This window comes from Manis javanica, chromosome 15, assembly GCF_040802235.1.
Source record: "Manis javanica isolate MJ-LG chromosome 15, MJ_LKY, whole genome shotgun sequence".
Classification (NCBI taxonomy): domain Eukaryota; kingdom Metazoa; phylum Chordata; class Mammalia; order Pholidota; family Manidae; genus Manis; species Manis javanica.
The window spans coordinates 53,082,653-53,226,831 of record NC_133170.1 but is presented as its reverse complement, the minus strand read 5'-3'; the positions used below and the strand labels follow the sequence as shown (position 1 = coordinate 53,226,831).

The following is a 144,179-nucleotide window of genomic DNA, read 5'->3' as shown; positions in this document are numbered from 1 at the left end:
AGAGAAAGCATTGATAAAATTCAATATATGTTTATGATGAAAACACTTTTTAGCAATATTAAGTAGAAGAAAACTTTCTTAATCTAAAGAAAGGATCAAAAATATATATAACAAAGAGTATACTTAATGGTAAAATAGTGGAAGTATTACTATTAAAATTAAGATTGAGTCAAGGAAGCTCCTATGCCCCTTCTGTGGTAGGTAACATCCAACATGACACCCTGGGATCCCTATATCCTAGTACTCCTATTCTGGGGTAATCTTCTTCTCTTGAGTGAAGGGTGGATGCTTCTAACAAGTTAAATATGGCAGAAGTGATGAGATATTTTTTCTGAGGTTAGGTTATAAAAAGACTGCCACTTCCAACTTGGCTTTCACTTTCTCTCATTCTCTTAAACCACTCTCCATGGGAGGAGCTAGCTGCTGTACTTTGACATAGACTCATAAAGATACCCAAAGAGCAAAGGAGCTTGGCCAGCCAACAACTGTGTAAATGAGTTTGGTAATGAATCCCCTCCTCCAAACTTTTCCACTGGAGTGTTCAGTTAAACCATAGTCTTGAACGACTGGTTTGACCATAATCTCATAAAACACCTTAAGGCAGAGGCGCTCAGATAAACTTCAACCCACAGACTTGGCCTATAAATAATAATGTTTGCTCTTTTAAGCTTCTAAATGTAGAGGTAATTTTCTATTCAGTAATAGGTAACTAATATAACTCAATTCAGCATTGTTTTGTTAGTCCTAGAAGACTCATAATTTGAGAAAAAGATATTATTGAGTTTATAGAAAACGTGTATTTATTAAAGTGGTAGATTACAAGGTCAATATACAAAGAATGATTGCATTATATTTATGTAGATATAGGTATACATATATATAGCAATGAATAAGTTAAAAATAAAATTTTAAATAAGATCAAAAGAGCACTGACAATAAGGGAAGAGCTTGATAAATTGAACCTTACAAAAATTAAGAATTTCTGTTTATCAAAAGACATCACTAAAAGAAAGAAAGACAGGCCATAGATCAGAAAAATTCATTTTAGAATATACATGTAATAAAATAAATTTATTCAGAATATAAAGAGCACATAATAATCAAAAACTAAAAAAGAAATCCACTCATTTAAAATGGACAAAAATCTTAAATAAGCACTTCACAAAAAAAGGATGCCCCAAAAGCCTATAAACATATAAAATTGCTTTACATCATTCGTCGTTGGAGAAATGCAAATCAAAACTCCAGTGAGATACCATTTTATACCTAAGAGAATGGCCAAAAAAAAAAAAAGCAATACCAAATGATGGTGACAGTGCAGAAAAATGGGATTCTCACATATAGCTAGTGAAAGTTTGAGTTGATAGAACCACTTTAGGAAACTGTTGGTAGTATCTATCAAAGCTTTATTCCCTGAGCAATTCCACTTGTAACCATGTAACCAAAAAGAGGCTTATGTATGTGCATCGAAAGACATGTAAAGGAATTTTTATAGCCACGTTATGAATAATCGCTACAAATTGGAAGCAATGAGTACTAGAATGGATAAATAATTTGCTGTCTGTTCACAAAATGGAATACTACACAGTAAAGGAAATGAGCAAGTACTGCTTCAAGAAATACTACAAATGGATTTCAAAACCATCATATTGATTTAAAGAAACTGTGCATAAAAGAGTACACATTGTTCCACTTCTAATCATGTAAAATCAGCCCAAATGAACCTATCATGTTAGAAGTTAGAATAGTTGTGTTCAAGGGCTGATGGTAGGAAGGGTATGGAGGGGGTCTTTGGATTGCTGCTCTGGGTAGTACTTTTTTTCCTGTTCTGGGTAGTAACACAAAAGAGTTTGTTTAGTGAAAATTCAATGAGCTGTACCGACTCATGCACTTTTGTTAATGTATGTTGTACTTCACTAAAATGAGGACTAAACAACTCTACAAATATCATACTTTTTCTTGTTGGGGTAAATACATTGGTTGAGCCAAAAAGCAGGGTTATAAGATCAAAATGCCCAGTGCCAAACAGATAAAATGAGGGAAGCAAGCCTAGAGAGGACACTCTAGGCAGAGTCCAGCCATCTCAGCCCACAGCGGCCTTTCGGGAATGCAGGGCAGCCTTGACACACCTCTAGTTCTTCAAGGAAAGTCAGAAATCTCATTTGGATGTGAAATTGCCTCACTTTGAATGTTGACATCAAAATAAAAATTCCAAACACTGCAGACTAAACAATAGCCATCTGTGAACTAGATTTAGTCAGTTTGCAAACTGATCTGTAGTATCAGTGTGGAAACCTGGAATGGTAGAATTGGAAACCCAATGTCACCATCTCTGCTGTCAAGTGACAGAGAAACTGCTCCCTCTCAGCCCTGATCTGCCTCACTGTTTTTGGAAATTTTACCCATGTTCCCACTGGTTAACTTTTCTAGCAGTTTCCACTTTAGAAACATCCTTCCCCAACTCTGTCCCAGTTATCCATAAAAACTGTGCCCAAACGTCACCCCTCTGCTACATCCCCTCTCTCATGGAGAATGAATCGCCCCATAGTCTATACTTTCACATCCATCTTTCTATTATTAGACTTTGTATACCATGTTATAGCTGTTTTTCCATTTTTCCTTGTTAGGTTTGTGAACTAAGAGTAGTTAAAAGAAAAAAATAAAATTAGGGTTTTAAAAAAATTTGCATGATGCAAATTAAGTCACTTGATACAAAACAGAGACACAATAGGTATTTGATAACCATGGTGTCCTGTGAAGCACAGGATTTTACAACAAGAGTTCACCTCTATCAGCAAAACTCTCAGCAGCAAGGGAAGGTCTAGCTACCTGTTTCATCCTTACCACAGAGACGTCATAATGAGAGTCCTTAGAAATCCTTATAAAACAAAGTTTCTGATTAGCAAGGGCCATTGATTGCATTCTTTTGCTTGGCATCAATGTGGGGGGTGTAGCAGCAATGTAGTGATCCGAAGGGGTAGACTGCCTGCTTGTTGAGTTAGACAGAAATGGCTCTGCAGAAAATCTAGAGGATTTTGCTGAATCTAGAGGAAAGAAATAGGTATGTCCTTTTCTTTCAAAAAATGTACATCAGGAAACACTTTTATATTTCCATTATTCACACCAGACCATTGGCAATCTTCCTGCCAAAGATAGGAAAATTCAAGCATGAAATCCTGTTATTAAAGACCTCAGTGTTCCTCTTCAAACAGCACAGAGGACCTGGAATTACAGTTTGATAATTTAAAGGGGCCATGTTGTAAGAAATGATTAACTAGCACGTTGCTTATTTAGGAAAGGAAATCATGTCGGTGCATTTAAATCTGTTGAGTAGTGAGCAGTAACTTCTTTTTGATTAATGGTTTCACCCTAAGCACATTTCATGTTGCTCTTTGAAACAATAAAGATAAGGTACAATTAGAAAACCCTTCACCTTTCAACTTGAACAACTCTCTTGGCCTGCTTGTATCTTCACTATTTAATTAGAAGATTACATCAAACAAAGGCATGACATTGAAAAAAAAATAAGGTATTGCAATTCTGCCAGGGATACTTGAACAAAAACAGAAATGGTGCATTTTCCTTTTGCCACCATGCAAGGATTGATCATGAAACAGATGTTCCTGGCAATGCCTGACGCGCCTTTACAATATAATGAACCAGCCTTAGGAAGATCCGATAGTGCCCTGAGTACACCAAACCGTAAGAACCCATGCTGGCTCTGGGAGAGAGATTTTAAGCTGCAGGGACTGGGGCCGCTCAGTGGGCTGTCCAGAGAGTGTGTGGGGCCGAGTCTGAGACTCACTATGAAAAACCTTTAAAAAAAAAAGCGTTGATTTTTATAGAAGCTTTCTTCCTGTCAGACTACTGAATGAGGACAGTGTGATTCTAACTAGTATTAAAGACATGGTTGCTTCAACCCCCTGATGACGCACCAATATCCTTCCAGCTGGGGATCCTGGACGTTCCTTGGGAGATGAAGCTCCTCTGATGGTCTTGGGTATTCCTGCTACAATAAGACCTTAGTCACACTTTGAACGCATCTGATCTGAAGCGGTAATTTGTTAAGAATGCAGAACATGTTTTTGAATAGCTAGTTTTCTTCAGGAAGGTGGGAATTTCTATTGGAAGGAGAGTCAGGAAGACCAGGCAGCAGAAAGAGTCCATCACAGGTGAGTCTGATCCACCTAAGAGAATCCTTCCTGGCCCTTCATTTTCTGGATCTATGTGAACTGAGTCTCTCATACCTACAGTCAGCAATGAATTGAAGTTCAAGTCTTTCTACCGTTTTCAAAGATACCCCAGTTACAAACCAGTGGGGCATCTGAAGAAGACTTTAGAGGTTTTTTGCTCCCCCTCTTCCCTTATCCCTCCCAGAGGCAATGAAAATTCCTTTTCTTGTCCCTTATGCCCTTGCCAGCTCATCATGAACCAAAGGTACCACCAGAAACAGGGTGAGGGTGGGTGGGCTTAGAAAAGAATTTCTTCTGAACTAATACAGTTGTGGGGAAAATGGAAGTTTCTATGGCCAGGATCCTCACTTGACTCTAAATTACTTGATATAGTTGGCCTACTGCTAGGCTACTGCTTCCACACCCATAGGCAATAAGCTGTTATTTTCTGAGTCACTATATGAAGAGCTCTGCCCAGTGCTCTGGGCAGCGGCAGGGACAGAGGTGGGTTATGGACCTGCAGACTGCTGGATGCAGATGTGATTCTAGTGCTCAACATGCTGCTGGGAGAATAAAGCCAGGTAGAAACCTTTTTACCCCAAGATTGTTCTGTTGTCATTTCTTGGTCTCACTGAATCCACAGTGAACTTGCCCGGGGATGAATCCCTCAGGCAAGATAATAGTGCTCTTTCTTTATAAGATTATTTCTGATAAATAGAATTTTGACTGGTCCAGGCACAAATATGTATTCCCTCTGAATCACCTGAAACTTCGGATAGTGGAAAAATTATGCTCTTTAGAATTACACATATCTAGGTTCAAATTTTCAGTTACTGACTTATAAAAATCAGCTACCCCTAGAACTTGGTTTAACCAACAGTAAATGGTCAGCCAACAAGATAAGATATAAAGCTCCCAGAAAGGGGTTGGCTCTTTCCTCTTCCCCTTCTTTCTATCATGTGCAGAACTTAGCCGGGGACACAGTTATGTGGTCAACGAATTGAAACCAGTTAAACACGAACACAGGAAGAATGACTTCTTTATCCTGGAAGGACTTTAGAGGCCAGAAAGAACAGCCTCTTAATGAAAAGAAAGTTAATTTGTGTTTTAAGTGGATGTTATTGTGATTTTTTTTAGAGGTAAGAGTATGTTGTACTGTGTACAGTTATGATTATATAATAATCTGTGTTGCTTCTGAACATATAGCTGTAGCCTTAGTGTCAGCAGGCTGCAGAGGATGAAGTATTTTGAAGAGCCATCTGAGAAGGGTTAGGGCCAGAGGGAGAGTCCAGCTTGGGAAGGAGGCTGGTGCTGGTGGTGGGAGACAGAATGGAGCAATGGTGAGAAAATCATGTTAAGGTTATTATTCACGGGGTCTGAAGAAAATAAACTGTCTAACTTCAGCTTTCTGTTGCATATAGGTCTTCTCTCTACAAAAGCATAGTCTCCTGGAAGTCCAATCCCACACTTCTGCAGTCAGTTCCTTCCCGCATTATGGTACAAAAGCCAGGAGAGCCCCCTATTGTAAAATCCAATGAAAGCAAAGGGCTTGTTTTCCATCTAGGCTGTTTTCCTAACTAAATTTCTCCCAATGAGTTTAATGAGCACTGATTCAGTTTATAGATGGCGTTATTTCTTCTATTGCCCCTAAGCCTGTAAAATCATGAGAGGCAGATACTCGTATTCCAGGTGGTAAAATATACATGCGTCTCTCTATCCCACCTGTTTTCATTTAATCTTGGATTGTTTGCCTCATTTTGTTCTTCCCAAGTGAAATGGAAATGCCTAATGCTGCTGAGAAAAGCCAACCAAACTGCGACATTTCAACTTCTAAATCTCTCCAGAGTCACTTAGAAAATAAATTCAAACAGTTTTGTTCCTGTGTGGAATTGGATCCTTTCTCCCCACCTCCGTCCTGGTATATGTCAAACGTATTTTGTATCTTGAATTTTGAAGTTTCTGACCTCTCATTTGGCTAGAAAAGGGCAATGTAGGATATTATTTATATGATAATTTTTCTTTTCCTAAGCTTTCAAACTCTGGTTTAAAGGTTGCTATTTTTTTTCCCCCCTAGTGCCAAGAATTTCAAAGCTCAGAAGGAAACAGTGAAATAAAGGAAAATGGTAATGAGAATTTAGAAGCAGAAATCACAGAATATCCTGAAGACTGGGTTTTTCTGACCCTGTCAACCCAGTCCTTTCTTTATCTGGTCAGAAACACGATGAGACTTCCACATCTAGAAGACTCTTCTGGTATCTATCCAGGATTTATGGGATGTGGATCAAATAGGAGGAGGGAGGGGAAAAGAACAATTAGCAAAAGCAAAATGAGACGGTAAAATAGAAAGCAGGAGGCCAGGTTCAACACATTTGTCTCCCCAAGGCTTTTACAGCAGGCACATTGCGACGTCCTTTTTACACCATCTCATGTGAGAGGGTTTTAATCATTCCCATTTAACACTATTTCTGTTACATGATGAAGTGGAAGTTCAGGAAAGTTAAGCAACTTGCCTTAAATCACATGCTCATTAAGAGGCAGTGGATTTCAACCTGAGTCTGCTGTTTCCATGACAATCTCCTGTTTTTTGGGTAAGGTTAAGAAAGACTGAAAAGAGAAAAGAGAAAAAAAGACAGAAAAGACTCAAAAAAATTCTGTCAGGTCATCACTATATTTGAGACATTTAATACTTTAAAAATGTATATGTATGAACAGGATTAAAAAATGTGGAAAATCCAGTAAGGTATACAAGAAGAAATCAACTTTTTGGTACATTTCCTTCCAGGGTTTAAAAATTCCTTTTGGTTTCAGCTATGTGTTTCTACACACATATACTTACAAAGTTAAGGTCATCTGTTTGTAATTTGCTTTTTTCGCTTAATATATCATGAACATTTCCTTTTGCCTACACATACTCTGCTATATTGTGATTTTAAATAATTGAGTAATTCATTCAATCAAAAAAGCATATTGAATACAGCCTATGTTCCAGGTGTCATGCTAGGAAGTAGGGAGTCACAATGAAGAAAGAAAAAAGAAAAAGCAAATGATGTCTTAGTCGTCAGGAAGTTTACCTTCTGTGAGAGGAGTGATAAACAAGGACCATGTAGACAAAATAAATACAGAATTTGACCTACCAAGCATTATAAAGAAAATACACATATAGTTATACTAGAAAATAACTCTAATTTAGTTAGGAAGGTCAGAGAGAGCATTTCTGAGGATGTGACACTGGAGCTGAGAATTAAAGAATCAGAAGGAAGTTGAGAAAGCCACACTAAGAAATTGCCTTCCAAGCAAAGGAACAGCAATCCAGACAAAGAGCTCAGGAAGTGAAAAGACTTGAGCCAGGAGGCATCTTGCTCCACTCCAGAAGAACGGTCTGTGCTGCTGGAATATTGTGGACAGGAGGGAGAATCGAGAGAGAGGAGGTGGAAACAGGCGGGAGATCCTACCGGGTCTCGTGGCCATGGGTTTGGATTTCACTCGAAGTACAACTGGGAAGCGATCAGGCGCTGCCATGCAAGGATAGGCCTGATTTGATTGAGGTATAATAGGCATGAATTTCTCAGTCACGGTCTCAGGCACGGAAAAATTGAATTTATTTCTTAACCCAATTCAATTTCTGACTTTTAGCCTCGAGTTTGCCCAGCAGCAGACTATCAGATCTATCCAACTGCAAGTTTCTCTCAGGTCAGTCCCACAATTTTTCAGTAAATCCAGAAGTATGATTTAATCATATTCTGCCCTTCACTTATTTTTCCAGGAAGAAGGGGCTTACGGCCATCATGCTGAGACGTGTGTGTGTGCATATACATGGATGTGCACCATGGTGTATGGGACTGTACGGCCCTGGCTGATTATTGCTTCTCTGCCGGCCTTCACTGGTATAAACTGGCTTGTCCTCAGGCATGTTCCCCATCTGTGTGGATTTCTGTGAATTGTCCAATTCTCGTGCTGGATGCTGGCCCATCAATTGCGACCCCATGGACATGACTCAAGGCCCACCAGACCTCCCATCTCCAGGTCTGTGAAGGTTGCTCCTCTCAGAAGGCAGGCATAGTGCACTGGGCTAGGCCCCCGTCAGACTTCCATGGCCTTCTGTCAGGTATGGGAAAGGATCAAGGATTCTCCTATGTTTTTGCGAGGCCTGAGGGATGCAGACTGCTATCAGACCCTCATGGGGCAGCCACCATTTCCATCCTTTTCCAAACTTCCAGTGACCTGTAGTTCTAATAGCAGAGGGACAAATCATTCTATTCTTAGATTCCCAAATTTAAAGACAAATTTGCATTGGATGCAGGCCACAGGACAGAGGTGATCTGAGGTTAGAAACATTCTCCCAACCACCCATTCCAAAAGCATTTGTCTTTCCTTCTAGAGCCCTCTGTCTGCTCTTGAATGTGGGCATGTGGCAGAGTGATGGCAGGCACTGAATTTAGAAGCCATCTTTTGCCTTCACTGAGTACACATTCCATGCAGCTACCAAGGGACAAGGGTCAGCAGATGCGTGACATGTATGAGTTTTTCAAGGCTGCCCCATAGCCTGCCCTTACACCCAGCCCTTACTCCAAGCTGAGGGCAGTTACTGGGGTTTTTAGGTGTGTCTTCCAGTGATTCCCTAGGTGGTTTCTGCCTTGCTTGCCAGGAAATGAAAATCTTCTTGCCCCTCTTGCAATTTATTCTCACATATACTCACAATTTGGGGCATGAGGTTATACATTTTCCTTGTTTTGCAGCACTGATGTTTTTCTGTTATTTTTTAACTATTATTTTGTTTTTATATCTTTTTGAAAATTCCAGCTGGAATTTATGAGAGCAGGGTTTAAATATCTATTCTTTAATATTTAAAATGTGTCCCTATTTAATACATCTGGAATCCATTTTTGTATTTTGTATGATGCAGGCATCAAATTTTAATTTTTTTCCCATTAAATGCTTAACTAATGCAATGGCCCAATTAACATTTATTGGTGTAAAATGACACCTTTGAAAGTCTTCTTTTATATAAAAAGTTTTCATTTCTGGATTTAAATTACTTTCCCTTTGTATGCTTATTTCCAATGTAGTACCACAACTTAGATTATTGCCTCTTTTTGTGCATTTTCATATTTGGTTGGGAAGTCCTTTTTAATACTACTTGTTTATTCAAAAATATTCTTGGCAAGTATCATCCCTATGTTTTACAAAATGAACTTTTATCCTCAATTTGCCAGATTTTATTAAAAAAGCAAACGCCTTGAGATTCTTTTTATGAATATCATATTAATTTTATATTTACTTGGCAAGAATTTAAAAAATTATCTTGCACATTTCTTTCTGTTGAGCATATTCCTGGATATTAAATACTTGATTTTCCTTTTTTCCACTGCAGCTATTGGTTTTTACATATTTACTTTGTGTCTGGGCATTGTATGAGTTATGTAATTTTCCTGCTGATTGTCTGCATTTCTCTAGTCAAATGAGAGCAACTTCAAACAATTGCATCTTCTCCTTTGCAATTATTGAACATCTTACACTTCTTGTTTTGTGTTACTGATTGAATCTTTCAAAGCAACGTTCAAAAAAGGATAGAAGCAATAGTTTAAATCTTTGTCTCTTTCCTTATTCTAGTGAGAATGTTTCTTCTATTCTTATATGGTAAACTAGCCTTAGAGAAATTTTTACCATGTTAAATGTTTCTTCTATTTCCAATTCAAGATTTTGTGTATAATGTATTGATATTCACTGAATGACTTTTTAAGTTATTACATGACTATTCATTTGATGTGATAAATCATGTTACCAGACATTTTTACTAAGAAACCATAATGCGAGGATATGATTTTTAGATGACGTCCTGCTTGCTCTTGATGTATCAGTGAATTCAACTATTGTTTGATCTTAGAATTTATATCAAGTATAATCAATCTCACTTACAATAAGTGAGATCGATGTTTTTATGTCTTTTTACTGAAGTATAAGACTTTTAAAGAAAATTTCACACATCACAAGTGTGAAACAATAATGTAATTTTATTTTACACGTTACTTCCTTTTAATTTTTGTGTTTTGGTCCCTGTCTCATTTCAGTCTCAGTATTAGGCTCATTATATAAAATGAACTGTGAAGCTTTCCATCATTTTCAGTAATGGAAAAAGTCTGTGAAATATGAAAATTTATGTCCCTTAATACTTTGAAGTAGCTAATCTATAAAACCATACCTGAGCTAGGTCTTTTTGATAAACCTTATTCTTTGGGAACATTTTCCATTGCTTTCATAGATATTTATTTCATATTTTAGCTGCAACACTTTGTACTATTTTGTGTACAAATGTTGTTATATATTATCTTCTTATACTTTGAAAGCAATATCCATTTCTTTGGTCATACTATATTTTTAAACTTAATTTTGTGAATTTATGCTCTCCAATATCTTCTTGAGATTACATTTGCCAGAAAAATTCATTGTTTCCCCTCAAGAACTTGTTCTTTGATTTACGCAGTCTATTTCTGTTAGTATAATTATTTATTTTCTGCTTTTAAATTTATTAATTCCCTCCTTTTCATTAGGTTTGTTTTATTGTTTTTCATATAAGTCCTTGAATTTTCTGTTCATTTGTGTTGCTTTTCTTGTTTAATAATGAAAGCATTTAAGCAATGAAATAACTCTGAGAACATGCCACATGTTCATATATATCAGTTTTTAAAATTTTCATCTTTTCTAAAAATCTTGTAATTTTCTGTGAATCAAGAGTTCAGAAAGCCTTAAAGTATCTAATGAGTTGTAGCTGTCTTTAAACTTAAAAAAAAATTTAAAAAGCATAGACATTTATTTCCATTGCACAGAGCAGAAGTTCTAAGATGGTCCATAGCCAGGAAGGTTGTTCTTTAAATGCTTGGTCCAAGGTCCCAAGATTTTTATAAGGATTTGCACACCAACGTTCCTTGGACATTTTGTTTGTCCACATAAGCATTACAAAAGTGGTTTGTGTCTTTCTTAGGGTATCGTGTCTGGAGGTACATGATGTCCATCTGACATTAATTGTGATCACCTGATCAAGGCTTTTTCCATTGCATATTTAGAATATTTTTCTTCTTGCAAATAATAATGAATGGGAACACACTTTAAGGCTATGCAAATATCTTGTTCTCCATCAGCAATTTCCCTTTAAATTTAGTAGCCATTGATGATTCTTGCCTGAGACCAATTTTTAATATAATTGTCATAGATTGATGGATTTTTAACCTGTACATTAAAGACAGCATAATGGACCAGTTGTCTAATGTTTCTCCCCTGCTGCTTCTGAAAGAATCTTAACTCTGGACTCCATCTCTTTGCCCCAACCCAACATAACACAAATTCTTTTTTCTTTGTAGTCTTTCCTTATAATGATTAGTTTAAAATATTATTAGGATCATATTTCAAACTGTCTCCAAATTGAGAGGATAGTAAAGTGAGCCCCCATTCACCTGTGACCTCATTTCAACCATTACTGAAATTTTGCCCTGTTTGTTTCTTTTATTCTCCCTATTGATTGATTGATTGATTTTACATGACTGAAGTATTTTAATGCAAATTCTACCCTCTGTTCCTTCTCCTACAAATATGATTTAAAAATATGGACATTTTCTTAAATGAGAGAAACAAAATATTACTCTGATGGTAAGAACCAGCAAAGTCCCTTGGTTTCCTAATGAAACCCTGCTTTCCATCTCTTACAGAGTTTCTTTACCAGCCTTATCTAACTGTTTAATGTTTTACACATATATAAGTGTGTGTTTGTGTGTGTGTATATATTCTGTTTAGCATAGAGATAGAGAAACACTTTCAGACACATAGCTCAAAAGTGAATTGAAATTGCTATAACTGTTTATGGTAAATCACTCTTCCCAGTGAATTTGTTGTAATTCATTCTTGTGTACCTATGTGTAGACACTTAATAACAGATAATCCAAAAATTATATGAACTAGCATTAAAACACTAATTCTTATAAATCTATCAAGGGAGTCCATTTCCCAAACTATTTAGCTACTTAAAAACATTGTGCACTTCAGTTACAAACCAGGAGCTTGAGTGCTGAAGGGTATGACATCTGAAGCCTGTCAAAAACTCTGCCCAGGAAACCAGAGCTCTTCAATAGGCATTCTTGAAGTGGTGTTTTTCTGAGGTCAGTCCTTGGAATGGCATAGGATCAGCGTGGAGTTTTCACCAGCCTAGGGACATCGACATGGAGGACAATGACGACCATATTGATCAGTTTTTATAAACCAATATATAGTCACCTGGAAGTGGGGATTCAAATGTTCTTCCTTTAAAAAATAGTGGCACTGATAAGTGATATTTGTTTGTAGTTTGGTTTTTCTTAATATCATCATTCTTAAATTTAGAAGATTTCAAATCTTATGCCACATCACCCATTTTTTAATTGTTAATCGTATATCTTCTAGATTCCTAAAGTCTGGTAGCCTCAGTGTAAGGGATATGATAGTTTTCAATATCTAGATCCCGTCAGCATTAGCTCTCTGTCTTCAATCCACAAATGCATCCTGCATGTCACTCTACTAATTTTTTCATCTCTGAGGACATCTATTCAAAGAAATAATAATTGGCCCCTAGTGTCAAGACTCACTTGTACAGGCTCCTCCATCCCCCTGGCTTGTTCTGGACTGGAGGCACACAAGTCACTGCACTGTTCCCCTTCCGTGTCTAGGGTCTAGCACCTACAAAACCAACATTGGATTGGCAGTTGCATCAATAAGAGAGAGAGAAGGGAAGAAAGTATACAAATAGGGGAAAATATAAGACAATTGAAATATTACACAAAAATGTGAGAAAATATTTTTCTTTGGATGTAAAAGGGCATGTCTTTTCATTAGAAAATAAGATTACTATGGCAGCTTGGGGCTTACATGCAGTGACCACAGTTAGCAGAGGGTTTCTGCTCTCTATGTCGTAGTTCTGGTGATATTTTCCTTATCCTAAGGCTTTATTTGATTTCTAATTCTTACAGTAATAAGCCACATTAATCCTTTTAAATTATTGGGTTTAAAGTATTTTATAACCAATATCCTGGTTTCTGCACAGTATTGAATAGGATTGAATATATTACTCTCATCTTATTTTCCTTCTTAAATTTCTTCATATTTGCTCTCTTCCTAAAGGGAAGAAAACACTTTATACCATAAGGAGCAATTCAATTGTATTTTATGTTGTCCTGTAAAAACATATGATATAAATTGTGAGCTATCACACTTACTAATCTCAGATTATTTCAAATGAAGGAGTAGTGAGTATCAAACTGGCCCCTAGGGCCATGTGAGAGAGAGAGAGGGAGAGAATTTATAGAGAATTTTTTAGTTTTTCCCTGGTTTTATTTTGGGTTAAGAAAAAATTAGGCAAAATCATTTGTTTTAGATTTAGCAGAGACATCAAAGTCTCTGTTTTAGTTTGCATGGATAGCACCAACCAGGTGATACTTATACATGGGGTATGATGCTCTGTGCTATGGGAAGGAGAGTGACAGAGAAGGACTTGGGTGCGCCTGCTTTCACCACCCCCATGTGGTACAGACTGCATCAGGACTGTGGGCAGGGAGCATACGTGCCTATAAAGGGAATTCCTCGGTAAACATCCTGAGATCCTAGGGAAGGCAGGGTGGTAAGTCTGTTTAGAGTAAATGACCACTCTTGCTTCCTGTGGTCCAGAAGTAGAAAAAAATAATCTATAACAGGAGTCCTTATCCCCTCTGGGAAACAATGTTTCTGGCCTGACCAAGAGATGAACAGATTTGAGGACAGAAGCCTGGGATGATGGGTGGTTCCCTTCTTATGATGGAATTTCTGGCAGAGACCGCTAATTACCGCCCAAAGCCATTCTTTTCTTCGTGGCAGATTGTATCATTGCTCTAAATATTTTCTGTCCTCCTATCTTAGTTTGGGTTCCCAGAAGGAGGCTCTGATGCAAGGATTCAAGTGCAAGCGGTTTACTTGGAAATTGATCACAGGAAATATGAATACAGGAATGAAAGTCAAGACAGAAATTGGACAGAAGCCAATAAAGGGCATGCCACAAAGCGAATACCTTGAGGGCAACTGGTGCTCAAACCTATCCCAGTGTGGACCATGAACTTCAGAGTTACCCTATGTGAGGGATGAAGGAGTTACAGTGGGTACTGGTTGAGGGTTGCCCGTAGGAACAGTGTAGGGAAGCATTAATTTCCTGGATTATGGGCATGTTCTAAGTATGGACAGGGACGGCTCCATACTGGCAGCTGGACATGAGGCTGATTTGTACTGTAACAGCAAACGCCAAGCCAATAGTCATGGTAGGCTCAGAGCATCTGCTTTGTTCTCCATGTGAAAGGGTTATGCATCCTGCCCCACTGACTTTAAACTTAGGTGTGTAACGCCTTGCTTTCTTCTGTATAGTAGGATTGCATTTCTCCACTCCATTGGTATGAGGATTTGGCCAATAAAAAGTGAGTAGAAATAATGTGTTCAACTTCTAGCAAAAGCTTTAATAGCCATCACATTTTCTTTCTTTTCTTCTACCTCGCACCTGTCTGGATAGGAGTTGTTCATTTAGTCTGGGTCCTGAGATGAAGAAAGTATGTAGCTGAATCTCAGCATGGTTAGAATGAGAAAGAAATGAAATGTGTGATTATGAGCCTCAAGATCTTTAAGGTTTTTTCTTTGTACAGCAGCATGGCTGACCCATCCTGACAAATACCTGTATCCAAAAGTAAGTCGTCGAGGGGAAACAATAAATAAACAATATATGTGGTACTGACTTTGTGTTTGGGCAGAGAATGGCAAGGAAACGGTTCCTGAAGCCACAAAGATGGCATCCAATTTCTGCAGCAGTGGAACATTTGATGAAATGGTAAGCAATAGTTTGAAAGGCAGAGTCCAAAATGTTGGTGTAGGAAGATTCTGAATTTACCTCCTCCCATGGACACACCAAAGCTTCAGCTACTTACAGAACAATTTCCTCTGAAAAAGACCTGAAAATGAGCTGAACAGCTCACCTACAACAAAAACCAGGTAAGAAAGGAGGGGAGCCAGTGTCACCCCAAATCTCACCCTGGCATGGTGACCCACAATCAGGAGGGACCTCACAAAGCAGGTGCTTCTTCCTCAGGAGTGAGGAGTTTGTGCCCCACAGCGGCACCCCGACCCTTGGGACTTGCATCAGAAAGACAAGCCCTCAAAGCATCTAGCTTTGAAAAGGAGTGGGTGATGTCCAGGAGACCCAAAATGCTATAAGGAAGTGACTTTGCTCTTAAAGGGCTCCCCCACGACCCTTAGCAAAAATAGTAGTTTGACAAGTGTCTAGACTATTTATGAAGGAGATCCATTTCCTAATCTTCGAGCATCTGCCAGAGGGCCAGGAGTCTGTTGGGGGACTCTCCCAGGGAGAGAGGCACCTACGGGAGCCATTCTGCACTCTCCCTCTACCCTGCTAACTCAGGTGGGCATGCACGGCTCGTTCCCTCTCCCACTGACCTGCTATAGCCATGGGGCCTGCACTGCTCCTGCACCCTCCAGCTGCCTTGATAAGCCACTGGGCACACACAGACCACACAGGGACTGTTGCTGATTGCCCAGCTCCGGTGATCAGGGACGCTTATGTTTCTGAGTCCTGTGATACTATAATAATTGGACAGACATTTCTCGGCAGGCTACCACCCAATGCCCTATTCAGACAGCAGATTGAAACATACTCCCTGTCTTCTTATGAAAAAGGTCTATTACTTGTCCTGGAGCTTCAGGACAGACTGAGGGGCAGACTTCTGGTGTTACCACTCTCAGGGAACACAAGGTGTAGAATGCCATCTTTGTGCTCTCCCTGGGTCTAGCTACAGCTCACTGGTACCTTCCAGAAAGGAGCTTAAATACTCATTTGGTGCCCTGATTTTTGCAACTGCTGCTCAGGATACCTCCAGATTACCTGGTCTGCAGCCCATCAGGATTTACGATTATGGTACCATAGCACTGTATATGTTGGCATACTAGAAAAGCTGTGGCCTGAGGGTTTGGTTTCCCATCAGCCTAAAATTAGGTGCTTATTAAGAACTCCCCTTTGAAACACTTACAAGTCTTGCACACCCTCTGTAACTGGGGCCTATCAATAATATATCAGGCTGCTTAGATAATCACAAAGGTTTCAGAGGCAACAAAGAGTTAGGGCAAGGTTGAATGACAAGTTTTATTTCCTACACAAACCTACTTCATCAGGACTGGAAGAGGTAACTGTTTCAACTAATTCATAGGAAAGAAGAGAGTCAAACAAAATGAGGAAACAGAAGAAGACGTTCGAAATGAGAGAGCAAGATAAAATCTTAGAAAAAAGTCTTAATGAAACAGAGATAACTAATTAACCTGATAAAGAGTTCAAAGTTATGGTCATAAAGATGCTTACTGTACCTGGGAGAGGCATGGATGAACATAGTGAGAACTTCAATGATGAAATAGAAAATATAAGAAAATACTGAACAGAAGTCACAGAGTTGAACTGAAAAACACACTAGAGGGGTTCAGTAGCAGACTAGAGAAGCAGAAGACAGGATCAGTGAACTCAGAGACAGGGCTGTGGAGCTAAGTTAAACACAGCAGCAAAGTGAAAAAAAAAATTTTTTAAGTGAAGATAGTTTAAGGGCCCCACGAGACAACATCAAGCAGAATAAAATTTACATTATCTCAGAATGATGAGAGAAAGAAAAGGGCAGAAAATATATTGAAAAAATAATGGCTGAAAACTTCCCTAACCTGGGGAAGGAAATAGACACCCAGGTCCTGGAAACTCAGAGACCTCCAATTAAGACGAACCCAGAGAATATCCACACCAAGGTCCTGGAAGCTCCTTGAGTAGAGAGCAAGAAAGGAAGTAAGGAACAGAGTGGAACTAAAAAATGACCAAAAAACATTTAATAAAACATCAATAAGTACACATATATCATTAATGACTTTAAATGTAAATGGACTAAATTCTCCAATCAAAAGACAGAGTGGCTGAATGAATAAGGGAAAAAAAAAGTTCCATCAATATGCTGCTGACAAGAGACTCACTTCATATGTAAGGACACACACAGATTGAAAGCAAAAGGATGGAAGAAGGTGTTCCATGCAAAGGAAACCAAATAATTTGGAAAGCATATAGGCTAAATGAGCTTGTGGCTTTAAGTGAAGAAGATGGCAAATAAAATATTAATAGCCTGACTTGGTACTATTGGCTGAATTCATTATAAAGAGGTGAACTCAGAAAAATCATCAGCAAGTAGGACTGGAAGGGGGGGAAAAAAAGGCCAGAAATCTCAGGACTTGCAGTGCTGAAAAACCTTGCTTTATAATGACAGAAAGAGAGGACCCTTGTCTTCAAATGGTACTCTGAAGCTATCATAGCTTTCCTGACTATTTAATTCAGAGTTATTTTACATGGAAAAGGAGAGCAAATTTTATCTTTTTAAAGTTACTGGAATTTCTGGTCTATTACTAATATCTGGGAATGCAGTATTAAAGCAGATATGTAACAGTCAGAAGACTCAAAGGACTGTTTGTTCCAGGGCACTTTGACAACTCTGGTGAGCATGGTCTGGATTTGATCAATGTTCCTTCACTAGGGAGGGTCTAGAGTCAGGGCGGCATTGGGCTGAGAGAAGGAACATGCACCTCCATGACAGTGCATGCCGCACAACAGCTTAAGTATGGGCTGCTGGAAGGGACAGGAACAAGAAACTGACAGCTGGGCTACCAATGGCCAGAAACACCTGCCATTCGTCATTTTTATGCTTGCCTAATAATGTCACATGTGGGGCTCTGGTGGAGGAAGTTTCATTGTCTGCCAATCAGTCTAAGAGACCCTTCAGCACTAAGGGTTATTATTCTTGTTATTTGCATAGCAATGCTCCCTGTGATTATTTGTAGCAAAATATGAGATAAGAGCTCACTTTTGTTATTATCCATCTCTTCCTTCTGTTCTTCCCCAACTTGAATGCATTTTAACAGAAATCGGATGAAACTCATGGAACCCCGTAACAGAACTTGGTGGCAATCAGCTTCATGTTCTGGACAAAGGAATGCTTGTGCAGCACACCCATAGGCCTGATTTAGGGCAAGTATGGATTCCTTCACTGATACTGAAGTTCAGCTTTCCCTGAATGAACACCTCCTGTAGCAGCAAGACTGACAGGGCTGTAAAAGCATTAACATGCTTGTCCAAATGTACAATAAACTTTCTTTTTCCAGGGTACATTAATCATTTGCAAAGAATGACCATGTTTACTTCATAAAGAAAACCTCAATAAATCCCCAGTGGCAGAAATTCTAAAACCAATCCTGTCTGGCTATTTAGTATTCAGACTTCAAAATGTTTGAATTAAATTTTTACAACAAGTAAATGTCAGGGGGAAAGAGTGAAGGGGCTACTTCTGTAGACTAAAAAGACTTAATAACCAAAAATAAAGAACTAATCTTGTTTACATTCTGATTTAAACAATCAGATTGTTACAAGATATTTTTGAGACAGTTGTGCCAAATTAATTATGGATGAAGAATTAGATAGCACCAAGGAATTCTCATGGATTTTGCTGGGTGATAATGGCACTGATTCTTCCTTCCATAACTGAAATGCTCCTAAAATGAGACTCATAAAAGAAAGCTTATTGAGTGGCGGGCAGAAGATTTGGCTACTGTGGATGATCAGTCACAGCCTGGCCCTTATCATGTCGCCAGCCCCATCTGGAACCATCATAATGGTGTACGAACTAGTCAGGGAGCTGCCCTTGAAATCCCTCAGACACTGCCCTCTTTCAGAATTCCATACCTTTGCAAAAGCTGTTCCCAGGACTTTGTGTGCAACCTTGCAGCCCTTCACCTGGCAAAAATATTCTGTAAGATTCAGCTGGAAAATTGCCTTTCTGTATTCTTCTCTCAGCAAATGTGGCACACATGTCCTGTGTTAACATATTTTTATAACACACTGTATTGATTTCTTGGAACATCTGTCTTTCCCCACAGTGCCCTGTATATCCCTCCAGATGTCACCTTTGTCTGTCCATTTCCTTCAAAAGAGAGTGGTCTCTGTTTAGTGTCTTCATTTTCCTACCTTCCTTTTCTCCACAATTTATTTTAATCTTGCTTCCCCTCCCAACATTTGGGTGAATAAATTAACAGTAATCTCCACATTTCCTAATCTTGCATGACCTCTATGTGGTCTTTGAAAGTGTTCACCAATATTTTCTTGCTTATTTGTGGCTTTTTAAAATTGCTTCACTATAGGGGTATGTGGGAGGGACTTGGTGAAGGGGGGAGCCTAGTAAACATAATGTTCTTCATGTACTTGTAGATTAATGATACCAAAATAAAAAAATAAAAAATAAAAAATAAACTAAAGGAAAAAAAATTGCTTCACTATAACATGTTATAACATAGCTTCCTCCTAAAAGCAGATGATGAAATAAAGGCTTGTGGGCCAGGAGTTCATGTTAGGGAGTGATGCCAAGAAACATGTGGGTGATTTGGAAGAAGGAAAACAAAGGAGAAAAAGCTGACCCAAGCACCTTGACTAAAGAAACCATGGGACTCCATCTTGGCCAAAAGAATCTAAGGAGCTGTGAAAATGCATTTGAGAATATTTCTCCTAGGGTTTTGGAGAGGAGAACATTTATAAAGCATTTCCCATCCCCCACTGGTCAAGGGCAGTCCACGAGTGGTCGGCAACCTTGTGCTTCCGCATTTGCATGAGTGGGAGAATAGCTGAGTGGACTCCTGCAGGTGCCCTTGTTGATGGCAGCAAATCCCTACAGCGAACATCTCCAGTTACTTGGTGCGGTTGTGACCAGATACTTTCAGATTATATTGGAACTCAACTGGTTGTTTCAAAATGACAAGATTAAGAAACTGCAGGATGTGAAGCAGGACACACAAGATGTTCAATACTCTGTTTTCATTCCTGGGTCCTTTTCTTCTAACAGTCACTTAAATATTGGTGCTCCCAAGGCTAGTCCTCATCCAAATTCTTCATATTCATTCATTCATTTAGGAAATATTTATTGAGTCCTTCTTATTTTCTAGGCACTTGGGATTCATCAAACAACGGATGAAGATCTACACCTTTGGGCTCAACTTTAAAGTGTTACATATTAAATAAGTAAGTTAACTAGTGTATTAGAAGTGTTATAGAAAAAAATTAAAAGAAGATAAGAGAAATCAGGAGCTCTGGGGGCAGGGGTGGGTTTTCCAGGGTAGACTGCATTGAGGAGGGGATATTTGAGCAAAGGCTTAAAGGAGGCTACTGAATGATCAATCAAGAAATCTGGAGGAAGAACTTCCCTGAAAGAGGGATGAGCTAGTTCAGCAGCATGACTGGCATATCTGAAGATTAGTAAGGAAGCCAGTGTGTGTGGAGCAGAATGAGTAATGGAGAAAGTGATGGGAGACAAGACCAGAGACATAACAGGGGCTGGGTTAGGCAGAGCGTGGAAAGCCATTGCAGGACTTTGGCTTTGACTCAGGGTGAAGTGCGAGCTATTGCAGCGTTTTTAGGAGAGGGGTGACATAACCTGATGTACAAAAAACCACTCCAGCTTCTGTGTTGACAACAGGCTGCCAGAGACCAAATATGGTAGCAGGTTAACCAGAGAAGAGGCTGTGGCAGGCAACCTTCTAAGAAAGCCCTCAATTATTCCCACTTCCTAGAATTCACAGTTTTGGTGGCATCCCCTCCCTGATGAATGGACTATGGCAAAATAATGGACATCACTTCCCAGATTAGGTTATAAATAATGGTGATTTTTGCGTCGCTCACACATTTTTCTTTGGTTCTTCTCACATGCTCTGGTGAAGCAAGCTGGCTTATTGTGAGCCAACCAATAGAGGGGTTCATGTGACAAGGAACTGAGGAGGCTTTTTCTCCATAGAACTTGAGAAACTGAATCTTGCTGGCAATCTTATGAATAAGCTCAGAAGTGGATCCTTCCACCATTGTGTTGTGATGGTGGTCCCAATTGACACAAGCCTGTGAGAGACTGTAAGTCTGGGAAGAGGAAATCCCAGGGCAAAATACATCTAAAAACCGAAATCAGTCAAAGGGAGAAATAAAGTTTAAAATCTGTTTATTGTTCACAAAGTGCAGTCCCGGGCCGTCTCTCCTTCCTGCTCCAGTAGAAGCAAAACTGGCCCTCCCCTCACCTCTCGGGTACTGGTAAGCCCTCTTTGCCCAGGTAATTATCCATTGATGTGGAGATGAACTTCTCTGCACCCATGAGGAATGATGCAACTGCACTAAAGTCATACTTCTTTCTACCTCTGAATGCCTTTTGATATGCAGATGTACTAAAGCCAGGCGAGATAGTCTGGGAATGTTACAATTTTACCTACAGACTCGAAGTCGCGATATCAGCTATGTTACATCTGTATTCCTGATCTACAAAAACTATGAGATAATAAATTTTACTATTTCAAGCCATTAGAGTTTGGGGGAATTTGTTACATAGCAATAGGTAACTAATACAAATGTTACACTATATTTCAACAAATAAGAGGTGATCATGGCTTAGATTAGGATGGTAGAGTGAGGGTGATGAGAAGTGGTCAGTATGGCTTTGGAGGAAGAGTCAGGAGGGTATGGGGTATGATGAGTAAAAGAGGCAAGATATGCAAAGAGTCAAGTGGCATCAGTGACAAGACCATTAAGGCATGCAGGGTCCCTGTTCCTGGGTGGTCTGTGGACGGATGTGCTGGGGTGGGGAAGCAGCTGGATTGGCTCTAAGAGAAGCACCTTTCTCTCCTCTCTCCTCTCACCCTCCCTTTTACACAGCAAGAGTGAGAACAGTCTTGTCAGTGAGGATAAATGGATCCCTTAGGCATCAAACAGTCTGATTCTAGGTCACGGATGTTTACAAAAACTTGCTTGAAGGCCAACTGCTAACACCTGACAAGGTTAAGGGAAGCTGAGTTTGGGTGTGATCCATTTTGCTCCATGAGAGTAGATCAAAAAAGGTTGGAAGATGGAAGAAATAACAGGTTTTCCAATTACAGGATCCAGTAGAGGGGAAAAATCTGATAAGAAAAAGGAGAATTGCTGGAACAAAGTCCATAAATAGGGAATGGGGATGGGATATGGTACTGGACTTGTTTTTAGAGAGGCATGCACACTATTTCAACTTTCTCATTTGACATGCTCTCTCTTGGTAATGCAGCAGCAAGGAAATCAAACTAAATGCATCTGTGAGACTGTGGTTTGCAGGAGAAAACCCACGTTGCTTGTAAGAGTCACTTTTTAGACAGTCTAAGCTCCAGCCAATTGTTGACAGCTCAGGAATGTGAGAGAAGCACTTCAAGGTCTTCTAAATTTCAAAAGCCTATAACCCTGATTTTATGTGAAAGCTTCCAATTTTTAAATGCTCACAAGTAATGCAGAATTAAATTTAAAAAACAGGACTCTGCTGGCCAGAGCACATTAGCAGGTCAAATTGAATTGTGGTGTTTGCCCTAGGTAATCACACCCTGGTTCACTCTTTTAATTAACATCTCATTCTCCACAACAGTAGCTGCGGTGAGTTTTTAAAGTACAAATCCGATTGTATCACTACCCTGTGAAAACCCTTAAGTGGCTTTCTCTTGCACACTGGATAAAGTAGAAACTATAGAACGGCTTTTACCATGAACATGGCTGAGCTAAGCATCCCCTGCTCTGCTCTTTCCAGGCCGTCCTGCACTTGACACTCCAGCCAGTGGAACCTCCCTCTACCCCTCAAGAGTGCCTTGCTGCCTGGTTATTGTTCGTACAGCTTCTGCTGCTTGGAAAGTTCTTCTCTTCTCTTTTCTACTAACTCTTCAGTTTCTACATACTCTTAGGTCTTATCTTCATTTCTTTGTTTTCTAGGCTGCTTGTCTACTCCCCCACTCCCTGGGCCACCTCAAGACCATGTCTTTGTCTTGAGCTTCCTCTATGCTCTCCTTACACCTGCACTTTCTCCAAGAGCCCTGAGTATTCTGTATACATTTGTCTTCTTTGTAAATCCCACGGATTCTAAAAACTTCAAACAAGGAACATTTTCTATCTTGTCCACTCAGTCTAGCTTAGTGACTCTTATGCTGAAGGCTTTATTTTAAATCAATAGGTGACAGAATTTGATGTTATGCATATCTTGACATTGGCTGTCTCTCCTAAGCTCTTTATAGAGACTCTCCAAATAATTATCTCTGGTTATTTGGATGTCTACCAGCCTCTCAACTTCAGCATACCCCTCTTCTTATTCTCATCAGCTGATGACACCCAAATCCCCTTAGTTATGTGAGCCAAAGGATTGAAGTCACTTTCAGCTCTCACTTCAGGCACTACCATTACATTCTAGTGAATGTTTCTGGACCATCTCTTAAGTTAAGCTGTTTCCTGTCTCACTACTGCCTTAGGTAAAATCCTCTTTATTTCTCATCTGTACTATTCTTATATACTCAAAAACACCTCCCTGTATCTGTCATCCACTCATCTTTGCCTTCTCATCGCTCAGTCCTGCTGCCCATCCCAGACATATATCCTCTCCTTCAAATGTTTCATCACTCCTAATGGGCACTGAGGTCTAGTTCAAAGGCTGGGAGACAGTCCGGCTATTAAATGGCTGGTCCTTCATGATCTACCCTAGCTTATAATTTTTGTGGCCTCTCCCTTACACATTATGTCCCATCTTACACATTATGCTCTAAAAATACTAGGTCTCTGATAATATCCTAAGCATAGTTTCCACACCATGTTCTAAGTGTATTCACAGATATTGTTATGTCTGCCAAAATTCTATTTCATTTCTCTAGAGGGACTGTTATTCATCTTCTCATTTCAGCTCAAGTATCTCCTTTTCCAAGAACTGCTTCTTCAGTACTTCCCTCTAAGAGTTACTCACTTCCTATGACCTACTGTTGATCCTTGTTTTATATTTCCATTGTACTTACTTATACACCTGCTTCTTTTAGACTGAGTTCTTTAAGAACAGAAACTGGGCTTCACTCAGCTCCATTGACCCCCAATGATGAGCACCACACCTGATGAACTGTAGTTGGGTGTATACATTGTTTGAATGAATAAATACTGGTCATTCTTTATCACATGCAGCTCAGATACACCATTGATTCTGAGCACGCTAAGTAACCCGGTTTGTAGTTAAACCGTTTTCCAAAGTATTTGGTTTTTAACTCACAAGGAAATAAGTAAGCAGAAAGGAACCTGTTGCTCTGATCTCAAAGTCAAGAAGCATTTGTTGCTCACATCTGCTGCAGAGTAGCCAGACCAGTCCAAGTGAAAAATGTGAGGAAATTGAAGTCACTGTTGATGTCTTCCCAGCTTCCTTTCAGAGGTAATTCTTTCCTTCTGAAAAGTTTTGTCTTCTAACCTTCTCCCTTCCGTCCGTCATGCTCACTCCATTTCCTACTCCTAAGGCACTTTATTTTCTGGGTCCTATCAGAATCACAAAAGCTCTGGTTAGTAATAATCTTTAGAGCACATCGAGATTCTTTTGTGAACACCTGGTCTAAAAAGAATGACATTACTGAGGAGAGCAAAGGAATAGGATGTTTAAAATGGAGTCACTTCCAGCAGATGGAGGATTTTTTTGCTGTGTAACCAGAGATGACTTCACTTCACAATTCTTTTTATGGATGAGAAAGGCACAGCCCTCAGACACCACCCACCACCACACGGCCACTCACAAATTCTCCTCAGGTGTCAGCACAGAAGAGCAGAGTTTTTCGTCTACGTTCCCAGAGGACACTCTTGACGTGAGAATACCACATAGGACTTAGAAAAATAAGTCTGTAATTCTGTATACAAGCTGAGGGAACACTGCATGTTGTTTAATCACAGGTGTATTGTTATTATTGAATCACAGATGCTGTACGGTATGTAGAAAAATACAAAATCACACTGACTTTCCATACTTTCCCTGTTCGGAATCTCAGAAGGACTGAAAGAGTGAGCACACAAAAGGTGTTCTTGTTTTCAAGTGGATTAATTTGTGAAGACACATTAAAGGAAATCCCTGTGGTCACTAGAATAGATCTGGGAGGTTTTTCTCTTCCCTTTAGATGAACAGATATTGAGGGTATCCTTTGAAGAAGACAAGAATGGAATGTTCTCCTACAGCTGATGCCTGAGATGCTACAGATGAGAGAAAAAAGCTGACAACAATTTGAAGTTGTGGCTAATCAACAGGTCTGGTCTTGATAACTGTAGTGAGTGTCAAGCTGTAGATTTTGCTGATAGTATCCCTTATCTGGGAACCACACACTCTGTCTCATATTTAGCAGTAACAGTATTAATAATCCTAACAAACACCTTCCTCCAGCTTTGTTTTCTTTTTAACTTCAGTAGGTATTTTTCCCAGGTTTTCTCTCTGGAGTTGGAGTTAGATAACATAAATGATCAACACTGAATACCAGTTAGATGCTAGGCACTGTGAAATACATATTATTTCACTTCATTATTAAATAAGCTACCCTAAAGCCCACACCCCATCTACAGATAGAGAGGCTGAGGCAAATAGAGTTCACCTAATTTGCCAGAGGTCATAACAACTAGTAAGCATGGTCCAATGGACCACAGTGCACATCTTTAGCAAGTTATTTTTTTTGTGGGGAAAGAGGTATATAGTGGGTAGAAGCTCCATTTCACCGATGGAGATATGCAAGAAACATAAGCCATTTTCCATAGGGAACACAACTTCCATTATAAACCTCCATCTGGCCCACTGGTGGAAACCTGAGCTCAGGCAGTTCTGTGTTCCCCCCCCCTTGCCCTTGCCTTTTAGTGGTGGGAATTTATTTTGGTCAGTTCCTCTTCCCTTGCTCCTTCCTTGGGGTGCTGTTTAAGTTCTGGTGGGCTTCTCTAATGATGTCAAGGCCCCAGGAGAAGCAAGCAGGCTGGGCCATCAGTGCTCCATGCTGACACCCACTGGGGTGTCCTCATTCCTGCCTGTCTTTAGTGCTGACCCAGGCAGGTGCATCCTGGGCTGGTCCCAGTAACCAGGCTTCACCCCAAAAGCTAGGTTCCTTTGAGTCAAGCTCATTGGAATTATTCTCCAAATCTGGGTCACACTATGACTAGGAAACTTGGTTTGATCTCCTCTGACCCCCCTTTATCCTTTCCATGTTCCTTTCAATGTGGGCACACTTCTATGGCTTTTGTGTCACATCGGGTCAGTGGGTAACTGTGAGGCTGTCTGAAAGTTGTGTACCTGAACATAGCACACTGTCATTTCTATTCTGATATCGTTCCATTTCCCTGGGGCCTGCCTATGAGAGGGAGCATAGATTTCCCCTGTACTGGAATCTCCAAAATTATCTAAAGTTCCTGTTATGTCTTTGTACTCCCAACTAAAGCCAGAGGGGCAGGTTCCAGTACAATTCATATCTCAATAGTCTACACTGCCACTCCATCCCTTGATAATTCTTTCAGTCCTCTCTTCCACAACATCAAGGTGGTTTTGGTTTGGGAAGGGTAATGTATCCTGAGTCTTCATCTCCTAAAACCTGCATTTTCTCCCAATACTTCTGTATACTTGATGTATATCAATTTTCCTCTTGAAAATCTAGATCTTTGAAAGAAAGAAAAGATTTCTTTATTTAATCTTTTTTAGCATTCCCATCCCTTCCTTGATGGAGGGGGTCCATAGACCTTTCTAACATCTGTCTAAACATCTCCAAGAGATGGAAAAGCGCCTTTGTTAATCTTTCAAAAATATTATTTTATCATGTCCCAACATAAAGGAATTAGCCGTAAGGAGCTAAGACTGGACTGTGGTGGGAATGGAAGGGAACTACAGGCATATGACACAAATAAAATTAAAATAGAATCTAGAGAACAGTATATGTAAACCTAGAGACGTAGGGGTGGGGACATGGTCCACAAAGACAATGAAGCCCAAGTATATGTGGGCCTGCTACCACATAAGCACCTATTTTAGGTCATGCTCAATGCTATGTACTTTTTAAAAAATTACCTTTTATCCCCTTCACAAATATACTGGGCAGGTTTCATTATCTCCATTTTGCAGTTGAGGGAGATTGAAGTCTAGAGAGATAAAATTAGTTGTTCAAACTCACCCTGCATAATATCATCAGAGCTAGAAGAGTTAGAGGAGCAGATACTTGTCACATACAAATTCTTCCAAAAACAAGAATAAAAGGAAAATTACCTCTTTCAAGAAGCTAGAATTCCAAGACGGGCTAAGTGTAAAAGACATAAAATGATCAGTTCACTTCACTTACAATAACATATGTAAACATTTTTTAAGAAAATACTGAGTCTAATGGAGTATTAAAAATGCATCATAATCAATGAGGGCTTATTCAAGGAGAGGAAAGAAAGTTGAACATTAGAACATGTGTCCATGTTAATCACCTTCAGGTTGGGACTGCAGCATCTAGAGGCACGTGCACTCAAAGCTGAGCGCCTCCTTACATTTTGTGTCCTATGCACTTCACTTGCCTAGGGAATGAAGGAAACATTCACGTGAATACCTCATCTGCTATATAAACAATGTTAAACTTTGACGTCTATTTATATGAGAAACTCTCAGAAAATGATGATTAAAAGGGATATACTTTTCATTCATAAAAGGATACATCCAGAACTTAGACAAATATCAAACACAACAGAGAAATGTTAGAAGTATTTTCTTTTAGAATCCAGAAGAAGAGACAAAGACCCCCTTTAACACTACTAATGTTCAACATGGTTTTGGAGACTCAGTCCAATTAAACTACTAAATGTTATGAGCACGGGAAAGGGAAAGACAAAAATATACTAATTTTAGATGACTTAATCATCTACATAGAACCCTGCAAAACCAAGAACTTATTAGAATTAATGAGGGAGTTAGCAAGGTTGCAGTGGATATGTCAGAAACTAACAGTGTTCTTTTTATAGTAATAATCAACAGGAAGTTATAAAATGAAAATAATATACCATTCTCAATACTAACAAAAGCATTATAGTATTTAGGAATTAACTTAAAGACAATAAAAGAAGTATAGGGAGGAAATTCATAAACTTTTCAGTAAGACATTGATGAGTAACTTGAATGAATGGAGAGCTATACATTGTTTATATTTGCAATGACTTAACACTATCAAGATGTCAAGTCTCCAAAATTGGTCTATAAATTCAGTAAAATCCCAACAAAATATTTTTCAAAGAAAATGATAGGCTTATTTTGAAATTCATATGGAAGAATTGAGCCTAGCAATTTGAAAAATAAGAACAAAGAATAGGGGCTCATCTGACCAAAGTCTTGGTGATAGCATGGTACGAAAGGATTTCATAAGGAAACACTGCCTTCCCTGTAACAAATTATAGGGAAAAAATTAATTAACTTGATTTCATCAAAACTAAAAGTTTATGTTCAATATGGGACACAACAAATACAGTTGACAGGAAGACAGTTGACATACTGAGAGATGATATTTGCAAAAAATGACAGTAAGTAGTCAGAATATATCAAGAATGTTTCTAATCGACAGGAGGAAGGCAAAAAAAGGCTAGTGGAGATGTGAGCAAAGGATTAGATGGGCAATTGGCCAAAGGTTGAATAAGGACACAATATTGGAAGATAGCATTGCCTGGGGAGAAAAAGCCAAGGAGGGTAGGATCTGAAGGCATAAATTTAATTTGTCTTGAAACTCTGACATGTAGCTGGCATATAAAGGTTTTAATGATTAATGTTTGCAGCTGTTTCCCCATGGCATGTGCTACTGGGACAGCAATTGAAAGCAACCCTTACCTTGACAGGGGGGTCTAATTTAGAATGCATAGACTGGGCAACACTGAGCTTACCCTCCCATCACAAGGGGTCCGTTTATATTTACTTACATTTGTGTCTCCCATGTGGATGAGGGATTTCACTAAGAGTGGGGACTACCATTTACACTTATAATTCTATCAAGAATCTAGCATTTTGCACAATGTATTTGTGCATGTAGTTTGAAAAACCATAAAATTCAGTACTGATTAAAGATGAAGAAAGGAGCCCTTCAGAATGGCCTTTGATTTTGTACTTATTATACATAACTTACTAACAAAATAAATAATTAAAAAAATTTCCCTTAAGTAGCAACATGTTCTATTACATTTTTTTTACATTGAAATAGAGTTGATATACAACACTGTATTGGTTTTGAGTGTACAACGTCATAATTTGACACTTATACACATCACTAAATGCTCACCGCCGCAAGTGTAGTTACCGTCTGTCACTATACAAAGAAATAACAATATTCTTGGTTATATTCCCTATGCTGTACTTCCATGCTTGTGACTAATTTATTTTATAACTTGAAGTCTGTACCTCTTTAACTCCTTCACCTGCTTCACCCACCTCCCACCCCTTCCCCTCTGGCAACTACCAGTCCTTTTTGAATGGACATATACCAGGCTAAACAGTTATATGAAGTAGGAATGTAACACATTCTCTGAAATAATCTAACAGTTCCACCTGCCCTGTATTTATTTACTTTTCAAAGCTGTGTAAGAGTGTGTTAATATTATCATGGACTATTTTAAGTTAAAATATTAAGCAAGATTTACATGCATTTAAAATAGTTTTGTACTCTTTATTTCATGAAGTTTATTTGTAGATTATAAATCCCCTGAAGAAAGTATATCACATAAGTATGTATATGTACATATACCTAAACACATAATACGTAGTATTAAATTATAGTACTTGTATATACAATGTTACTAAATACTCAAATGTATACAAATATGTCTATATACCTACACCGATTTTTTTCTTTTTTCCTTCAGCTCCCAATATAGTAATGAACCAGGAATCATTGGATATATTGATTGATTTCCTCTAGGGTGAAACACTAACCAGGTTAACAGCTCCTTTTAGGATCTAAGTCTTCTATTTTTATTTTTTAGATTAAGTGTCTGATATGCCCTGCACATGAAACCATAGACGGTCTCGAGCAAAGGGTGAAGCTGTGCTCACAATAAATATTTTTATGCTCAAGTCCATGCCAGTTCATGTGGCAAACAATGTGAGGGGAACATAATTAACATTCTTGGTTTCATATCAACTCCTGGGTCATTGTCCTGGGAGGGAAGATGGTCTATGTGGCAAAGTCGTTATGAAAGCACTTTTGAAAAGTTGAAAAGACTAAGAAGCAAAACCAAAAGTAGGGCAAAAGCAGTATTTCAGTGGCTAGTGGAGTCTGAAAACAAATTTGCATTCAGCACTGTCACAAGGAGCCTGTTGAGTATTGAACATACAGAGAAGAGTATTAACATATATCCCATTTCCCCACCCATGTTAACCACATAGTCTAACAAATGCAGAGTTAGAACTGAAATAGCTGAAGCCTTAACAATGAATGAAACAAGCTATCATGCCATTGTAAAAACCCTTGTGATTTTAAGAGATGACCAAGTCTCTTAGCTCTGTCTGAGCTCTGCTATCTGAAAGGGCTGGAACACCCTGGGTGTGGCTTACTCCCTTCCAAAATAAAGAAAACAAAAACTTAAAAAACAATGTACATGAATAGGCCATATTTTCTTCAAGATAAACATGTGGTTCATCAATCCTATTTCATTATATTTACAAATAGTTTCACTTTTCTTCAAAGACAGGATGCACTGAATGTCAGTGTGGGACAGGAAGAACAAAGCAAGAAGTATTTTTCAGCAATTCTATACTTTTTGTTCTCCAATAAATGTTTTAATATTTCTCATTTGTCAAAGAGGGAATATTTTCAGATATGATGGATTTTGAAGATTTCTATCTGGAAAGGTACACTAAGGACAAGTATTTAGGAAGTTTGGTACAATCTAAACCAAAACAGTGGGGTCCTGACTCTCCACAAATCCACTCCACCAGGCAACATTTGTCACTTGTTACCCAGGTAGAATTCTAGATCATGTCGCTTGTCCCTCTGTGGTCACTGAATTGCCTAAGATAAAGGTGACTGGCTTATTTTCCATGTCTTTTTTAAAAATTGAAATAAAGTTTATATACAGTATTATATTGGTTTTGTATGAACTTAGTGATTCATTAATTATATACATTACTAAATGTTCACCATGATAAGTATAGTTATCATACAAAGATATTACAATATTATGAGCTACATCCCCTATGCTATACTTTCATCCCTGTGACTAAATCATTTCCTAATTTGAAGTTTCTACCTCTTTATCCCCTTCACTTATTTCACCTATTCTCCTCAACTCCGTGGTAACCAACCACCCATTCTCTGTGTTTATGAATCTATTTCTCTTTTCTTTGTTTGTTCATTTATTTTGTTTGTTAGCATCCACATGTAAGTGAAGCCATAAGGTATTCCTCTTTCTCCGACTGACTTATTCCACTTAGCATAATACCCTCTAGTTCTACCCATGTTGTTGATGTTGGCAAGATTTCTTTCTTTTTTATGGCTGAATAATATTCAAGTATATGTATGTACTGCATCTTCTTTACCCATTCATCTATTGATAGACTCCTTGGTTGCTTCCATATAGTGGCTATTGTGAATAATGCTACAATAAACAGAGAGGTGCATATATCCATTAGAATTAAAGATTTCAATTTCTTTGGGTAGATTCCCAGAAGTGGAATTGCTGGGTTTTATGGTATTTCTATTTTTAGTTTTTGAGAAACCTCTGAATTGTTTTCCATAGTGGCTAAATAAATTTGCAGCCCCACCAGCAGTGCACAGGGTTCCCTTTTCTGCACATCCTTACCAACATTTGTTATTTCTTGTCTTATTGACAGTAGCCATTTTGACTCGTGTGAGGTGATAGTTCATTGTGGTTTTAATTTCCATTTCTCTCATGATTAGTGATATTGAACATCTTTTCATATGCCTGTTGGCCATCTGTATGTCCTCTGGAAAAATGCCTATTTAGGTCCTCTGCCTATTTTATAGTCTGATTATTTGTTTTTTTGGTGTTGAGTTGTATGAGTTCTTTATATATTTCGGATATAAGTATAGTTTTATAAGTTATATATATATATATATATATATATATATATATATATATATATATAAAATTTGCAAATATATTCTCCCATACAGTATGCTGCCTTTTTGTTTTATTGATGGTTTCGTTTGCTGTGAAGAATCTTTTTAGTTTGATGTGGTCCCACTTGTTTGTTTTTGCTTTTTTTTTGCTTTGCCTGGAGAGACATATCCAGAAAAAAATTCTAATGTTGATGTTCAAGAGTTTACTGCATATGTTTTTCTCCTACTAGTGTTACGGTTTCGGGTCTTATATTTAGGTCTTTAATCCATTTTGAGTTTATTTTTGTGTATGATGTAAGACAATGACCCAGTTTCATTCTTCGGCACATGATTGTTCTGCTGTGTCTTTATAATGAATATTTCTGCCAGAATAATCATGAGACATCCAATATTGGGTAATATTTTTCTACTTGTAGTATGGGTTTCAAAACAACTAAGCCCCCAAAAATTCTTTAGCAACTAATGCAAATATTTCTCCCACCTTTTCACTCATTTTAAGTATAAAAGCAATCTGATATGTAGCCCAAATACCAGTACTAGAAAAGGAACCTTTTCCAATTAGGGAAAATAATAGTAATTTGGACAATCAGACTTGAATTTTACCCTGAGTGGTCCTCTTTTTAGCTGTGTGACCTTGACCAACACACTTTTCAGATTTCTGATTTTTTCTGTTTTTCACTCTAAACACTGCAAAGCTTATAACTAGCTGTAATTGAGTATTGGCTTAGACCCGTTCTTACTACTCCCTTTTGTCCAGTAGATGTTTCCCCATTTAAAAAAAAATCAATTAATTGATCACTATAGTGACATCCTGTTAAAGAAAATTTTCTTAGACAAAGAGATCTCGAACCCAAATCAAAATTCAGGTCTCATTAACAGGGAACTGGTGAATATTCAAAAGAAGGAGAGGAAACAGATGTGTACCTAGATGATAGAATGTTTATACACATCACTGGACAGTTAAACATAGATACTAGTTTATTTCACAGAGCTGTAAAACCACCATTTCTTTTATAATTGACATGGATTCATATTTGGGACATGTGTGATCTGGAGCCATACATAGATGTAAATGAACCATTTATAAGCAAATAAAAGTAACCTATCTGAGATGTAATGAAAAGTAAATTGGTCTGTGGCTGGTAATTTGGAATATCAAGCAACAGAGATGTATCCCTGGCACAGTGAGTGAGCATATGCACTCCAAATAATGTGAAATGAAGCTCAGTTGATAAAAGCACAGGGTCCTGGTATTTCTTAATCAACTATCAGAATTATCTCCGGCAGCCAATTAAAGTTGTCAAGCACAGTTTGGTTATGCTCAGTTCAGATTTGAATGTATTTTTTCAACATCTATCACCCCAGAAATCTATCTGTATTTCTGTGTTTCTCATATTTGTATTAAAACATGAAGTTATACTGAAAAGTGGGCAAAGAAGTACATGACTCATTGAATTCTACAAATGGAGCACACCCATGTAAGAAATGGGTTACTTGTACTCCAGAAGTCTTGGTACCTTTGTGTTCCTTCCAGACACACCACACTCCCACAAAGTTAATGGTTATCATGACTTTAAATACCTTTGATTGCGTCTGCTTGTTCTTTGAGCTTTGTATACATGGAATCATAAAACAAATCTTTTTATGTCTAGCTTCCCTCACATAGCATTTCAGATTCAATCCTAGTTTCAAGTGTAGCTGTAAATCTTCTGTTCCCATTCACATTTCATCACGTAAAAACACCACAATTTATTTATGCATTCTACTGTCAGTGGACTCTTGGGTCGTTTCCAGTAGAGGGCTATTATAAACAGTGTCTCCATAAATATTCTTGTACATTATTTTAGGTGTACAAATGAGTGCATATCTGCTGAGGGTCCTGTATTCCTAGAGTCTTAAGAGGTTTTCCGTGGGCTAAGTTATGCAGACCCCCACGATCCACTCCCAGGGGCTGCCCTCATAATCCTGTTTGAGGCAGACATTGCCTCAGCCTTCAAGTGTCCTTGAATTGTGCTCCTAAGGGTGTCCCTGCTCTTCTGATGTTCTGCCTGCCCGGACCCTCTTCACGGTCTTGATCCCAGCCATCCGACCACTCTCTCTCACCTGCCTGCTTGCCGGCTCTGCTGCACTCATGACATTAGCGATTAGTTGCTAAGCCCTGCCTTTCTCCTGTCCTCATTTGTCATCTTTGGCTATAGGACTCCTGTGCCGTCAATGGTACCAAGTCAGTTCTTTAGACTTTGGCATGTTAGAAGTTAAAATGACTACTGTGTCATGCTCTAGTCATGTGGGAGACTGGAGAACACAGAAGCTAAAAGCACAGGCTTGGAAGCCAGACTTCCTGGGTGCAGGTGCTGGTTGCCATTTACCAGCTGCAAAATCGTGGCAAATTTTCTCTGTGATTCAATTTTCATATGGGAACAGGACGGGAACTTCTACCCAGTCATGGCTGTAATAAACTTCTCTTTTCTGTAACCTACTTTTATTTTCTTGGCTCTATCTTACCTTTCTGGTTGTTGTATATTAATAACTCTTCTTCTATTTTGCTTACCTAATGTTGTGTTCACCTCATTTCTTTTTACAGGCATATCTCAATTAATATTATCCTGCATAACCATCCCTTCAGACTTGTTAACCAAAAAAGCATCTGTTTTGTAAACAATAACACACCATACCATGTGCTGCCCAATTTAGGGCATATTGTCTATATTTGTTTCCTGTTTCTTCCATAACAAATTGCTGCACACATAAAGGCTTAAAACCACAGAATGTATTATCTCACAGTTCTGCACGTTGGATGTGCCAAAGAAGTCTCAGGGCCATAACATCAAGGTGTCAGCAGAGGTGCGTTCCTTCTGGAATCCCTTGGAAGAATCTGTTTCCTTGACTCTTCCAGCTTCTAGAGGCATCCAGAATGCCCTAGCTTGTGGCCTCTCCCTTCATCTTCAAAGTTCATCACCCAACCTGTGTTTATGTCATTACATCTCTCTCTGACCTTGATTTTCCTGATTGCTTCTTCTAAGGACCCCTGTGATTGCATTAGGTTCACCCGGATAATCCAGGATAATCTTCCTATATCAAGAGCCTTAATTTAGTCACCTCAGCAAGGTCCTTTTTGCCACCAAAGATGATATATTTATAGGTTTTGGGGACTAGGACATAGATGTCTTTGGGCCAGGTGTGGGGTCATTATTCAGTCTGCCAACTGGCCAAACCATTTGTTTTATTTACCTAAGGTAGTGTTCATGTTACATCCTTCCCCTCAGGACAGTCTTAGATTCACAGAAAATTATTTGCTTTTCAAAGAATAAAAAACTAGTAATATGGCATTATTTCAATGACTAAAGTGTTTGCTAGATATTAAAATTTAATTATTGCTACAATCTGGCAGGTGAGCATCAGGAGAATGTAGGTTATGCTCTAGCCCTGGCTATGCCCACTACTTGAATAATACTAACCAATGGGCAGATTATAAAGACATCAGCGAGCAAGCACCTGATTCCCTATGTCATGAATTCAGCATGTGGGAACCCATAAGGTTTACATCATGATGCCTCTACCAGCCTTATTCAGTTAACTCCACACAAAGCCCCACACCTGAATGAGAGGGACCTGTGTCTTTTTGCTCTGTTTACTGTATACAGTCATAACTTTTAGGAACATCTTTTAGGAAATTTGATTGCCCCAGAAGGCCCAGGATGAGATAATCTCCACGCATTTTCCCATTTGTGGAATCTATTCCTTTTTTTATTTTAGAGCATGTTTTTGGCCAAGGCACCAAAAAGAAAAATGCAACTAATTCGTCCCTAACTCCACCTCTGCTTCATCTGAGACTATGCTTCTTGATTCCTACTATTCAGTAAAGAACTCCAGAAGATCCCTCAGACCACTGATCTGACCCAGGTTTTTGATGTACATCTGGTGGCTTCCAGGAAATAAGCATTGGAGAAAGTGTCTAACAAATGAACTAAGTTATTGAAATATGGACTGCAGACAGAATAACTTCTTGCTCACTTTTTTCCTGGGGACCTAGAAAACTTTTCTCTGGATTTGCAGAGACACAAGTTTTTCCATATCCTTACACAGAGAAGCCAGTTGCATAAAGTATGGTGTTCACTTTTGTATAATACCTGGTTCAGAGGATGGGGTTTGAGACGTGATATTGGGAAATGAGAACAGAAAAATAGCTATTTCTGCCACAAGCCAACCCTTTAGATTATCTACATGGAAAGAGTGGAATAGAAAGACTTCAGTAATTAATAAGAAAATTCAATTACAAAACTTGATAATCACATGTGATTTAAAAAAAAAAAAACCTAACTCACAGATATAGAGAACAGAGAGGTGGCTGCCAGAGCTGCAGGATGGGGTGGGCAAAACTGGTGAAGGGGGTCAAAAATACAAACCTCCAGTTATATACAAATAAATATATATAAAATAAGTAAAATAAATAAAACTGAGTGCCTATATGAAAGCTGCTAAGGAGTACATCCTAAAAGTTCTCATCACAAGAGAAAAAAATGTGTAACTGTGTGGTGATGGATGTTAACTAGACTTAACTATGATCATTTCACAGTATATATTGTAGAGAAAATGGAAGTTGCCATGGCCAGGATCCTCACCTGAACTTAATCTACTTGATGATGATGATATAATTGGCCTACTGCTAGGCTAATGCTTACACAGCCACAGGCAATAAGCCAAAATTGCCTGAACTGCTATATAAAGAGCCCCTCCCAGTGCTTGGGGCAGAACAGAGGTTGGAGGTAAAGACAGGCCCTCCCGACCCTTGGAGCAGAGAGCAGAGAGCAGAGAGCAGAGAGCAGAGAGCAGAGAGCAGAGAGCAGAGAGCAGAGAGCAGAGAGCAGAGAGCAGAGAGCAGAGAGCAGAGAGCAGAGAGCAGAGAGCAGAGAGCAGAGAGCAGAGAGCAGAGCCTGGAGGAGAGAGCACGGGAGAGCCAGGAGTGGAGGCAAGGGCTGCAAAGCTCCAAGAGGTCTGGAGGCAGAGACCAGCTTGCTGCATGCAGACTGCTCTGGAGGTGGATGGGATTCTAGCTCTTGACCTGCCATCATGAGAATAAAGGTTAGTATGAACCCTTTTACCCCCACCATTCCTTGTCATTTTCCAGTCTCATTGAATCCAGAGTGAACTTGCCCAGGGCTGAAACCCTCAGGAGAGACAATATCAGTGTTGAATCATTAAGTTATACACCTGAAATTTATATGATGTTATATGTCAGGGATATCTCAATTTTTAGAAAATGTGATTTTTAGATTCCCCCCCCCCCAACATTTTCTATTTCAGAAAATTGTACTCAAGTGTGAGGTGTCAGCAGCACTATAATAAGAATGATATACGGTACTTGTGAAAAAGGCAGCTTCCTGGTTCAAGACACCTGTACTTCTGGAAGCAGGTGTGGGGAATTTTAGGCTATCCTGACTCAAGTTAAAGTTTGACATGCCCTGGTTTAAGGGAAGTTGTGTGGTTGTGAAGGTAGACAACTGAGCTTGAATTTTTTATTAAATGATTATTTCCTCACCTGCTTCAATGAAATATTTGTGAAATTTGTACAACAAAAACAGTTGTTAAATAATGGTAATGTTTCCACTTCAGATGAAATCCTTAATGGCCACAATTTGTGTCAGCACCAAAGTTGATTTTCCCAGTTTGAAATAACCTCAGTAATTCTCTATGAACATATCAAATCAATCTGTTAGGGTCTACTGAATGTGAACCCAATAGAAAATAGCATAAAAATATGGAAAACATAAAAAACAAGGTAATTTAAAAAGCACTTTATAATTCATTAGTGTTTACATAATACTACCAATACTGATAATAATGGCATTCATTAGTAATGATATTTATTTGCCTATAGATTATTAATTATCTTCTAGCTTTACCTTATGTAGTTCTTACAAACTCAGGAGGTAAAAAGTATCAATACCAACATTTTATAAAGAAATTAAATCTAAAGGATTGTAACTAAATTCTCAGTGTCCCGTAACTGCTAATTCATGGAGCTTATATTCAAATCCAGATGTATGTGACTCCAGATTCTATAGTCTTACCCAGTGCATTGGACAGTTTCAGATAAACTTCCATTTTTGAAAGCTGCATGACATATATTAAGGCTCTACCTTTGGTGGGGACAGACTGAGGAACAGGAGTCCCTGTTGTTGAAAAATGAGTACCCTAAGGCCAGGTGGTTTGGAATTCCAGGACAAGTTAGACAGAGATTAAGTCGAATCTAGAATTATGATGACATTATAATACATCAAGTTGAAAGCTTAAGGTTAAGGACCCAGATAGGAACAAAAAATGAGATCAGAAGTCAGGAGGATAAAAATACTAATTAGAATGGGAGAAAGATGTGAAGAACGAGTTGGAGCTCAGGGCTCAGATGAAAGGCTGTATTCTCTGAGAACTACAAAAGAGTTAAATAATAGCCCTGGGCTAGACTATGTAGACCCGAATGATGGGGAAAAGTCTTGGGCTTCAAAGTTATTACAGAATGAGGTTGTTTTTACCTGGGTGTTTGCTGATTCTCTATTTGCTCAGGTGAGGAGAAGAAGAGAGGTCTATTTTGAAAACTGATTATTATTGTTAGAGTCACACTGTATCTTTCCTTCTCACCTCAGACTTTCCTTCTTTTTAATGATCTCCAGAGCACTGATGTCCTGCAGTTTGGAGGGCTGTCTCTGTGTAACTGGAATTAGAAACAAGCCGGTGTGGAGCAGCTTATTAAGTATGGCGAGAAGTTAGAGAATCCACTGTTCTGTATGGAAGTGATTGAACTGTGCAGGTTTACAGCCCAACATAAGGTCATGTCTGAAAAATCAAACACTGCTGTTCACATTCCAAATGAGAGTGTTATTCAGTAGATTATCCAAAGATGAAAATTAAAACAGCTTTGTGGCTTTTTTGCTGTAAATGCACATGAAGCTGTTAGAAGTGGTGGGTAACCAAGGCTGTTTGGGTAGGGGTCTCCCCCAGTTGTTTTGCTTAAAGAACACATCTTCAGTCATTGGGGTATGACAGGTGGACCTTAAAAAAATCACTGGAAATGAAGAGGAATAAACTAATTTTTCCTGGTTGTATAAATAGGTACAAAACAAGTAAAAAGGCATAATAACAAGTAAATAGCACATATCCACATGCAGAGAAGTTGAGCTTTATAGAGTGACTACTCAACAGCTCATTCCAAATGACTTGTGATTTTTTACAAAGATTTAAGAATTTGTTTTAACTACCTTAAATTCATACACAAGCAGGTAGAGGATCCGATAACGAATTAAATACAAAAAAAAAAACAAACCTGAGTCTGAGAGAGGATTTCGTACACTCTGCTGCCCTGGCTGGGAAACCCCCTCCCTGTTTTACCCCCACTGCTTCTCTTCCAAATCTCACTCTCCATTTAGATGTTTCTGATTCCAGGAAGGCTTCTGGACTCTCTGGGCATTGGTAGGTTTTTCCCCCACTTGTATTGTACAATTACATATTTACAGATATAGATAAATATGTATACACAAATAATGCATAATGTAGTATATATAATACATATTATAAATAACATATGTATTATTACATATGTAATATATGCAATATACATAGCATCTTGGCTTATCTCCCGCTAGACCTTGGGGAGCAGGTGGCCCCAGGGCTTCCATCCCCAAGTCCTGTTCACAATGACACCCTTTAACACTCGGTACAGACTTGACTATAGGAGCTGCTCCAGAAATATCCAATAAATATGGGAAGAAAACCAGATCATTTCCCTCTTTTATTGGTTAAAGAAAATGAGATGAGATAAGTCACACACTGTATCTGAAGACACTAGGAGAGATTGTCAGAACAAATAAAGGAACAGAGGTACACGTTTTTAGAAAAGGGTAAAAGGAAAAAAAATCTAGCAGAAGAGCTGTGGCTGCTATTAGCTCTTATAAAATTCCATTTCCCATTATGTAACACTGGTCAGTGTGCTCAATGAAGTCGTTACCTCCAAGTGAGAGGCCCCACATGTTAACGAGTGGAGGCAATGACCTTGAGAGAAGCTCTATGGGCACCAAGCTAGCCCTTCCTCAGCATGAAGGGATGGCAACAGAGATCGTTCCACAGCTGCCTGGGCTTGCTGAAGTCTGGACCACACCGCCCGTGCACAGAGTCCTGCTGCCTTCCTTGTCATCCAGTAGTGCTGTTTTCCTCTTCCGGAGCTTGGGGCTTAAAAATGTGCTTGAGATTTCAGGCAGGTCAGTTTGTAAATGATGTTTCAACATAACCACATCAATGTCTAAAAATAACATTCATGTAAAGCTGGACAATATTGGAATGAGTGAAAAAAGGTTGAAACATGAGAATCAAGAGCAAATAATGATTTGGGAACCTCAAATTACAGAGCTGATCCCCAGGCCCTGGGTTTCCTGTTGGCTGGGTGGATTCATCAAGGAATCGACATTTACGTGGTTTTGAAATCCTGACAGCTATCTCCTCTCTCTCAATTTTGATATTTACTTTCTATGAACTGAATAACTAGGAGACTTGGTCTTTGAATTAGGGGAAAAAACTAAGTTAGCATCTTTGTGATAGTTTTTAAAACTGTCCACAGATTGTTTTTGACTCTCTTCTCATCAAGAATAAGGACCCATGCCCCGTCTCCTTAACTCTGGCAGGCTATGGCTGCCTCAACCAACGGAGCACGGTTTCTCAAGCTGGGCGCTATTGACATATTGGGCCACAGATTCTTCGCTGTGGAGGGCAATTCTGTGCGTTGTGCAGTATATCGTAGCATCCGTGGGCCTGTAGCCCCCCCAGCCCCCAGCTGTGCAAAGCAAAATTGTGTTCAGACACTGCCAAACAAATTGCAGCAACCAAAATTGCCCCTAGTTGAGAACCACTGCAAAAGGCTGGAGATGAGGCTACAGGACTCCTGGAACCGGGTTGTTAAAGGCCACTCAGCATTCTTTTGCTTCTCTCCAGACACTCATCCTGGAAGAAATCAATTGCTATGAAAACTATCCTCAAACTGCCATGCTGGAGAGGCCATATTCTGGGTGACAATTCTAGTGGAGCCCAGGTGATGGCCCCAGCTGAATCGTATGCAAATTCTTGACCCAAAAAAGCTGTGAAATAATAAAATTGTTCTTTCACCCCATGACTTTTGGGGGAGAGGGCATATTAACACAGAACGGTAATTGAAACAGCATCACTGGAAAATGGGGAAGAATAAAGTTTACTGAAGACACAGGTTTTATTTAAGTTGTATATATATTTAAGTTTGTCCAATGAGCAGCAGATACACAAGCATCCACGACCCTGAATGCTTGACACTCTGTTATTTGAGTGTGTTCTCGTGGTATGCTGAGAAAATAAGAATGGCATCCTAAATTTGTTCAAACCCCCCCCCCTTTTTTTTTTCCTCAAGAGAAAATAAAGATGTAAGAGTTAAAGAAAACATCTGGTTTATGGGAAAATTATAAGAACATGCTTTTCCCTCCTCCACGTCCTACTGCTCCCTCTCTGGAGCATTAGCCGCTTCTCAGACCTTCGCAACAAGATCAATAACAACAGGCTAACACAATTTCTCTTCAGGGAGGGCAGCTTGTGTCGGCTTTTACTTTATTAACAAAGAACAACGTATGTGAAAGGACAGCATCCTGCAAGGAGGGAAGAATTGGGGGAATGCAGGAAAGAGGGCAAGGCAGTTTCGTAAACACACTGAATTGAAGGAATTAGGATCACACCCCGAAATGGCAAGAAAATGAATGTTTGCTTTTTCTGGCTTATTACTTACTTAGTGATACTTCAGCACTTTCTGAAAGATAAATGCCTTGGCTATGGTTCTATCAGTCTCTCTGCTTTATATAATTTTACAAAGAGGAATGCCCAGATGTTAAAATATTTGTTCTCTTTTCATGTACAACTTATTTCATTTTCGACTCAAAATGGAATGACCCTCCAAGGGAAGCTTTGAAGCCCAGAGATTCCTTGGTGTTTGTCCCGGCACTGGCTCTGTGATAAGTTCTTGGAGTATTTTCATTATTTTACGAAACGCCCCCCTTGGTGTTTTGAAATGAAATAATTTGTCCCCTTTGACCTTGTTCAAGAGGGTCAAGATGAAATATTTGCAACTTCAAACCTTCCACGCCAGCCCATTTTCCCTTCAGTTTAAACTGAAGGGAAAAAGCAACTTACGCTGGGAGTTGGCTGGTCATTTGCCGGTTGACCCTCAGATCCATTTCTGACCTTCCCCTGCTTTGCCCACTACTGCAGGGCTGACCCTGCCAAGATACCTTTTCCAGGCTCCTCTGCCACCTGCTCTGGTGCAGCCCAGCCAGTAGGAGGCACTGGAAAGATTGACCGATGGGAGGAGGGAGGAAGGAGCCAGAGAACCTTCTGGACTTTGCTTTGGAGGCATTTCCTGCGTGGTCCCAGCTGTCCAGGCAGCTCTAGCCATGGATCAGGTTTCAATCTAGCTCTGCTAAATCTCTCCTCCTATGGCGCTTGCAGTCCCTGGGCTAGTAGCGGCTCATGTTTCCAACATCAAATTTCATCTAATGAACATGGCGTAGGTTTTGTTTTTCTCCCAGGACCTTTGTTAATGCAGGGAGAACCTAGTTCCAAATGAAACCCAGCTTGAGATCTAGATATCATATGCTATTTTGATAGAAGCAAAAAAAAGCAGAAAACCTTTGTATGTGTTCTTTTTATTGATTGACTTTACAGTTGAGGTCAGAGAGCTTTTAGGTTAATATAACATAAAATTCTAAAAAAAAGCAAAGCTAATTTATAATTAGGGAAAGCAGGTCAGTGATTGCCTTGGGCCAGAGATGGGTGAGATTAACTGCTAAGGGCCATGCTGGAACTTTTTCTAATGAAAGGGATATCCAATCATGAATTTTGTGGTGGCTATGTAAGTATATATATATATATATATATATACACATTTGTCAAAAGTCATCAGTCTTTTCATTATACATGAAATGGGGCGTTTTATTATGTGCAGATTATACTAGGGCTAATAGCAGCTAATATTGCCAAGATGTTGTCTCTGTATCATTTATTTCTAAGGCATTTCCCTAATCATTTCCTTTCTCTTACATTTATTAATTTGAGTACTACTGAAGAAGAACTATCTTTTCTCCCATATTTATTTATTTATTCCATTAGTTACCTACACCAGTATGGGCTCCTGGATGTTTATTTGTGGGTTAGAATCCAATTCTGTTGTGACATTTTTTTCCAGTTTTGGCCATTAAAAGCTCCTTCAGGTGGGCTCCTGTATTCCTTTACCAAGACTCCCTGGCCTTTTTGAGCACTTTCTTACTCTCTGGCCCCCCATGCTGTTCCTGGCTCACTTTATATATATGGCGCCCAACTCTAGAATTATTCATTCCTGGAGGGGGCCCTAGTTCTTTAGTTTGAATGTAGTGTTTTCATTATATTCAGTGAAATATAATGAAATAACATATTCGAGATAGTATCTGGGTAGTAGGTATTCTCATTGTATTTAGGATGTCACTGCTCTGACCCTCAAAACACAGACTTAGATATTTTATGTATATATACTAATCTATATGTATACACATATTGGTATTTTTTTAATCTACATGGACATATATTAAAAATCATGAGTTAATACTGCTGTCTTTCTAATTTTATACTGTGGGCTTTATGCTTCCCTCTTTATTTATAAATCCCTTTCTAACACTGAGAAATGCTGCCTCTCATTATCTACAATCTGTTCACTTTTTGTTCAAGTCCAGTGTAAACATAGTTTCAGAATTATTCAACATTACTCCTGCTTAAAAGCAAAAACAAAAATGTTCACTAACTAGATTACAATTTTTTGTACAGTTATTTTTGTCTTTAGTCTTATAGTATCCAGCCAAGATACAGTTTTCCGAGGTTACTTTGGGTAATTCTTTTTTTCAATACCTTCAATGTGGTTATGTTATTTATTTGTAACAGAGGTTCGGTGGCTAGTGTTTATATTCCATTTTGAGTTACCCTCCTGTCCCTGTTGCTTTTAATTATTTGCTTAATTGGGTATATGAAGGAAATATGAAACATGACTATGATTCGAAGACTCAGAGTTTTATCAGCAGTTATGTTCAAGGAAGTGCTACCCCTTGTTGATTCCTGCTGTCCTCTTCCCTTATCTCCATATTCCCAATTCTGTCCCACAAACCCTGTAGGTAACCAATATCTTAGTTTCTAGTTTATCTTTCTTGAATTTCTCCTTCAGGAACAAATAAAAAAGAGAATCATTAGTAGGCAAATGAGCAGGTATTTTATATTCCTTTCATATATAACATGTCACATACTATAGGCAATTTTGTGCGCTTGGCATTTTTTCACTTAAGAGTATATTCTGGAAAGCACTCCATATTAGTACAAAGAGATCTTCCTCATCTTTAAAATTTTTCATAGCTGTTTAGCATTCCATTACATTATGCCTGGTAATTTTTATTGATTTTCATCTGCTGTAAAATTTACCTTGCTAGAGCCAGGTATTTTACTATTCCCATAAATATTCTTGAGCTTCATACTGGGATGCAATTAAGTTACTCAGAAACAGTTTGGTCGTTTATAGTCTTGCTTTCAAGATTTGTTGGGCAGGAAGACTAAAGACAGACACTATTGGGCCAAGATCCATTGAGCATCTACCTAACAGCCAGGAAGCATGGGCACAAACTGGCACAATTTCAGAACCAGTGTAGTCCTGGGAACTTTTACCTCTCACTGTTTCTGTGGTTCTCTCTTGGCATCTGGTAGTTTCCTTGCCCGCATGCACTGAGCAGTGATCCTACTCTGTGCCCACTGGAGGCACTCTGCAGGAGCCCCATGTTCTCTCTCTACACAGGTATCTCCTAGTCATTTGCCATCCTGCCAATTCTGTCTTGGTTTCCCTAGACTCTTAACACCACCACCTCAGCTCAGGGTCTGCCAGCCTTTGCCTATGCTCCCCTCTGTTTACCATAGCCTGAAAGCCCTCACGTAGCAGTGAGATGAAGCAATTACATGGCTACCTTGTTTGTTGTCCATCTCTCAGGAATCATTGTCTTTCTTCATCTTCTGTCTAATGCCTTGATTTTCTTTCATTTATTTTGTTCATTTTTAATTTTTTTGTATTGTTTCAGGCAGAAGGGTAAATCTGGTCCCTGTTATTTCATCTTGGCTGGAAGTGATGTCTCCACTATTGTAAGTGAAATTGTTTTATTTTTAAAATTCCAGTTGTTCATTGCTGCTCTCTATAAATAATTTAAATTTTTGTGAATTGACTATTCATTTGCAAAATAGCTAAACTTATTTAGCTGCAGTAGCTTTTAAATTTTTTCTTTGTAGATTTTCTTAGGGCTTTCTAAATAGATCTTCATATTGTCTGTAAATAAAGACAGTTTTATTTCTTTTCATTTACTTTTCTTGCCTTATCTGTGCTCTCTAGTACAGTGGTTAATAGAAATGGTGAGAGTGGATATCCTTGCCTTGTTCTTGATTTTTTGAAGAAAGCATCAGCATTTCACTTTCAAGTAAGATATTATCTGCAGTTTCCTTTCTTAGATTTTCTTTATCAGGTTGAGCTTCAAATTCTAGTTTTCTGTGAGCTTTTACAATGAATGGGGGATGAATTTTGTTGGATACTTCTTATTCATCTTTTAAGTTAATCACGAGTTTTTTCTTCCTGCTAATTTGGTGATTTATGCTAAATGAAATTTTTATGATAGCTTTATTGAGGTATCATTCACATTCCACTGAAGTTCATAACTTTCAGGTGCATAATTCAGTGGGCTTTGGTATATTCATTATGTGGTGTGACCATTACCAGTAGGTAATTTCAAAGTGCTTTCCACTAATTGATTTTTGAATGTTAATCCAACGTCGAATTCCTGAAAAAAAATTCACTTGGTCATGATGCATTATTGAATTTATAAATTGATTCGATTTGTTAATACTTCCTTAAGCATATTTGAATTTATCCTCATGAGAGATATTGGTCTATGACTTTCTTTTCATTTCTCTCCTTGGAAGTGTCCTTCTGAGTTTGGAAGTGTTTCTTTCTATTTTCTGAAATTGTTTGTGTGAAATTGGTATAGTATGTTCTTTCCTTTGAGAAATTTGATGGAATTCACTGATACAAGTCATCAGAGCCTGAAGTTTCTTTGTGGGAATATTTTAATTACAGGTTCAACTGCTTTAATGGGTGTCAGGCTCTTTGGTTACTCCCTTCTTGTGCCAGCTGTGCTTGTGTGTGTCTTCTGAGGAATTTGTATTTTCACATTTCAATTATCCCAAATATGTCACCATAAAATAATTCTTAATTGTGTTAGTCATTGAATACTGTGTTTTTTAAAAATTACCTCAAAACCTAGTGGGTTAAAATAGCAGTAATCGCTATGTATATACCTCTGATGGCTTCTGCAGCCCAAGAATTCAGAAGGGGCGTGGCTAGTTCTGGTTCAGGGTTTTCCCCCAGGTTGTGGCTGGACGTGGCTGGTCCTACAGTCACCTGATGTGGCACCGGGTTGGAGGCTCTGTTTCTCATGTGCTCACCCACACGGCTGGTAAGCTGGTGCTGTCTGGGCAGGAGGCCTCAGCTACTGCCTATCTTGGCCTCTTCACATGCCTGCTTTGAGTTTCCTCAATACTGCAGCTGACTTTCTTTAGAGACAGAGATTTAAGAGACTGCGGTGGAAACTCCAATGTCTTTTTGGTCTAGCCTTAGGAGTCAAACACTGTCCCTTCTACATTTTACTATTAGGTCAGCCTGCGAGCTAAGCTGTGATTTGAAAAATTGTCAAAAGGAGTCGTAGGCTTTATTCTTAAGTGTTAAATACTTAAGAATCAGCTTGATCCTTTGGAAACTTTCAGTTGTTTAATGTTAATGTTGCGGTTGTGAGTCTAAAGCTGTGGCTCACATGTTGCTGTTAGCCTCATGTGACTGTTTAAATTTGTTAGTTAATATTAAATACAATTAAAATTGTTTTTTTTTTTCAGTTCTCAACAGCTGCACTTTGAGTCCTGAAAGGCCACATGTGACTTGTGGCTACTGTATTTGCATGATGCAAATGCAAAACTTTGCCGTAATTGCATCAAGTTCTATGGGACAGAGCTGGTCTAAAGGAGCCTTTACTTTAGGGCTAGTTTAGTCTTATTACTACACTGTCATCTTTCCTGGGTCTCTACTGAATGCCCTGGCACTCACTAAGGACTCTTCTCATTGGCTTGCCAGAACTCACCCCTGTCTCAGCAATGTGAGATCACTGGAAAATGACAAGTTTACAGATCTCCAATCTCTTTTGTCCAGCCTCATGGATTTTTGCTGTAAATGTATGTGGCTTAGAATTCAGCACAGACTCAAAAACCTAAGGTAGATATGTGGAATTATTTCTCTGCTTAGCTTCCTCTTTTCCAGAATTCTGCTCTCTGACCTCTGTTTTCTTGGCTCAGTCTGTCTCAGATTTCCCTCCCTGCACTGTGGTCTGGAATGTACTTCTAGGCTGAACGCTGGAGTGATTCCTTATCTCAAGAACCATGTCTTGCTATTTCCTATTGCCCAATATTTGGAAGTTGTTTCATGTATTTTTTTCTAGTTTTCTAGTTTTTATGGTGGGCAGACAAGTCCTGTCCCATGTACTCCAGCATGGCTAACCTCAGAAGTTTGTTCTTTCTTTTTGAAAATCATGGTAAAATAATATATATATTTCATTTACTCTATTTTTAGATTTTTGGCATGTTGACATAATTGCACTTGGCTTATTTTTCAGCTTTCCTTACTGTTACTCTATAAAATACACTGTTTTATGATAATTGTTTTGCTTTTATTGCAGTAGAACTGCTTGCATTTTGAGGACATTTTTATGTATGGTTTTTTTTGTTTATTTAAGTTTCTGAATTTGTAACATGTTAAACTCTGTCAAAAAACTCAACAACTTTTACAAGGAATTCAGTGAAATCTTTCACCCTTATCTGCTTCTGTTCACCTAGTTACCGACCTTCAAGCAGGTCCCTACTGTTGTTAGTTACTTCTGTATCTTTCTGGAGATACTTTATGTTTATTAAAGGTAATGAAAATAGAGGGTCTTAATATTATTTCTAAGTAGAATGTCTTGGAGATCTTTCTGTATGAGAAGGTAATATAGAATGAGAAGCAGAAGCATTAAAATGATTCTAGGAAGAATGCTTTCCAGTAACTTTTCTCCTAAGTTACTCAAGTAATCCCTAAAGGGGAAAAGTGGAACTTTTAAACTTGAAAGACTGTGATAAATTGAGGAAAAACTATAGCATCTTTGAAACTTATGAGACCATGATAAATCTGATATACAGGATACAGCTTCTCCACTTCTCCCTTGTCCTGACCCATTCCACCATCCCGATCAACAAGTTGGTGCTTCTAAAACACAAGAACACTGAGTGACCAAACCAGTGATGGAGGCCTTTCATCTCTTAGTAACTGATATGTCTCCTCCTTGTTCCAGACATTTTTTCAGGTAACAATGTCATACAATAGTGGGATTAAAAAATATACCAAAGAACAGACAGAAAATAGAACTGAGGTTAAAGTGTAGGTAGGGATGAAATGAAAAATACAACTTGAGAAATCACCAGCATAGGTCAGAAATCTGGCTTTGCATATTTTGAAAAATGTTATTTGAGCATTTTTCAGCTCCTTAAGGTAAAACAGACCAGTGGCTCAGGAGACACACGTAGCTGACTTTGGAGCAAAGCTATGACAGGAATTCCTCCTTAGGGTGCTTCTTAAAGAAACACCTGACAGTAATGACCAATGTCTTTGTCAGCAGGCATCACAAATCCACCTCTTTGGCCTTAGGCATGGCTGGCTAATGACTGTCCTGTGTTTAATCATTAGCCTTTTGAAGTTGACATTTTTGCCTTCTGCTGAGTGCTATCAAAAAGCCATTTAAAGGAAGGAGATCTGTAGATGGTAACATGGTGAAGGCACAGCACATGTCCAGTATTAGGGATCAGCCCCCAACAAGAGCAGGAGGTCCTAAAGGAGAGGATGAGAATGGATGCTGTTTGGAAACCATAAACAGGACCCCTTTTCAGGTGAAAGCATATTTCAAATCAATCTGAACTGTTTACTGTGGCATGGGAAGAGAATTTTGAGAAGCGTGGAATGAGGTGATAAAGGAAGGTTATTGTGTTTTGGGAAAATGACTGGAAAACTTTTATCTAGGGTAATTAAAATACAGACACATAAACACCATATGTTCACAAATTCAGCCTAAGTACAGAGGCATGATTGACACACACCAGGGTCAATGAGCTCACTCTTTGATTGAAGAGTGAGACCAGAATATGAGTAAAATAATGAAAACTGGTCTTCATGTAGATTTGAGTTTGAAGGAGGAATTCTATATGATTAGTGTTATGGTGAAGCAGAAAATGTCAGTAATGTCAAAGAGATATCGATTGTGCTATAATCACACCATGGTAAACTACACAGCCACAAGTCAGAGTGTGGATGCATTTCACAAATATCATGTCGAATGAAAGAAAGAAGCCAGATATGAAAGAATACAGATTTTTAAATTCCACTTATATGAGTAAGTGGAATATATTTACAAGACTAAGTAAAACTTAACAAGAATATGAGAAATTAGGATCATGGCTAACTTTGAGGATAAGGATAGGTGTTTTGACTGATAAAACACATAAATAATATTTCTGGGGCTATGGGTAATATTCTCTTTCTAGATCTTGGTGGTGTTTGCTTTGAGAAATTCATTGTGTGACCCACTGAACTGCACAATTATGTTCTGCGCACTTTTCTGTATGTGTGTTTTACTTAAAAACTAACCGGAAAGCTTTATTTTAAAAAGCAAATGGTCAAAAATATTATAAAACTCAGGTTTTAAAATTTAACCTTTTCTTTACTTAAAAATTAAATATACAGTCATCCTACTGACAATGGGAAGTAAAGTTAACTATTCAACTAGAACTTTGAAGAATGGTGTACCAACACCCTCTTCCCCTATAAAAGGTATTATGAACAGAATGTCAACTACAAATAGTTTCTGGCTACTAATTGAGTCATTTCATTTACTTGTATCATTTTATGTATTTATGGGAAACTAGGTGTACTTCTCAGAGTAAACATTAAGAGATGTATTTAGGACCTTTCATAAATGAAGAGGTTTTAGCTTTTGCTTATTGCTGTGTCTCCAGTGCTTAGAACAGTGCCTGGGAGGTAACAGGTGTTATGTAAATATCTGTTGATGACTGGCTTTGGAGGAAGACTAAATGCGTATTTGAATGTTTGGCTCTCTGAGAAGAAGATGATGATCTTACTAGGGTGCGGTCAACCCTCTTACTTCATGTCTATTAAATGCAGTGTTGCAATTGTAAATAAGTCTTAGCCTACTGTGTATTTTGTCACTCTAGTTGCCTTGGGAACTGAGATGAGGCAGGAAAAACAATATGAGCAAAGGCAAGGGTGTGGGACAGCGTGGTAGTGTGGGGAAGAGTGAGTAAGGAGTTCCTTTTGGCTGGGAAGTGGGAATAATGATGGGTGATAGCAGAAATCATGGAGTTAGTCTAAGACCAATGGGTGACATTTGAACATCAAAACATGACTCTACACTTTCATTTGAAATGACCTGGCCCCATGGTATTGTTTGTACAATTTTCCCCAAACCTGCAGTTTTCTCTAAATGTACCTGAGTACCTAGAAATATCTGAGAAAAAAAGTTTCTGATTGCTGTTGTATGCTACTAAATGCTTGACAGTATGATTCAATCATTCATTCAAACCAACTCTACTTTTCACTGGCTAAATGACTGAAGGTGGTGGGTACCTGGAGATTCAGCCATAGCCTGGTCATCCCTCCAAATTTCAAGGCCTTTGAGTCAGTGTGGCTGTGTTCTAGCTGGCCTGGCATAGTCTTTTCCATGAGTCTTAACAACTCTAAAAAACAATCCGTAACTGTAGGGTGCCCCCTGGAATGCCTTGATTTATGCATAGTGATGAAATGAATCATATACCCTTGAGCCAAAGATTTAAAAAATGTAAAGCAAGCAGTATAGGCCCAAATGGTCTTGCTTCCTTGGAGCAATGCTGAATACATGATTACATTTTGAACAGTAGGTATTCATAAATCAGGCAGAATGCTCAGGAGAACACAGTCCACTAATTAAATAAAAGCAGAACCAGTGTTTCCTGTTGCAGGGATTCTTGCTGAGATTAAAGGATTGTTCTCTAGCCCCGCACACACAGTGAGGGACTTGGCTGCCAGCCTTAGAAGTCTGCAGCCCCCTTGCAGAGACAACCAAGCCCTGAGAGCTCCCCAGCTCACAGAGTGGGAGGGCTAAGACAGACCTGGACCATCACGCCCCCTTTGCTGCGTCTCTCTTTGCCAGGGGCCCATGCAGCACTCTACATCTGAGCCCTCTATAAAGGTGCTGGGAATGCGAAAGGGGCAGGAATCCAGTCCACGGGCTAGTGCCAAGCTGTGCCCCTCGGCACAGGGCTATGTGCCAAAACAGTGCCTTGTTCTAATTCACTTTAAAATGCTCTGTGAACTTGCGCCTTCACACTCCTCGTCCTCTGGGGTTAGGGGTCCTCCTGTTTGCCCCAAGGCCCAGGGCCACAGCTTGCAGTACTCAGGGCCAGACCCTCTGAAGTGGTGATTTGTATTCCTTCAAAGCCTGAGCCCAGCACCCATCACGGATCATCTCCTGCCTGAACACCCCTTTCTCCAACCTACTGACCACTCCCAGGGTCCCCCTATACTCATTTCTCCCCAGTCGATTCCATGTACTGATACTGGCTAAGCTGGATGATGGGTTTCTCATAGGCACAGAGTGTCATAATGTAAGCATTTAAAACAAAAATCCAACTATTAGAGGTCAGCAGAAAAAAAGAAAAAGCAAATGAGGCAGAAAGCTGATTTTTCACTAGCTACTCCTTTGAATCAGTGTAGACCCAGGATGAACCCTCTTCCCATAGTGTGAATACCTTGTCCAAACTATCATTCTGGTTTTAAAAATAATATGCATGTTGACATATAACGTGGCCCCTAAATGCAAGCCAACTATCTCTTCTGCCATTCAACTAAAAGAAGGTTAAGTTCTTCCAATGCTGAGGATAAAAGGGGGGCAGCTGTTGTGTTTATACCACACTGGAAGCCATGGAAAGTTCTGAGTATTTTCTAACATTCATTTGACTACACATGATTCTTGTCATACACTTTAGAGCCTACCCCTTGGTATAAAATATGAATTTGCTGGAAATATCTCTAGGTTTCCCTTGCCCTGCTCCCTGAGGGTTCCTGTGGCCCTGCCCCTACCACTCCTAGGCGTGGTATGGGCGTGGAGTGACAGTTCCATTTTCCTCTCAGGATCCTCCTCGCTCCCTGTAGTTGGTGTCATGGAGCTCCACACAGCAGGATGGAATGTGCATAGGTTTCTCATAAAACACCAAGGGATGCTTTCCTCAAATCACTTTCTCTGGGCTCAAGGTGGTGGCCTTGTGTGAAGCTCTGCATCCAGGATGGGTCAGAAGCCTGGTGATCTGGGACTGCAGTAAACCCCAGAGGGGAAGTACAAGTCAGAGAAGCAGAAAACAATGGAGATGAGTTCATCAGGCCGTGCACAGGATTCCACGGAGAGGACAATCTAGCTTAGCCCAAATTATTCTGGACATAAGAAAATGACCAACCACAGCTAATTCAAGCTGTATTAAGTTCAACAAACTAAATTAACAATAAATCAAATTAATGGTTGACAGCCTGCTGTATACCACACACTCTTCTTACTTTCAGAAATCCATAGACAAGTACCCTTGTCCTACCTTGTCGTTTTAGAAATAAGGACCCTGAAGCCCAAGGTGACCCAAACTTACCCAGTTATACATAGGATACCCATGCACAACTGAAAGCAAATACTTCACTTATAGAAAGATAATTGTATTTTTATATTTCTTCAGTTCAGTATCATCAAGTATTCTTCCTTAACACCATATTTGAAGACTTTTTAAAGAGCAATTTTAGGTTCCCAGTGTGATTGAGAGGGAAGTATAAAGATTTCCCGACTATCCCATTCCCCACACAGGCACAGCCTTCTCCACAGCTCATATCAGACTGGGACATTTGTTATAATTGATGAATTTAACACTGACAACGTTCACAGTTCACATGAGGAATCACACTTGTGCTGTATATTCTATTGCTATGGCCAAATGTCCAGTGATATGCACCCACCATTACAGCACCATGCTGATGCTTCTCACCACCCTAAAAATCCTCAATGTTCTGCCCATTCATCCTTCCCTCCTCTCTGACCCCTGGGCAACCACTGATCTTTTTCTTGTCTCTATAGTTCTACCTTATTCAGAATGTCATGACCATATCTTTTTTTAATCCTTAAATAATCAGATAAAGTGCTCTCAGTGCTTGGAAGCATACTCAAGTGACAGCATGCCAGTTCATCCAGAAACACAGCATTCCTACCCCTTTTGAGAAGAGGTGTGTAAATAAGCATGCATGTTTAATGGCCAGAAATAGTGGAAAGTAATCAAAGAGTATTTAAGTGTTCTACAATATGCTGCCTCGCATAGAGCTACTTTGAAAAACACTGTTCCTTAGGAATCCCTATTGAGGACATTTTATAATACACACAGAAAGTCATCAAGGGCTGTTTCAAAGAGGCCCCTCCCCATGCCCAGTCAGGCCTGTCAGAAGACGAGAACCTCACTGCTCATAAAACAAATAAATCAAGCTCCAGCTTCATGTCCCAAGGTCCTCTAAGACTGCCAAGGAAAGTCCACTTTTAGACAGATCAGAAGAACACTTGGTTCTCACAAAGTAGGTCAGCTGCTGAGAGGCAGACTGTCTGCCCCCAGAGCTGGGCGGGGGAGGCATCATGGAGCTCAGGGAGCTGGGCTCAGCTCTCTCCTGAAGGGGCTGCACACGCACAGCTCGGGGCACATATATTGGGAGAGGCTTGCAGGACGCCAGCAGCTCACGGTCTCCAGCTGCCATGAAAGGTCAAGCTCGGCTTGGGAAGTGGAGCCAAGAATAGTTAGATGCTGTTCCACTGGGAGCCCAAGTCCCCAGAGAGGGTTGTTCTGAGAGGTGATGCATAGTTTACAGCATCCGGGCAATGGGGGCTGAGTAATCACTGATGATAACCCAGATGCCAAGGCAGGAACTGTGTCCTATTTATGTAAGTACCCTTAGAGTCTCACTTAGCACCTAGGACACAGTAGGTTCTCAGCAGATGCTTTTTGAGTGACTGAGTTAAAAACCAAACTTAGTTAATCTCCAAATAGAGATATTCTCTAAATGCTCAAAATCTTTCTCTGTACAGAGCCCTTAATATAATCAGTCATAGAGCCTGCTTCTCTGGTCTAGCCATCAACAAAACAGGGCCTATTATTAGCGTGGTTGCATATCATTTCACCTGGCACAGAGTTGGCACACTGTGGACCTTAAACTCATTTCAGATGATAGCCACAGGCAATAGTGTGCCTGCTCTCACACACAGAAGGATGTGCTCAGGGCAGTGTTTCTCTGTGTATGCACACTTTTATTTTTTTTCCAAGTAGGATTTTTAAATTCAAAGCACGTGACTTGAATTAAAAATTTAATAAATAATATTCTCTCTCTTGCTCTGTTTTCTATAAGCATAAAGCCCTAAGATTATTTTTGTCTGGGAACAGAGTCACTCTACTACTATTAGGGTTAAAGTTGTAGAAGCCCTTTTGCCTTTTTTGTAGGTGGTTCTGTAACTGGATCATGGGATATTAAACGTCGGAGACTCTTCAGACTGTGTGTGGGAGGGCAATTACAGTCACAATTAGGAGGGCATAAGTAGGTGCATGGAAATTGCGATAGCTTTTAACATAATTTTTGAGCAATTACAGCCGTATTGCATTTGCTGAGGAGGCTTTGTTTCGCTTCTTGTTTCAGATATGCTGAATGGGCTTCCTTAAGCCAGATTTGACAAATCTTTTCTGTAAAGGGCTTGATGGTAAAGATTGTATGCTTTGCAAGCTATAGAGTCTCTACTTCAATTACCCAACTCTTGCATGAGAGCATAGGCAATGAATAAATGAATAAGCATGACTATTTTCCAATAAAACTTTATTGATGAACACTACTACTGGGATTTCATATAATTTGCATGTGTTACAAAATAATATTCTTCCTTAAATTTTTAAAAAATATGGAACCATTTTAAACTCATGGGCTATACAAAAACAGGTGGCAGGCTAGACTGTGCCTGCAGGCTGTAATTGATTGAACCCACATTGGACTTCCTTGACATTGTAAACAATGAGTCTCATTCACTTGCTTTTCCTTGGTGGTTGACTGATTCCATTCAGATCCATCCATGGCAAGTTCCACCATCTGGGCCTGGCACCTATTGCACTGTCCTTCCCTGCTACTGTACAGTTGGCACTACCAGTCACATACCTGAAATTTCCATCTCTTCTCATTTTTAGAATAGGGTAGATCACACACACAAACACACACACACACACACACACACACACACACACACACACACACTCACACACTTTAGGGCATGAATCTGGCATCACAGAGGCCATCAAAGGAACTAGACCATACAAGCTAAATGCACAGAAGTCAACTTCCAATGGGGAAAAGTTGGACCAATGAGAAACAGTAGAGAAGAAGGAGCCAATCTCTCTCTTCTTCCTGTTCATGGTAATACAGTTTCTTATCTAAAATGTCTGAGACATCCTACCTAACTGAATGTTTTCACCTGCTAAGTGGAGTGCCATGCCCACCATCATTATACATCTCCTAGCAATTACTCCTTATGATGTCCCATCTCGCTTCCCTCTTTATGTATTCCTGTTGCCCTAGGTTTGTACCTCCCAAATAAAGCAATAGCACTTAATCCTTGCCTCAGGCTCTATTCTCTAGAGAAGCCAACTAAAACACTCTTAAGAACATATACAAACATTCACTAAAAAGTTCCCAGTCAAGAAAAAAAACAAAGAAATACAAAATTCTACTGGTCAGTGGTACTCCAAATACATGGCCACTAGGGACAAATATTTAATGTTAATACATGAGATAGTAAGAAGTGGTGGCAAACTGGAGAACCAGGTTTCATCTAACCAGGGGAGATAAAATTCAGTTTCAGTGATGATAATGGCATCATCACATTATCAGCCCACAAGGAAAGTGGGCTCATTAGTCCTAGATATTTCTGTTTTTCAAGAGTAGCTGTCAAGTAAGAATCTTGTATGGATTTTCCTTCTTTTTAAGTCATAGAAACTAACTTTAAAACTTTGAACTCCATGTAGTGTTAAATATATCTATCTGTGGACTGGAACTGATTCAGATAACTTCTGGCTTATAGTCTAGGGAGGGAGAGCACATAGGAAATATTGTAAAATGTAGAAGTGATCAAGGAGAATGAGGTAGATGCCACTGAGCAATAGGTGTGTCTCAGGTATGGCTGTTTGTCTTGTGTCAGTTTCCCCCAGAAAATGCAAGGACTTTAGTACTCACACTTCAGTCTCTTTTTGACTTCTTGAACTACACAGACATGATCCATGATTTTTGGAAAAAGCATATATTATCTGTTCCTGGATGGTATTTATGATATAGATCAAGGCAGGAAACAACCCATGACATCATCATTTTCCAGCTTCACACCCGGTGTTTGCTCTTCTCGTCCCCAACAAGGAGACATCTCACTTGCTTGAATACCTATGCTCAAAACCACTCACAACATTTTATTTCATGTTTATGTTTGTCTGGATATGAATACTACACTAGCTTACATGTATTTCTCTGCCTTTAGCTCTTTGACTTTATATTTATCCCCAGGTAATACATTTCAAATTTGCCCTCTTCTATGTAGGCATCATTTATAGTGAAAACAGTTATTCTGTCTCATAAAACCTTTTTTCTTTCAGAGTAAAACCTCTCAGCTCCTTCAGTTGTTCTTCCCAGGCATTATTTCAAGTCTTCTCACTAATTTGTGAACCTCAACTGAATACATTCCTTATTGTCTAAATCATTTAGGACTGGAACCATAAACTAAATAAATACTATAGCAAAGACCTGATTAGTATAAAGTAAAACTGAATGATAGGTTTCCACATACAGGATACTAAATCTTGATTAAGTTTGTCTGGTATACTAGTATTTTAGACCTCCATGTCACATTGGTGATACCTTTTATACTCAACTGCACAGTAATTAGTTGTATGCATTCTTTTGAATTTGTAAATTTTTCTGAATTTACTTCATATACTTGCTATTTGATATTTCTAGCCATATTTTCTTTTGCTCCACATTCATCATCTACTTCTTTTATGTTATTTTAACATACAGATTTTGCAAGCTGCCTCAAATACTTTTGTAAATGAGATGGAGTGTAGAAAACTAATATATAAAACACTACAACCAGTCATTTTTATTTCTCAGAGTTATAAAGAACAATGTTGTTTTCTCCAAACCAGTCTGGATTAAAGATTCACATTTCAGTATTCCTTTGGCAGTCTATCAATTCGTGTTTGTTTACAGAAATGAGTCCCTTGGAGCTGTCTGCTAGGAAACACATTGTTTGTCTTTATATATATATATATATATATATATATATATATATATATATATACACACATATATGTGTGTGTATATATATATATACACACTTCTATATGTATATACACAGGTGTATATAGAAAAGTGAACAGACATCCCTTGAAATATTATCTAATACAGAATTCTCAGGGTTTCCAACTGTAATTTTTATTGTTTTAGAATGAGTGTTTATTGCAATCTATTCCTGTCCCATTCTTCACCTCTACAGTTACATGTTCATGACTAATATTATCAGAAACTTCAGGAGCTCCATCTCACCTCTTTCAAATCACCTGGCTAGTAACTGGGTTAATCCTGACATCAAGAACACTGGCAGTTTCTCATCTGGGATTTAGATGGTATCAGGCAGGGTTTGACCAGAGAAACAGAACCACCAGACGTGATACAGAATAATGACTTTCCACGGCTATTGGACCTTGACAGGTACAGGGGGTGATGAAGCATTTATGTGTTCCTGTTGTTTCTAACTTCGGTGCTAGAGTCAGGTCAGCAGGTCAGGTGGTCATGAAGGAAACACAGAGGTGAAGTGGAAGAGAAGAGGAAACGATTCCAGAGGATAGGCTGGAACTCACAGGTCAAACCCCAACCCCTGTCAGCCTCTGTCTTGAAACCTCCAACTTCAATGATCTGAGAGACCTGCAGGAGAAATTAGCATGCTTCATTATTAACTGGTTGCTGCCCCTGAGCCTGGTTGGGAGCTGGGAAGCTGAAGGAGGCCATGCTGGTGGAGGGAGCTGGAGAACTGTGTGCCTGGCTTCTGCGCTTGTCCACAAGGCCAGCCAGGGAGCCGCAGGCACTTATGTGAGCTGCTGTTCGCCTCATGCCCTGCTCTTGTGCACGCACTGACCTTCAGAGCTCTAAAAGGATTTGGTTTATGTTTAACTTCCAAATCCCCACCATATATGCTTCTCATGGCCCCTGCTAACCTGGGTTTATGCTGGAGGAAATGCTGATAAACACAGCTCCTGCTTTGCTTAGCTACACTGACAATGTACAAATCCACCACTCGAATTCATTTCTTTTCCTGAAGACAGTCCGAATTGAGAGTTCTATAGTTTTTCTTCCTGTTCTAAATTCTTGTCCGGTTCCTCCAGCCCACTTCCAAGCTCTGTCCTGGGGTGAGCAGGCATAAATAAGGGCTTGTCCCTCAGTGTTGCAGTCTCAGTTACAGAAACAGATGCGCAGTGGAGGATAGGAGAAGAATGCCATGTAGGAATCACAGGCTTTCCCAGGTTTGGTTGTTTCTCCCTCCCCCCCTTGGACTTGGGGCTGCAGCATAGTTCTCATGGTGGCTCTCAAGTAAACAGCCCTAACTTCCTGGCTTTCTCTAATCAGGGCGGCAAGGGGCTGTGTCCACCTCTGCGGCAGCCTTGCTGGATTGACAACACTGTTTGCTTTTCCCATCTCCCTAGGGAGCAGCTGCCTTATCTTTTCTGTGCAACATATTTGGGAAAAACACATTTTTCTCTCTTAAAGGAATTGATTATTGTGCTTCTTGAGACTAAAAAGAAAAGCCTTTCTGGACCCAAACATTGACTTAAACAAACAATCTGAACTGCTCTTTAATAGCAGGAGAAAGAGCTATTAAGGGGGTAAGTGGTGGTACGTATTGGATCACTCTGCACACTACATCTACAGCGTGTGTCCGTGTATGTATGTGTGTGTTAGGGTGCGGTGGGGTGGAGGAGGGTAGAAAGAGAATTTGAAATACAATTGAATTAAAAATGATCTCTGCACAGGAATTATTTTTGTGAGGAGGTCCTGGGCTCAGGCCTACTGGTTTGTGACAACGATCTTTTTGACAAAGAAGTTCATATATATATATATATCCATATATATATATATATATATATATATATATGTATGTATTTGAAGTTGCAAGGAAATTTATATTGTATGTTTGAAATTGCAAAGAAACTTGTCATTCTCTCTGTGTTTCAGTTATCTTTTTCAGGTGGATTGTGATCTTTCCTTTCATTCATACATGAGAACAACAAAGAAATAATACAGGAGTTTCCCCTCAATAACACAATTCTATGTGCAGGACTATTGGTCTTTTTTCCTTCTTTGATCTTTTCTATGAGGTTGATTAAAGGTTTCAAAATTGAAGCGAGAGTAGAGCTGGCTCTGGGTCTTTCACTGATTAGAATAATGCATTTCTTCCCTACAAAAATCACATGGTATGCTGAGACCGTATTTTCACTTTTGAGAGAAGTAGTGAACCCCAAACAGGTGTGTGTATATGTGTTTCTTCAGTGTCTTACTGTCCATGAAAATGTTTTCTGGTCTTAATTAAATAGATGAATTAAGGGATGAATTGGAAGCATTAGGCTCTATTTAGAATCAGAGATGAGTCCTTAAGAATTTCCTAAATAGGCTGGTGAGAGGGTCATGTGATGAGCCACAGGACTCAGCAGAAAGTGCCAGGGGCTGCAAGCAGGGGTAAACACAATGTGTTTTGAGAATTTAGAGAAAAGAGGAATGAATTCCCTGATTTTTGCGGCTGGAGTTTTATTAGGGTCTGAGTTGAGCCTTGAAGAAAAAGTATAAAGGAGATAGGAGATAAGAAATGGATAAACTGGTTTAAAGGAACTCGTGTTAACATTGGCTGGACGAAGAGCTCTTGTTTCTTTTTTAATAGACATTTCTTCATCATATTCTTTCTTGACAGGAGCACTTTTTGCAGGGTGGGAGGCTGGGGTGTTGTAAGCCAATCTATACATTAGAGCACAGAATGATAGTGAAGCCCAAGATCTAAGACTAAGAGCTAACAAACATTGGACACCTACTGTCTGCCAAGCACTTGCATGAAACTTCCCATTTAACCTTTGCAACTAACCTGTGAGGAAGATGCTATTAATATATGCATTTGAGGCTTCAAAGGATCAAGTAACTTGCAAAAGACATGGTCAGTAGGTGGTGGAACAGGATTCAAATCCTGCCAGTCTAAATCTGAAGACTGAACTCTTAATATACTTGTAGATGGTCTTAACAGACATGTGATGGCCTATTCCTCTACTGTAGGTGGACCTGACATTTGCTGTGACCCGCAGTATGACTGCTCGTATTTCCTGGGGTGGCTATGTAGTCCAGGGAGTCACCTTATCCTCTCTTGTCCCCTCTATACCCTTCATTGTCAAGGCAGCCCCTTCTCTCCTCTTGCTCTAAGTACCATAAGAACTTCTTTCTTGATCTGGCTCTTCCCCTCAAAGACTCTCACTGTTTTTTCCTTTCTGAGTCATATTAGGAATCACCTGAGATGAAGATTCCAGTGATTTTTATTTCAAGTTTTATTTTCAAATTTACAGAAACATACAAATGCAACAATCCACAAATTCACAATGAGTATTGGAGCTATGTTGCAGTGAGAATGACAACCAGTGTACCTCATAATCCCAGAAAGATCTTCTTACATTCTCTTTCAGAATAACATAACCTGCCATCATAAACCTGTGCTTTCTGAAAGGGGAAGTGGATCTGACCAAGGCCTCAGTTATTAATTTCCTAGGACCTGACCTTCACTTGCTTGCTTTTGCTTCCTGGATCTTGAGTATATTAAGAAAAAGCGTGATACTAACATCAAGCAATCTATGCTCAAATCCTGAGTCTGCTACTTATCAATGGGCTAACATCTTCAAGACAGGGTCAGAATGTAGGTCAGTCTACTCCAAATCCTGTTCCTTCTACTAAACTTACTCCACTGAACTTGCACTTCCTTTGGAAGGACCACACACTGCATTCTTCAAAGGTCCCAAGCAAGAACATGGGTTTCTCTTTCTGTGGAGAAAAATCTTTGTTGATGATCCCAGGATGATCTGACTCCATCTAAACATAATGGACTGAGGCTTGAATATAATTTTTTTTTTTACAAAATAGCATTGGCCTAGACACCTGGCCGTATAGTTCACTTCCTTTGGTGTCACTATCCATGTTTTTGGCAGGTGCACAATTTTATGAGTATTAATAGAGTCTTGGGCCAGCTAATGAGGTACACTTGAGCCCTCCCCGTGGGACTAGGGCCTAATTGCATTTGCAAGCAACCACCTGCAGGCATAAATTGTTAGTTCAACACTGCATTTGGAGTGTGACAGCCATGTTTCTAATACTATTCAGAAGTCCCTATGGACAGGCAATTTGGTTGAATTGAAAAGAACATTGAATGTGTGTAGGAACATGCCTGAGTACTTGACTTGTATGTACAAGTCAGGGAATGTGGAAGAGATAGCCAATCATCTTTATTTCAGCCTAGCCATATAATTCAAGCTCTTTGAAAGTATATCTTTTAAAGCCACTACAAATGCATGCTTCCACTGTAATATCCTAGTTATAGTCTCTTCCTTAGAGAAGTTTGGAACCAAGTTATATACCTAAAGACTGGCATCGGCTTATCCAGGACTGGACATGCTGTGACTGGTCTAAGCAGTATACTGGCTTCTTGAGTTTTTTGGAAAGTCATTCACTATGCAGCTAGTTTAGTAAATACGAGACTAGATGAAAGAATGGTGAGAATGTTCCTTTATTTGCATATTTTCCTGTTCTCTATCCTTTAAGAGAAACTTGTTCCACTTTGGAAAATCAAGTGGCATCCCCCCCTCCCTCAATTTGATTTTATTTTTAATGAACTGAATTGTGGTACTAACTAGAGATTTGAGGAGTATTTCTTGGTAAAACGTCTTGGGAAAGAATAAAATTGGAACAGAACAACTGAGCAGGGTAAAATAATGGTGACCCAATTAGCTGAACACATTCAAAGTGACCTGTAACCCCAAGAATGGAAACTGGCCTCCTATGAGAATTGAATTTTCTCTAAATAATAATAGTAATAAAAATCTCTAGTGTCCTGTAATTGACAGGAGAGGTTATGTATTAGAATGCAAGAGAATAAAAAAGAGAGTATGTTTCATAATTTCAGTTTGAATTTGACTGATTAAATTCTGGCCCCCAATGAAGAGAATACCTTCAATAAGGTCTATCATAGGAAATCAATATGATTCTTTTCAACTTCTGCCCTTTACTTCATCTCTTGGTCTACTTTTTAATAACTTTTCCCATCTAAGAGTTTCTTTCTCTTGCTCTCGGCAGCATCGGAACTCTGTAGAGCTCTGATGATAGAACCGAGAAACCTCCTTGTCTGCAGTTTAAGCCAGAAATCTCTGGACTTAAACAAAGACAGCTGGGCCTGATGACTGCCCCTCCCACCTGCTGGGCTGTGACATTAACACCAGGCAAAACACCCAACCTTTCTGGCATCAATTTCATCACTGGTAAAATGATAAATGAAATGAATAGTCGTATGAAAAAATGAATATTGATAAATCCAACTTCGTGAAGTTGTTGAAAGAATTCAGTGTGTGAATTATTATAAGATAATTCACTAGTATAGTGCCTGGCACACTGAAACTGCTGGATTTTTTGGTTACTACTTTCAAGACACCAAATGAACACTTTCTTCCTTAACAAAATGGTAGCCTCTAAGCTATTGGGAGGCTTTACTTTAGGGAATAGATATGTGTTACAATGTTTGTAATTTTTTGTTAAGACATAATCACATACAGTTAAATGCACTTAAGTGTTCAGTGTGATTAATTATGTATTATATATGTACATACATATAACATGCATATGTATATGTATATGTGTGTATTACGATGGTTCTGACTGTTTGTGTCCCACCCTGTATTCAGATGTTTAAATCCTAACCTCCAAAGATGATGGCATTAGGAGGTGAGGATTTGGGGGGGTGATAAGGTCCTGAGGCTGGAGTCCTCATGACTAGGATTAAGGATTAGTGATAAGGAGACCCCACAGAGCTCCCTAGCTCCCCCCACCTTCCAGGATACAACAAGCAGCCTGCAACCTGGAAGAGGGCCCTTACCCCACCAGGGTGGCTCTTTGATATCAGACTTCCAGCCTCCAAACTCTGAGCAATTAACTTTCTTGTTATTTATATGCCACCCCAGTCTGTGGTATTTCATTATAGCAGCCTGAACGGACTAAGACACACATATATATGCAAATAGATAAACAGGTAGATAGAGAGATAAATAGATAGTTGGAGATAGCCATGCAAACAGCACTCAAATCAAGATATAGAGTATTGTCATCACCCTAGGAAATCTACCTATGTTTCTTTCTAGGCTGTGATCCTCTCCTCCAATGTCAACCACAATTCTGATTTTTGTCCCCATAGTCTACTTTGCCTGTTCTTGAATTTCCATATAGATGGAATCATATAATAAGTACTTTTTTTTCTTTTGTTCTGGAGTTTTAGTTCTAAATTGTGTTTTTGAGATTAAGCCATATTGTTGCAGGTGTTCGTCCTCTATTTCTTTTCATTCCTGGGATATTCCATTATAGGAACATACCACATTTTATCTGTTCTCTTGCTGATGGACACTTGGATTATTTCCAGTGTTGTTTGTAATTTAAAGCACTTCAAGAGAGTTGGCATGGTCTACATACTTTTGCATGAATTAGCTTTATCCTACATCTTAGGATATGTGGCACTGTATGGGAATCCCCACCTGTGTATGAATAGGGTACAAGAATCCAATAAATTTAAACTGTATGCTTCACAATGGAACTTTATATTCTGAAAGACAGATAATAGATTCCAGAATGTCCTATGGACAGCCATAGATTCCTAGGTTTCTGCGTGACCTGCCTCCTGCCAGTAAAACATCATGCATTTGTACTGAGTGTAGCTTTCCTAGAGCATTCTGTCACAGCACCGAAAAGAACAGAGAGCTAGCCCTTCTTGAGCCCACTCACCAATTTACAAACTGTTATACCTATTTGTAATAAATGTTTGTAATTGTGAAAGTAGTTGGTCTCAGACTTGTTTCATCACAACCTGGTTGTGATAACAGAGGAAGAGACCAATAGTCCTCATGGGCCACCACTGACTGGAAGTTACTGATAGTTACCAAAAAAGGCATGAGGATTGTAAATGACACAGTTAACTTAATACAAAAACAATATTATTTTAGGAAATTTAATTGTAAGACAATCATTATAAAGCAAATTTCCTACCATCTGCCTGCATACCTAACCATCTTCTGTTGGCACCAAGTCAGAGTTTTTTTAACTGGGGTTTATGGTTTATATTAATATATGCACCTTAAAATTCAACTCCCCATTTGCAAGTCAGAGGAATCCAGCTGAGTCATATATGAACCCAGATACTCTTAGAGTATCTGGCTGATACTCTTAGAGGCCTGCCTGATCTTGCCTCTTACCTGCTTCCATAAACTTGTTTCTTTGCTTTCGATTTCCTGCCCGAAGAATGTCTTGAAGGTCCCTTTGACCCTATTGTAAGTTTAGAACCATGTCTTTCATGGTTTTTGGTTCTTTTTTGATTTGTTGTTATTTGTTGGCTATTTTGCATGCTTATTTTTATTTTGTTCCCTTTTTTATCTTATTTTGGGTTTTTGGTGTTTTTTTTTTTTGAGCCTTTAAAATAAATGGGCCTGTTAGTTGAATTATATGGGGCTACATTTACACATCTTATCACTGCATTTTCTTCAAATGAAAGTTTGCCATTCACATGCCCTTTACTTCCTAATGACCTCATTCAGACCAGAATTGGAACGTGGAATCTGAGGCCCGGATTTTTCTCTGACTCAGTTTCCTGTGTTCTGAAAGAAATTCCTTTTCCTTGTATTAATTGTCATTCTTCCTTTGTTAAGACTTAAGCTAAGGTAAATTCTCATGTTATCCTCTACTGCCAACCTTTTAAAATATTGGAAGTACTCCCACCAAATGAATTGTGTTCCCACAATTTCCTAGCATCATTCATTGCTTTCATTTCACAGAGGCAAACACAAAAACACATCCTTTTGTACATAACAATCATAAATACTTTCCCAAGGTCAGGGATATTTGTTTCAGGAAAGCCTTATTTTACCAAAGAACAGGATGTTCTGAAACACTCAATATTCTGTGAATTATCTTCTATGCCTATTGAGGTTCCCACTGTGGAGACTTCTACTCTCCTTCCCCTGAGAAAGAGGTAAACCTTTAATCTGTCCACACACACTGTCTCTGCCCAGGCCCCGAGATTGGCTTGACAACTCACAGAAGTGGAGATGAAGATTTACAGTATAAGGGAAAAGGGATGCTTTTATGATTGAGGGTTTTTAAGATTGTTCCATTGTGCAATCCCAGGGCTTTGAGCCTAGTTTTGTTTTGATTTTGCTTTTGATTTTCATCTTGATGTTTGGCTCTGTCAACTCTAGAATTTCTGGTTTTCATTACTGGCTGGACTGTGCTGTTAGTTTTTGGTTGGCCTTATTATTATTTTGATGATCCTGACCCAAGATTTCAGTTGATAAGTATATCTCATGTGTTTATCTAAGAGTGCTCTTACTTTGTGAGAAGTTAGTAGGTATTTTTTTGATGAAAAACAATGCCCGTTTATTTCCTACTACAATAATCTAAATATATGGATATATGTTTCTAAATGTATATATATGAGAATTATTAAGCCCATGTGCATAGTTCTTATTACACTGTAACTTGTCTTTCCAAATGATAAGAAAGCCAGGAAGTTGCAAATAGTTGATGTAATTATAGCATTATGGATCCATTATGCCCAGAAAAGATTGTCTGACTGTGGATTTTCTATAATTCAGAATCTGGCCCCAATGCCTGGTCTACCTACTAAGAATGACTCGTTAGTGACTCTTAGACTCAGAAGATTGTAGCATGCAAGGGGGTTGAGCCCCAGAGGCTTTGGAGTCAAACATAGTAGTCTAAGGTTTTTGCCCAGCTGAGAGATATCCTGAGTGCATTCCTTACATGTTTGAAATTTGGTTATTTCCTTTCTAAATGTGGATCCAAGTATTTGCCTCATAACGTAGTTGTAGAGACTTAACTGTCTAAGGTGTTACATAGACATAGCAGATAAGATGGGATAAAAGTGGTAGCTACGATTACCTAGAAAATGGTTATAAACCAAAATTTATAGTAACAGACATATTTGCTAAGAATCTCAGATATGTATAGGTTGTAACTCATGTAAGCCAAATTACATTTAGAAATTTTGTTGGGCAAACACAAGAGAAAGAGAGGCCATCAAATCTAGTATGCAAAATTTAAATGCCAGGTTAAATAAGCTAATGTTCCATCTCACAAGGCAACTATACCTGCCTCCATGACCACGCAGGGGAGGTGGTGAGGGGTGGTGTCTTTGCCCAGAGCTGGGTGTTCTCAGAGTTCTCTCTCCATTATCCGGGTACTCCTTGTTGCTGTTATGATAGGACTTCCAATCTGGATCTGGGTATGTCCTACTAGTTTTAGAACTATTCTCCTTCCTTAAGATAGTGGTGTATTTCTTCTTCTTCTTTTTTTTTTTTTACCATGCCACAGCAACAGTTTTTATTTTACTATTTATTTATTTATTTATTAATTTTTTGGGAGGACATCTCTCATATTTATTGATCAAATGGTTGTTAACAACAATAAAATTCTGTATAGGGCAGTCAATGCTCAATGCACAATCATTAATAGTGGTGTATTTCTTTTCCAATCTTTTTTTCAGAAAGAACACTTCTGTTCACACTTATGTGCTAATATTGTTGGGAGGCTTGGGATGGCTATTAGATGTCCTATTACTCACATATCAAAAAGTGAAATGATCTGAAGGTTCTCAGATCACATCTACATAAGCAGGAAGGAGCAACATGATTAAGTGATGGGTGGATGAGGACATATCAGGGCTTAGGCTGGTGGCTGAGGGCTGAGTATCTGTTGACCTGCTTTAGATCCTACACTATTGCCTGGACACTTAACAAAAATAGTACAAATCTGATCATTATTTGTCAAAACCTTTTTCTTGTAAAAGTAGAAGGCTGAATATGCATCCTTTCCAGTTTTTTGGGCTTCTGTCTCCAAACTCATCCATTATCAGATTTCTTTGTACATTCAGAAGCAAGCCAATTCCTAGAACCTGACTCACTGAATGACTATTTTGCCAAAGGTAAATGTGTTCAATGACCAATGTACCAAATTTCCATTTTCAAAAACTAATTTTGGTGGGGTACTTTTCATTTCTGTGTTTATAATAGCATGCTAAGGAATCTTCAGTATATTTCTACCTCTGTGGCTGTCAGCTGGGGAATGTGACAATGAGAGGCAGAGAGACAGGAGACTAGGATATATGGAAGATATGTCACAGGGGTAATTATTGAATATGAAAATGGCTATGAATATATTATTATGCATAAGGAGATTATATGGATAAGAATTCTTCACATATTCACTACCTACACATTCTGGAATATTTTCTTGATTATCAAGAAGTATTATAATATCTGCTTACATGCTTAATAATACATTCTTAAAAATATATTCATAAGATTGCTCTATATTTGAGAATACAGTCTTATTATTATATCCCTCTCACCTCTGCAGTGTCTCCCCTCCAGCCCACAGCTGCCCCTCCTCAGTTCCCATTTCTGTGTGCTGTTTCTCTTCAGCCTCTCTCTCTCTTTACCTTTTAGTTCTAGCTGGAGCCCAGGAGGCTGGGATGGAAACGAATTAAACACTCCTTAAAATGCTGTAATGAGTACAAAATCAAAACCCATCAACCACAGCTAAATAATTGGAAGGTATAAGTAAATTTAATGAATTAGTTATCTGGAGTCTTGGCCTCCCACTTACTGACTTCAGGCAAGTTGCCCACTCAGCACACTGACCTCTGGTGAATCCACTTAGACCCTGCGTCTTCTGGGAAGAGGTAGATTGGTGAGAATGCGGATCTTGGAAGAGATTCCTTTTTTGTATGTAAATTGCTTTGGGTTAAAAAAACTACAATAAAATGTAATTCTGTGGGGGGAACAGGGACCTGATTCAGCTGATCATTAGCCTGGAAATGTAGATGCTGTAGTTCTGTCCAGCATTTATTAAACATGACTTCATATCTTTTGAGTTCACCGGGATCCTTGTCAATTTTATTGAATTTAGGAAATAAGGAGAATGTTCCCGGCAAAGTTTATGTGATGTATATGACCAAAATCACTTTTAAAGTGATTGGCAACAGAGGTGATTAAAGTGCCTAATTACTATGCTTGGCATATTTTAAATTTATGAGGCATTGAATGATTTGTTTAGTAGTCATTGTTGAAATCCCAATGTTACATCAGCTCAAAAGAGTTACCATGTGTAAAGCATTTTATTTGGTCCTAGTATTTAATCACCACGACATCTCTGGGAAGTACACAGTATTACTAATCTCCGTTTACAAGGGAAAACAACTTAGTAAAGTTGATTCTTCATAGTCTTTCTGTTAGTAACTAGGGCTTCAGAATTTGAACTAAGTAGCAATTCTCAATCTAGACCAGTTCTGTCCCATAAAAATATAATGTGAGCCACATGTATAATTTTACATTTTCTAGTAGCCATATTTAAAAAGTAAAAAGAAGTGTAAGTGATTTAATAGTATATTTTATTTAATTCAATATCATCCACTCTAATTTCAATATGAAATCTATATAAAATATTAATGAAATATTTTTAATTCTTTCTTAATACTAAAGCTTTTATGTCCACTGTGTATTTTATGCTTATTGCACAGTACATCTCAATTAAGACCAACCACCTTTCAAATGTTGGCTATGTCATATATAGTAGGTGATAAAGGTATTGATAATGAAAGTCTAAACCCTTGATCCTCAAGGAGTGGTCCATGGACCAGCAGTGTAACTATTACTGCCTGCTTTTCAGAAATACAAGCTCTCAGGTCCACCTCGTTTCTGTTGAATCAGAATATTCATTTTAATTAGATACACATTTAATTAGATGCATTTACTCAAATGCACATTAAAATTTGAGAAGACCTGCTTAAGAGCCCATATTCTTCACCATTTTACCGTTGCTGGTCCAACGTGCTTATTTGCTACCTCACTGCACAAAAATGTCTCATACACAGCAACCCTCTTTGCAAGGTAACAATGATGGCATGTTACATTGGGAAAAATCCATCTGCTTTGGGACAAGGCAGATCACTAGTTACGGTATTTTCTGCACAGTTACTTAACAATGAGCCTTACTTACAAGTTGTTTTCCCTTGTAAACGGAGATTAGTAATACTGTGCACTTCCCAGAGATGTCATGGTGATTAAATACTAGGACCAGATAAAATGGTTTACACATGGTAACTCTTTCGAACTGATGTAGCATTGGGATTTCCACAATGACTACTAAACAAATCATTCGATGCCTCATAAATTTAAAATATGCCAACCTGGAGATGGCATCAACGTCGATTGCCTGTTAAATATCATCCTCCCCTTCCTTGGTTATAGACTCTCAATTTTTAGGTGAGAGAACTGTCTCCAGAGATGAATATGTATTTCTAAGTCTTCTTAGGACTAAGTTTTCCCTGATGAGATGTTAGCCTAAGTGTTCTTTCTAATTTCTGGAAAAGGTTTTTTCAAGCTTCTGAAGCAGTTAAGAGTTATGCCCCCTTTCCCTTCTTTTCTCTTGCAGCCTGGAGTATGGACATGATAGCTGGACCTGAACAGCCGTACTGAACCAGGAGGTGATTTTGAGTGGAAGTCCCTGGAAAATCCACTTTATACTACTAGGATGGTAAAGCAGAAAGATAGAATGCTCCCAGATTCCTGGTTACAGTAGAGCCGCCCTACAAGTCTAATTGCCTTTGTATTTCTTTTTTGGGTTGAACAGGTAAAATAAATTAGTATATGTTTAGATGCTTAATAGGCACTAAATTTTTTTAACAGATCTGAGAGACATGGTGCTGGCCTTAAAGAGCTCAAAATAGATAAAATTTTATAATAAATATTTATCTGGCATGCCATGGATTATTTATTACCTTGGGCATACACATATAAGTGCACATATCCTGACTTAAAATGCATAATAGTATAATGTAGTTAATGCTAAATATGTTTATGTCTAGATAAGACTCCTTTCTTGAATCGGTAATGAGATAATTGCCAGTAGTAATAACGTTACTTAGTTAAATCTGTCTCTATTGAATTGCCTTAAAATTTTTATGTAGTGTCCACTACCTTGACATTGCCAAGATCTCAAGACTATGGAATCACCCACTCTGGATTGCTTCTGGTCATTTAGGAGGAAATATGTCTATTTTTTTTAAATGCTCTTTGGCCATAGAACAAGGACGCAGAGACTTTCTTTAGGCATACTTATTATCTAGGAGTTTATTTTGAGATGAAGGCTAGAACTTGGATGGAATCCACACTTGCATTTATGGAAACATTAGGAAAGATTTTTAGGTCATGAAGGAGCCTTATATTAAGTTCATCTAACCATGTTACATTACAGATGAAGAAACCAAGATCCATAGAGGAAAAACGGTTTATTTGCGTCCATGGCAAGCTGCTTAAAGAGAGTAGAGCTGGCAATAGGACATGGTATCCCTGGTTCCTAGTTCACTGTGCTTTCCAGAGCACCAGTCTATACAGACATGCATACGTACAAATGTACATGCATACATGCATATGGTGGTGGTGACTATTCTACACGCAGGCAGTGAGTTACGGCTTAACAAAGGGCTTTCAAAAACATTATCACGTGAGGCTTTTTCAATAAATCCGAGAAGGAGACATTCTGTCCCCATTCTACAGATAAGGAAACATATATTGAGAAACTTGTGTCACTGCTGAAGGTTGTCATACACCATGCACAGCTGGATTGCGAGGAGCTGTCCTCATGTTAAGGAAATGGAGCTTTGAATTCTGTGCAGCATGTAACTGTGCTTTCTGAAGATATTTCCAAAATTCTCAAATCCCACTTTTTAATATATACATGCACCATCATGCTACCTAATTCTCTATCACTGTGACTTGGATAAGGCACTCACTAAAGGAATGCCTAGAAGTATGTGCTGGGGTATGACATAGAGAAAAGGATCTATTTCATAAATTCTCAGAAATTTTGGGTGAGGAAGCATGTTAGTATTTTAAGGGTAAATATTTGTAGTTTTAAGGTATATATTCAAAATATTTGAAAAAATATGCAATGCCCCCCAAATGTTTTCATAATATAAAATAGCAAGGACATAATAGAAAATAGAAAATATCTTCCTGATGGAGAGTCAGAGAAGATACAATGATTTTGAAACAAGAATGTGGCCCTTTTAGGAGGCCTTATCATAATATTTGAAGAAGAAGTTCTGAGTTCTTTTTGAATTGGGGAAATAGATGAAGACAGTTGAAGTATTGAAAGAATGTTTTGTGGCTTCAAAAATTGAAAATTTAAAAAATGCCAATGAACCAAAAGTTCATCTGTCTTTTCCCCAAGAAAACCCCATTGATGTTGGCAGTTTGGGAGTATGAACATGTGGAGTTACACAACTGCAGGGGGCACCATGCACATCACAGTGTGGGTGAACAGGACTTCCAGGAAGTAGTGCAGTACATAGTACACAGCCTGCACTGTGTAGGTGGCATCTCCAGGCATCTAAGGGGACTTTGTTCTACACACAGACTAAGAACACAAGAAAGGAAAAAGGATGGGCTTCGTAGAGACACGAGTTTTCATATGTGAGACTTAATTTTTTTCAACTTTAAAATGAGGATAATTGAAGGTATCTCTCAAGGTTCCTTGTTCTACAGAGATTAAGGTGTTCAAGAACAGCAACGTGCCCTCAGCCTGGAGGTAAAGTCATTAATGGAAATAATGTAATTTACTGGTCATTGAAAATGAACAAATAAAAGAGACACCTGTGGTCCCTGAAGTGAGGGCAGGTCCTGAGTTCTCTGGGGCCAGCCATGATCCAGAGTTAATACCAGTTTCCTTTGGGAACTTTCTTAATAAATGACTTGCACAAGAGTCCATGTCTCAGAAGCTGCTTCCAGAGAATTGGATCTGCCCACAACCATCCATTTAGGAGAGGCATGTTTCAAGTCGCCCTGTGGCTGGAATGATGAGCATAGGGTGATCTCACTAAGAATCCCATGTTGGAGACTGTTGGACAAATCAAAGGTAGTTTCAAAACAAAGTCCATTCTCCCACAAAATCTTGATGCTTTCACAACATTTGATTCACTCTCCAGATTACTAATTCAGGGATCTCTGTACAAAGTGACAGGCTTGTGCAATTCAAATGTCATCTGGTTCCCTTTTTCTGCATGAGGAAATTATGTGAAACATGGTTCGAACCCAATTCCAAGTCCTGTGGTTGTGAATCCCAGCTACCCATCTCTGCTTGTGTCAGTCTCCACATCCATGTGCTTCTCCACTTCCCTTCCACCCACACCATTCACCTCTTCCTGCTAGCAGCTGTAACACCCTCAGTGGTTTTTGAATTAGCAGAGAAAACAGAGTTATAAACTTTGTGGAATACCTCTTATCTTGCAGACTTAAAAGAAGACCACAGCCTAGAATAGAATCATGGAGCAAGAGAGCTAAGAGCACGTCTTGGTGGGAGCAGAGATGGCAATGTTTTGCGTGTAGCTTTGTTTTATCTATGAATATTTGTAAATTGCAAGTGATTAAACACTGAGACATATTTTACATAAAAATAGAAGAACCCCAAATCAACTTCATGAGTGCATATTATACGTATCATATCTACTTATATGTATGCATGTGTGTGTATATGTATGTGCATAGACACAGACATATATGAAGGAAATATTCCAAATAGAGGTGCCTCTGAGTTTTGGGGTTCTGGGTGATTTTAAATTTTTCCTTTGGATTGAGGTAGACTATCCATAAAGTGCACCACTTAATTCGTTTTTTCAAACATGTGTTCCCTATGTCACCATCATCCAGATCAAGATGCAAAACGACCCAGAAGGTTCCATTTTGTCTCTTTTTAGCTGACACCACATCTTCCCCCTCTACAGCCCTGCTGAGACGGCTCCTCTTCAGACTTCCAGCATACAGACAATTTTGTACCTCTATATACTTGTGTTCATATTTTCAGATTTTCCAGTATCAACATGGACTGTTTGAATAATTACTAAAAAAAAAGCAAAGTAGATGAAAGGATAGCTTTATGCAACAAGCCTGAGTATCTCATATTAATGAAGAAAGTGATTTCCGGAAATTCCAAAGCAGAGGCCACTACCAAGGAGAGGTGCAGGGTATATAGCGGGATACATGTGCCATCAGGGTAAAGAGTGAAAGGGGATCATAGCTGGGGGGGCAGTGTGCTGAATTTCAGCTCCAGTACTTTCTGTGATGAGGAGGGGTCTCAGGGCTGCAGCCGATGGTTTCATTGCTCTGCTAGTCCGTTTGCTTTCTAAGCAGTAAAATGGGATTACAGGTTTCAAGAATCAGATTCTCACCGATCTGTTTCAGACCCATAGATTTCAAGCCCACCATTATTCAATTGAAGGATTTGATGTCTCTGAGGAGAGGCAAATTATTGCATCTGAAGAGCTTTTCTGGAAGAAAGGGAAAAATATCACACACTATAGTGGTTCGCTAATTACGTTCAAGTCCATGCTAGAGTCAAAAGCAGCAAGACTGTGAGAATTTCCTTCACATCTCAAGCCCTTCTCTTTGGAAGGGGGTCTCTAAAAACCTCGTTACAATTGAAGAGAAATTACTATTCTTCAGAGCACCTTCTCTTGAAGTTTGAAGGTTTCAAACTGGTGGAGAATTTCTTAGACACTGAGGTCAGATTTAAAAAGAAGTACGTTTTGTTGGGCTCCTCTGACAATTCTTAAACAGTAGTTCTTGTGCTGACTAGGGGGCACTTAACATGAAGATTGCTCATCTGTGCCCAAATTGTAGAGGCAGAGGAGGAAAAGTACATCTTCCCATATGGTAAGGAAGCTAGTAAATCTGTTGTTAACCCCTTCACCTTAGAAATTGCGTGTCGTAGCTTGAAATTCAGCACTGTCCTTTTTAAGATGATGTGAAACCCTATTTAATAGTGAGAATAAACAAGAGATATGGATTTATGTAAGACCCAGTTCAAATCACATGAAAATTTTTTTTGGACAACTTGCATGTAGTCAACACTTCAGACTTACAGGTTTATTTTTTTTTCACCTGTAAATTAGGAATAATACTATTTTCTCACAGGATTATGGTGGGGATTAAATTTTAAAAACAGAGAAAAAGCTAAAGCATCATATAGACTCTCCAGAAATATTGGTTTCCTCCTCCTCTCTGTTTAATGAGATCTCCTCAGGTAGGGCTATCCAGGGAAGTGTAAGACCAATAAAGTTAGGAGCACACATTTTTGAATTAGGCGTAAATAATTTCAAGTCATGGATCTTTCCTGTACTTGCTGTGTAACCCTGGACAGATTACTTAGCATCTCTGATTTATGGTATCCTCATTTTAAAAATAGAATTGGGAGTAATTGCTAACTCAGAGGTTGTTAAAAGAATTCAATGTTATAAACAGCTGTACTGTTCTTAGCACAATACCACACAGTTAGAAAAAAAATCAATAAAAAGGAGTTTTTGTTATTTAAACTAGACCTTAGCTGCTACTATATTATCCACAAAAGTAAAGAGATGATACTAATATTTTCAGTTGTATTAAATGAAACATCTCATATAGAAATATGGTGGTTTTTCTTAATCTGAAAATAGGATGGTGCTAGAACTCAAGTGGGCCACAGAAGTCAATATCCCTGCCCATAGTTGACCCCCGCAACTCCCTAGACTTAAATTTCTTTCTTAATTTCAGTGTTGTCTACTAAGAATCACTTATGTGGATAAGAACATGGAATTCTTAACATTATCTAGACTAATAATAGCATATCCTATGTAACCATACTCCTTATAATTATTTTGTATTTATAAGTCTGTAACTGGTCCAGTCTTTAGGAGAGGAAACCCATGTATTGATAAACCATGGAGAGAAATTAAAGGTCTAGTGATGAAGACAATGGTGACAATCCAGTTCCAAGAACATGGCAAGCCCTGTGTCTGTTACTCTTTTGAAATGCCTTTTTTTAAAGGAGGGTTCATTCATACACCCACTATTATTCATCAGAATCAATTTGTCTCTTGTCAAACCATGTAGTATTTTCTACAATTAAAAAAAAAACTTTTTATCCCCTCCTTGGGCACAAATCAATTCATGATCTAAGAGAATGAGCATTTCAATAACATTTCTACCCTCATAATTTATTTTCTTTTGTTTTAATTAGATTTTATTTTTTAGAGCATATTTAGGTTCATGGCAATGTTGAGTGGGAAGGACAGAAACTTCCCCTTCAGCCCTTGTCCCCACCTGGCACACACAGCCTACCCTATTATCAACATCTGCAGTGACATATTTTTTATTATCTATGAACTTACACTGGCATGTCACTGTCAAGCTGTCCATCATTACATTAGAGTTCACTCTTGTTGTTACATATTCTGTGGGTTTTGCAAATGTATAATGACCTGGATCCACTATTGTAGTATCACACCGAGTAAGTTTCACTGCTCTAAAAATCCCGTGTTCTGCCTAATCATCCCTTGAACTCTTGTCAATCACTGATATTCTTACTGTCACCATAGTTTACCTTTTCCAGCACTTCATATAGTTGGAATTGTACAGTAAGTAGCCTTTTCAGACTGGCTTCTTTCACTTAGTCATATGTATTCAGTTCCTCCATGGCTTTTCATGGCTGGACAGCTCAATTCTGTTTAGCACGGCCTAATATTCCAGTGTCTAGATGTCCCAGTGTATCAGCTCACCTACTGTAGGACATCTGGGTTGCTTCCAAGTATTGATGATTAGGAACAAAGATTTTAGCAAACATTCAGGTGCAAGTTTTTGTATGGACATAAGTCCTCAACTTTTTTGGATAGATACCAAGGAGTAAAATGGCTGGGTTTTATGATAAAAGCATCTTTGATTTTGTAAGAAATTGCCAAACTATCTTCCAAAGTGGCTGCACCATTTTGCTTTCCCTACATGAATGAGAGTTCTAGCTGCTCTATGTCCTTGTGAGCATTTGGCGTTCTCAGTACTTCTCTTGGGCATGTCTTCATGTCAGTTTATATCAATTTTCCTTTTGATTTGCATATTTAGTTTTCCATTAATTTCAAGAATGTATTGTGGCATTGATGACATTTTCCCTTTCATTTTAAGGGATTTTCTTCTCTGAGGACACCATTTATCTTTTTGGTGGATACCTTTGTCTGCCATATTTATTTTATTTTCTGTTACTAATTTATTAATATTAGTCTTTATTCCCTCTGCATTCTATTTTCTATCTTTAGCTTTTTCTTCTTGTCCGCAGTTAGGTCACCACCCATGTTTATTTATTTACGTCTTTGCATAAAAATATTTACTAATTTGTAATTGTGATGTCTTTGTCCACAATTTATTTCTTTAACATTGAAAGCTACATTTTTATATCGTTTTGTTTATTTTTCTTACTCCGTGTTTTTATCTTATCTTTGAGCCCTTGTTTCTTAAAGTCTGGTCTTACTTAGTTTATTTATAGTCTGAAGCATTTCTAAGAACTTTTTCTTTTTCTGAAGGCTTATATTTTCTTCTACAAAGGATTCTTCACCTATTACTGCCATCCTATAGCTGTTTTTTCTCTTATTATTTTACTGCACATGCTCAGAGAGATGCATTATATCTCTCCGTGTCTTTTTTTTCTCTCTCTTTTATGCTAGATACAACAAACTGAGCACTGGTGATCAGGTTTAAAGCAGACTGGGTGAATTCTCATTGACTACCTCTCCAATCCAGTTGAGAATTATTTTTCTTTTTTATAATTTAAAACTTAAAGGTATTGTGTATGTAGCATGAATGGGGTAGAATTGAATGGGAAGCAGTTGGGTGATATAGCCTGCTCATACTAGCACATGAAAGTGGGTTATTTTCTCAGTAGTACTACATTTTCAGTAGTTTTGTGAGCCAGCTGTTAAAAATAAAATAAATTTGTACAAATTATTAAAAATTAAATTATATGAATTTACAAATCAGTATATTATATTAGAAACAAAAGGAATGCATCCTCAAAACTTCATCTTTCCTAATGGCTTTATTTTACTATGATCTATGTATGCTGTTGAGGTTATTTAGGCCAGTTGTGGTGCGTTCAATAATACCACATTCACTGCCTGAAATTGGCCATGGTGAGAATTTTTATGTCATGGAAATTGGCAAATGTTACAAATCAAGACTTGACTTACTGTTTTGTTGATAATCTAGACTCAGTGACATGATGGAGAAAATATTACTAATTCAGGTTAAACTGAAATGTACTGTGCTTTTTGCCATTACATTGTGATTAGAACAGAAAATTGAGAAAATATGTTTTCAGTACTTGCACATGACTTCCCAATTCAGAAAGGAGTTAGTGGTGGAGTTAGTTGTTCACTGTATTTAGAAGTGACAAACATCTTTGTGGTGTCATTTTATTCTTATTTGGTAAAATAGAAACAAATATCAATGAACATTCATGTTGGAACTATACTCGTCTATCAGTTGAACCATCTTTTGGCCATGTACAAGAGTTCTGCAAAAAGCAATAAAATACACTGCAAAAATCAACTGACTATGTGGAATGTGGAATGTGTTGCATGTTTCATTTTTACTTGTAAATATTTGTAAATTTATTATTTTTAAGGATGTGTGCTATACATCCTTCATATCAGTACAAATTTTATAAATATGTATGTATATATACATATATAAAACATGTGTGAAAAATAATGCATGTGTATGTATGTATATACATACATATTTACATACACACACACATCATTTTTCTCCCAGGGAGCATCTGGCTGTTAAAACACTTACCAGTATTCCACAGGTAGAAAGCATTAGGTGGGATTAGATGTACCTTTTTTTAGGGAGCTTTAATGTTGTTTTCATATCTCATGGCCAAGTTTATTCCCCTTTGCTGGAATGTACTGGGGTACTATGCAAATATTTAATAACCGTAAAGACAGGCACTCAATAATTAAAACCGAGCCACTGGAGATTAGCCATAGTATCCTGTTTCCATGAAAGAACACTTTTAGGACTGAAATAATTTTGCCAATTTACCTTGAGGCGCTGGACCTTTCCATTCAGTTAGTGAGTCAGCAAGATTCTTGTTTGATCCTGCTTTTGATCCTCTGTGCTCAGCAGTCCTGAGCACCCGCTCCCGGGCCCTGCTCCCCTACCAGTGGGAGGGGCTGCACCGGTGTCTGTTCCCCCGCTGCCTCTCCTCTGAAGAGCTTCACTAGTTTTCTTCTTTGTATTGTGTGTGTCTCTCTTTGTTTTAATCCCTACACATTGCGGGAGACAATTAGATTGGGAAGTTAATATTTTCTCTTTCCTCTCCCTCTGTTCCTCCCTTTCCTCTAAAATTAAAAGCTCTAAAGCTTTTCCTTGGCTTTGCCTGGACGTAGAGGTGGCCAGGGCAGAGTTTTCAGTGGCAAGAAATTTTTTCTCTTCTGGAACTGACCCCAGGAACTGAACTTCCACCGCCTTCCCAGTTGGACATGCGCTGTAAGAGTGCTGTGTGTCTGTGTGAGTGTGTCTGTGTTGAGGGGGAGTCAGTGTGATTGTGTATGTGTGAGTGTGTGTGTGGGGGGGGAGTTTTTGTGATTGTGGGGTGGGGAGTGGGGGGGAGTTTGTGTGATTGTGGGGCGGGGAGTGGGGGGGAGTTTGTGTGATTATGTGTGTGACTGTGTGGGATGGGGGGTTGAGTGTGTGTGTGTGTGTGTGTGTGTGTGTGTGCGTGTGTGTGTGTGTGTGTGTGTGGTGGGGAGTGGTTTCCTTTCTCTTTGCATTGCCCCTTACAGAATATTTGGCAAAAATATATCCTTTATGAAAATATGCATTTTATGTCTTAAAATGTATCTGCCCCCCAAAGAATCTACTTAGGGATGTGTCCATGTTTAGCTCTGGCCTAGATATGTGGTTAAATGTCCTCTTTGGCTTCAGCTTCAGCTTGGCCTTTGAAGGATTCATTCATGGGCAGTTTCAGACCTCTGGTATCCTTAACCTTGCGATGGTCTGAGTCATGCTATGGTAAAGGTGCCATCACACCAAAACACAACCTGGTCAGTAAATTAGACAAGGCATTTCACCCCAATTCATTGTTCATATGTGAATATTCATTTTCAAATTATATATACACATTCTAGAGGTGCCTTGAAGTGAAAAATCTTACTGCTTTACATATGGTGAATATCAGCAATTATTGGAAAATAAATGTACATGTCCTAATTCAAACAAAATGCTACAATAATTAATAGTGATTTTGGAAATTGCTGAGGTTGTATACCAAATACTGTTGTATTTTAAATGAATGGGGATGATTGGCAGAAAATACACTGTGAAAGAGTGTGTTAGCTACATAAAGTAGGAAGACTCTTATATTCTTCTAATTAGAAACATTAATAATAACACAAGACAGATAAAGAAAGTTTACATTAAACCATCCTTCTAATCTTTACAGGATTACTTGGTATATGAGTATTGGCTACATTTAACAAGATAGCTTTTAAGGACTGTATTTAATTTTCATTGTTTAGTTATACTTTGGCCATGAGTCTGTCAAGAAGTCCCATTGAGGCATCCTTCCCATTGTATGAGAATGAGTCAGAAGAAGAATGTGAACTTTCCCAACTTTTTATAGAATGGAAAAATCAGAAAACTGTCATGCAATTGCCATTGACAACAAGGTAAATATGAAGGCATCGAATGATTCAGGCATCACAAGCATTCAATTTGTTCACACTCTCAGCTGCTCACTTGGAAAGTAATTATAGCAGTGCGTAATAGAACAGATTTACTGGCTGTGAGCAGAAAGATAGTCACCATGCCCTCATTCTCTTTAAGCCATAGAAAAGCTCCATGACCTACTAGAGATGTTGAAAATTTCTTGTCTGCACTTTCACAAAATGTTCAAACAACATAGAATAGCAACTATTGCAAGTTTAAAACAAAAACTACTTGGCATACAGAAAGCCTACATACTTACTGAACTTTGCAATAAGAAAACCAAGTTAACATGTGACAGTTTGAAAAGCATAGTTTAATTATTGCAATCTCCTAAAGAATAAAACCAGTTCATATTTCTCAAGAGTGGAAGCATTTATTACATGTACCATGTAAGAATAAACACTAATCATTTCATTATTCTATTCTAGGGAAGGTGCTTGGGTTGAGGACAACTTTATGGAGAACCAGAGCAGTCAGTCCCAAGCGATGTGTCAAGCTTTATGCCATTGTCTCCATGAAATTGGGTCTGTTTCCTGGTGAGAATTCATTCTTCTGTTCTTACAAAGTTATCCCTCATGATTATGTATGCAGTGATCTGTCCAATTAGTTATTTAGCATAGGAACAAACACATTTCTGACTGATTGGCAGGATTTGCTAATTATGGATTAGGAAGGGACACTTGGAAATTTTAGAGTAGGCAAATATTATTTGCATAAACAAGTTATTACAATAAAAAACATTTCCCTAAGTGCTCAGGAATGTCTTATGTCTATTTCTTCACTGACACTTGCTTCAGAGAAGCTGTACAACACAACAGAGATCCCAAGGAAAGTCGGTGACCTTACATTCTCTGTCAAATTAAAAGGAATTCTTCATCTTGAGAAGTCTAAGTTTTAGCACAGTTCAACTGGTTACAATTCAATCTTTCCATTTTGAAATGAGTAAGAACAAATCAGCAAGGAGAGGGGTGTCCACAATGACACACTGTGACACATGTCAGACTTTGAATTATTAAATATTTGGTTTGGAATCCTAGCTCTGCTACTTCATGGTGATGTGACCTTCAGTCTTTCTGAACCTGTTTTCTCTTCTATTAAATGGGAAGAATAATAGAATCTATTGTGTAAGATTATTATGAGGTTTAAATAAACTAATCTTCATAAAATGCTTGTAAATTATTACATCATAACAAATAACCCAATATTCATGGATTAAAATGAGAGAATTCTTATTTCTCCTGAATCTGGGTCAGCTCAACCTCGCCGGTGCCTGTCCTGGGCTTGGTTGATGTCACTGGACTCACTGGAGTATTCACAGGCCAGGAGAGTTACCAGATGTTGGCTGGCTATTACAGTGACTGAGGGAACTGGGCCACACATCTCCCATCTTCCAGGGGTCTGACCCAGGTTTATTCCCATAGCAGAGGTACAGGTCCAAGAGTTAAAGTGAAGATATTCAAGGCTTCTTAAGGCCTAGGCTTGGACATGGCACATCATTGTTTGCACCATATCCTATTAATGAAAGCAAGCCACATGGCCAAACCCCACATCAATGGAGCAGGAGGAAAGTGCAACATCACATGGCAAAGGTCATGGAAAACATGGAAACCTGGAGGTGTGAACAGTTGTGGCTATTGATGCAACCTATTACCATGCACAGCACAATGGTTAGCTCATGGTAGGCATTCAAGAAGCAGCGACTCATATTTTTATTGTGGAGTAGGTGGGAGGGGAGGGGGTCAGGGAGGTAGTCCAGGGGGCAGGACGCTGGCTTAGGAATGAGTGTGTCATTGAATGGTTGATGCTCTGGCCTTTCATAGGCAACACTGAACTGGACACCAGCTACCCATGTATCTTTTAACTGATCAAGGTCACCATATAGGATGTTTATATCATTCTTTTCAACTATAGGATCCTGTTCAAATATTAAGAAATCCTCAAACTCTTACTCTGTAGTTGAACAGAGAATGAATAATCCTATCTTCCCTGAGGAGCCTTCTTTGTCACAATGGCAAAGTGATTCATCCACCGAAGGTCACTGGTAAATTGAAATCTGAGCCAGGACTTTGAAGGAGTTACTATCTCACAGCTAAGTGTTTTGACAAGGTGGGATGAGCCAGGTTAATAGAAAAAGCCACTTATAAAGGGGATATTTTTTATCCACACACTTTGCTGGAAACCTTAACATGAAGATTGATAGCAAGTTGGAAAAATTGCACAGGAAAAGAGAAAGGCATTACTGAGTGTAAGGAGTGTAATTTGGTTTTGAAATACCTCATGAGCTATCAATGGGAGCTAAGAAGGGCCAGAGGGCATTGCAATGGAATTGAGCAAATTGAAGAGTTATTTTAGGAAAAGCAAAACAGGGAAGAAAATTTGGGCTAGGAAAATTCATTACAAACATGTCATTCATTATAAATGAAGAGAAACATTGCAATCCTCTATCAGCCAAGCCCGAAGCAGGCTTATATCTAAACCCCCCGTTCACACACACATAAGGTACACATCCAGTTTTTTAATGCCAAATAAGACCCCTCCTCCTCTCTTCATCATATCCCTTGGAGACTTATTTCATGGACCTTTGCTTTCTTGCCCACAATCATAGTGTAATTAAGGAGGCATAGTAGAGTCCAGAGTGTGAATGCTGAAGGACTGTCCTTCCTCACCTCTATTTTGTTTCAGAAAATTTGGACCCCAGCAAAACCTCTACGCCTCCTAATTCTCTACCACTCGTGACCTCAGGATGTTTATTAGACTTGAGACCACCAGAAATTAGATCAATCTGCCTTTTATATGAATTTCCTTCAAGCAGCAGATTCCCATGATCTCTTGGCCATGTGCTTGCTCAAAGGCTCTATGAATAGAGAAGCACCCCAGCTCCCAGCATTCTTTACCACCTTCCATGTCTTATTTTTTCCACAGCATTCATCACCAATCATCACACATATTTTACTAAGTTTTATTTACTAGGTTATGTGTTTAATGTGTTGCTGTTCTCTCTGAATGTAAGCTCAATGAAGTAGGTACATTTTACTATATTCTTAATGGGTAGGACAGGGTGTGGCTCATAGGAGGCTTCAATAATTATTTCTCGAACTAGTAAATGTCAGTGCCCCCCTGTGTATTTAGATTTAGGGTGTAAAACACCTATGAGGCACATTATGATATTGACATGCCCATATTATGTAACTATGAATGCTGATAGAAAGATAATGGGTATTGGACTCAGAGAGAAATAGGTTCCAATCCTGATAACGAAATGTGAGTGAAAATCGTTTGTGTCACTTCTGGATTAAGCATGTTAAAGAAAGTAGGAGAAATTGTAATACTCTTCTCAATCTATGGAGGTAAAAATGGGCCCTCTACTAGCTTAGCTCCTTGAGAACTAAGAAGGCAGAGACCCCTGTTGGCACACACTGAACCTATAACATGTGAACAAGAAAAACATGAATGTTTTATTAAGTCACTGAGATGTGGGGATTGTTTGTTACAGAAGCATAACCTAACCTACTCTGACTGACTCATATACTCTGTGGCTTAGGAAGTTACTATGATAATAATGATGCTATGTTATAGAAATAATGAGGCTTCCCCATAATACTGTAATCAAATCATTTATATAAAACATTTAGCATGACCTTTGATTTATAGTCTGTCTTCAATAACATTTAAAATGATAACAATTATATACAGAAGAGATCAAAACATCCACCACTTGTCACCAAGTTTTTCAGCTTCCTGAAGTCATTCCTTCTTTCTATATCCAAGGAAAATAGTTATAGTCTTTATACTACAGTGGATGCAGCATGCAATGCCTTCCCTGATATTCTTGTGGGAAAATAGGAATGGGAGAGATTGCACAATGATTACATTCTTCTGGTCGCTCTTTGTCATTGCTGCCTCCAAAGTAATACTTTTGCAACTGCTCTGGTCCCCTCTGTTCACCTCCTTTTTGATTTCAACACATGGAAGAGGCCTTCGCTCCTTCCGTGCCACAACTGCTAAAATCAATACCCTCAACATGTCAAAGTACTTATCACTCAGAGAGGTAAGATGCATCTTTCTCTGTCTTTTGAAAATCCTACAAAAGTATTAAGCACATGGCAAACTTTAAGTAATTCTTTGTTGCTTGCTTACTTGCATGCTATGTTCTTCTTTTCACTTAAGTCGGAGGTTAGCAAGTGTTTTTTTATATCAAGGGCCAGATATTAAATGTTTTTGGCTTTGTGGCCCATACAGTCCCTGTCACAATCACTCAATATCCATTTGTCTGTGGTGTGACAGTGACAGTGATGGTTGACATCACATAAACAGGTAAGTCTGGCTTTGTTCCAATAAAACTTGGAAAAAATATAGGCAGCTCCTGGATTTAGTTCTCAGGTTGTAGTTTGCTGATCTCTGACTAAGTTATTCCAATTGCCTTCATCAGACCAGAGAACATGTACATTTCAGACATTTCCAGAGATACTTTCTTCAATTTTTTTTTATTTTTGTTTATTCAATAACTTTATCAGCCATCTGCTCTGCCCTAGGCTTTGTAACATTCTGACCTTACAAAACAATAGCCAATAGTCCTGCCTTCCGGGATGTCTTCATCCAGGGGGAGAATAGAGGTGGAAACACAGGTAACAACACAATTTAGGGTAAGAAACTCTATCATAAAACTTTCTCAAAATGGAGACAAATGGATATTGTCCTAGGAAGTTTATTTCAACCTCTAAGTTTCCTGGAATAAGTGATGCACATCAGGTGGCTGATTTCACAAGTATAATCTCTCTGGCAGGAATTCTAGGAAGCCATCATTTTCATCTTAGGCAGAAACTGAGATTTTTGTTTTCTTTTAATTAGTGTTTGTTTCTTCCCTTAGAAAAACAGGACATAAAAGGAACCAAGAAACAGTTCCAAACAGAATCCCTTTCCATGCTTGCAGGCTGTATTTAAGTGATGAAACCCAGGGATGGAAGTTTCTATCAGACGGAACAACTGTGGCTATGAGATTCAAGCAGGCCAGTGTAAGCCCCAATGATCCTCACAGTCATCACAACATTACCTTATTAGCCATTTTAACCTGAGCAGTTTATAAGCAAGAAACACTCTTTAAGGTACTCCCTCCTTTATTTCCCATTTGTAGAGACAGAAGCAAGCACTTCACAAGGGTGAAGAAACTGTATGCTGTTCTTCAAGCTTAGGAACACTCAGATAACCCTTTGGGAAACGTGGAGTAAGCTGAGAAGGGGGTCAGAACTGGAGTCACACCAGGCCCTGGCACGGCTCCTTGATGGCCATACCAGATGTCTGAATCAACTTCAGCAGAAGGGACAGGTGCTCTTTCAAATCTGAAAATACAAGCAGAGACATAAGCTGATTCTTGGTCTTCTTTGAAGGGAAGGGAATTAAGAAGGAAGGCATTTAGAGGATAAAGAAGCAGAAGCCAAAGACCTGCCTTGGATGAAAACTTCTGAGCTAAATACCCAATAGGGAGTCATTTTCTTTTCCTACTCAGAGATAGTAATGGCCCCAGGGTGTCAGACCTGCTCACTCTTTTCTTGATCACAGAGAAGTCCTCAGCTGATCAAAGTGGAGAAGCCATCCACGGATCCAGCTTTGTCTACCTGAGTGAGGATGTCCACACCTCCTTGAAGGACCTACTGTGTCCTCTGGACTTTCCCTAGTGGCATAATAGCACCTTCAAAATGTCTGCACTTAAGGCAAAACAACCTTCAGGTTGGTGTCAAGGAAGGAAGAAGACAGGTTAGCCCAAATTATACCCACTAGGGATGTCGCCGGTGGGCAAGTGTGCTTTTCACAAGCCCACAAACATAAACAACAAATTATGTTGGTGCCTTTGACTGGATTAGAAGCAAGGACACTGCAAAGGCATTTTCCAAAGTTGGCTTTGAATAAGCCCACTCTCCTTCCAATAGATTTCTCTGTCTGTTAAATAAATTCTTCCAAGGATTAGGCGTTCTAAGTTTTTTATTATTTTAAAGGTCCTCAGCCAGGCAAATTCTTTTGGCCCCAGTGAGCATTCTATAGCTGACATACTGCAGGGATTGGCAAAAAGCCTGCAATATACACCTCCTGGAAATGGCACTTCGTCATATGCTTTCTTGTAGTAGTGATTCTGTTTGTGAATAAAGAATTTCTGTAACTTTACTGCATTTACCTCCAAGAAGGGACGAACAGCAGGGAGGAGTGCACAAAGGCCCCTGGGTGACTAAGATCATGGACCTCAGAATGAAGTCACTAAAGAAATGTGGTTCATTGCTTTTTGTTCAAATCGGCACAGTGACCTTAACTACCCCCATCCTACCCATAGGCTTGTCCTCAAATACCTCAAAGAGCCTCTTTCTAGGGCCTCCACACCCCACGTGCAGTTTGTTACTTGTCCTGTGCTGGTAGCCATGTTTAGGGAATAACTCTTGCTCTCTGTCCATATGTTTAGATTGACCTTTCCAAATCTCCCTTGCTTTTGCTTATCAGCAGGGTTGTAGGAGTCAGTTCCCCTTTTCTCCACCCTACAGATGAGAGTTGGCTCTTTCAGTTTGGCCAGACTGACTGAGAAGACAGCCAGAAAATAGAAAGACTCCTACCTGCTTGGGTGAAAGGAAGGGGTCTATATTCTATCCAACAGTGCTGGACAGTCTTCCTTCCTGAAGGACTGAGTAGGTAACCCAGCAGGACAGAGCTGAGCCTGGGTCCTCAGGCCCAGGAGAACAGGATGCTGGCATGGCTGAGAGTCATTTCAAGTCAGAAACTTGGGGAAAATGATAGGAAGCAGAGCTGTGGGGAGATACACAGAAACACTCAGAGGAAGACACACCCCCTGCGAGAATGCACCCTCCTTGACAGGGAAGCCCCAGGGCAGGGGCGCATAGGGTTCCTTTGGATTTGCAGTTGGAAAGAACAGTTTGCATCTACAAAGAGCCAGGACAGACCCAGACTGCTCAGACTTAGGGCCTGTTTCTATTCTCAGACACAAAATTAACTGATTTGTCATTTATTTGCTTTACTCCCAGCCATGGGGTGGCCAATTATCACCCATTTTGCATGACTGGGTAGTAATTTGAACATAAAGTTAGGGAGACCCGAGGAAAGGAGCTAACAGTATTCTAAGTACCGTAGCCAACGTGGCATCCCTGACGCCCTCTCCACTCAAGAGTTACACTGTCCCAAAATGACTTTGAAAAGTTTACCTCTCTAAGCCCAGTTTTATCAGTAATATGAAGATTGTAACACCTATTTTCCAGGGCTGTTTAAGGCTGTGACAGAATGAATATAAAGCACTGGCTCTGGGCTCTGCCTCTTGCCTCGGGTCCTGATCTGACAGCTCTGCTCCAGTGTCTTAGGTTCTGATGCTTTGAACCTAGTTTCGTCTGTCAGCCTAGGCCCTGTAGGCTGTCCATTGGTCTGTCCTGTCTGTTTGGCCTACCTATCCTCTCCTTTCACCAGATATACTGGCTCGATTCTGTGTTTAGTCCTGTGAACCCAGTCCCTCCTGCCTATGGCCTCACCCCCAGATCCTGGACAGCTGTGGCGTCTTGCATGCACTGTGGCCAGGTTGCTTATGCTCTGATATGCCAGCACAACAACTTTGGCTGTGGATGGATATAACCGGACAAAGCAGAAAGTGCTCACTGCACAGGGTCTTGAGCGAGGTGGTGGCCTGGGGAGCTGGGTGGTAAATCCCAAAAGCACGGGGCTCCTAACAGAACCTCTTATAGGCTGCATGGGGCATATGTATGTGGATTCATTTTTCTAATGCCATTTGGGATTTCTTCATTTCTTAATATACTAGGGGCCTCAGAAAAGGGAAGGGGCTGAGGCCTCTTTCAGTCTTTGGGAAGCACCGGTGCTAAGCTGGGTTTGTGAATTGGGTCACAGATTTGTCCTCTTACAGTAACCAGTTAGGCTATCTTAAAGGCCATCTGAGTATCAGTGTGGTGGTGGCACAGCATCTCAGTTTGGTTAAAGTGATCAATAATATTGTCGTATTTACTATGTAATTCTTATTTTTAGGGTAGCATATTGTGGTAGACTATTGTCTAAAATATCAGATTCTAATCCCTGAAATCTGTAAATGTTATCTGGTATTATCAAACATTTCCTTGTAAAAAATAAAAAGGGTTTTTGCAGCTAGGATTAAATTAAGAATCTTAAAATGAGGAGACTATCTGGGATTATCCTAGTGGGCTCCAAACATAAATACAAAGGTCCATGTGACAGAGAGGGAGATGGTTTCTACAGACAGAAGAGAAGTAGACAATGGAGGCAGAGATGTGGTGACAAGCCCCTCTTCTCCATTTTTGTTTGTTTAAATCCTAATCAAGACTCACTTGGATTTTATCTTGACTGTGGTAGACATTATGTGAACCCATACATGTGTTAACATTTCATAAAACTATAGGTGTGCCAAAGCTCATAAAATCTGAGTAAGGTCGTAGTTTACTTAATAACATTATTGTCAATCTATAATTATTTCAAAATTAAAAATTAAAAAAAAAATAACTTGAGTCATTGCAACAGCCTCCCTGGGAGTCTTTCTGTTTCTCATCCTCTTGTCTTTCCCTCCAACTCCTCTCACCGTGGCCAGAGGGATCCTTCTGGTTTCATCCTGTCTTCTCCATCGTGGTTCTTCCACATTGCCCATTGCCCTGAAGGATGAAGTCTGTGTTCCTTAATGCTTATAAAGATCTGGCCCCTGGTGAGCTCTCTAATTCTCGCCCATGGCCAGGCCCTGCATTTAATACTACAGTCCCAGCAGATGCACGTTTTCTTCCCTGAATGTATCCTGGATTCCTTGCTCTGGGACTTTGCTCCTCCTTTTCCTCATGACTGGACACCCTTCCCGGCATCCCTAATCTGCTAATGCTACTTCATCCTCCAAGATGAGGAGGAACTCAGAACTGCCTTCTCCATGACTCTGTTCCCGAGCACCTCCCTTCCCCACCTGAGCTGAGTTAGACCCCTCTAAGGGCCTCCCATCACCTAGCACACAGTCTGCCTGGGCATTCCCTAGGCCGTACCACATCCATCCCTAACCATCTGTGTTTGTGCGCACTCCCCGAGGACTAAAATAAATCTCCCTTGTATATAACACCCTACCACATAATGGGGCCTCAGCAAGAGTGCTTATTGAATGAAAAGATAATGAATGGATCCCAGCTTGACCACTTTCTATTTTGTCAAAGGTCTTCATTCACAAAATACTAATTCAAACATCTTTTTTGTCACCAAACAATTCTACACTGCCCTCCCCAAAAGCCACACTTTACTTTTTCTTTTTAAGAAAAATATCAAGTGATGTTTGAGAGAATTCCTAAATGAACAGAAATAATTTCAAAAGCTATCAGTTTACAGGAAAATCAAAAGTGTATAGTGTTGCTTTGGTTTTGAACATTTCTACAGGGAAATACATTTCATTCATATTCATGTTATCATCCCAGGCTGACTGCGCTCTACCATTCTCTCTCTTGCCAAGACTGCTTTTTAGGCTAAACAGAGCATATAGCTTTAAGTTCTTTAAATTCCAATGTAACCTTAAGGATTTAAATATTTGGAATTTTCCATTTGCTTTGTCATGTTAACAATTTAGAGAAATCAATACACTCTCATTCTAATTTTCCAGGTATCACATAGCAGAATCTATTTAGGAAAAGAGAACTCACCAGTTTGAGGTTTGCCTTCTCTTTGCTTCATAAGGTATAACCTTTATTGGTTGGATGTGGCCAGAAATCACCACTAACAGAAGGTCTGAAATCCTTGCATATACAGAGGCAAGTAATAATTAATGGTTTTTTTAACCATTTCCTTTCTTTGAAAGAGAAGTCTATGCTTTCTGCCCTGGTGTGCTCTTAAAAATACAACTGTGATGCTAGGTCTCCTGAAAAGCTTCTGGGTAGATTAAATCATGTATAAACTGAACTTCTATAGCAGTGGCAATGAGAACAAACCATACTAGACACAGGTGCTCTTCTAAGCACAGTATATATAGCACATTATTTAATCATCGAAGCAGCTGTTTGAGGTAGATATAGCATTATCATCAACCTCATTTATCAGATGGGGAAACTGAGGTCCAGAGAGTCATACAGCTCATACATAACCATAGGAATAAATCCAGGCAATGTGAGAGCAGACCACCTGTTCTTTATCACCATGTTACTCTGTTTCCATTCGATTTGTGCCTCCACCAGGGTGCTGGCCTTGCCAGAATATAGTTCCAGTCTGTGGATGTCTCCTTTACTGACTGCAATGCCTTTACCTTGTTCATTCGTACATCCTGGATGCCAACAAAAGACTGCCCACTGTTGGCTACATAAATAGTTGTTAAATTAGTAAATGCCCATTCTATTGATCCAATCCTTTGAATGATTGGTAAGACATATATATAAGAGAAGAAATAAGGAAAAGATGAACTTGCATAAAGCATTATCATTTTCAATAAAAAGCAGCATATTCAAAGAGCCTGTGGCAGGAAGGAACGTGGTGAGCAAGGAGCAAGGAATAAAAGAAGGATTTGGGTTATCCTGGAATTTCACTGGCTCTATGTCTCTATCCTCTGTTCATGGATAATTTGCAATTGACTGCAATTGACCATTTTCAGGTGAATGCATTCTTTGAAATAAATTACATTACATTCTCTTCATGGTACTAAAATCATATTCCAAGTGATTCTCAATTTCTCTCCTCAAAGAGAGACCAGTCAGGCAATGGAGGGACTTTGAAAGGTCAAATAGCCTGTCTTTCATATTTTCATACCATTCTGAATTGAAAACTCAGAAAATTAAGAAATCCTGGGAATTGAATGACTTTAACAATAGTACTCAAGTCTAAGGAGTGACAACTGCTGGATCACTGAGCTACCTGAAAGAGAATATTTTTTGAGAGGAAAAAAAAAAATGATAATAATTTCTTTTGGAAATTCAAAAAAGCTGGAATGCAGAGCTACTTTATGCTCTATGTTACCACTGCACTGAGAGAATCCCCATGGAATCCTTAGCAAGAGGGACAGATCTCATTTTTTCCTTAGCTTTTAAAAATAGGTCAGGACATCAGAAATGAAGTACATGTTTATCTTGGTGTCCCAATTTATTCTATTCTATTTTATAGTCTTCCTGTTTGTGTGTGTCTCTTTCAAAGAACCACATGGAAAACAAATGTCTGGTGGCCAGTTTTTCCTCCAAAATAAAAATGTAAAGGTAAAATGTCTTCCTCAGTAAACCTATTGCCGAGAGACATGGGGTAGGAAGGAAGCTTTCCAACATGTTTTTCTAGAGATGCAGATGAACTGTGAGGATGACTGGTGTTGCCTCTCGAGAGAAGTCATAAAACGCCATCATGGTGAAATGAATGAAGGATTAAATGATTGCAGAGGGCGCAGGCATTTCCCGTGCATGTTACTGTATGATGGGCAGGTTCAGAGTTGCAGATGGCTCTGTTTTCAAGGGAGAGGTGTGAGCAGATGGCAGTGACGGGTTTTCTAAAGACAACAGAGATGATTAAAATGCCCAGTAACTAGGAAAAAAGCACTGGTCATTAGTATGACACGGATGAGAGTGCCTGGGTGTGGCTTGCAAACTGGGTTGCTTTTCTTCGGTATGCTCTTTGGTATGGTAAGTAAGGAGATTAAATAATGTCTGGAATTGTGTTCCAAACAAAATTTATTTGAAAGGCTTTGTACTTTATTTTATTTTGTATTTCATCTTGTTTCATTGGTGGCAATTGGGAAGACTAGGTTTGGATTTTGAAGTTATTTAGGTCTTAACCAGGATCTACTGAGCTGAGTTGATGTGTTTTGAAGATAACTGAACTTTGGTATAAGGTGTTATCTAATGCTTTCATACTGAGGACTTTGCCTGTGGGCCCCAATCACCACTGTTCCTCAAGATAACACCATACGGTCACCATTTTAAGTGGTCATGCATCATTGTCATTTAAAATCTTATCTGACATTAAAAAAAAAACTCTAAATTTTGAAGTAATTTCAAACTAACAACAAAACTTCAATAATAGTACAAAGAGTTACTATTTATTCCCTACTCAGGCTCCCCCAGATGTTAACCTTTGTCACATTCATTAATTATTTTCTCTCTCTCACTGAACTGCAGACACTCTCTGGTGGTACCTCATACTATTTTAACATTAGTTTTTTAAGCTACTCTAAAAGTGCTTATTGCCTGTTAGTTTTCATGACCCAAAAATATCATACCCAAAATGAGGTAAGTTAGCAATTTTCAGAGAACTAAATATAATGCAATCATCATTTGCTTATACAAAAAATATAATTTAAAAACCAGGGTAGACTAAAGAATTTTAGAAGAAGGTCTATTGAGAAGTAAGGGTAGGAAAAAGGTGAACCTAATTCTTGCTTTTTCAAGTTTCAACTCAATATTGGGTTTCATAGACATCTTATTTCCAAGGAGCACCCTGAGCATATTTATGGTATACAGATATATATGTCCCCTTAGCCCAGGAAAGTGAGGGGCAGTAGGAGGCAGGCGACTGAACAGGCAGAATATAAATTTGGTAAGTGTAGTTGAAATCAATACTGAGAGAGGAGAATAAATGGAGTTTTGATTAATGTAATTATTTTTTGAAATCCATTTGCAAAATAACTGCATGTGAAGCTAGGACTGACATATAAAATACCAGCTCCACACCCTATCAGCTTTGTGTTCTGTGGGCTCTGATATCACAAGCAGTGAGTGATATCATACACGTGTGTATGAAATAAGCTCTTAATTTCATGGAAAAAATTAGGATATGAGGAATATGAGTACAGTCTGTATTCCTTCCTAGATTGAACAGTTTTTGCATTTTTAATGGACTGTTGATATCCAGGTCACTTCATGGATAGGGACAATTTGTTGTATATTTTAGCATTGTCAAAAATCAGGAACGAGCTCCCATTCATTACATTGTCATCATTATTTTTTTCATAATTAAATATTCAAAAAAATGTCTTTGCTTAACTAATTTGCTATGTTGATATATTGCCACCAGTGGTTAGAGTTATCTGGGGAAAGATCATCTGTATGGTTTTACTGACATCAAGATAAACTTCCTTCCTTTTAAAAAGTCTCCTTATTAAACCTACCATTTTAAAAAAACATAAAGAATACAGCAGCAAATGTCATTTGTTAAGCACCTATTATGTCCCAAAGAGTGTGCAAGTCACATTACATACCTCATTTTATTTATTCCTTACAATAAATTATAATGAGGACACTATTATTTCAATATTATGGTTGAAGTGACCCAGGCTCAGATGGGGGAGTAAAGGGTCACTGAAGTATTGGGTGATAAATTCAGGATTTATCCTGTTGTGTCCAGGCCCATGTCTTTAATCATGTGGTTCAATTGCCTCTCAAGCTAATTAAAAGAGAATGAATGGATAAGAAAGTATCAAAATGCAATAGATCTTGCCCAACAAACTTTATCAATTCATTTCAAGTCTCACTAAAAGCAGGGCTTAGGGTCTCATGGTTTGTGCACTGCACAAAGGTGCCCACCAGGAGGACAGCGTCACAGAACCGCAGCCTGAATTGGGCTGAGAGTGTGCCCGTAGGCATCATTGCTCGCAGCCAGGAGCCCCGTGGGGAACCTCACACACAGTTAGGAACTGATAATTGCCCCAAGGACCACTTCCTTCCTGTGGTTTCATGAACACCTTACTCATCTTATTCACAGACAAGCCCAGGAAAGCTGTTGGACTTGTGGGCTCATCTGTAGCCAATTCCAATTTTGGAGCTTTTTGCCCTTTTTCTGTTCCTGTTCTCCTTGCTTTGTTCTCGAGGGAACTAGAATTGGGAAAAGGCCACCAAAGGCATGTGAGGAATCTGGGGGCTCCTGCTCTTCTGCTCTTTATTCCTGGTTCCCACTAGTTCTGGGACACTACTATCCATTATTAAGCAAACAATTAGACACCTTAATTAGACTTTTAGAAACTTAAACATAAAACATATGGCCCTTTGAAAATACTCCCATGGTCTGGGAGGTCAGGATGAATGAGACTTACAGAGAAACTTAGGAGCTGGTGAGAATTAGCCAGATCAGAGAGAGGGAGGGAGAGCCTTACAGGCAGGGGGAGTAGATCCATGAACATACATTGTGTTAAGTTGTGGGAAGCTGACTGCAGTCATTAGAGGAACTGAAAGAGAGTGTGGCTGGAGCATGACAGGGTGGGGACACACATTTCAGCCTGAAACAGTTTGGACCATATTCTAGAATAATGGGAAGCTTTTCAAAAGCTTTACTGAAAAGTAATCAAGCAACTCAAGAAGAAAAAGCAACTCAAGCCAACTGGAGCACAATCAACAGAGTGAGGTAGGAGATTCTTGCCTTCTGTTGTCACACGAAAGAAATGCTGACATCCAGATCAATGCTGCAGTGCCTTTACACTTGAACTTCCTCCACACGCAATCCAGATAAACCCTAGGTATCCTTAAACCGCCTGCATCTCTTCAGCACTCACCCACAATTCAGGGCATTCATATAAGAGAGGTTTCAACCCATTGACAAAAAGACAAGAAACAGTAACTCATGTTTCAAAGCCATGAATAATTGGGTGAGATACACAGTAATTTTCAGCCAAAATAATGATGTGTCCATATTTTGTGGGGCACATTATAAAATTCAATTGGAATTTCAAAAGCATAGTCTATTTAGAGAAAAGTTTTCACATCATTACAAATTTATTTTTTTAAAGTAAATGTAAATTGTCATTTAGATTTAAGGGCTTTTCCATCAAAATATATAATGAGCTTGGCTGAGGTTATTTCAGAACATCAGTGTGAACATAATCAACACATGGAAATGTATGAAAAATGATCATGAGAAGAATAGAATTAAGTAATGGGAGCTTGTAATGTAGTGTGGGTTACAACAGCTTGGCAATCATAATATTCCTCATGTTCAAGGCAACACTATCATTGAATATGAAAATGATTTAGTATAACCTTGCAACTTTAGGCCAAAAACATTGATAAAATGTCACTCATTTGCTCATTTTAGGTAAAAGTGAATATTAACACTGACGTCCCATTCCTACTTACTTGCCCATGACCTACAACACTAGCATAAGCTAGTGCTAAATTTGAGTATGGACTCCCAGTGCAATGAGGCTCTAAATCTTTTCAACATATAAGATAACAAGTACTTTTTAAACAATTGTGGTTAACACAGGACTATGCCCAGACTTTAGCTAGGTGTTCTGAGAATACAAAAGATGCAGAAAATACTGTCTTTGCTTTCCAGGCTTTTACAGTGTATTTGAACACAGTGCCTGGGGAGAGTGGCCACCATGTGGGAGGTGAGGGGGAGAAAAACATGTTCTGAAATCATAAACCTGGATAAGGAAAATTTTAGATTAAAGATCAAAGTTATATTAATGTTAAAACCTTGCATTTACCTAGCATTTTATCATCCTTTCATTTAGCAATTAGTTATTTTGCATTGACAACTCTGGGGTTTGTTCTTTAGATCTCATTTACCATTGCGACTAAGGTTCAATGTCATATATCCAGGAAGAGCAGAATGGAATTAAAACTTATTTCCATCCACCTCCAATTTTTTTTTCCTCCCTAGAGAGTGGTTATTTGGTGTTTTATATGGCCCCAAACAACAATTCTTTTCTGCTTGGGCAGCTGCTTCTCGTCCAGTGTGATATTCTGTAAGGAGTTTTAATTCCGGTGCTACAGACCCCGATCATAAGCATAGGCACATGGCCTAGCCTGAACCAATCACTGTGACCATCCCAAGCACACTCTAATTGTTTCAGGAATGGTTATGCAACTAAATCAGGATCATAATAATAGCCTTTTCCCAGGCAGTTTCCAGGAGGAGGCAGGGAAGCCTTCCATTTCCCTCATCATGCAGGTGTAAGAGAACACTGAACCACCTGTGGCCGTGGGTTCAGACTGTGGGAAAGGATGGAGAGAACAAAGCTTACATGTGCCAAGAAATAGATCAGGGATGGAGGTGAGAGGGAAGGGTAGACGGACTGAGGTTGGGAAGAAGCCCTGACTACCCAGCATATCCATTGGCACTAGTTGTTTCTGGGACTAGAACTTTCTACTTCCCATGACTTGCTTCATGAAATTAATACATTCCCTATTTTTGCTTAAACTAATTTGAAAAATTACACATCCTGGCACATATATCACTAGGACTCCTGTTGCAATCCTGGCCTAGATGGTCACTAGCTGACTGAACTTGGGGAAGTTACTTAGCTTCTTGGAACTTCAGTCTTCTCATCTGCAAAATGGGGTTAAAATGTTTCTAGCCTATGTTACAGAAAGGATTATGCAATGTAGCATGCATGTTACATTGGATAAAGTGACTTCTGAAAAGAATGGTTAATGGAATGATCAATGATCTTTCTTTCTCTTTACAGTCCCTCATATCTTTTTTTTTGTGCCCCTCTAGCTTCCCAACATTCTTCCAACTGGCATTCTTGAGGAGTGTCTGTTTGATTGGAACTTACAGAGTGATCTTAAATGTTTTCTGCTCCAGTGATGACTCTGCAGCTTTCCCTAATTCGGACCACATGTGGCACAGATCAGCTGCACACACAAAGCCACCCTGTGATGTTCTCTCCACACCTTCTTTCCTGTTTGTCTCTCTTCTCTCACTATCTGGGAAAATTTTACAGGAAACTCAACCAGGAAATCCAACTGAGTAAAGAAAATATTTCTGACAATGTGATTTAACTACCATAGACCTATAAACTTAGAGAATATTGCCAACCAATGCTCAGTTATTTCACAACTGCTGAAGGATGGCAAAAAGGAAAGGAGAAAAACACCAAGCTGAATCTTTAGAAAGCCTCCTGCATTCACCTCCTCATCGTGAGAAATCAGTTAGTAGCTGATGCGGGTGGGTATGGAAACTGAGGGGCAGAGAAGAAAGGTCGTCTGCCTGTGAACACCATGGTTGCCTTAGCCAAAGAGTTGAATTTATTTTGCTCTTATCACCCTCCTTCTCTGTTTTAAAGCCATAATTAAAAATAACAATAATTCCACTTAAGTTTAAGGAATAACACTCTCTCTGTGTTGCTTTAAATGACTACGATATGTGGCTGGAGTTTCAAAGGGGCTTTGCAAAATGTGGCCACATGAAAGGCCCATTCTAAGTGCACTCTTTCTGAGCCTTGCACTTGCTTTCCACACGTGAGTTTTTCTTCTTCTTTTTCAGTCGCTGATGTACTATTGTAATGTCAGCTTCTATGAAAAGAATTAATTCATGCAAGCAACTGGAGTGGGGGACGGTAGTGTAGAACCTTGAAAGCAAAGAACTAGGTGTTTATCTTTTAGTTTTGCCTCCCTTCTGTCTCCTTTGACCAATGCCCATGCCCCACGCTTTGCTAACAATAACTAACAGTTTGATTATGCAAATTCTCCAATGTCTTTGGGTATTTTCCTTGGAATCTATTTTTCAGCATTGTCTTCCTCTTTGTGGATAATTTTCCTTACATTGACTTGTAACTGGAATGTTACGTGCATATCCCAAGCCAGAATTTCATCTTGCTCTGCAAATTGAAATGTACTGTCTATTGATTTAATCTTGCTAACAGAAATCAGCAGCAGCAGCATTTGGATGCTTTTAGAATGCAGCATTGTATTTACGTATTTTTGAAACAGATTATTATTTTTTGTTTTCAGTTGGTGCAATGCTTTAAAAGCTTAGTCTCTGGAGTCAGGATTTTCTGGGTTTGAATCCTCTCTTTGCCCCCTTTTAGCTGTGAGTCATCAGGCTAATTACTTAATTGCTTAATCCTCAGTTTCCTCACCTCTAAATCAGGAAAATAGTAGTACCAGTCTCACAAGACTATTGGGAGAGTTCAGTGAAGCTATGAATGGAACATACTGGCAAAATGGATGGAACACAATACAAAACTCTCTTTCATCATCTTCATCATCATTATAATGTGGGATTTTAATAAAAGAGCTAGATAACATAAAAGAATTTTTACAAATAATTTTAAGGAGAGTTTTTCAATACTGACTTTTCAAGTAATTTAAAGCAGTCATGATGTCTTGTCAATGGGTTTTAGCCCCAGACAAGTTCACTATGGATTCAATGTGACCAAATAAATGACAGTAGAACATTCTTGGGGTGAAAGGGTTATACCCAACTTTATTTCCATGGTGGCAGGTCAAGCACTAGAATCCCATCCACTCAGAGTGAGTCTCCATGCAGCAAGCTGGTCTCTGCCTCTGGGCCTCTCCGCCACAACAGCCATCTCAGTCTCTGTCCTCTGCGCTGCCACCACTCTAGCCTCTGTTCTGCTCTCCTGCAGTCTTACAGCCATGCCACAGCACCGCCCAGAGCACTGGGCAGGGCTCTATATAGAGTCAATAACAACACATTGCCCACATGTTTGTAGTGAGCCAGCCGACCAGGGCCACATGAGTATCCAGGCCACAAGGAACCTTCATTTTATCCATACGCCCTATTAAGAAGGCAGAATCTAACCTACCCTGGAGGGATCATTCCAGCCAGTGGGAATAGCAGTGGTACTAATGAGTGAAACAATCTTCTACATTTTGGAAACTGCCTCAGTGATTGGAATGTTGGGCTAAAATCAGGGCTCTGTCTGACAGAAAGTCGGAGAGGCATTATGTTATGATTCAGAGATACAGTGAGCACCTTACCAAAACATCAACACTTGAGTTTCTTCTCAACCTTTCTTGCCTGCTTAAACTCTAGTTATGGAAAGACTTTTGCTTCTCAGGGCAACTATCTCTCACGTCAGCCCTTAAAACTATACCCACAATTGAAGAGGAGGGCTCCTTGCAGCAAAGAGGCTAGTAACTGGGTCTTAAAACTTGCTGTTCTCCTTCTGAATGGGTCAGCTGGGAAATCACGGGAAGTGAATCATTGAAAACAGCTGTGTGGGTTGACCATCCTCTGTCAGTGGGCCATTGTTTGCCAGTAAAACTAGCAGCAGAAATCAACCTGCACTGAATGTTACTCACACATTTGGCTCAACCTATGGTGAATTTCTTGAAAGCTGATTTAAAAATCTTCCTGAATTTCACTATTAGTATGAAAGCTTTACTCTTACGCCACAGAGAGTAATTTTTTTTTGGAATAACTATTGATTTGCAGTATTTATGTCAACTTTTCTGTCTTCCGAGTTTGCAGCTTTAGCAATTAAGAAAATGATGCGAGGAAGCAAAGCACGCATTCTCTTTTGTTGCATTTTTGTCTGTTCATGTTTTCTAAACCAAAAGTTTGGTCATTGTGATGTGTCAAACATGAGCCTCCCTTGAGTTGGGGTGTAGGGTGGGCCTAAGGCAGTAAATTTGAAATCAAGCCTGGTCCAGAAAATTCTGAACATATATTCACCACCCTTTAGGCTAATCTGGGATTTAGTAATAATAATCATGTTACAACATACTGAAATAATTCTCTGACTGACACCCAATTACTTTACTTCAATTTCCACTGAGACCTTTTAACCTGTACAAACAGCAAAAATCCCTCCACTGAATATTTGCAGTTTGGATTCAAAAACCTATCTTTAGGTTTGGTTCCTATAATCTAACATGGCTGAGATCTGTGACACCCTCTGAGTTGTCTATATTTCAGTAACATTTGGAGAAGCAGAAATCCCAGAATTGCTAAATGCAGGCCATCACACAGGTACCATGTAATCATGCTCAGATGTGATATGCATTCTTCTGGGTCTTATTAGGAGCACTTTAATTAATTAAAGCATGACAGATGTCATTGCTGAATTCTTGGTCCCTTATAATTAAGGCTTTGTTTTCAGAGCATGGCACCATCTGAGGGAAAATGATCCATTAATACCCTGTTAAACAGACGAATAAAAATAAAATTAAACAGGAAGAACTGAGCCTCACTGTGATTCAGAAGTGAAACTAAATCCAGTCCAGTCTGAGCTGCAGAGGTCTCCAGGCTGGGTGGGCGCCCCAGCTTTCCCAGTGCAGGCAGCCCTCCTGGAGCCACCCCCACGCACATTACTTAGATGTTAGCACTGTAGCCAACTTTCCCTTCCCTATCACAGTGGGAACCTTCCTCCAGTTCAGGTTCAAGTGGGCAGATGAGTCTCCATCAGCCCTTCTGTGATATTGAAGGTGCTCAAGGTATTTTGAAAAGAACATCACAGTCATGGAAACTGGGACTGGAGGGATCCATGTTTCTTCCCTCAGAAAAGATGAAGCCACACAGTGACTACATTTTTTTTTAAGCAGGAATAACTTCAATCAAATTCTGAAAATTAAAGGATCTGCTCCTCACAGTCCCATAGGCAGCATATGGAATTTCTTGTCCTCCCTGGATTGCTTTTGTCAGGAACAGAAGATAATGAAGAAGTTAATAAAGCTTAAACTTTAAGACTTTTTCAAAAACATGGGAAAGATTTTAGAAAAGCTGCGTCTTCATAGCATGTTTTGTAACGCGACTAAAGCTAGACCACTGTCTCTTCCTGCTCTGACATCCCCTCTTCATACCATTCCTATGTCAGGTGGTCACAGATATTTTGGGATCTCAGCTAAAAGGAAGTTCAGTAAAACATATTTATATAATTTGCTAACATAATTGTTTATTGATAGTTGCCCCATTTTAAGAATGGCTTCTAGAAATACTCCTAGTTCAACTGTGCCCACCTACTCTCCCAGAGCTGTGGCACGCAGATGCAGTGATTCCCAAGGTGTGTTTTGAAATGAAGCTATCACACAGCACCTTGCACAAGAAATATGTGAGTAGTGGAAGAGAAATGAGGCTTAAAATGTTCAGAGCCAGTAACTCATCTATATAAAGAAGGCTTCTAAATCTTACAGCTCATACAAGAAAGAAACTTTATAGATGTTTTCTCAAATTTGACATTCTAAAATTTTATGACATTGCCAATAAAAAGTTGGCAAGCTGAGGAAAAGCTTACCTAAACTATCAGAAATAAAGATAAATAAATTTTGACCAAATAGGCTAGATGGGAGACTACATTATTTTTTACAAAAGATAGGTTGTAAAATCATTGTCATAAAAAGAAATGATAGAAGATTATACTGTCAAAAACATAGGGATAAAGTACTAAAGAGTTATGTCTGGCAGTTAATTAGTAAAAATGTTTATTTTTCTAGATTTTGTCATGATGATAGTTGTCCACTTTATTAGATTTGTAGTTTGTTGGAATTTATTTTCTCATTCTGAATAATTATTTACTTTTGTACCTACTTTGTGATTTTTGTATTCTTTTACTTTGAGGGCCTCTGAACTATATAAACTTTAGTATGTGTAGAGAAAGAAAGCCATGTATGACTGTTGAATCCAAAGCCAACTTGCCCGGGGCTGAAACCCATTGGAAAGACAGTGACTGACAGCATCCAAAATGGTGCCCAAATGGTCCCTGCCCCTGGGATCCAGGTTCCTATGCAATTTCCTTCTCAAGCGTGGACTTGGTAACTCACTTCCGAGAAATAAGATAGGACAATAGTAATGGCATATCACTTTGGAAATTGGTTTATTAAAATAAAAGACATGTCTCTGGCATAGAAACCACAGGGCATAAATCTGCAAAGAAGTAAAAAGCTAACCTTTTCAAACAATATGGCTTCTCTCTCACTTACCAACTTTACATTTCCCTGTATGGCCCCGGAAGATGACTGGTTAGCCAGAGACGGGTAAGATTCCTCAAGGGAGGAACAACCTAAGACAGGCACAGTCACAGGGGGGCCATCAGGTGAGAAATTGGGGATCAACAGAGGTGAGGCTCAGAACCTCATCCCCCCCCTGCTTTGAGAGAAATATTCTGCATCCGTGGATGGTTTATTGCCCTTGTCTAACTTGGATTAACACATAGTCTACAGGCACACACCTGATCATCTACAATTGCTCTCCTACAACACTAAACTATGTTTTCTACCTTTATCTTGCATCTACCTACCACTTCAGCATTTCATTAAAAATAAAAATAATAATAATAATAAAGGGAGAAATGTGGGATCAACATATAAATCAAGTATAAAAATCAAATGAATATTCATATTTGACCTGATTGTTTATAGTTCATAATGCGTGATCAAAACCGAAAGTTTCTGTGATGAATGCCCTTGTACTGTTCACCATGTAAGAATTGATTCACTATGTAAGAATTCGTTCACCATGTAAGAACTTGTTCGTTATGCTTCAGAAGATTTGAGACTGACGAGAGTTAGGCTTGAGATGGATTAATGATTGTACATTGAGCATTGACCCCCCTATACTGAATTTTATTGTTGTTAACAACCATTTGATCAATAAATACGAGAGATGCCCTCTCAAAAAAAAAAAAAAAAAAGACGTGTCTCTGGCCAATAGGCAGATTGGCCCTGAGACCTGCCAATGGCACGTGCATGCCTTTGGAATGGATCCTTCCCCACCGTGAGCCCTGAGATGCAGCCAAACATCAGGGTGTTTGGATTCATAGACACTCAAGTAAGTCACACCTTGCTTCCTGACCCACAGAAACTGTGAGCTAATAAATACTGTTTGGAGTAGCTAAGTTTTAGAGTAATTTCTTATGTACCAATAGATGATTAATATATTGGGGAAGGATAAAGATAATTTAATCAACTTGCTAAATCCTTCCTCTCAGAGAGCAAGAGAGGAATATTGTCTTAATGAAATATCATTTCCTAATAGTGTTGAACATCCATTTCCTTGTTTCTCTTTATGTTCCAATACTACAGGGTTCTTGTAATACTTGTGGATTAGCATAATACTCACAGTGGTTGCCCTCAGTGGTTGACCAACAATTCATAAGGTTAAATAATTTGTGTAATTCTTAAAACTATATGTGTATAGGTTTAGGGGAAACATATATGAAATGTAATAAGCTTGTTTTCATCAAAAACTACACAGGTATTGAATGTTAGACTTACGAAGTTTTAATGTTTGGAAATGATCTTAAAAGACTGAGTTATGTTTTCAATACATTTTTTAATTCAGCTTGAAATAAATTTCAGTGTAAAATCAATATTTGCAAATTATAATTGAATTTTTCTTTTTAAATTAATATATAATTTGGACTATTTTAGAATAAAATATCTTATTTAAAGCTTATGCATAATAATTTTATTTTAGTTTTATATTCCTTTTAATGTACCTTTTTGATGAAATAATTTTTAAACTTGTTTATTTGGAATGCAATTACATTTTATTTTTGATCTTATAGATGATTAAACAAAATTATGTCAAAAATTTGATCACTTACCTAGAGATTTTGCTTAAATAAAGAAATATAATGCATTTCATGGAATACATAAAATGTTATGAATTTATACATTTTATATATATATCAATTATATATATATTAATTATTTATGTCTTTATTTGATTATTCACTTAAACGTGGCTGATTCATCAACATAACACTAAGAAATACATTAACAATAAACTTAGTAATGTTTCATATTTTCTGTCATATAAAAGTCATAACTTTATTCATAATTTTCAAGCAAGATAATGGGATATATTTTAATTAAAAGTTCATTTTGATTTATAATTTTGGAATATTTAGATACATGGCATGTGGACTCCATTGTTATTCTTGCTCCAGGTCTTGCAAATATTAGGGACATGGGTGCCCTTTCTCACAACCTTATTTAAAATTTCAATGTCATCCACACCCTCCATAAACACTTCTTTCTCCTTCCCACATTTACTTTTCTTTAAAGCCCTTATCAATATTTTACAGGCTATACACATTTTACTTTTTTTTTACTGCCTCTTATTCTTTTACAAAAATCTAAGTTTAATAAGAGCTGGGATCTTTGTTTGTTCTGTCCACTGCTTTATTTCTAGCACCTTCAACAATGTCTGGCATATAGTTGGTGTTCAAGAAATTCATTTATTGACTGATTTTTCAATCCCAAAAATATTTCTTGAACAACCTTTGTGTTCCAGACACTGTTGAATTCTATTAATTGGTACTTGAAAAACACAGATAAAAAAGTAAATGAGAGGGCCCATTATATTTTCAATTAGAGAAATAAATTAGTGGAGCTTCCTCATCCCAGGGCTGTGCAATTTTCTTGAAGCGGAATGTAAGCCACGACCCCTTCCACTTCCCACTAGGGGATTCCCTTCAGCCTCTGCTGCCTTCAATTTAAAATTCACAACATTGTTTCTTTGTCACCTGTTTTAGAATACAAGAAAATGACTCATAAATTCTTTAATCCCTCCTGGCAGCAAGGTTGTCTCCAGGTCTACATAGTTAATTGTAGCCTCAGGAATCATTCCAGAGTAAAGATGGATGTGAACCAGATTGAAATGGTTAGTCTCACTGGTTCAGACTGCAAAGACTTTTATTCATTTTCCCATACAAAGGGAATTCACACACACCCTGCAGACATCAAAGCCTATTTGCAATTAAGCCAGGTCTTAGTGTAAGGCTGCTCCTGTGCTTCTGTCAAACAGAATATAACCAGAGCTTGGTTCTGAAGTTAAGTACAGTATTGTCAGTAAAGTACAGCCTATCTTTATAGCAATATAAGAAGCACTACCTTTTAGAACAACAGACTAGAATCCTGAATTTTACCTTCTGCTTTGCTACTGTTAGCCATGTGCCCTTGGGAAAGTTCCTAGAAATTATGGATGCAAAATGGCTGACTCTATAAATGGTTAAGAAGTTTCAAGAGCTTTCAAACTTGAAACATATTTACAATTTAATCTATAGTTGATAACTAAATATAGTATATATTCAATATATTTATAATCTATTTAGAATTTATATTCAATGTATTTATTTTACATATATTTCCTTTTGCAGGATTGTTGTGTAAAGAAAGGAATGAGGGAAGAGATGCAAAAAGCAAAGTCTACTTAAAAAATGAGACTCCATTGTTTAATCTATTTTGATTGATAGTAAATCAAACAGATGAGAGGAAAAAAGCCAATCTCATTCTGCATTTAATTGGCCATTTAGTTTTGTCAAATACCATTTAACCCCACGCATGGACACACAGAAGACCATCTGCCATGAGGTCTGTTGAATCCCCTGATTGCCAGTCGGCTGGGCAACAGCCTCTGCCTAAGGACAGAGATATGTGCAAAGAAGGGATCTGAGAGTCAGCTAGTTAACCAAAGGCCCAGATGGGTGTGCAAGGGTTTTCAATTTGGATTGCTTACAATAGCAAGAAATAGGAAAGAAAGTGAATACCTATTCGAACAAATTAGTTAGAAACAATGTTATAATGAGACAGGTCCATAAAGGATGATATTAAGAATGATGTGATGTAACTCCTGGGTGATGAGGGGGCAGATACTTTCCCAGCCCAGGACAAAATACCTTTGAAACTGAAATTAGTCAAAGGAAGAAATAGAGTGGGAGAAACCCGTTTATTGCTTACAAGCAGTCATCCACTTCTGCTCGCCTGTGTCTCTCATGACCCGGCTGCAGAAAAGTGCCCCACCCAACCACCTATTACTTCTCTCCACCCCTTGGAAACACCTATTGATATGGAGAAGCACTAAGGCCAGGGGAGAGATTCTGGAAATACTACAATTTTACCCACAGATGGAAATAAATGTGTTTAGATGGAAAGATGCTTCTGTCATATTACATGAAAATTTAAAGTTAACCCCTGATGCCGTTCTTCATAGTAAAAATCATGGTATATGAATACACACAAATACATTTCCTTTCTCCTCTCTTCGAAACTTTCCTCTACCCCTCTTTTTTCTTTCTTTGTGTGTGTTGCATATATACACACACCCATAGAGATACAGCAAAGTCTTTACAGCAATTATTTTAGGGAGGTGGGATTATGGATGATTTTAACTTTCCTTTTTATGACTATGCCCATTTTAAAAATTCTTATATAATGAAAATGATTGATTTTGTACTAATATTTAAATAGTAAACAAATAATAAAAGCTGTCGATTGCTCTGTTGTCAAGCTTTGAAACTTGAGAAATCATAAGAGTTTTCTAGATCAAGGCTGTGCCCGTAACAGAGAACTGCTGATTCATCCCTTCTTGCTAACAGGGTGTGACCACTTAGGGATTCTCCTGGCTACCCAATTATTGGAGGCTTTCAATGCTGGCTCTGTAATAATTATCCCTTAGCTTGATATCTTGTTGAGTCATTCAAAACACTCATCCCTGCCTCATTCGTTGAATCAGAAGGCAAATATTTATTGAACACCAAGCATGTATTTTATTATTATCCTTTTATTTCTTATTATTTTATTAATTATGTAGATATGAATGATATAGTGTTATGATTATTATCGTTCATTATCAGATATTAAACACAAACACAAGCTTAGCTCTGTGTTAGGCAATAGGGTTATAGGAGTGGAAGAAAAAAAAAAGGTGAGCATAGTCCTCTCTTCCATGGGAAGCTAAAAACAGCCATTCCCTATTTTGAAAATGAATAAACTATAGCACAGAAAGTATAGACAATTTGCTGTTAAGTTTCTGAGCATTAACTAGACCACAGCTCCTTTAAATTTAGTGTGAGGGCATCTTCCTGTATTCCACACTTAAAGAAAACCAGCACAACCAAGACAAAACACAAATAGTCCATCTGGTCCTACTGTAAACTGGAACAAAATTAGGAAAAGAAGAAGAAAAAGAATTCTCATTCACAGTTCATCACCATAAGCTAATTACTATTAACAAGTTTATGGCATGCCAGAAATGTTTGTATACTTCCATATTGACAGTGTACTTTTATAAAAAACAAACAACTAATTTATTACTGTACAAGAAAAGACATACCGATCTCACCCTGTTGACATTAATATAAGACTGTCTTTTTCACAGATAACCCACTTAGTTTTAAAAATGTAATGAATCGTTAATAGTTCAATAAAAGAAGTTTCATATATAAGCTATTAAATGTATTCATCACAATACTCTTATTATTACACTAGAGTGAAACAGACAAGTACTACCTGTAAACAATACAGTACCTTCTGCATCCTTGGCACCGTGTTTCTCTCTACATTATTCATGTTAACAGGGTCATGGCATTTTCATTCTTTACAGAACCAACTTATTTTCTAAGAAAGAAGCCATGATAGTCAAAAAAATTAAAACAAACCAGTTGCCGTCTCCTCTCTTCCTTCTCTCATCCGGTGTTCCCTCCGTGCCGATGATTGACAAGTGAGTTTGCCTCACATCAAATATACAAGCCAAAGGTAGACAGCTGCACGATAATTCAGGGAAAGTGACAAAAAATGCAACCCTTACTATATAGGAGTATGTGTGATCCATATTTATTTTTAAATGCCATCAATATATAGTATGTATCTTTACGAGAGTTTTCTTAAAGAAAAAAGATTTGCCATGATGGTAGAAGATGTCTGTTAAGGCCCACACATACACACATATGCCAGGTTTCATTTATAGTCTCACAGTTCCTATAGCCTGAAGATCCCTGGACCTCATAGGCTGTCTCTGTCCCCTCATATCCATCTCGACTTAACATTTCCTTTTTGTCCCCATGTCCGAAAAAAAAAAAGAAAACCCTACACATCAAACTATTAATGAAACTAATGGATTTTTCCTGAACTGGGGAAGAAGAACATAGGACACAAGAGTAAGGAACTGTTTTTCAGTGAACAACAACTCTTCAAGGAACAAGTAGGTATCTGTCCTCCACAGTGGAATCTTACTGACTCTGCCCAGTACTGCCTCTCTTCATCTGTGGGCTTCTCTCAGCTTTGCTCCTCAATCCCTGCCTCTTGCATTGCTAAGGAGCTCAAATTCCATCTGTTATTACACAGAGCATCCATCCCCATCCCACCTCTGTGGGCTTGGTATCTGGCCATCCCCACACCCACACCCACTGTCCCATTTCATTCAGGATTATCAAGATATTTCCCAGATGAAGATAAATGATCTCCTATAAGACTTCTGTTGTGCATTATTTTAAAAAACTTGTGCATAGGCTTCTTGTTTCCCTTTTTATTCTAATATGCACAGCTCTCCTTGTGTTTGAGCATTCCTGAAATCCAGATGAGTGTGTGTGTATATATATGTATATATATATATATATGCATATATATATACATATATATGTAGTAACAGTGAACCACTTTGACAATGAAAGGAATATGAATCTGGGCTGGAAGGTAGTGTTGATGACTCAAATAACATTTTTCAAAAGGAAAATGTTTGCTTTTGTCCTCTCTACCTCCAATAACCAATGTGGTTTGTCAACAGAGCCAGGCTGTTTTCCCCTGGGCCAGAGGGCTGTTACTTCTTACTTTAGAGGTCAATTAATGGTAGTCTTATCTGTTGCTGGGTCTTGAGTTCTGGTGAGTCTTTTGTGGCTTATGTATCTGCATATGCATGTTCAAACACTATGGCTTCATGAAAATATGAGCCCACTCAGACTATAGGTTCAGTATTCTAGCTGCAAAATAATACAGGTTTTTACATTCACCTCAATGTGGTGGTTTCACAGAAGAAAAGCCAATATGTGAATGAACTTCAGGACATTGAAGCTTTTGTAAAACCACCGTAAGTTAATGGTGCAGCAACTCATTTTGAAGATGCCCAACTAGGATGTGCAATCCTGTTTGAGATTGAGAGGATGTGACCACGGCTGCCCCTCTAGTGGCTTCTTGGCCCCTCCCATGTCCTTGAAATGTAACTGCCCACTGTCCTCACAGTGGGAGCCAGTTTCAAGGATGCACCCTTGAGAGAGTAAGGTGTTGAGAACATATGTGACTGGACCCAGTTAAACATAAACTTTTAAGATTCTGGCATCATATACAGAGATCTACTCATCTCTTAGCTACCCAACATGAGCCTCACAAAAGAGTTTCCTTGCTTGTTAAACCTGCCCCCTACTGATCTGGAGTGGCCTGCCTCTAACATCCATATTTCCCCACTGTCTTGCCTGAGGTTTCCAGCCCTGGGCAAATTCACTATGGGTTGAGTGAGACTGAGAAATGACAGTGCAAAGTTCTTGGGGTAAAAGGGTTTATACCTGGCTTTATTTTAATGATGGTAGGTCGAGCACTATAATCACGTCTTCATCCAGCAATCTGCAGGTCTGTAATCCACCTCTGTCTCTGCCTCCACTCAGAGCACCAGGCAGAGCTCTTTATATAGTGACTCAGTCAATAATAACTCATTGCCTATGGGTGTGGAAGCATTAGCCTAGCAGTAGGCAAATTACACCATCAAGTAGTTAAGGATCAGGTGAGGATCCTGGCCATAGGAACTTCCATTTTCCCCATACTCATCTCCTATGTAGGTGGCCAATTTGTGAACAATAAGTATAGAGCTACTGCAAAGATATTTTGATTATTTATTACCAGAAGTGGCCCCCAGGCAGCTAATGATACCATCTGTAATACAGAAAACTAGTCATGATATGACCTTTTAGAGTAAGGAGATGGAAAACTGAGGGATGAATGCTCATAATGTAAGAAAGTTTTGTAAGTGGTGAGAAGGATATTTGCTGTATCCTCTGCAGTGAAGGTGGATGGCTTGATTTTATGGACCCACATGTCAAAGGCCACGAGTGCTCTAGCCACATCCCTGGGCCCTTTCAGTTGGCTCATGCTGATGTCCATCAGCCTGTGATTGCATCTCTGTGCAGAGGCCTTATTTTCTCCAAACCACATAACATTGCTCTGCTAGAAGCATGAGTAGCAAGCCAGAAATGCCAGGAAATTAAAAACCTTTGGGCACAGCCCATAACCAATAGCTCTCTGAAGTAACTGTAAAAATATCCAGGCTCCCTTACTCAGATGGGATAATTCCAAGGTATGTGTTCTCTACTCCCCAGTGTCTCCCCCATGAAATTAAGCTCCAGTCACCCACGTGATTGATGGCTTGATGTCCACCCCTTCCCTCTCTCACTTTTCCACCCTCTTGCCATTGTTTCCTGTTACTCCCAGATAACTATTACACTGAATCCTTGTTTCAGGTCTGCTTCTGGAGAACAAAACTATGGTGCCCACCATATGGCACTGGGAAATTTTGGTCTCTGTACATACAGTATTCTTTTTTTAAACAGATGAACATTATCATCATTAAGATTCTTTGTAGATGATCTTGCTGCTAAAAGGGATACATTATTAGTCTTTGCAATGCCCATGTGCAACATCAGACAACCATGTTATAAAGAAGTGAAGGGGAAATTAGCTAATGATGACATTTTTTTTTTTTTTTGGTTGCATTATTTGTACTTCACATTTGGGTTGGTACATTAACATTGTTGAGACTTCTATGTTTAAACATACTCATTTTTGGTTACTTATTTCAATGTCTGTAGATTTACAACTTTGACAAGTGATTAGTGTTTCTTTTTAATGGCCAATATCCATTTTAATGTTAAAATTTAGAATGTTGACACAGTTATATTGTATAAAACCTGATCATTAACTTATAGCCAAGGTATGATCTCATGTTATTATTTCTCCCTTCTTACTGAAAAAAAAAAAACTAAGTTTTTATTATTTCCCTCCAACAAGAAGTTAGATTTTTGGATGAGATAAAAAATAATATGTAGCAATAAAGTCATAGTGAATTTTTTACCTGAGAAGTTATTATTTCTATGGTGTTCTTATAATCAATGATGTCTTAAAATTAAGGAAATGTATGCATACATTATGCTAGCAACATGTGCTTATTATAAAGTTTCCTAAAATAAAACCCCAAAACCATAAAGAAAAATAAATTTATTGAAGTTTAGTTATATACAATACTATATCAGTTTTAGGTGTATAATGGTTATCTACATTAATAAATGCTCATCTCAATAAAAATAGTTACTATCTGTCAACATAGAATGATAATATTATTTACTATATTCCCTGTGCTATACTTTCATCCTCATGACTAATTTATAATTGGAATTTCGTGCCCCTAACCTCTTCACTCATTTCACCAACCCTAACCCCAACACTCAAATATAAATACTACCAATATTCAAAAATGTATTTCCAAACTTCTCATTCTCTGTTCATACTCATATATAGGTATAAATAAGATCATATAACATATATTGTTATAAACTGCTATTCTTACATAATAATACTTCATGAATGTTTCTCTACCTAGTCTTGTTCAAAATGCCACCTCTTCTGACCAGAACAGATGCTCTGCAGAGAATGAGTAGAAGATCATTGTATAGCACTCACTGAGAGTATTTCCTGCTTTTAAGTAGCATCCTCTGCAACAGTATTTGAAATGTCCATCATTATATTAGTTTAGTTGCTACTTTTTCTGTAATGGGAAATTATCCAAGGATGTATATGCAACTAGTACCTAAAAAGGTGTCTCTAATTCTAAAGCATCTACTCTGATGAACAGAGCAGGCTGGTAGAGAAGTAAAACAAACTTTCCCTGGTCTCAGCAAACCAGGTTCAGGCAGGTTCCCCAAAAGTGGAGGATCTAGAACAGATGGGGAACATGAAAAAAGCCAAAGTGGGACCATTCTTACACTCACTGTGTAAGCCTTGGCAAGGTTCTTGAGTTCTCTGTGCTTTATGTTCATCCCTTGTACCTGGGGGAGGCTGGGTCTTCTTTATGATCATTTTGTTTGCCAAGATTTCATAAGTTAATCAGTTTTGGGATTCTAGCTCATTATAGTGGACATACATGGTTTCTTTCACCTATTGACATAAGCTATGTCTTCCTTTTAGGGAACCACACCTTCCCCATTGTCTACCAGGCAGCTTGTGTGGGTTAGACCCTACCCTGGCTCCAGGGCAGTGCATGTCAATCACCTCTGACTAATCAGAACACCAAATCCCTTTGATCACATGATTGGTTCAGGGACTGACAGGTGACTCAAGTCAGCCAATGAGAACCCTGCTTGGGAAAAAGTCTGTCCACTCAAGTTGCAAATCTGGGAGAAGGTAAGTCTGGAGTTGCTGATTAGCTATCTGCTATCCATGCTATTCCTTGGGGAGATCCTCTGGAAAATAAAATAAAAAGTAAACACACAAGAAAGCAGGACCTGCAGATTCAGATCCTTTTGTCTATACTTGTATCTGAAAAATTTTTCAACAGGACAAGGTCTCCAAGAGCACCAGTGACTCATGAACCATGCCCTGGCAGTTGTACAAGGAGGTTAGTAGCCTTCAGGGAGGCAAGGTCTTTGGCAAGAAGATTCCAACTTTATAGATAATTCCTGTATTTCAAGATTGTCACAGAAGCAGAGATCTACCACTGTGGGCTTGGAAAATAAGGATGTCAATGCATTTGAGAACCAGTATTAGAAGTCCTGCTCTTGATGTCCTATCCCAAATCTACTGGATTCTGGTGTGAGCTTGTCAGAAGAAGAAAACTCTAAAATGATTGCATTTACATTTCCCATTTCAGGAAAGGCTTGATGTTAGACTTCTGTTAACCATTTCAACCCATTTCAGGAAAGGCCTGATGACTTCAATTAAAATTTAAAGACTATAAAAAAACAAAACCAGACGTGCTATTTCCTGCACCCCTGAATTATTTACCTTCAAACTGTGCCAACTGCAGAAAGTGCTCTTCTCTTTCGCTCACATTGCTTGGTTGACTCCACACAGCCTGACATGTTGTCCTGCATAAAGTAGGTTTCAGTGCAGGTTGTGGGTTTTTTTTAAAGAAAAGAGAAGAGCCTTACTATTGTTAGGAGCACACTGCTAGGAGGGTAGAGCCATGGGGAGGTGACAAACCCAGGGTTCCTGCCTGAGAGGAAAAGGGGGGTAATGTTTGACTATTTCTGGAAGCATTCTGAAGCACTGTGGATTCTTCCACCACCACGGGTGGAAGAAGACTCCGCCCACGAGGAGTCACAACCCTGAAAGGTCCCTCCATCCTGGAATATGGAGTTGACCTCATATGCCAATGTGAGTAGAGCTGAGAAAAGAGAGGTGGGACATTTTAAAGGGTCGTGAAAGTTAGGAAAGATTATGAACTTCATTCCATAGGTAACTGGAGTCCATGGGAAGTTCCTAAGGAGGGAGTTACATGAATAATCTTGGTTCAAAAAAATCTGATCATACTGTTTAGGGTGATGGTTCATAAAAAAAATTGTGATCTCCTGACCAGCAACATCAGCATTGCCTGGGAACTTGTTTGAAATGCAAATTCCTGGGCCCCACCCCAGACCTACTAAAGGAGAAACAGCAATTGGTGTGTTTAATTAGCCCTTCAGGTGATTATGCAGCACACTCAAGAATTAGTGGAAGAGAAGGGGAAAGTGCCTTTCCTATGAGTCACCTGATGAAACATGCATTTATTGCCTTCAGATGTTTTAAGCCAAAGGTAATGCAGCCAGCAGTATGTTAACAGATTGCCCACCCCATAAACAGAGAAAGTAGAATTTGTTCAAGTAAGGATCATATTGAAGTGCTGCTCTTTTCCCTTCTTTGCCGAATTCCACACAAACTATACAAAACACACCCTAACCTCAACTATTTTGTGGAGAAATAAAGTAGGGGAAAAGGAGGTGGAGCTAACATTAAGCCACAGGCTCCTCTCCTCCCTCGGACTCGCCTGGTTTCTGTCAGAAGAAGTTCATCCTATTGGCCCCTGCTCTGGAGGCAGGTGGACCCCTCCAAGATAGTGTTTCTTCATGTGAATCTCGCACTCAGAGAGACATCAGCTTTACGTTGGATTTCTTCGGGGCTGGTTTCAAAGCTGTTTCTCAAACATTCTTGATTTCATGCCAGTGAGATACTGTCAAGGAGTCAGCTGGCATGGTCAGGAATGCAAAGGCCTCAGGCAGGCCGGCAAGATTAGCAGAAAACCTTTCTTTGAGTCCTATCAAGTCTTAAATATGCTCTTTGATGCACCACATTGTGGTTTTAGAAGCACAGCCCAGAAGTCTTCCTATGCCAGGGGAGCATCCTATGCTGTGGGGCAGGACCCAGCAGGAGAGAGCCTCTCTTCTCCAGGTAACAGTCAACCAGCACGAGGGCTTCAGAAAAATGCAAAGCCTCTGACCACTGGTATTCAACAGACTGGCTCGTGTACATCTTGGTTCAGAGACTTTTTGTGAATGCAATCAGATACTCCTGGGATTTAGCGGGAACTCACTAGGCACTGAAGAACTCCCCTCACTTTCTTGCCAGAGAGATGCTCCTGTAGTCTCTTGAGCACTTCTGGAGATGAGTCACACACTACTCTGAAGAATTCAAAGCATTGGTGTGACTGTGTCAGATACTACCACATTCTAAGCTTGATGTTGGAGCACCACCAAGGAGGGGCTGCAAAGGGCTTACTGACAACCAGTCTTGAGACTCTAAGCATATCATCCATCTCCCCCTCTAAAAGGGGTCAGAGATGACCAGAATGAGCTTGAATGATGGGAAGCATTTCTTCTGAGAGGATTGGTGTGGCTAGGCTGTAGATCCCATTTCCCTTTGTAAAACAACAAAATATTAATGTCATTGTGGGTGGGGATTCTTTGCAGAGTCAATTATATTATGTGTCTAGACCAAGGTTTTAGAACCTCAGCACTAAGGACATTTTGGGCTGGACAGTTCTCTGTCGTTATGGCTATGTGTGCACTGTAGGATATCTAGCAGCATCCCTGGCCTCTATTCTAGATGCTAATAGGACCCACCCTCAGTTGTGACAATCAAAGACGCCTCTGGACAGTGCCAATGTCTCCTGACATGCAAATTTATCTCTGGTTGAGAACAATTAATCTAGACTCCACTGTCACTGAAAATTATTGTGGGCATGCGTGTGGTGTGTGCGTGTGTGTGTGTGTGTGTGTGAGTGACATATCTCGACCTTGCATGACTGAAAGACTGAAAAGCTGGTTGCTGGGGTGGAGTGTCAAAGATCACTTTGCTTTGCCTTCTGTAGTGACCCCTGGACCCCAAGCCCCCTCTCTGTGTATTACTCTAGAGTAAATTCAGACATTCAGAACCACACCGTGGGGGTTATAGGGTTTTGTAATCTATAGATTAGACCCATGGGAGTGGGAGGGAAGGACACAGTTTGAGAGGCCAGACTAATTCTGGGCAGCAGAGAATGGTTTTCTCTAAAGTGAGGACTGATATTCACATTATGGAAGTTTTTAAAAGGAGACATTCTAAGAGAACAAAGTTGAATGTTCCTCCATTCAAGGGTCAGGTACTGGAAGCCTGGTGAAGAATTTAATTTACTTTTTGCTGAATTATTTCTCTTGACTGTGGGAATTATCAACTTTGAGGTAAACAGTAAATGTCTGTACTTTAATTCTGGTTGGTGGACCCCATTCTCTTAGCCCCAATACCCATATACAGCCTACTTGGTGGTGCTGTTGGGGACTAAGGGGTAGAGTGGAAAGGGGAGTGCTGGTTAATGAAGCCATCGTCTCTCAGCTTCCTGTGTGACACTAGGCTGGAGACACCTTATCGCTGCTTTACCAGCTGATTCTTTGTTAGCCTCAATAATAGATGGTAGGGAGTCAGGGAGACTACAGGGCTGGAGGGGGGAGGAAGGGCTTGCTTCCTCCTGCTTGCTTCCTTTCTGCTGGGTCATCTGGGCAGTGGTTCACCATCAGTAGCTGCATTCGGTTCCAGTCTGCAATCTTTTCCTTCTTCCCTGAACCAGAATTATGGCAAAAACACACCTCTACCAGAGACACCAGTACCAGCTGGTGGGTGCTGCCTCCTTGGAGATCTATGTTTTGTTCTGCAGAGGATCCCCGCCAAGCTTCTAAGGCCCTGGTGGCAGCCAGTAGCACCCCCTCTTCAGAGCTCTGAGTCCCAGCTCTTCCAGCCCACAGCTTCTCCCTCTCTTTGTTCCCCAATCATAAGGGTAGCTGCTGTCATCCACTGTTACTGTATCTGTGTTACTTTGGTTTTCCCTTTTGGCTATTTTGTCCTCTCATGCATATTTAACCAACTCCTTATATTACATTTTCTTTGTTAAATTAATTACTGGTATGGTTTCTGTTTCGCTGTCTGGACCTCGACAGAAATAAGGAAGTGGGGTTTATCTATATCATCTCTCTGATAAGAGCAGCATCATGACAGCCATTCTGCTTCAAGGGATTCAGTGACCCACGGTGTTTCCTGCAACCAAAAACAATGCTAGCAAAAGACTTGAGAAAGGCTGAGAGTGGCTGGAAGGAACACATGGTGCAAAGAAACAACAGCCCAAATGGGGGCACCCATGTGAAAACCTCCTTCTATCTGGATCTGCAGGTGTCAGTTAGCTTGTTTTCCTCATAACAAAGTAGAATCTAATCAGGCAGAGAAGAAAATATCATAGTATATCACATATAATAAGGAAAGATATTATCTATGAAACCTTTGCTTTTTTATATGTGCATGCATGTATGTACTGTATAGTACATAAAATGCCTTTGTCACTGTGGAAAAAAATTAAAAAGCAGGAGAAGGGAGGCTAACATTTAAAATTCATGTAAACTCACAAGACTTCTTTGTCTATTTTTAATTTCAAGAAAAATGACCTGGGCAAATGGCTGTACAGTCATTCTGTCTTAGGGCTCTTCATTCATGGAGAGGACCCTGATTAGGAAATCCCAGGGCCCTCCCAAACCTGAGACATGGTGGACCCAGGAGAGCCAGAGGACACTTGGCCCACCCTTGGTCCCTGGACCCTGCCTACCATTTCTCATGGGAGTTGCTGTACCAGCCCCAGTTTCCCATTCTTGTTCTAAATTGAATCCTCATAAGCTCATCCATTCCCCATGCACTAAAAAGAGAGAAGGGTCAGAATCTACCACCTTAAATGAGGCAAAATTATATCAGCTTTTCACTTTATAGACATGTCATTTGAAATGTTTTAGGTCCTGTATTAAGCATTATTGGACTTTGCCCAATCCAGTGTCCCCTGGACTTTTGGGACTAGTTTTCTCTTTCTCAAACTTTGTCTATCACTACACACATACACACACACACACACACACACACACACACACACACACACACACACACACCTTTAATTACAATCTCAGGTGACAGGTGTCTCAGTTTAGGATGCTGACCCCTCAGATACCATCACCAGCCGGGCAGCAACTCCCACCCAGGGAGTGTGGGTCTTGCTTAAAATGTCTATTCACAGATTGGTCATTTAGGGAAGGAAACTGAGAGGGAAGTGTCAGAGCTCATTAAGAATAGAAAAGGCCTAGAGCTCCCTAAATATTGAGAATCAGCCATTCTTGTGGAGCTTATTTTAGAAGAATATTCCTATTGCAAAAAAGCAAATGGCAAATTTATCTGCTTCTTGGGATCCAGGTTTCTGCTGTTGTATAATTTTTCACTAACAAGCTCCTCCCCCAGGCCACCTACCACAACTTGCCAGCATCTGGACTTGTGATTATACTGTGAATTCCTTGGAGTACTTAAGCAAGTCCTTGGCATTCACTCATGCATATTTCATTCTGGCACTGAGCTGGACTGCATTGCTGAGATTTTAGAAGCTCTTTCATGTTAGGGATAAGAAAGGAAATAGTATCTTAAGTGTAATTAAAGAAGAGCTCAGATTCCATTCACAAAAGAATGCAGGGGTGGGGAAGATATTATTTGGCTGTAAATTCACTTTGTTCTTCCAGACTCTATAAATCTTTAATAACTTTTAAAATTCTAATTGTGTACTGAAATTTGGATGAGACACATACAGATTACCCAATCTAACATTGCAGGCAAAAAAAAATAAGAACCAAGGAATTTAAATGGCTTATCTGAGCTCATTTAACTGGTGATCAGCAAAGCTATTGGGCATAGCATTGATTTCCAATAGATAATTTGTCTTAGGAATGTCAAATATAATCCATTGTCAAGCAGAATACCATATGGCTGGAGGGCTGCTATTTCACAAGCATTTTCTTGGCACTGAAAATTTAATTTAAAAGTTTTCATCAACTAGAAAGCCCTTAATGGAATATCTGGCTCAAACTTTCAATGGCTGACTCCCACAAATACACCATGCTAATGAAAAGGGACATATTACCTGAACAGGTAGAGACAAACAGCCTTATTTCCTTGCTTAGAAGAGTATATGGGCAACTGTGGATGTGGTTGTATTTGTACCAATAATAGGATTTTTGAGAAGTGAAGATGAAATTACAGACCTTAAGCCCTTATAATATCTAAAGAAATGGCAGGATGTTACCTGCTCTGTTGGCATTTAACACACATGATTTCAAATGTCATTGTGTGTTAATATATTGTTCTGTAGGATAAAGGGGATGGTGTACTTGAGAGTCACTAGTAGAGTGCTCCTTAAACTTTAATGTCAACCAGAGATCTTGTTAAAAATACAGGTTTGGATGGACCTAATAGACATCTGTAGAACAGTCCACCCAAAGCAGCAGGATACACATTCTTCTCAAGTGCACCTGGAACATTTTTCCAGAATAGACAACATACTAGGCCACAAAAAGAGCCTCTGCAAATTCAAAAAGATTGAAATTGTACCAAACAACTTTTCAGATCACAAAGGTATGAAACTAGAAATAAATTGTACAAAGAAAACAAAAAGGCTCAGAAACACATAGAGGCTTAACAACATGCTCCTAAATAATGAATGGATCAATGACCAAATTAAAACAGAGATCAAGCAATATATGAAGACATTTGAAAATGACAGCTCAACACCCCAACTTCTGTGGGATGCAGCGAAGGCAGTTCTAATAGGAAAGTATATAGCAATTCAGGCCTATTTAAAGAAGGAAGAACAATCCAAAATGAACAGTCTAAATTCACTATTATTGAAATTGGAAAAAGAAGAGCAAATGAGGCCCAAAATCAGTAGAAAGAGGGACATAATAAGGATAAGAGAAGAAATAAATAAAATTGAGAAGAATAAAACAATAGAAAGAATTAATGAAACCAAGAGCTGGTGCTTTGAGAAAATAAACAAAATAGATAAATCCCCAGCCAGACTTATCAAGAAAAAAATAAAATCTACACACATAAATAGACATGAGAAAGGGAAAGTGACTACAGACACCACCAAAATACAAAGAATTATTAGAGAATAATATGAAAAATTATATACTAACAAATTGGATAACCTAGAAGAAATGGACAACTTTCTAGAAAAATACAACTTTTCAAGACTGATCCAGGAAGAAACAGAAAATCTGAACAGACCAATTACCAGCAATGAAATTGAATTGGTAATCAAAATACTACCCAAGAAAAAATTCCCAGACCAGATGGCTTAACCACTGAATTTTATCATACATTTAGAGAAGACCTAATACCCATTCTCTTTAAAGTTTTCGAAAAAATTCATTCTATGAAGCCAGCAACACTCTAATACCCAAACCAGGCAAAGACACCACAGAAAAAGAAAATTACAGACCAATAACCCTGATGAACATACATGCAAATATATTCAAAAAAATAGTGGCAAACCAAATTCAAAAATACATCAAGAGGATCATACATCATGATCAAGTGGGATTCATCCCAGGGATGCAAGGATGGTACAACATTCGAAAATCCATCAACATCATCCACCACAACAAAAAGAAGGACAAAAACCACATGATCATCTCCATAGATGCTGAAAGAGCATTTGACAAAATTCAACATTCATTCATGATAAAAACTCTCAACAAAATGGATATAGAGGGCAAGTACCTCAACATAATAAAGGCCATATATGACAAACCCACAGCCAGCATCTGTTTCAAAAGCTAAAAGCTTTTCTTTTAAGATCAAGAGCAAGACAAGGATGCCCACACTCCCCACTTTTATTCAACATAGTTCTGGAGGTCCTAGCCATGGCAATCCAAAACGAAGAAATAAAAGGCACCCAGATTGGTAAGGAAGAAGTTCAACTGTCCCTGTTTGCAGATGACATGATATTATATATAAAGAACCATAAAGAATCCACTCCAAATTACTAGAACTAATAACTCAACTCAGCAAAGTTTCAGAATACAAAATTAGTATACAGGAATCTGTGGCATTCCTATATACTCATGATGAACTAGCAGAAAGAGAAATCAGGAAAACAATTCCATTCACAATTAAATCAAGAAGAATAAAATACCTGGGAATACACCTAACCAAGGAAGTGAAAGACCTATATCCTGAAAACTACAAGACACTCTTGAGAGTAAGAAGACACTAATAAATGGAAACTCATCCCATGCTCTTGGGTAGGAAGAATTAATATTGTCAAAATGGCCATCCTGCCTAAAGCAATCTACAGATTTAATGCAATCCTTATCAAAATACCAAGAGCATTATTCAACAAACTAGAACAAATAGTTCTAAAATTCATACGGAACCACAAAAGACCCCAAATAGCCAAAGCAATCCTGAGAAGGAAGAATAGAGGGGGGGATTATGCTCCCCGACTTGAAGCTCTACTACAAAGCCACAGTAATCAAGACAATTTGGTACTGGCACAAGGACAGAGCCATAGATCAGTGGAACAGAATAGAGAGCCTCGATATAACCCCACACATATATGGCCAATTAATATATGATAAAGGAGCCATGGACATTCAATGGGGAAATGACAACCTCTCCAATATCTGGTGTTGGCAAAACTGGACAGATACATGCAAGCTAATGAAACTGGATTACTGTCTAACTCCATACACAAAAGTAAACTCGAAATGGATCAAAGACCTGAATGCAAGTCATGAAACCATAAAACTCTTAGAAGAAAACATAGGCAAAAATCTCTTGAATATAAACATGAACAACTTTTTCATGAACATATCTCCCTGGGCAAGGGAAACAAAAGCTAAAATGAACAAGTGGGACTACATCAAACTAAAAAACTTCTGTATAGCAAAGGACACCATCAGTAGAACAAAAAGGTATCCTACAGTATGGGAAAATACATTCATAAATGACATATACGATAAGCGGTTGACATCCATAATATATGAAGAGCTGACATGCCTCAACACCCAAAAAGCAAATAACCCAATTAAAAAATGGGCAGTGGATCTGAACAGACACTTCTCCAAAGAAGAAATTCAGATGGCCAACAGATACGTGAAAAGATGCTCCACATCACTAATCATCAGAGAAATGCAAATTAAAACCACAATGAGATATCACCTCACACCAGTTAGGATGGCCAACATCCAAAAGACAAACAACAGCAAATGTTGGTGAGTATGTGGAGAAAGGGGAACCCTCCTATACTGCTGCTGGGAATGTAAATTAGTTCAACCATTGTGGAAAGCAGTATGGAGGTTCCTCAAAAAACTCAAAATAAAAATACCATTTGACCCAGGAATTTCGCTCCTAGGAATTTACCCTAAGAATGCAGGAGCCCAGTTTGAAAAAGACATATGCACCCCTATGTTTATCACAGCACTATTTACAATAGCCAAGAAATAGAGACAACTGAAGTGTCCATCAGTAGATGAATGGATAAAGTAGATGTGGTACATATACACAATGGAATATTATTCAACCATAAGAAGAAAACAAATCCTACCATTTACAACAACATGGATGGAGTTAGAGGGTATTATGCTCAGTGAAATAAACCAGGAGGAGAAAGACAAGTAACAGATGATTTCACTCATCTGTAACAATAAAGCAAAAACTGAAGGAACAAAACAGCAGCAGACTCACAGAACCCAAGAATGGACTAACAGTTACCAAAGAGAAAGGGGCTGGGTAGGGTGGGTGGGAAGGGAGGGACAAGGGAATTAAAGGGTATTATGATTAGCGCACATATATAGGGGAGCAAGGGGAGGTAGTATAGCACAGAGAAGACAAGTAGTGACTATATAACATCTTCCTATGGTGATGGACAGTGACTGTAATGGGGTATGTGGTGGGGACTTGATAATAGGGGGAATGTAGTAACCACAGTGTTGCACATGTGAAACCTGAGCATAAGATTGTATATCAATGATACCTTAGTTAAATAAATAATTTAATAACAAAAAAAATTCAGGTTTGGATTCAGTAGATATTGGTGGGGCCTGAGATTCTGCCTTTGTAACAAGTACTCAGGTGATATGATTGGTGCTGGTCCATGGACCACACTTTGAGTAGCAAAGATCTGGTAGGTTGTATATGAAGATGAATAGTGGAAAGATTATAGACCCTGGAGGCAGAACTCTAGGTACCTTGTTTCTACCACTCATTAAGTGAACAACCTCGGGAAAATCTTTGAACCATTTTGAACAGCAGTTTTCTAATGAATAAAATGAGTTAATAATAATATTACTTGTTCCAAGCAAATGGGGAAATACACAGGCAAGTGGTTTTGAAAAATCAGGCTGTACAAACAAGTGCTAGCTAGGGATATGATCCTGCTTATGTCCCCTAGTCGGAAATCTTAAGAGAGAATACTTTACGATTAGTAGTTAAGGAAAAGTTACTCAATAAAACTCAGGGAGTGGGCTTCTCCCTATCTGTGCTTTATAATCAGATTTCCAGTTCCTTGGTGGAAAGGTCCTGCAGGAAGTGGCTAATGTGCCGACAAGTACAAGAACATATTTAACTATCATGCATCGTGTTTGGTCTTGTTGAGATGTAATTCAACTAGTGACATTCATAAGCTGTGCTGTAAAAACAGAACCTGACAGTAATGACTGTGCACACTGTTTACTTTATTACAGACTCAGGACTTTGGAGGGCCTTCCAGACGATGGTGGGTCTTGCAAAGATGCCACTGCGGGCTGTGCAAACACGCAGTGTGCAGGGGCAAACTTCCATTTGGTTAATGGAAATCTCACAGCTGAGCAAACCAAAGAGCTGTTTTTGTCAGGTCTTCCTTCCCCTCCAGGGCAAACCAAGCAGGAAAATGAATTCCTTTGGGATAACCCACAGGATGCCGCTCTTAGGTAAATAGCAAATTTGTAAAAGCTTTCTGTCCACTATAAACTACTTATGTCACAGATGGCTTTCCTGGAGCATTTTCACAGCCAGTGAATGCTTATGTGAGGGACAGTTTTATCTGTTAGACTGTGGGCCCATTTCTCCCCACTTCCCACCCACCTTCCACCTCTGACTAAACACTGGGATTTCATCTCAATAGAGACAATAAGATCACTTCAATCTGCAGTCTGTTCTATTTGAATAGAGTGGTAATGATTTCATAATAGCAGCTTTCAACAATCCATGTAACTAACAGAAATGAGGCCATACTTTATTCTGAGTGTCCAAGTAACATTTTTTCCACTCACAAGACAGTATCTTAGTGATGGGAGCTAATACTCAGTGTTTATGCTATAGAATCACATTAAGATGAGAAGCAAGAACAATAATCTCTCTTGAATTAATAGAGATTACATCCAGCACGTGCTTTACCAACAATTGCTCTTAAACCTACCTTAATGGACTAGCAGGCAGCCATAGAATTAGACTTTCTCTTTAAACTCTAGCTCTACCTCTTTCTAGGTGTGGATCTTGGACAATTTACTTAACTTGTTAAACCTCAGTCTCTTCAGATGTGAAGTGAGAGTAATGATAGCACTCATGGAGTCATTGTGAAGCTTAAATAAGATACTACACATGTGCAATATTCAACACAGGACTTAGTACATAATAAATGGTCAAAAATAGTAATAATTCTTAATATTATTGTCTCCATGATAACCTACTGACTTCACAGAATCACCTACAGCCTCACAGCACACATTTTCTGGGGACAGAAGTCTATAAAAGCAATGTCTAGGGTCTTATAGATGTTTGGGTTCAGTAGCTATTGATATTCATCATCTTGGTTACCATGAACTGGGCAAGACAGAGCTAAGTGTTTTACATGTAGGGATTCTCAGGGCAACCTTAAGATGTATTATCTTCATAAAACCAAGGTTTAGAAAACCAGGCTGTACAAATAATTGCTAGCTAGGGGTGTCAGGGGATCTACAACCTGATAGGTTGTAAAACTGAGATTTGAACTCCTGGATGTTTAATTGTTTTGTCCATGATCTGACATGCTAATTATAATTAGCACATGCTAAAGCCCAGGGGGCTTATAATCTGCTTGGAGTTCCTCATACCCAACAGCTGTACATTGCTGGAGTATTTGGACACTATATGGGGGAAGCACATTTTCCTCAAAAACAATGGATTTAGGGATGTTACAACATTTGCATACATGCAAAGAATGCCTTACTTCTAAATGGGAGGCTGCTAATAGTCTCTTAGATATGCATTTGTAAGGAGTTGTAGGGAGAAAGATTCACAGCAGGTTTTATTTTGACAGGGAAGTCATCTCTGTCTCCCTCAAACATTTATCTGTCAGTCTTACCTTCCTGAATCTGGGCAAGTGTCAATAGCATGACCTCGGGAGGCTGCCATGGCCACTCAGCTCAGATCACCTCCACCTGCTCATCTGGGCCCGCGTCCCTTCAAGGTGGTGCATACCCATTCTATCATCACAGATGATGTTAAACAGAAATATCCCTGCAAAGAGAAGCAAAATCACAGAGGCAGCATTGGTGGAATAAAAAGATTCATGGCTTTTGCATTCAATAGACCTGAGTGTGGGAGCTGGATCAGCACCCAACGAGTGTCTCTCAACTTCTCTAAAACTCTTTAAAATAAGCCTAAAATAATTACCTCATGGACCATTTGCAAAGACTGAATGAAACAGCATTTCTAAAGCACTTACCTCAGCACTCAGGGTGTAGACAATGCAGTAACAATAGCTACTGTTACTTTCCAGAAAGCAGTTTGGAGTGAAACACAGATCTGAATACGTGTGAGATGTAAGGGATGCTCTGGAGGTGGGGGAGATGTGAAGAGGAGGGAAGGAAGGGAGAGGTAGGTTCTGAAAACAGCTCACCTTCCTCCCGGGGCCACTCAGGTGAGCCCTGCTGTGTATGATTCTCAGCTTTGATGGGGACATTTTCTGAATGTGCAGATCTGATCCCCTGACACAGCTTCTCTAAATGACTGAGACTCACACATCAACCTGTTTAATTAGCAGGAAGTCCAAGTTGCTAATTTTTTGAACTGATATTCTTCAGAAGTATGAGAGGTAAGAAAACTTGTTTTACATCTCTCTGATTTTAGAAGAAAATAAAATAAATGGACCTTAAGAAAGATGGTAGGCATGATCCAGCATTTCTCGTACCTTCAAAGAGTGCTTGCGGATTCTTCCCTGTAGCCCGTGGCATTCATCAGGTACCTAATAAAGGCTCATGGAATGGGTGACTACACTGGTGGGAGACTCAAGGTTGTACTCCACAAGCAGTGATGGGGGAGGTATATTTTGATGTGTTCTTGGACTTACTGTTAAGTTCCTTTCCCAGATGTACACACAGGCAACTACCTCTCCTTTCAGCTTTTTCAGTAGAAATCTTTTCAAATCTTGATTAAAGTGCAAGAACTCCCTGAAGAACAACACACCAGATCATTTTTGGTTATCGACTTGATTGTTTCTTGGGAGGGTCTGCTAATGTCATGCTGGGACTCAGAGCAAAATGAATTCTGATTAGAAGGCAGGGGACGACTAAGTTAGAGAACATGATCCCAAGTGTTTATAGCAGTGGGGACTGAGGGGGACAAGAGAAAAGGAAAGAAGCAATGTGCAGGCATGGTGCTAAGACCCTCAGACAAGATGCTTCTCAAACTTTAGCTACATAAGAATCACCTGGAACGCTTGTTAAAATGCAGGTTCCTAGGCACAAGCCTCAGAGATTCTGATTCAGTAGGTGTGGGAACGGGTCCAAGTGTTTGTACTTGAAAGTGCCCCCAGGTGATGCTGATTCTGTTTGTCTGAGGACAGTGAGTCGAGTGGCCCTGACAAAAGATATTGTGGGGGTATTTGTAGATAGGACTTCTGTTGGGGGAGAAGGCAGGATTCCAAAAACTAAAGATTGTGTCTAGAATGAGCCTTTAGTAGAATCTGGGGACAGACTTAAAAATCCTGTAAAATTAGAGGTGGGAAGCATGCTGTCCAGATGTTTCAGATGCCACATCCTCCACAATCATACCAATAGGTCCTTAACCATGTGCTGAAGCTAATCTTCTTTGTAAGATCTATTCCTCCATCAACTCCATGAACTGTTTTGTGACTAGCCAAGGCCCATCACTGCCACTGGCCAGCAGGTTCCCTTGGCACTTTATCAACCTCTGTTAACACATTCTACATTGCCATGGAATGTCTTGTATGCATCTATTTTGCTTCAAAACCATGAGCTCAGGAACATTGCAGCATATCATACTTATCTTTGTACCCATAATCATATGTCATGATTACTATGTAGTTGATATGCAGTAAAATTTGTGAAATTACTGGAAACAAATAAGTGACTATTGGATTTAAAGAATCATGTATCCTCTTTATTTTATTGAAAATCTCTTCAAATAGTTACCTGTACTCGGACGTCTATTTTCCTTCTATATTCTAGTGAAGCTAGAAAAGCTTTCATCCATATCTCTCCATCAAATTAGTCCTTGAACTGTCACCAGCAGTGTCCACATTGCTTATTCCAATGGTCCCTAATGCATTCCCAACTTAGCCTACCAATAGCATTTAATACTTTGATTCCATTGGCTTTTAATGGAATCTGTCCTCTTATCACCTCCTTCCTCTCTGGCTACACATTTTTAGGTATGTGTTGATTCTTCCTTATCTCCTTGATCCCTTCATGTTGGACTGTTCCAGGGCTCAGTCTTCAGACTTCTTTTTCTGTTTTCATTCATTTTCTTGGATGTTGCATCCAGTCTAATTGTTTGAATGCCTGCTCTATGGTGATGGCCCCCACTGTACCTCCAACCTCAGCTTCCCCACTGAATTCCAGACATATTTCGTCATTGAGTGACGAATAGACATTTCAAGTTTAACTTACTTAAAATCCAGCCCTCCTGATCTCCAACACCCCTACACCTTCTTCTCCCACAGACTTTTCTATCAGAAATTGTCAGTCTAGTCTACTAGTTGATCACACCTGAGACTTCAGAGTCATCTTTGCCTTCTCACGTTTTATTCCATGGTACCTTCAACAAGTCTCCTCTCTACCTTTGGAACAGAGTCAAATATATCCAGTTCTTCCTACGCTCACTGTGTGTACTCCAGCCCATCGCCTCTCCCCTGGAATCTGCAACAGCCTTGCGGTTGGTCTCCTGCTGGAGTCTTGCCCATTTGTAGTATATACTCAGCAAAGCAACACCATTTGAAACTCCTGACTTTTAAAATTTAGTGTGATTTATCACTCCTTTGCTCAAAACACTTCAATGGCTTCGCATCTCAGAATAAAAGCCACAGTCCTTACAATGGCCTACATCTTGGACCTATTCTTGTACCACACCCAGCCTTGCTCACCATCCCAGACTTCTTACTGTTCTTCTCGCAAGTGAAGGCCTGCCTTAGGGCTGGTACTTGCTGCTGCTTCTGTCTGGAATCATCTTTCCTTCGACATTCTTACTGCCTTTGGGTTTCTGTCCAAATATCACCTTATGAGAGAAGCCCTAACAAATCAAATACACACCCCACCACCCATTAACTCTCTATTCCCTTACATGCCCTTGTTCTTTAGCAAGCATCTGATGTATTCTGTATTTGTGTTTACTTGTTTGTTTGTTTTCTAGCTCTCTCCACTAGAACAAAACTTTCCAAGGGCAGAGCCTCCATCTGATTCATTCACTACTCAATCTCCAGGGCCTAAAACACTGCCAGGCTTAAGAATGAATGAATGGGTGAGTCAAATAAAGGCAAGGGGCACAAACTGGTAAGAGACCTATGGGCCCTATTTCTTGTTCCTGGGACTATGATTAGTTCATTATTTACCAGCACCTTTATCTAGGTGGTAACCATGACTGGTTCTTACCAAAGGGAAGGGGGGTATAGTTTACTGTTTAATTTTATTAAGGCCATTTTTTGAAAATGACAAAGCCAGTAAATAAAGGAGCCTGTGTCCTTGAACCTGTATGTCGAAGGAGAGCAGCCTCCTGAACCCACTGGACGTGATATGAGCAAGAAAAACAACACATGCTGTATGAAGCCACTAAAGTGGAAGCACTTGTTATAGTGGCTCACCTGTCCTACCTTAAAAAATCCTGCTGAAGCTGAAAGTATTTAGATAAAAACTAATCTAATATGAAAATACTGATGCTCCAAAAAGTTGTGTATATGTTTTCTTTGAGGAAGAGTTGCCAGATAAAGCACAGGATGCCCACTTAATTTTAATTTCAGGTAAGCAATAAATAGTTTTTAGTATACTATTGCATGGAACATACATGTATTAAAAAAGCATTTGTTGTTTATCCAAAATTAGAATTTATCTGGGCATCCTATGTTTTCATTTGCTAAATGTGGCAACCTTAGTCAAAGGGGACTTTGTAACACAGACTTCAATCTAACTTTAATTAATCAATCTGACTTTGCTCATACAGACATGTCAGAAGGCAAAAAACTCTTAAATTGACATTTTCCATCCTCCGTTTGGAAAAATACCTAACAACTTTCAAAAACCTTGAGAAGCCATTTTTCCTGCTCTTTCTCCCAAGAGAGAATTGTGGTTTGAATACAGGATATAGTCTAGGGCCATGTCTAATTCTGTGTCTAATACAGCTCAGTTTTAGTGTTAATATCCAACAACTTTTTATTACCAGTAGAAGTAATTACAACTAGATAATCCCACTGATAATACGATAGGGTCAGTGTAAAGGTTAGCTCTGAAATTTAAAAGTGCTATAAAAAATTCATTTGTTCTTGATGCTCATTTCCCGTCAGAAATCACAAAGCTCAATGAAGCTGTGGTAATCATCTCCATGGCAACTAGGTACCATCTCCATCACAGAATGAGGATTCTGAAATTCCCAAGAAACGATCCAGTATTTAAATACGCCATGCTTTCAAACAAACAAAATCAGAACAAATAATCACAAAACAGAAAAGTATGTAACTATAAATCTGAAATTGAATGGCTTTTGAAATCATTGCTATTTTTATAAGGCCGTCATGACAAGAACTAATGTATTGTTTTATGAAACTCAAGAATCCATGTTTTCTATTACAGCAACCTGCACTCATTAAGAACAATTTTAATTAATTATATGTAAAACAGTGTAAAAGGTGATGCATAAATTAACTAACCATCAGATGAGTAAAAGTTTGAAATGACCAAATAGTTCCTAGAAATACATTATGTATTGCAGAGCTTTTCATATTGACATCTAAAATGTAAATGTTTAACTTCAGATTTTAAAGGATTTTTTTAAAGCACTGGGCTGTGCTTTAGGCCAGGGGTTGGGACTCTACAGTCGGCAAGCCAAATCTTGTCTACTACCTGCTTTTAAAAATTAAGTTTTTTGATACATAACCATGCCCATTTACTTCTGCAGCCTCTATAACTGTTTTGGCTCTAAAATGGCAGAGCTGAGTAGTTGCAACAGACCACAGGGAATGTGAAACCCTATGTAAAGAGATTTGCTATCTTGTTCTTTTCAAAAAATGTTTGCCAGCACCTGCTGTAGACCCCACAGGACTTGTTGTACATCACTCTCTTCTTGAAAGTGATTTCACTTCAGCATTAAGGCCTGTGTTTTTAAGTGACATTAAAAGATATGCCGGAATGCCCAAAAGTGTTCTGAACCTACTAAAGTTGCAGAAACTGTATCACACAATCAAGCCTGTAATAAATAAACTCTTTAGCTAAAATGGGGAAGGGACTTCCTCACTAGGATTCTGAAAATAGATAATTCTGAAATTAAAGATGTGGGAATCACCAAAGGGGGCTGGGAAGAGACAAAAGTGGTAAGAAAACAGAACACAAAGGACTCGTCAACCTGGCTCCTCTAGCAGATGGTGCAGCATTTGCTTTGTGTGGACTAACATTCCATTAGCCAAAGCAGGTTTCGTGGTTAAGCCTGAGGTCAAACAGTAAGGAAGTAATGGAAGAAAGTGCAAAATTATGTCGCAAAATCAAGGACACTGGGAGAGGAGAAGAAATGAAGGTATTCACTTGGTTTACAATCTAACACAATCTGTTTGCTAGTAAATTCCATAGATATACCTGTTGCTCAGCTGTCTCCTCGAAAGCCTCTCGCAGTTGGATATGTCCGCTCCTGCCCATCTATCTCTACATCTTCCCAGGTGAGGATCTAGTTTGAGAGAAATACTCTACCTGCTCATGGGAAGATGACTATTCCCATTGAACTCTTCCTCGCTGGATGGAGGTAGCAACTCTGATCATAAAAGAACAGCTCATCAACTCAGTGCCAGCAAACGCTGCAAACGTAAAGTGTTAGATTTAAAGCATTCTTGACATTATTATTTGTTAAATTAGGAACTAAAAACATTAGGGAAATTTTAATTTATTGTACCTTTGCCAGAGCTTTAGGAATTCAAAAACTTATTTTGCATGCCTCTCTCGTGCACCCATTCCTTCATCATTAAGGTTTAAGGATAGATATGTTAGTGGAGATTACTGCACAAAACATTTTAGATTGGAAAATAGGTCCTGTTCACATGCACCATTCTCCATATTTGTGAAAATGCCATGCTACATGTGCAGGGGGAGCAGGGAGAAGGGAAGGAGAAACAGGAGAGGAAAGGAAGACTTCTGTTGACGTGATTGAAAAATGCTCATTTACATGCCTCCCTGGAAATAGCAATCTTATGATTTACTGGGAGATTCCTGCTGCCCTGGCCAAGTGCCAAATGACTGCAGAATTATGTGGTTATCTTACCAGTTTCTCCCTCCTTTGTGCAGCCTTTCTCCAGCCACAGCCATGCTGCATGGATTCATATTTGGGATCCACCCAAAGGTGATCATCTTTGTCTGTAGGGTTTGTCCAAGTTTTTGCCTTTTTTTGAGCTGAGAGCTCTGTGATCAAAATTATAAGTATTCTGACTGCCTGTCCAGGAGGCATGACACAGACCACTGGTCTTGGAGTAGAACAAATGGCAGGAAGCCACTGGAGTGACCCTGGGAAAGTGAACCTGAACACCAAGCATCCAGGGTAGATGATTCCTCTGCCTGCTGTCAAGAAAAATGAGCTTTTCTGTTGTCATTTTAAATTACCCGTGTAGTTCAAGCTCAATAAGCCTTTCACTGTCCCTGCATAACCACACTATTCTATGATTTTATTGGCCCTGTGACTGGAATTTAATCAGTTTAACTCTGTTCTTGAACAGCCCTTTGGCAAAACTGTTGTTGTTCAAGTGAGCTACAGATACACCTCTTGCTCATCTGTGTCTTCTAAAGCCTTTTACAGTTGGATATATCCACTCCTGCCCATCAGCTTCTCTATCTCCCCAGGTGATGGGCATTGCTAGACACTACTATGAGATTTTCTTGAGGCTGAAAAAGAATTATATATTTTTTTCATCACCTCTGTTGTCAGAATCTTTGGGATTCAACCACTGAGGCTGACTGACTGCATTACTAGGGGCAAATGAGGTGAGATGCAATTAGTTATTCACTGATTCATTCAAAAACATTCTCCTGGGTGTGGCAGGGGCTGAAATAAAGCTGCTGTTCTGGCCTTGTCTCTGGAGAGCTCATTTTCTAAGGGAGGTGGAATGCATACACATAGAAAGAGAACCAATATTCCAGAGGCTGTGAGAAACTAGTGACTGCCCTGGGAAATAACTTTTGGAAGATCTAGATTATGCCAGTGTTTTTCACATACTTGGAATTCTACAACAGTGCTCTCCAAATGTCACCTTATAGGAAAGCACTAGATAAAAAGTAGATGAAAGTGGCTCTCCTTGAAATACCTTTAGCCATGCCCTTCAGAGTTTGCATTAGAGGTGCTCCCCTTCCTGGCTCCAGTATTACTGTGATTTGTCCCATTAGGTAGTTATCCTCAGGGTCATCAATACATTATGAGCTCCAAGGAGACCAGTGTTTTCATTCATCCTGTACTTCCAGGGTGGAGATACAGCAAATATGAGGCACAGGAGCTCAGCTCACCCCTCCCTCATCAGCAACAGACATTGCTTAGTGCTCACAGACCTCTTATAGTTGAGTTTAGACTTAGCATGAAAACCCTCCGCTGAGTACTCCAGGCTGCCATCACCAGTGTATTATGTTGACAAAGGATAATAAATGGACTTGCCTTTCTTATCCTATCTTTTAATACCGTTCTGGGATATGGTAGGTGCCTGGCAAATGTTAGATAAAGTGATTTTTATATAGTTACATGGTTTTGTGCCATGTTGCCTTGAGAAATCTTAAATAACTTATATTACTAGGAAGATAAGTAAAGGATAGCCACAAATTTATAAAATATCTAATGTTATAAGAAATGAACACAAAACATTTCTATGTTCTGACATTCCCCCTGCCCTTAAAATCTTCTCTATCATTCAGATCATTTCCCTTAATGCTGGGAATTGGAATCACCTGGCTATATTGAAGGACGACTATTCCCTAAATGCTGTTTCACTTAAATGTGCTCAGCAGCCATTATGAGCTGCTTTGATTAGCTGCAATCGTGCATAACTTCTTTTTTAACTCTTAAATCCAAAACTCTGTCAAAATACCAAAGCATGGTATTTTGGTTTTGGAGTTCAATGGGTTTCTATCTGCTCTTGGGTAATAAACAACAGTTGGACGTTTATATCACTCTTCAGTTTGTAACAGACAGCTAAGAGCTCAGACCCAACCAACACCAATTTATTGAGCAAGTATTCAGTGCTGGGCACTTCGCAAGTTTTTATCGAGTGAGTAAGTGGAAGAATAAATTATATCCAAGTTGCACATAGAGTGGTCTACACAGTAGTGATGGACCAAAGGACAAGTGAGGTTTAAAGGATCTGAAATGTCTTATAAGTAATGTGTGATTCATAGCATGTATATGAGTATTTACAATTGATGCAAATATGAGGTAGCCTATGGTGACAGTCATAATAGACATATGCATAATGTGTCATGGAAACAATTAGCACTCCAGAAAGAACTCATGGCAGGGCATTTCAGGTAGAAGAAAGTGCATGAGAAAAATAAATTGTGAAAAGCACATAGAGAATTCAGGAAGCAGAGAGAAACTCATTGAACCCAAGATTATGGTATTGTTAGGCAGAAAAATAGATCAAGCAGGGTGGTGAGAGAATAAGGCCAGTAAAGCCTACTAGAAGGGACTCAAAGAGTTAACTGGATAAAACTAGAGAGCCAGAAGAGACTCACTGAGTTAACGAGTTAATCAACTGAAGCTCCAAAGGCCAGGAGCAACTTGGAATGCCTGGATATTCCCCAGATAAAGAAAGGTATCTGAGTGCAGCCCTTGTCTTCATTGTATCAATTAGATCATGCCATTGTAGGATTTACTCTGGCCTGCTAAAAGGCCCAGCTCATTCTTTAACTTAACCTATATGCTGTTTTTTTTTTCTCTTCCTCCAGCTTCTAATCAAGTAACTTTGTAAGCAGGGCAGGAGACAGACCTGAAAGTATAAATAAACCTACTTGGACAAAGAGTACTGAAGTCCCAAACCAACATAGTCACCTAAATAACCCTTTTCTTAAGACAAAGCTCCAAAGGAGTTATCAGTCACCTGTATACATCATGCCTTATGCTAATCCTTACCCAAAAAAGCCCTATAAAACTCCAGACCCAGACCCATGCCTCCTAAGGTTGGCTACACTCGCCTTTCTTTGAGAGTGTCACTCTCTCTGTCCTACTTCAGATTAGTAGGGAAGGGCTTCTGGGAGCTCTGATTTGAGCTTGCAAGTTCTCATCACCTGGGTGACCCAGACAGGACTGCAGTGGTACAACCATGCTCCTTAGCAGGCTGCCTACGAAAGTCTCCTTTCTTTGCCTTTGGGAAGTTCTCAGAACATAATCTCACTCCATCCAGTGCTCTGTGGCTCCCCGCCGTCCTGGAGTGGTGGGGACTTGGTTCCCATGCCGTGCATATCCAAGTGGACACTGGACACCAGGTGACACTGGCTTTAGGAGTTAGCAAGGGATTATGCCCTTATGCCTTGCGGGAGTTCAATGAGCCTCCCTTGCCTCCCTCCCTTTTTCCTTTCTCTTCTCTGCTTTATTCAAGTAAACCTGCCTTTGTCTGTCTTGACTCTAGACCACTCCTTCCTTGGAGGGTAATCAAATAAACCTGCCTCTATCTATCTTGACTCTGGCCCTCTCCTCTCTTGGAGTGCATTCAAATAAAACTTCTACTCCACTTTACTACTGTATCTCTGTCCTTCAATTCTTTGTTGTGGTGGGGACAAGAACCACAGAAAATAAACTCACCCCTCAACACTCTGATTATAAGGGAATAAGGATAGAAAATTAATAAAAGTCCTTGAATTAATTCACTCAAAAATTCAAATATTTTACTGAGTACCTACTATATTCTAGGCAATTTTCTAGCCACTGGAAAAACAACAGTGGACAAATCCAAGGCTAAAGGGTTTGGATTTCATTTAGAAGAGAGTAGAAACCCAGAAGTTTTCCTTTCAATCTAGGAAATTAAAACCTGCATACTAGAGGGCAGAGAGCAATGAAATGCTCCTTCCTGTGCTTCACCCAACAAAGGAATAGCAACCATGTTGTACAGGAAACTGTGCAGGGGGGATCTTATTTTTCAGATCGACTGCTAATCAGGAAGTGATTTTTCCTGCCAGGGAGTATATAAACTCTGGAAGAAAGTGCTCTTTCTTATCTGCAGATAATGAAGACACAAGGTAGAGAATTAGACTTAGCAAATGAGTTGCACAAATGATAAGTAGGTAACGTTTGAAATAAAGGTGAACATTTAAGAAGCATCATCTGACTTTGGTAAAGGGTATTGAAGACACAATCTTCCATATAAGACCAGTGATAAATTAAAAAGAATGCATTTAAAATAAACTTTGGGCAGATACAAATGTAAACACTAAGATTGCTCTGTTCATCCAATAACAGTCCTTAACCCAAAAGATAATGAATTCTAGACCAGATAGAATAAGATGAAAATGCAGAGTGTAGAAAATGACAAGCAGCACATGAAGGAGGAAGAAGCCACATTGGAGCAGACTGTACAAATAACTCTTATAACTCCACAGTGAAAACATTAAATGATCCAATTTAAAAGTGGGGAAAAGATTGAACAGACATTTCTCCAAAGAAATACTAATGGCCAATAAATACAGGGAAAGATGGTCAACATCATTGTCCTTAGGGAAATGCAAATCCAAACTACAGTGAGAGACCACCTCGCACCCACTAGGATGATTATCATCATAATAATAACAATAAAAATGGAAAATAAGTATTGGCAAGAAGGTCAAGAAATTGGCATGTTCACACATTGCTAGTGAGAAAATAATTGTTGCAAATACTTTGGAAAAGAGTTGATAGTCCCTCAAAAAGGTAAACATGGTGTTCTGCTTCCATTATTTCCACTGTTAGGTATATAACCAAGAAAATGGAAATCATATATCCACAGAAAAACATGGACATGAATGTACACATTCATCACAGTAACCAAAAAGTGGAAACCAAAAAGTATTAGCTTACAAAAAAATAATGTGTATACCCATACAAAAGAATATTACTCAGCCACTTCTGGGCTTCCATGCACCTTGATGGAGTGGGCTCAGGAGCCAGAGGAATCCCTCAGATCAAAGACGGGATGCTGGTAGTTGGAAATGGAGGGTGAGCATACTGAAATGGTAAGGCCAGAGGAGGGTGGAAAGGCCAGTAACAGCATTGAGTACAGAGGCTTCTGTCCACCTGCAAGTTTGAGAATGCTTACCTCTGTAAGTTTGTATGTCATTGGTAGATTACCCAAAATAGTTTGTTTCTCCAAACTTCTGAGAGTGAGGAGGTACCATCAATAGCCACATTTGGAAAAGAACACAAGGCTATATTGAATGGTGGCCATCATTCCCCAGTTTCCTTGAACCACTCTGCCTGAGAATTGTCCAGGCTCCCATGGGCAGACTGTGCTGCACAAACCCCAGAAGTGCCACTCACCTTTAAGGCATCATAAACTCATATACTTATTGCAATCTCCTGGTAGAGGGCAGTAAAGTACTTACTAAAAATAAAAGCAATATAATTTGACAATATTTTCAAGAGAATGGAGTAAAGTATCTGGCAAAGGCCACTTATATTTCTCATTTCCGCAAGATGGGGAACAGGCTGGCAGACCTTCTGTCGGGTGCCCCATCTGGTTTTGCCATTTTTGCCCCTTGGAATTATCCTTTTCTTCCTCGTGAATCTGGTTAGGTATTATCTCAGCATTTCTGGGTTAAGGATGGGTTTGGAGTCCCTTCTGTGCCAGCTCAGTGTGAATTCTTCACCAAGTCTATTGCAGTACTTTCAAAAGCCTTAATATCATAATGTAACTGTGAATTCCTAAAAGAAGGTATAGTATGCCAAGTTTCTCAAGTGTAAATGAGTTCAAAAGAACTCATGTTTTTCCAGGGATATATTGAGGGAGCCATGCTTGGAATTGTATGTTTATGTAAAGAATCCCCTCTAAACTTTACAGATGGCAGCACTGTGGGGCAGAGGAAAGGCACATCTACTCTGCCTACTATCAAGATGTAGGCTGAGGAATTGTGTGTAGAGGCTCACATTGGACATATAAACAGATGGACTTCAGAAAGAATCTTCTAGAATCAAACATCTTAGCAAATGGGGGATCTCACTTACTGCAGAATAGAATTCCTTAAACTCTGGTTACATGCTGTAGATCAACTAGGATGAAAACTGTAAAACTTACTTCAGGGAAACCTATTTTTCTAATATTTTCAATGGAATAAAAATTGATATAGCCTCAAATTTCTTAAATTTCAGCTGGAGGCATATTAAGAAGTCAAGGTAGCAGAAGCTTGATTCCTCTGTTTTCAGTCCATTTTAAAATCTATCATGAATATAATCAACTTCTCAGTTTTAAGTGATTTATTTTGAGTAGCTAATGACTGAAGGCTGATTTGTGGAGCTTTGGATTCATTGATGTGGATTCAGACAATATAACGCTATTTCTGCTGGTGCTGGGTGATAATTTTATTCAGTGATACCTAGGGCTGTTATTAATGCTTGTTTATTTTAAATTGTGAAATAAATGGACACGTTTCTTAGAACTCCTTGAATACTAACAGTGACACTGCTTTTGGTGGTTTTAAATTACCTTGTACTTAACAGTGCCAAAGCCACTTCCTGAACATGCTCTCAGATCATTCCCAGCCCCAGGTCCATCCCTGTACACTAAAATCAAAATTTACAACTTAAATAAACTTGAGAGCATGTTGAATTCAATTCACTTATCCTAATAAATTCCTTCCTAAAATAGAAATATTGCAAGTCAATTAAGTGTAGCTCTCACCAAATTGAGTAGTAATTAAGGAAAGTCCTTTTGAATATTTTTCTTTCTGGCACCTTGATTCATTCATCAGATAATGTGCTGTCTGTTTAGTAAGTGCCAGGTTCTATTTTTGTTTGTTTATTCTGCCTTTTTATTTAGAATTAATCTAGAAGGTGAAACGTTTGCCCCACGGCCATCAAGTTGTATTATCTTCTTTTTTTTTCATGAGGCCGTGATTATGCTATTTGTTCATGTATGACTCTAATATACAAACAGTTTTAATCTGGTGTGATTTTGTTTTGTTTTGTTTTGGTACAAGCAACAGCATTAGTTGACTTGGAATGCCAAATCAAAACAAAATAGATTTTTAAAATTCTTAATGAATATGAAACTTAGATAACTACAATCACGACCCTTTCTTTAAAAAGGTTTCTGTGACATAGGCATATATTAAGATAATAGTCATGATAAGGGAAACTAAAGTTTTGCAAATTGTCCAACTAACTCAGCTCTACTGCCTTTATGGTTCAAAACCGTGAGTAGGGTTAGAAGGATTGGACACTAAAAAGGTGTGCGAAGGCCCTGGGCCCCTGGCCTCCCACCTCCTCCATGCACTTGAGGGGAGCTGGTTGGAACTAGCTTAAGGTGCCCCTGAACAAGACCAAGTTAAAATACATCCCATAATATACTATATTAACCACTTAGAATAGCAGTTCTTAACCAAGGGCCTGTAGATAGAGATCAGGGGTATTTATTAACTTGGTTGGGAAGAAAATTATATCTTAATTTTTACGAAGCCCAACTGACATTTAATACTGCCTTGAATTATGAATGTCAATAAGAAGTCGCAACAGTGTTATCAGTATACAAGACTTTGTCATAGGTATTTTCACATCACATTGTAGTGGTTGCAAATACTCCCAAGTATGGCTGACACATCACTATTTCAGAATTATGGGAGTATTAGCCCTGCCTCTAATCTTGTCAGTAAATGCATGAATATAAAGGCATATGTGCCACATATCTGACATTTCCTCCCCTGACACAACTTTAATGAGATAAAATCAACAAAACTGTAAGATATTTAAAGGACAAAATGATGATGTGATATATGTATACACACTGTGAAAAGACTCCTCCCGTTAAGTTAATTAACACATCCATCACCTCATATACTATCATTATTTTTAGTGAGAATGTTTACTTTCTACTATCTTGGAAAATTTCAATCATATAGTGCTATTAACTATATTGACCATATTATACATTAGAACATTAGATTTTAAGACTTCATTCATCTAATACCTGAAAATTTACACCCATTAACAAATCTCTCCCTATTTCTCTTCACCCCCAATTCCTGGAAATTACTATTCAATTCTATTTCAATGAATTAGACTTTTTAAAATAAAATTCCACATGTAAGTGATACCATGAAGTATTTGTCTTTCTCTATCTGACTTATCATAATGCTCTCCATTTTATACAAGTTGTTTCAAATGACAGGATTTGATTCTTTTTAAAGGCTGAATAGTATTCCATTCCATTAAGGCTGAAAATATCACATTTTCTTTTTGCTTTTGCTTCACAGCTTTTTAGTTTCATGTTAGTTTTATGTAGACTCACTTCTTTACTTATTCTTTTGTTGCCTTTGCTTTAAGTATCAAACTCCAAAAATAACTTCCAAGACCTATGTCAAGGAGCTTAACCTCCATATTTTTTTTGCAAGAGTTTTAAGATTGAATATCCTCGCATCCCTGGAATAAATCACACTTAGTCATGGTGTATGATCCTTTTCATGTGCTGTTGAATTCAGGTCTTACATTCAAATCGTTAACCATTTTGAGTTCATTTTTGTGTATGGTATAATATAGGGGTCCAGTTTTATTCTTTTGGATGTGGCTATCCATTTTTCTCAACACCATTTATCAAAAAGGCTATCCTTTTCTTGTTGATTATTCCTGGGTCCTTTGTCATAGATTAATTTACTATATATAATAGGTTTATTTCTGGACTCTCTATTCTGTTCCACTGATCTTTGTGTCTGCTTTTATGCCAATACTATACTGATTTGTTTACTATAGCTTTGTAATATAGTTTCAAATCAGGACATGTGATGCCTCCAGCTTTATTCTTCTTAAGATTGCTTTGTCAAGTCAGGGTCTTTTTGGGTTTCATACAAATTGTTTGTCCTTTTTCTGTGAGAAAGGACATCTTTATAGGGATTGCACTGAATCTTTAAGTTGCTTTGGGTAATATGGACATTTTGGCAATATTAATTCTTCCAAAATATGAATACAGAATATTTTCCATTTATTTGTGTTATCTTCAACTTTCATCAATGTTTTATAGTTATCAGTGTACAGATTTTTCACATTCTTGCTTAAATTATTCTTAGGTATTTCATTCTATTTGATGTTATTATAAATAGAATTTTTTAAAAGATATTTCTATTTCTGATAGTTCATTATTGGCATATAGAAATGCAACTGAATTTTATGTATGGACTTTATATCCTACAACCTAATTAGAATTATTTATTAGTTCTAACTTTTTGCTATTTTCATTGGTTTCCTATGTATATAATAACATGTCAGCTGCAAATAGACAGTTTTGTTTCTTCCTTTCTGATTTGGATGCTTTTTATTCCTTTTACTTGCCTAATTGCTCTGGCTAGAACTTCTAGTACTATGTTCAGCAAAAGAGGTGGGAGGGGCATCTTGTCTTGTTCCTTATCTTGAAGGAGAGGCTTTCAGTGATTCACCAATATGTATGATTTTAGCTATGGTCTTGTCATATATGGCCTTTAATACATTGAGGTATGTTTCCTCCTTACCCAGTTTGTTGAGAATTTTTAATCATGAAAAGATGTTGAATTTTGTCTAATGTTTTTTCTGCATCTATTGAGATGATCATATGATTTTTATCCTTCATTTTGTTAATGTGGTGTGTCATGTGGATTGATTTGCAGGTGATGGATATTCTCGCATCCCTGGAATAAATCACACTTAGTCATGGTGTATGATCCTTTTCATGTGCTGTTGAATTCAGTTTACTGGTATTTTGCTGAGGATTTTCACATGCATTTTCATCAGGGATATTGGCCTGTCACTCCAGGGGGAAAATATGTTCCCAACCTGGTACGAATTACCTTTGAAACCAAAATCCATCAAAGGGAGGAATGAAGTGGGAGAAACCCATTTATTGCTTATAAGCAGTTGTCCACTTCTGCTCACCTGTGTCTCTCACAACCCAGCTGCAAAAAGGGGCCCCACCCAACCTCTCTGGTCCTGATGCCCTTGCTCACCCTTGTAATTGACTGATGTGGAGATGGACTACTTCTCTCCACCCCCTGGAAACACCTATTGATATGGAGATGCACTAAGGCCAGGCAAGAGATTCTTGAAATATTGTAATTTTACACACAGGCCTATAATTTTATTTTTTGTGGTATCCTGACCTGGCTTTGGTATCAGTAATTCTGGCCTTGTAAAATGAGTTTGGGAGATTTCATTCCTCACCTCCTTTTTGGAGGAGTTTGAGAAGGGTTGGTATTAATTATTTTTTAAAATGTTTGGTGGAATTTACTTCACATTTCAATTTTTTACCATTTTGATAACTAGATCTCAGCGTAATTGGTTTCCTTTATTATATGTATTTTATTTGCAGTATTTAAAAACTGACCATAGAAAAACTGATCATAGCCTTTACCAAACTGCTAAAGAAGGCCATGCATGATTAAGAAAAAAAAAGTTAAGAGCCTTTACCTTAGATACAAAAACAAAAACATATTATCAGAAGTCTTAAAGAATAGGCCAGTTGGCAATTTTTGACCCCAAATGCCTTTTGTCTGGGTCTCAAACGAACTTCACAGGAATCCCCTGGAGAATCTTGTTAAAATGCTGATTCTGAGTCAGCAAGCCTAGGTGTTGCCAAGGAATTTGCATTTCTAAGCTCCCAGGTGAAGCTGATCTGCTGGTCCACAGATCATTCTGAGTAGTGAGATTAAAAATCTAACCAAGTTTTAGCTTCTTCCCTTTCAGAATGTTTCTTCTCTTTCACTCACCCAGTACTAAGCTACAGGTAGTGTTTGTAAAAGCTGATACAAATTTATGTCATCAATTTTTACAGATGGTGTATTTTGACTGGCTGGCCAGATTACAAGTATTTTTCATCATCAGATGAACACATATATCTAAAAAGCTTCAAAGCCAAAAGCTGTACCAGTGACCCAATTAATTAGCATGGGGATTCTTAGCACCCTTTCTTATCAAGGTGGTCTGAAGGGTTTTCCTGGTGAGGAATTTCAACAAGAATAAAAGGCTGATGTGACTTAGCAGAAAGAGTTTTTTGAAATCAATCCAGATAACTACTGCCCCCCGACTGCCCACACCACCACCTACCTCTTAGAAAGGTCAGAGAATCACAATAGAGGTTTTAAAAATGCTCTGTGCATTGTTCTCAGTTTAGGAGATATGGACTTGATCAGGCAAATGGCCTTTATGTTTTCACATTTCCTGTTACTGGAAACTATGATGGAGAGAAAATATCATTATCAAGGTAATTGACCATTGTCACAGGTTAGGGGTCCCCGGTGGCTTTTTCCAAAACTTTCTCTAAGGCTTTGGTTTCCCAAAGCAAATTAGGAAACATCTGGTCTATCCAACCGAATCTCCTCACACTAGGTTCACAATCACACTCACTTTTGGCCTCAGCTAATCTGTTCATGCAGCAGTCCGTAGCAAAAGCCCCAGGGCTCCTCTTCCGGGCCAATCTCTGAATATCTCATTTCTCTAGTTGTCATTAATTCTTACCCAACTCAATCAATTCAAACTACTCACAGTTCCTTAGATGCCCCATATTCTTTTGACAACTTATACCTTTGCCCGAACTATTCTCTTTGCCAGGAATGTCACCCACCCCCTTATCTGCCTGTCTTGCCAATGGGTTTCAGCCCCAGACAAGTTCATTATGAACTCAATGAGACCGAAAAATGACAATGGAACGTTCTTGGGGTGAGAGGGTTTATACCCAACTTTATTCCCACGGTGGCAGGTCAATCACTAGAATCCCATCCTCTCAGAGCGAGTCTGCATGAAGCAAGCCAGTCTCTGCCTCTGGGCCTCTCTAGGCCCACAGCCATCTCAGTCTCTGTCCTCTGAGCTGCCACCATTCCAGTCTCTGCTTTTCTGCAGCCATACAGCCCTGCAGCTGTGCAGCCCAGAGCCCTGGGTGGAGCTCTTTTTATAGAGTCAGTAACAGCATATTGCCCATACGTGTGTAGTGAGCAAGCCGACCATGCCCAGGTGAGAATCCTGGCTGTAGGAACCTTCATTTTCTCCATACTGCCTTAAAAAAAAATCTGAATCTCTGAGTTAAGGGATTCTTGGTAAAAAGCCTTTGTTCCTTTTGCAAAAGAAAATTATTTTTTCCCCAGGTCCCTGTCTTGTTTGTAGCATCTCTGTACCTCTCGTCACAGGGCTTCACCTGCTCCTCTCTGTCTATGGAGCCACTCCACTAAACACTGAGCCACTGGAGCACCTGGGTTGGATTTTATTCCTCTTTTTCCCAGATTCCACAGTGCCTGGCACATAGGAGGTGCCTCATCAATGTCCAGTAAGTGGTTGATTATTTGGCTCATTTATTTTTATTTTCTCTTTCTCTGTCCTTTTTTTTAACTAAAAAACAATCATTCAGGATAGGATGCAACAATGCTGGCATGCCCACATCTATGTGAAACAGATTTCAGTCAATGTTAATCTAATGAAAAGACATAGAAATATTTATCTGTAAAAGGATATCTGAGCAGTGATTTTTTCATTGTCTGCCTGACATTACTAGATAGAAAAATTGACCTTCAAACATATTTATTTTCCCCAAAGATGGCTGGGCTCCATGTGTAGATAGGCATGTAGAATTTTGGAGAAGCAAATACAATCAGATTGTTATGACTTGGATGGGTTTGCTTATTATTTTTGTATATAGTCACAGTAAGAGTCCCATAGGTGAGGATGGACTTGCTTGAGAAAAAGAAACTAAACTACTACTGATTCTGGATTTATAACATCCTGTATTTGTCAGAAATGTGCTTTCTTTGGGGCCAGTTCATGGATTTCCCTATTCAAGGTTCCTCACTGTGCTGAAAGGTCATTGTTTGTCTTTAGCTTCTTCTTTCTTAGTATCTTCACTTTTGTTAAACCAGAGTTCACAGAAAAAAAAAAAAACTGAGTAAGAGATAGCTCTTCCTACTGTACCTTCAGCTTAACAAGAAGCTCAGAAATTTTATAAGAGAGTATTTTGACATGAAAACATCATCCTATTGACTGATGTGCAGGCAACTGGATTTCACATGATTCTTGACCCACAAGGAAACCCAGCTCTACATGTCAGACCTTCTGGGCTCTTTCAGTGTTGCAATATCTTCCCTTTCCTGCTTCTATTTATTTATTTCCACAAACCAGTTCTGTGGAGTGTGTCACTTAACTGTGTCACAATCAAATTACTGTATACCAGTAATAAAAAGCCACCTACTTAGCGAGAGAAATATATTATAAAGTCAACTACTTTAAGGAGTTCCCTCTGGGGGTAATGCAAACGTCCTAAAGGCTTGGTAAAAATGCAAACTGGGAACACTCTGTGTTCCCAGTGTGAGCTTTATTACTCAATGTATTTCTAAAGAATGGTACCTGGATGCATATTCCCACCATGCTT

General features: G+C 38.9%; 1 long non-coding RNA gene across 6 annotated transcripts; it reads left to right on the top strand.

Moving 5' to 3' along the window:
- Nucleotides 1-36,936: 36,936 nt before the first annotated feature.
- LOC118970578 (uncharacterized) lies at nucleotides 36,937-86,495 on the top strand. Of its 6 annotated transcripts, none has more exons than XR_012125392.1 (5): nucleotides 36,937-37,247; nucleotides 45,305-45,365; nucleotides 70,264-70,315; nucleotides 80,216-80,365; nucleotides 80,834-82,126. It is a non-coding gene; the product is annotated as an uncharacterized lncRNA (long non-coding RNA). The 6 variants fall into 6 exon arrangements; XR_012125389.1 differs by having other exon boundaries at nucleotides 70,264-70,365; XR_012125391.1 differs by lacking the exons at nucleotides 36,937-37,247; nucleotides 45,305-45,365; nucleotides 70,264-70,315 and adding exons at nucleotides 74,154-79,184; nucleotides 85,273-85,417; nucleotides 85,537-86,495 and having other exon boundaries at nucleotides 80,834-80,941.
- The last annotated feature ends 57,684 nt before the right edge of the window (nucleotides 86,496-144,179 follow it).